This window comes from Hoplias malabaricus, chromosome Y, assembly GCF_029633855.1.
Source record: "Hoplias malabaricus isolate fHopMal1 chromosome Y, fHopMal1.hap1, whole genome shotgun sequence".
NCBI lineage: Eukaryota > Metazoa > Chordata > Actinopteri > Characiformes > Erythrinidae > Hoplias > Hoplias malabaricus.
The window spans coordinates 10,167,786-10,311,964 of NC_089820.1; the positions used below are offsets into that span (position 1 = coordinate 10,167,786).

Sequence of the window (144,179 nt, forward strand, 5' to 3'; positions counted from 1 at the left end):
AAACAAAATAATTTTAAAAGGTTTTTTGTTATATGGTATTTTTTATCTAGTGTTTATAATTCAAATAATAATTTTATTTAATAAACAACACCATGAGTTAACCTGCAAATGTCTTATGACCTTTTACGTGCAATATTCACAGTCATAAAATTGTGAACAACAGATAGCTTTGGGGACTATTTTCCCTTGCAACACCCTGTCTGTATCTCTTCATCAGCAAGTGTGTTTTGGGCCCAAATCTAATCTGAAAAGGTGTGTGTAAGTGTGTTCATAGAAATTTTTAGAGGTCTGATTCCTTTCACCAACACTCTAAATATTTCTTCAGATCATGTAGTAACTGCCAAATTATTCTGAAAAGCACTGAAATGAACAAAACAAGCTTCAGCTTTGGCTGATATCTTACCTGCCCACCACATAGGCCGTTAGTGCATAGGTCTATCAAATACATGTTGTAGGCCTGTGCCACTCTGCCCTTGTGTTCTGTACCAATCTTACAATAGTGCATGTGTTTATGTGTTCCATTCACCTTGAGATATCAAGATGACATATGAAAATGGAACTTGTTGAAGAAAGAGGTAATATTTTTCACTGCCCACAAACTTTTACATAGTTTTACATATCTTTTTTTACATCTGCTGGTGTTTAAGGCATGGTTACTGGCTTGCTGCATAAACACCTTTATTTTTGCCTCATGGAGCCCCACTAATGGGGTTTAAATTTGTGCTGAAGAAATACAACAGAAATATTTAACAAATCATCTTTTTATCATCATCATCATATTTATGTATTTTGTAACCATCTTTTTAGCAAAATAAAATGCACCAGGGAACATCTATTTTGTAACTATGTTATAACTTTCTGTGTGGGAGGTTTTAGCAGTGGTAAAGTCTTGTGGTAAAGTCTTGTGTTGCTATCAACACAACTAAAAACAATTCTGACTTTGTCAAATTCTTCAGAATTTCTCATTTTTTACATCAACCCACTCTGAATGAGTTTGACGACTAAGCACACCTCTGCGCGAACCAATAATAGGCGGGAACAGCGATGACGAGATTTCTCCAGAAGACGTGGGACGAATGGGCGTGGCGATATTGTGACGTCATTGGTTGTAGTAGAAAGAAGAGTTTGAAGACGCTGAGGCTTAAGAGAGTGAGTTAGTGAAACTTGAGAAAAGACTACGGAAAAGAAAAAACAAACACACATCGGCGATGATAGCTTCGCATTTGTTGGCGTATTACGTTTCTGAGCTTCAGCATGACGAGGTGCAAAATGTAAGTAAATTTAAGCTTCTTCCTAATTTTCTATTCCACCTTAAATGACACAGGAGTTCCATTCTGGCGCGTGAGGCGCCAATTAGGTGCTACGCCATTTAAGGTGGAACGGATCAATTCGAAGTAGAAGCTGAGAAAAGCCGGGTGACTTAATCGTGGCCACTTTGCTATACTTATTATTTACCCTTAGTAAGACGACCATTTATAGTGTTTTTATTTCTACTGTGTCAAGATACCTACAAGTTTTGTTCATCCTTAGTTTTCTAATCTCCAACCTTATCCTTACACGTGTTGAAGAAGGGAAAGGAAAGAACGTTGCATCATTTAAGGGGGTCACTCATGTGTGGAAGCCTCAAATGAAGTTAAAAGTTTAGTTTACAGTTCTTAATATGTTTTATAAATATAGGAAAGACCTTTTAATTCTTAATCAAAATGTGTCGGGCTGATTGTATGGACACTAAAAACGACAGGCTAATTTCCGCATTTTTTTAACGTTGAGAGAGAGGAGAGTAAGAGGAGGAGGGCGGGAGGAAGAGGGAGAACCAACAGTGTCGAGTAAACGAAGCACACCTCTTCAATAATGGATAGGTGTTGTCTTTCTGTGGCAGCTCTGTGTTTGAGTTGGTCTTGTTTGGTTTAGTTGTGGTAGGCCTCCTCAAACAGCTTCGTTATCACGTAACTTTAGCTCTCAGCCGAAAGCGTTCTACGCAGCTCACCCTCAAACTGTATCAAGGGTTGGCCAATGAATAATTTGAATAAATTGTCCTCGTGTGTGACGGAAAACCTGTTGTAAATGGCTATTTAAAAGTTGTTCTGGCCTAATAAGTGTTGCGTTATTATATGTTAAAGACCCCATTTTAATAAGTAGTGAAACCACCATTCGCAATACGTTTACAAAAGAGTAGTTTTAATTAAACAAAAAAACAACCATGCTGTTAAGTGTTCATCTTATGTTACAGATTTACTTCCTTTTAATAAAGGTCCATTACTTGTGGATGTACATCTTCAAATATGCATCTAGATGTCATCTTAAATTATCATGTGTATGAACGTATCTCCTCCTCATTGTATTATTTAGATAGCTTCATTATCATCCAGTAAAGCACCTTCTTCATACATCATTAGCATTAACTTACCTCATTTGGTTTGCTTCTAGTACCCAGACACATTTTATTATCAGCCAGTAAACTTAGGTGAACTACATTCTTTAATTATGTGTTGAGTTATTATAGATAAGTCTGAGCTTATCTGATTACACCTGATTAAAATTGTAATATCTAGCAGATTTATGATCAGATGTTTAGTGGCTGAAGAATATTTTGCCAAGTCCAACAGGTAAAGCACCCTTGCTCAGTGTGAACAAGACCCTGGGTTGCTGACTTTACCTGATTGCCTTGTGCTGGCCTGAACAGTGTGTCACCACGTTAGCATGAGGCCGTGCCTTCAACATCTGCTCCTCTATGAATGGCTCTAAATGCCACTGCAATTAGATGTTCGTGTGTGGGTGAGAGAGAAGAGGAGTGACAAATCAAACATCCTTTAAACCATGATAAGAGAAGGATATCCAGTGCATTCGGTGTGATTTTGTACCCTGGAGTGTTTGTACACAGTCATACTGAGATCACATTGTTATCTTTAGGGCAGGACAATAGGATAAAAATACAGATATAGCATAAAGTTTACTTTTCTGCTATTTAATCAAATTCAGTTGTCTGAGTTTGTCAAGGTTTGATGGCTATGCAATAGGGCATGGAAATGTGGCGTTAATTATTGTTATGGGGTGGGCATTATGGCAAAAAAAAAAGAATTTTTCACAGTACACCATAGCGTATCATGATAGGTTTGACACAGACACAAGTAATATACTATTCTATATTATGTACAGTTAAACAGGGCAAATTATAATGAACATAAAATGACACATACATTTGTTCTGTAGTCCAGAAGTACTAATTATGGTCATTATCCACAGAAAAGTGTACTGTGATGTAATTCGTCACAGTAACTATAATATTTTGTAATATTCTTTCAATTCTCTGCCTATCCACTGTTTTTGTTCATTCGTTCGTTGTTGTGTTAATTTCAAACTGTATAGAGCTGTCTGTGAAGTTTGTCTCTAATTGACAAAAGTTTTCGCTTGTTTTTTTTTAGTTAAATCTGACAAAAAGAGCTCTATGTGTTTGCCATAATGTTTACTGGTATCAGCTTTATGCTAATTATTTGGGTATGTTCACTTTCAGCACTCAGTTTCATGTTCATCAAAGTGTTGTACTTGGCGCGAGGAACTGGCTTTTTACTAAAATAAAGAGTTGCCAATTTTTCAAACTGTTGTTTAAAGCTGATTTTAAAACTTTTTTGGCAGAAGGGTGGTTTATCATCAGAAAAGTTTGAGTTGAGAACTGACATCATTCAGAGTAAGGAGATTGACTGTGTGGGCTTTGACACTGTCTCACATTGTCACAAACACTGTTTACAGATATGCCATTGTCTTTTTTTTCTTTTGAAGGAAATCTTAAACCAAGAAAGTTTCTGTTTCTGTTTAAGGAAAGCTTAAACAGAAAGCATGCTGAATTACCAGGTGTTTTTAAGCATATGATAGGCACAGTAGGTAGACTTTCCCTGGTGATTTCTCAGGGTGTGGTTTCAGTCTCAGACGATACAATCATAAAATGAAGTGCTGTCTGATATGAGGCCTAGTTTACACTTGGCATTAGTATTTAGATGTTGTAAATCTACGCATTTAAAAGCTGAGCACATGTTTGTGACTGGATTGTGTGTTTCTATTGAGGTAGTCAAGTAGACTTTGTGATTATTGTGTTTAGCACAATTCAGCTTTTCCACACTAATGCCATGTGATGCCACTCTGGTTTTTCAGTAGTGTTTCCTACACTTTAATTATTACTCCGAAGTTGTGCTGGTAAATGAGGTTAAGAGGATATTGATTTTACCTCTAACAGATTTTTTTTTGTAATTTTGCTTGTTGGCTATATGGCCAACAGCTTCTGGACACTTGTCCAGGCAGCATTTCTTCAGCAATTAAATTAACTACTGTGCCCTCTTAGGCAACAACATCCACTCTTCTCAGAGAGATTTACAGCATATGCAGAGCATTAGTCAGGTGAGGTACTGATGCTGAAGGATTAGTTCTTGTTACAAAGACTGCTACAGTATGTTCTATATTTATAAGATGTAGCTTCATCACTAAAGTGTGGGCAGATTTAGTGATCTACAGCTCAGTGCTTTGGGATTCAATACCTCTCTAGCCAGCTCTGGGCATTGACTATGTTGACCATAGGCATATACAGTATGTGCCTGCTCGGGTGTCCATTTAATTTTCTACCTCTAGAAATAAACTATTTTCTGGCAGGTTGTGAGTAGTTTTGTTTGAAGGTGCCACAAGAGCAGACAATATGTGTATCACCACCTCCCTATTGAGGTCATCTTTTCTAAGTGAATGTAACACTGCCTGACCCAATGAGCTGTGCCTTTCTTCCTAGCAGCCTGGTGTATGTTGCAGCTCTGTTGTCAGAGTGATGAGAGTGTCTGGGGAAGCTTTTGAGTGTCCTATGTTGCTATGAGGGGAAACACTTGAGTGTCAAGTGTCTTCAAGGCTTTGTGAAAATAGCTATAAAGCACAGAGGGTTGGGGCTCTCTTGTGTTTTTTTTTAATTTTTTTATTTTATTTTTTTTTAAATTTCATCCCCGTATACATACAAAGCCAATGTTTAATGTGTTATGCCCTGGTGACTCCACTTCTTACACATGATAGTATCACAGCAATCAATTGTCTTTTCCTTACAGTTTCTCATTCTGCTTTACTGTGAATCTTAAGTTAACTCTTGTGTTATGTGTCATGTCAGTTTTGGTCAGTACGTACCTGATTATTAGAACAGGCTGTTCTGCCCGTGACCTTTCTGAGGGTACATTTATATTTGGTGCTAGGGTGTTGTGAATATAATGATGCCATATATTTCTTTTTTCAATTTATGATTTTTTTTGTAATGTAGGGCTTTGTAGGCACCTTCTGTTCCTTCTGTAATGTTTACCACAGTGATAGCATCTACTCTTTTGAGAAAACTTTATCCTAAGTGTAAGGACATGAATGTATTCAACCAAAAGAGTATTTTCTGGATGACAAGCCACTTCAACTCATCCCAGATATTTTATATTGAAGTCCATCACCTCAGAACAGGCAGAGGAGTCATCTGAGCTGATATAGCTGATATTAACTGTTGTTAAATGATCGTTCTGAAAATAGCTATTGATATATACATAATAGTTTAAGTTTAGAATAATGTAAATAATAGGTAAATAAGGGTGTTTGGTGAGATTATTTAAAAATACAGTATATGCTACTGTGTTAATTAAACTGTTATTAGGTTATTGTTTTCCTTTTCCATTAATTACTGAAATAAATCAACTTTTTCATGATATTCTTATTTTATGACCAGCACCTGTATTACACAGCTCTGGATTTGCCATACGATGTTTGTAGTATGCCCTATTTTCCATTTTCTGTGATACTTTGCTTGGTATGGAAGAGTTGTTGCTTTACAATTTCTGTGACAACTTTCCTGACTTTTCTCAGGGTAACGGAATCAGGTTCTATGTTCAGATGAAAGGGCAGCTTGTCTCCTGATCAGGCAGGGCTATTCGCGGCTCAGTAGATCCTCAGTTGCCTGTGCACCAATATAGAATGCTGCACAAGTTTAGCTGGAATAAGTCAGACCCTTGTTCTCATTACCACACAGGATATAATTACAACATTCTGTTATTGCGTATTTGTGGGTTTGTTAACTGTGCAGTGTAGGGAGACATCAGTGTGTGTGTGTGTGTGTGTGTGTGTGTGTGTGTGTGTGTGTGTGTGTGTGTGTGTGTGTGTGTGTGTGTGTGTGTGTGTGTGTGTGTGTGTGTGTGTGTGTGTGTGTGTGTGTGTGTGTGTGTGTGTGTGTGTGTGTGTGTGTGTGTGTGTGTGTGTGTGTGTGTGTGTGTGTGTGTGTGTGTCTTCCCTACTCTCTGGTGTCACCTCACATGACTGGAGCATACTCTTGGATTGTGCAATTCTGGCAATTTAAGGGTCATCTTCTACAAGGAAAGCACTGTGTAGTTAGAGAGCCTGAAGCATATATATACAAAGAAGTAAATAATTTGGCCATTGATTAATCTATTAATTTGACAGCCCTGTATACCACATCAGACACTTATTTTAGAAAAGTATGGACAGTTTTTGCACTGTAAAATAAAACTAAAGGGAATGTTACACTTTCAGTCATAGCAATAGTTTTAGTGCAGTGCTTTCAAATAATTATTCCCTTTTTCACATTGGTTAACATGGCTTGAAGTATTGAGTCTGAATGAGGAAAAAGAGGCTTTTCAGTATCAGGAAGTAAGCTGTAGAGGCATGTTTGCTCCCCTGTGACATCGAGCTCAAGTTACCGGGAGAATAATCTGTGTGTGACTGGTTCCTCTTTTGTATGTGTAGAGTTGCAGGTAAATTTTAGATTCTCAAATAATAGATTCTCATAATAAGTCATCAGGGGTGTCACCTGTGATCATATTACATCACACATACAATGCCAAGGGCAAAGTTAGCAAAGTGAGAAATTGTTGGCTTTTCAACCTCCTTGACATTTTCCTCAGTATTTTAAATGTCACGCTCAGTTTGCCTATGACGGGTGGGAATAGTATATGCTTTATTTATACAGTCACATGCCTCATGCTGGACGTTGTTCAAGAGTGACATCCCTTGTAAATAACTTTCTGGTCCCATATACAGCATTACAAAAAATACTTTTATAATTAATTTACTTTGTACTGATTGAACTAGCAATGTGTTCCCAATTAATTCTTTAAATTATTATTATTATTATTAGTTTTTTGTCTTACACTGGTTTAAATTAAATCTTTGGCCAGAAGTATGTCGCCTTGTACACTACTATAACAGTAACACTTCTGTGTTTGTTGTACATCCCATGCCAAAACTATGAGCCTCTTCTTTTTGGCTTCAGGCTTCTGGGAAGGCCTTTCACAAATGTTTGGAGTGTGTCTAAAATAACTTGTGCCCATTCAGTCAAAAGAGCATTTGTGAACTTAGGCACTCATGTTAACCAAGAAAGCTTGGCTTGAAACTGACATTCTTATTCCTCTCAAAGGTGTCCTGTGAGCTTATGGTTGAGCTGATATTCTTTACATAAGCAATTTGCCACCCACTGATGTGCATGCTGAAGCACTGGATACAACATTTATAGGCACTACATACTTAATCACTCACTGTCTCTAGTTTTTTTGCATGGTCTTTGGCCTGGTGGTGTTTTATTTCCTCTCCTCTCCCCTCTCCTAGGTGCTTTCAATTTTACAGCAATCACAATTATGATAGGGGCAGATATTCACAAACTAACTTGTGTCAGAGATTGCTTGGATATGTGCTTGATGTTATACACACTGTTAGCAATGTGTGTGATAGATCCACCTGAAATTAAGAATTGCTAGGAGTGCACTGTATAACCTGAAGTTAATCTTTATCTTAACATTTATTTTTATCTTGTCAGTAGATACCGAATAACATTATTCATATTATTATCACTATTATGGTTATTGTCCTGAAAGGATGTCACCATGTTTCTAAAATATCTTCTTAGCTAGTGTGGGTGATATAGCAGTATTTTTACGTGTGTGTGTGTGTGTGTGTGTGTGTGTGTGGTATAATTGTAATTCAAGAATTCAGACATTCTCCTATTTTGTCTTTTTTATAATTGCTTACTCTTGTATAGTAACTGAAAATGACGAGCAATTTTATTCAATAAACAATAACTTAAAAAGGGTGTAGTTTGAATATCGCAAGGGAAAGCAAGATGTATATTTTTCATCACTGCATTAGTTTGGAGTTCCATAAAGAAAAATAAACAAATGTGTGTACATCGATTTGAACAAAGTTTTAGAAGACTGCAGCTTTAATGTTCATGGATCCTTGTGCACCAGTAAGTTGGGCAAAATAGTATTAACCTAATGTTGTGTTTCATCTGCATTCAACTGCATTCTTTAGGGCAGCTTTGTAATGCATAAACACTGGAACATACAAACATGAATTCTGTCAAACTGAGGTTTTGTTCATTAATGTATTCTTTCTACAATACCCAGCTGGCATTATGCAAACATGTCATACAACCATTTGTTTATGCCCCTTGGGCTGTCCAGACTTTTGCATACTAATTTGCCCCCTCTGTTGGACTGAATGCATTGCTGAGGTCATTCACCTGTGTTGTTTTTGTTTCTTTTTTCCTTTGTCTATCTCTCACCCACATCCTCAGGTGGATAAGTATCTGTATCACATGCGACTCTCAGAAGAGAACCTTATGGACGTGTCCAAGCGCTTTAGAAGAGAGATGGACAAAGGCTTGGGCAGGGACACCAATCTGACTGCCTCTGTGAAGATGCTGCCCACCTATGTCCGTTCCACACCTGATGGCACAGGTAAGGGAGAGTCAACACCAGTGAGCTTTTTCTAACAACACAAAATAAACCAATTCCAAAACATATGATGGGTGGTGCGTTGGCGCATCAGGTAGTGTCACTGTCCACTGTCACACAGATCCTGGGTGCTGGGGTTGTGGGTTCAAGCCCCACTTCAGGTGACTGTCTGTGAGGAGCTTGATATGTCCTCCGTTAGGTCCTCCCATGGCTAGGCTCTGGACCAACTGCAACCTTGAAGTGGACAAGCAGTTACAGACAATGAATCTGCAGTTAGTACGGTTAGTTATTAGACAACTGCAGGGTTTTTGGGTCCGGCGTTCAATCCCTGCTTCGGGTCACTGTCTATAAGGAGTTTGGGGTGTTCTCCCCATGTCTACGTAGGTTTCCTCAGGGTGTTCAGGATTTCCAATATAATCCAAAACCAAGTTTGTAGGGGAATTGGCTGTGTGAAATTGTCCATAGGTGTGAATGAATAGGTGTGTGTAGGCTCTGTACTCACCACAACCCTCAAAAGGGTAATGTGGTTGCTGAACATGAATGATTGTATGAATTAAACATAGCGAGGATGAAAAGATCCAGTGTAATATCAAGTATATAGTTTAAAACTGTATCTGTGCTAGGATGCAGTACTGTTTTGTTTTAATTTATTAATATTTATGTATTTTTATTCCTACACTATTAGTGTATCTACTAATCCAGCTGTTTCAGAAGAATGAACCATATCTTCCTCTTGACCCAAAGATTGCCATGGAGTGAATACATAGGTTAAAACGATTAGGCATCCCTCAAGGTTAAAACAATATTTAGGCATCCTAAATAGTGGGTGATAGCAGTACATAAAAATCATTAATATAAATATAAAGTAGTATGCACCAGACAGTACTCGAAATGTCCCCAGAAGACGTACTTCGTCATAAGGGATTTTTAAGTTTTTAAAGAATCCCATGATTCTACTCGAGCCGAGGAGCCGTGTGAGGTGGAGAGACATCATTTTAACTGCAGCAGAGCCACAGGAAAGAGGAGCTTCGCTCTCAAGTAAGTATTTTTAAACAAACTAATTACTAGTTAAGTACCAGTGTTGACTGAGTGCAGTTTGAAGTAATTATATATTTAAAAATATTAAAATGACTTTGGCTTGCATATTGATGTGTAAGAGTACATCTTGACAACTTTATTTAAAATGTAATGTTTAATGTTTGCAGAGAAGGGTTTTACTTATCTGTAAATTTTGTAAGTAATGATACACTTGTGTTTTTCTGGTTATAACACTAAGAATTTTTTTGTGGAACACAAACACGTTTATCTATTGTTAACAGATAGTAAGCTGAGCGAAGAGCTAGCTGAAGTTGTCTGTTAGCAGCTAAATCTGAGGCAGTTTAAATTAGCTTGATTTCTTTTTTATTTGTAAAAATACAAGCTGTAGAAAAATACATTCTGAGCTGTTGTTCACACTGAGTGGAGATTATGAATGTAGTTATTACATGCTGCATTTGTGAGCCTTTCATTTTTTTTCCGCAAACACAGAGATGAAGAAAAGAATCAATCCTGCTCAGTCCAAATCAGAGTTTAAATTGTATTTCAATATCTTTCTTACAGAGCTGCAGTGGTGGAGGACAAGCCAGAAGAATGAGAAACATAAAACATAAGAAGCAGCCAAGAGACATTCTTGCTCCTTCTAGGATCGCTAAACATTAATACTTTTTTGTTGTTGAAGTCTGTTGTGTTTTCTCGCATCCTTTCAAGAAAAGTTTTGATCCTTTTAGCATATGAAATGGGTATGATCAGACTGGCCTGGCAAATAATATTTTAATATTAGTGCAAGGTTTAATTTTATGCATGTTTCAACATTTGATTTCTAGGTAGGAATTTTGATGTTTGTAACTGGTGCATTAGTCTGGCAGCAGTACAGATATTCAAATGGAATGATAACATTTAATGAACTTAAGATTGTGGTGGAAACTGATCAGTGTAAAAAGATGTATACATTTTTGTGTAACTGTTTGAATGGCTGTAATGGCTTTTCTAATTCTTCAGTTTACTTCAAAAAGGTTGATATCAGATGATCAAAGCAAACAATTAATTCCATTCAAAATTATCTGATGAATTATTCTTTTGAGGAAATATTTTGTAGTCTAAATTATTAATAGCAGCAAATCAGTGTGTCAGAACTAAATTATTTGCATAGCTCAGATCTCTGGTGGTTTTTGCCTCTTGTAAAACTCTTGTTGTTTTACAAAACAATATAAAATATTGTTTATTTGCTATCTGTTTGAATATGTAAATATTTGAAAAGCAGAACTGGTTAATATATCCGTTCTACCAATAAGCACAGTCGCTACTGGGCTTTCTGCCATTTGGTAAATCAGTAATAGTCCTCCTTCCCAACACACTGCTCTGCTGCTTATCTCTTATCAGTGTGTGAACAAATTAGGCTTGATTATCTGTAAATGTTTCACCTGCTGTGTTTTAAGAGACTCAGAGGTCATGATTGGGTCAGATGAAGAAGTGGAAGTCTGAGTGACTAATCAAATAGATTCATCCTGCGTGAACAACTGGCCACAGTCTGTGTGTGAGGGTTTTTTTCCCCTCCCCATCTCCCTTTTATCCCTTCTTATGGTAAAGTTTATGTACTTTCCTACAGCACTAAAAACTATGTATATAGTTATCGGTCCATATTTCTGTTACTGCAGGTTTGTGAGCTTCACTAGGTAATAAGTGTGTTTGTTTGTGAAATTGTGTGTATGTTTGTGTATTTTTCAGTTATGCCAAGCACTGTATGTATACAATCATATGGTGTAATGGTACATTTATGAATGAGGAATGAGAAAGTCCTTTACAGGGAATAAAAGTAAATATTTATCCTACATAAAATATATATTGTACTTTTTTGCACAGACCATATTGTGTTACCTTACCCCAATATGTTAAATTCAGCAAATAAAGGGTGTAAAAAGTAAAGTTTTTTTCTCACAACTTTTGACCAGAGGAGCTTAGACTTTAGCCCATGGCTGCATATGTAAAAGTCTGTTTAAATATTTATACTGTACCATGCAAAATCCAATGAAATGCCTGGATTCCTGAGAGAGAGAGAGAGAGAGAGAGAGAGAGAGAGAGAGAGAGAGAGAGAGAGAGAGAGAATCAGAATCAAATTTCTTTCTCAGGTCACATTTGAACAAAGAAAATATATTTTTGTTCATCCATGTCACTGTGAAAAGACAGTTTAATACTATGGATTTGAAACGATAGCAAGTAGACAAAAAAAGCACTTTAACCTGAAAATTTAATATGAAATCAAATGTTACATGAGGTGATAAAACTTTTAAATACATAAGTCTATAAAACTCATAAGGTTACCTAGAACATAAAAGGCAGAAACTGCAACCAGCTTCTATGACAGGAGGTTGAGATGGGGGTGGAGATTCACTGGAGAATTACTTAAATGCTGAAAAGAGTGGGCTTCTACTTTTAATTGTGTGTGTGTGTGTCTACATAGATCTAAAAATATCATGAGAGAGATGGAGCACTACAGAGAATGAAAGTCAATTAGATCTGTACTGTGTAGTTTTCATGTAGTAAATTCATCATATGAAATTGTTAAGAGAGCTCTGAGAAGTTATGTGGAATGTTCATAAAAATCCATGGATAGAGAAGAGTCTCCAAATCTTTGTTTGCTTTTTGTCATTGGCTCAGTTCCTTATTGTTGCGTTAGAGTGCACTCACTCTCTCTGATAGCACTGTTTGTTCAAATGGAGCTATTTTTTTTTTATTCGTTATCACATCTTTCTCTCTCTTTCAGTGCCTTATCTTTCTTTGTTTCTTTCTTCTCCTCTCAAAAACAAATCTCCAGTAACGTCCCTTTTCTCCAATGCGTTTTGTCTGTTGGATGTGTGCTGTTTTCCAAATAGTGTCTTGGACATTGACCTTCAGTCCCTCCAAATGATCCGCAGGGAACTTCATGTCTGTCTCTCCAAGCATTCAAGGCAGACAAAGCAGTTGTGCTGACAGTAACATATGTGTCTGTTAGTGTCCTCGCTTCTCGGCATGCGATTCAGACCCGTGGGCTTACTTAAAGAACACCTAAGCAACAAAAGATATATATTTTTATTTTTGTCAATGTTTGACATTCAGCTCCAAGACAATTCTTTGATCATTGAGCGTTATATTGCTGCCTTGTATATCTTTACTGAAATGGGCTGACTTTTCTGATGATGAGTAAAAGGCATGGGGTTGTTATGGATGTTTTGTGGGAGTGAAGTTACGTGATAAACCAGAAGTACCGGAAGATGATGCAGCATATTATTCAAGTGCTGCTGCAGTGGCATGTTAAACAGTCAAACCAGGAAAAGCAAAATGGGAAGACAGAGTGGATTAATATACATAATACCAGCATTCTTAAAAATAAATGAGATGAATAAAAAATGATGTTAATATTACAGCGAATGTTTGTAGATGGACGTCTGGTCTGTTTGTGCTTGTCCACTAAATGACAAGTAAAAAAGAAAAAACCCTATATTTTCAGAACTTCAAAATGTTATTTTTAATAACCTAAAACCACACTGATATTTGTGCTATGCCTAAAGTTCCTGTATCCAAAAATTCTAAAAGCACCATTTGCTTGTATTAATATTATTTATATATATATATTTTTTCTTTTGAGGCCCTCTTATCACGTGTGTCTGTGTGCGTGTGTGTTTTAAATAGTTATTTAGCCATGGTGTTTTTCATCTCCTGTGAGTGTGGGCTGTTTTAATGCATATAAGTAGCTGTTTACGATGATAATTTATCACTTTTGATTGATTTTCTCTCACCGTTGCAGAGGATATTTAGTCATTTGTGGACTAATCATTGATCTTTTTAAAATTCAAATGTCTAAAGCATTAAGTGCTTTAATTGGGGAAGGAAGTGATGTTTATAAATTCCTTTTATACTCTTCATACATGCTATATGTTCAAGAGAATAAATCCAGAGAATTTACAGCATACCAAAGTGAAAAGTCTGATGAGATTGTCATAATAAAATGATTGAAAAATAGGTATTGTAGAAACTATTAGTTTGTAAGCTGAAACATCACAGAACTGTTTACTCTGGATTTGTCTCTGACTGGTTTTTACATTTTTTTATAGAAATTTGTCACAGTAAAGTGTTGCAGGTCCTCATACAAAATAGAAGAGAAGAAACTGAATTTTTAATTGATAGTTTCCTTTACTGTCATCAGAAAATACCTTATATCAACTGATGCATATAGGAATTCCTAAAAGCAAAAAAAACTGGTTGAGCAACATTTTTAGCAGCAGTTTGTGACTGTTCTTCACATTGCTATGGAGGAATTTTTGTCTGTTCTGCTTTGCGGAATTGCTTACCTCCAACCACACAGAGGCGCGCTCAAGCATGAACAGTCAAATTACATTCCCATTGCAGTGTTGGGGATTTCACTAGGCTACTTCAAGTCTTTAGTCTTGTTTGCTTTAGCCATTTAGAAGTGACCTTGCTCTCGTACTTCAGATGGTGCTCTTGCTGTATAACAAAAATGCACTTGAACTACAGTTCATTGGTGGGACATTCTTGTGTAATGCAGAATTCATGATTCTGTCAATAAATATCAGAGGGCCTAAAAAGCAAAGACATATCTCACTGTTGTTATTGTGGAAAATGTGTTAGCTTAACCCCAGATATAAGTTTTTTTGTTTTCAAAGAATTCTCTGAGTCTAGCAAAGCCTTAATATGATTATTTGACAACTGTATCTTGTATCTATTGTGACAACTGTATCTATTTCTCTTAGTTTTTTTTTTTCTAGAGAGGGATTAAGCTTAGTCCTAGACTATGTCCTCTTTTCAATGGAAAATCAAAATTCAAAATGCAAAGTAGTCGAGGACTAGGCTTAATTATTGTCTGGGAAACCATCCCTATGTTTGTAAATGAAATATTTAAAGATCTGGAAAAAAGTAGGCGGGACAGATATTCGCAAGAAAAATCGGATCCATTCCAAAGGGAATTCTCATTTTATTTTTGGTTGCTGCTGCTTCTGATGAGAAAACATTCACAAGACTTCACCTTCTTGGTTGTTTATTTTTTGCAGAAAGTGGTGATTTCCTTGCACTGGACCTTGGAGGGACTAATTTCCGCATCCTGCTCGTAAAGGTATCTGCTAATGGCAAACAAAAAGTGGAAATGGAGAACCAAATCTATGCCATTCCAGAAACCCTGATGAGGGGTAGCGGAGCAGAGGTATGTCTAAACATTTTATGGAAAAAAAAATTGTTTTCTTGATTTCCTGAATTAAAAATACACATTCATAAGGAACATGCTTCTGCACATTTCAATACACAACTACTGTATAACAGCTGTTTCATTTTTCCAAGTTATATAAAGAAATATTTATTTAGAAGCTGTGCGCACAATTATTTTGTGGACTGTATGTCATTTAACATTTAATTTCAAATCAGTGTCATTTGACCAGTTGTTTCCAACTTTTTGAATATGAATGTAGTTTGATACAGACATACATTTCATTAATCAGGCATTGATTCTTTATTCAAAACAAGACATTTTAAAAACCATTCGAACACCATTAAAAACATCTGAATATGTTTTGATAATATGCAAAATTGAGAGCATATGTTGTATAACTTCATGTAAGGCAGAAGGTGTATCAGAAAAGGTGCTCATTTGATTTATTCTATTTGGGTCTTTTTGTACACTTTTCTGAAATATATTCATCAGTCTTTCTTTCAGCATTTTAAAATACTTTTTCCCAAATAAGTTAAATCTACAGTTATTTGAAGTTACATATTCTAATTTGGGTTTTTGAATGTTGTTTTATTTTATTATGCACATAGGGGTGTCCATAAATATTTTCTCTCAATTTTCTTAGATTTGTTTCCTTTTATTTGATTTTACATTCTGCAGGGCTTTAATGGAGGATAATAATGAAAAAAAAAAAATCCTATTTCTAATAATTCTCTTGTGGCTGCTCAAGGTTTTTAAAGGGTTTGGTTTTTATCATAGCAACAGTAATCCTTAATAAGCATCAAAGAAAAGCGATAAACATCAAAATTAAAGTATGCAGTGTTTGAATGTATTGGTAATTAAGCATGGTCTATGTTCAATAACAACACAACTGACCTTTCAGGGGAAAAATGTTCTGAGCCTGCACTGAATGCATTTGACATAATTAGAGCCACAGTGATGAGCATTTTCAATGCCTGAATAAGAAGTGTGCTGGGACTAGTATTTGAAAACATGTCTGAAAGTCATGCTTCAGCACAACCCAAGAGTTTTAATTCTTTATGATTTATCACGTTTTTTCAGTCTTAAATTAACCAGTGACTTTGACACAATTTTTTTTTATTATTTTTATGTCTTTGTTGGATCCTGTTCCATTTAAAAAAAAAAAAAATAATAATAATAATCGACAGCCATTGTGTAAACGTGTTAGACGTTATTCATTGGAACCAGGCACTTTTCAGGACACAGTTATACCAATGAAAAACATTTAATTATAAGGAATAACTAATTGAGAATAATGACAAAAGCATAATAACGATTCTTGGGATTTTAACAGTTACAGTCCAATCTCTAACCTTCCATTTCTGAGTGAAATAATTAAAAATATTTTTTTCACAGTAAAGTTATTTATTTATTTATTTATTTTTTGTAGTTATTTTCAATAAGCCTGCCTTTTAAATTGTTTTACTAAAGAGAGCAAAGCACTTGCTTCCATTTAAAACCTTTTATGAACAAAAACAAAGGATTTGTTTCGGGAGACATTTGGGAGGTGTTAAAAAATGTTGATTGCCCTGTTAAAGAAAAAGTACAATTGGCAGAGCAAAGCATATTGCTAAACTATGTTAAATACTTATAAAACTATGAAAATATAATGCTTTAGTTTCAGAGAAAAAGGGTGTTTTTTATGAAAACGTATGAAGCATTATGTGGAGGTTCTGCTCCTGTGAATGTCAGTGTTATTCTCAATAACAGTTATGTTTTATTGCTTCAGTGTTATATTGTTATACATTTAGCACAGATTTATTCCCTTTACCTGTCACAGCCAAAAGGTTTTTTGTTTTTTAATTGCCACAGTGTTATACAGTACAAGGTTATGTTTTCCTCAAAATTATGAAACTAGCACAAAGATGAAAGTTAACTAGTGGCATTGAGGGCTTGCAGGAGGTTCAGATAAAGCCAATATTTGTTTCTAAATTTTCTCTTTCTGTTGACAAGCTCTTTGACCACATTGCTGAGTGCCTGGCCAATTTCATGGAGAAAATGGGCATCAAAGACAAGAAACTGCCTCTAGGATTCACTTTCTCCTTCCCCTGCCGGCAGACCAAACTGGATGAGGTGAGGAGAGGGATATAACAAAACACAAAGCAAACAGATAATTAACTGTGGGGGCTGATAGCCCAGTAGTAGAAGAGGAAGGCTACCACAGCTACAAAACTGTTCACACTGTGCTGCTTAAAATTAACATTCATTTGAGCTGCTAATGTTGCTTTTTAGTTTTGTTTTGTTTAGCATTCACACTGACAGATTAGACATCAAACCAAGTGATTGATCAGATTTTACGACCCCCATTTGGCAGCAATAATTGATAACATCCATTAAGCTTTCTGGATCATGTTATACTCATTTGGATTTATGTAGTTTTTTTGGGTGTCTGGGTCATATTCATGACCTTTTTGTGGTTATATTATGTGAAGTTTGTGAAAATTGAGAAGAACATGGTCTAGAATGTATTGCACAAATCTTTCAACAATCCTTCACAATATAACTGATGTGTGTTTAAAATGACCTTAAAACACACCTCAGGCTTCTTGTCAAATTGAAAATATCAGTTCTATCAGAGACTCCTGAAGACATGGAAAGCCACATTCCTGTATCAAGACAGCTTCAGAAATAACACTTTTTCTACAGATCAAAGCAAAGGAGTGTTTGGTTCATTTAAACATCTCTAGTACATGCCAGGGAGCTAATAGCAGCGTTCACCATTGATTAACAAACCCTTATTTGCAGCGCAATCACTCCAGGGTTTGATTAAATCAGAGAAAATCTGCAGAGTTTTAACAAACCCCAGTAATCATTTGTTGCAATTTCAAACCCATAGACCTTATTCACGTTACAATAAAACTAACAAGTCTGATTTTGTCCCCCCTGAATAGAACCACTATTTTCAATCACGAAAACAATTTTATCTCCAATTATAAAATGATGCATAGATGTTGCTAATCTTAAATTCCTAGGTTTTGAATAATCTGTAGTGGACAGTGTGTCTGTCAAACCTATTATTCATAAACTCTTCAGAAATTCATGTAGGGGGAGCACATGCCTTACAGCAGTCTTTTGAGAGAATGCCATATTATAGTTATACCTTTCTCTCTTTTTTTGAGGTTGAATAGTGTAAATAAATAATTGTAATGGGGATATTAAACTTCAAGGGAGGTAAACAAAATAACCTGAGCTCCCTGTCTCTATTTAATCAGCCTTTGCAATTATAACAGCATAGAAATGTACCATTCCTTCCTACTGAGATTCCCAAACGAGGAGGGTGGACCCATGTGTCCCTTAATTTACAACTAATGTGTGGTGTTGGAAAATGTTGATCTGTACTTTTTGTCTTATTCATTCATTATAAATTATGAGGTTTTGTCAGTTTTCTGAAAGTCTGATGCTTAATTGGGCCAGTACTTCAAGGACATGCAGTGATGCACAAGTACTCTGAGATGATCAGGGATTGGGTTTGGGAGGCGGTGGGCTGGAGGCAATGGCTATCTGGAGTTCTTTGCACAGAATTTAGTGAGCCTTTGCTTTTCCCTTTCCTGTAAAAATTGTTGAAGCTGACTTTTGACCCATTTTCATGTTTGTGCCTTTGTCTCTCTGCAGAGTATTCTAGTGTCATGGACCAAGGGCTTCAAGTCAAGTGGAGTGGAGGGCAAGGATGTCGTAGGTCTTCTAAGGAAGGCCATTAGGAAGAGAGGGGTAAGAATACAGAAAACTCAAAGCAATTTTGCTGGCCCTCTCATATCAAGAGAGATTGAAAATGAGGTCAAGATTGTCTGGTCTAAGATTTCTTATGGTTAAGATTTGTAGTTATCAAAGTTTCCAAACTCTGCTTGTCTGCTTTTCTTCGTCTACCAGGACTTTGACATTGACATTGTAGCTGTAATCAATGACACAGTTGGCACCATGATGACCTGTGGTTATGATGATCATCACTGTGAGATTGGCCTTATAGTAGGTTAGTCATCTCTGAGACTTGCAAATCTAATTTGCATTCTATTTTTTCCTCTCTCTCTCTCTCTGTACTATCTCTCTACCATTTCCCCCTTTTCCCTCACCTTTTCTGTATTTTTAATGATCCATAGCAGAAGTGACATTACATCCAATAAAAATCAGCTGAGGTTTTCTGTGTTTCTGCAGGTACAGGAACCAATGCCTGCTACATGGAGGAGATGCGGAATATGGAGCTGGTGGAGGGGGATGAGGGGCGGATGTGTGTGAATATGGAGTGGGGAGCGTTTGGAGATGATGGCACCCTCGATGACCTTCGCACAGATTTCGACCGCGAGATTGATGCCGGCTCACTGAACCCAGGAAAACAGCTGTAAGTGACATACAGATACTTACATGGCATTGGCAACACTACTGAAACCTCTATTACCATTAGAGAATCACCAAACCACTCCTGTGTTTTCCGTCTGGTCAGAATGTCATTTGCAAAGTTTTATTGAATATAGGCCACCATTCCATTAGTGCTGGACAATGTGTACATCTCATACATTTTTTTAAGTGTATTTGCCAGGTCAGGTACTAATGTTGGATGATAAGTTCTCATTCACAAAGGTGATTGAACACACCCCAAAATTGCTTCATTTACACTTGGCATCAGGCAAAGTGATCTTGGGTAGGGATGCACTGATACTGAATTTTTTGGTCTCATATAATAACCGATAATTAGCACCTTGAAGTAGCCGATAACGATATTAATAACTGATAATATCATCTTTTTGAAATGAAAGCAAATTCACATTGGATTAAAGGAAAAAAAAAAAATTATCATATGTTGTCATAGGACAATCCATTTCTTCAGCATTTTTACATTTCTGTAGTTTTAAATTTTATCTTTTAAATATATTAGTTATAGTTTATTTATATTTTTAATCAAATATTTTCTGCGGGTTCCTTATGAATGGTTTCTAGAGGTGCACTAATTAGTGCAGCACTGGGTTACTTTTGAAGAGTGAGGGAGAGAGCAACATAAATCAGTTCCAAGTGAGCGAGAGAGAGAGTGTATTTGAGCCAGAGTTTGTAATCGTTTATCATCAATAAATTCAGATGCTGAATGACTATATCCATGTTCATGTGTTTTATATAAGAAGGGCTTCTGGACTGTGGTGGCTGAGAGTATCTTTCTGTCATTTAACCTGCTGTATATGTATTTACACCACTATCTGTGTGTGTGTGTGTACTGAGTGTTGCTGATATTTTAAATTGCTTTTCACCACAGAGAAATTGAATCCCAGAAACTGTTATTTGCAGAAACTGTAAAAAACGTCCACACGGCAGAGAGGCGTCAGTGCATATTCAAGTTATTGGTTGTAATATCGGCTAAAATTCCAATAGCAGACCTATAAAAATAACTAAAAATGTACACATATCGGCAGCCGATTATATCGTGCATCACTAAACTTGAAGTGATGTACTGCTTTATTTAATACCATTGTGTTAATTATAGAGTACTAAATGTTAAGTAACAATTTATATTTATGGAGTTTAAGGCACAGACATTCAACGGTACCAAAACAGTTAGTATGAAGTAGTGGAAATGCACATATGTACAGGTAGAGAAATGTATAGGTAGTGTGGTTGCCACACAAAATCAGGTGAGGTTGTGGTTGCAGCCTTGTCTTGGCTCACTGATTGTGAGGAGATTGGTGGGTGTCCCTCCTGTGTGGGTTTTATCTAGGTTCCACCCACAATCTAAAAACACACGTTGGTAGGTGAAATGGCTGTGAAAAAGTGTCCACATGTATGTGTGTTACTGAATGTGAGTGTGTGAGATTCCTCCATTGTGTCCAGTGATCCTGGGTAGGCTGTAGACCAACAGCAACTTTATTCATTCATTCATTCATTTATATATATATTATCTTTAACCATTTATACAGTTCAGGGTCGGGGTGGGTCCAGAGCCTACCTGGAATCATTGGGTGCAAGGCAGGAATACACCCTGGAGAGGGCGCCAGTCCTTCACAGGGCAACACACACAGTCACATCTATGGACACTTTCGAGTCACCAATCCACCTACCAATGTGTGTTTTTGGACTATTGGAGGAAATCGGAGCACCCGGAGGAAACCCACACGGACACGGGAAGAACACACCGAACTCCTCAAAGACTGTCACCCGGAGCGGGACTTGAACACGCAACCTCCAGGTCCCTGGAGCTGTGTAACAGTGACACTACCTGCTGCCGCTGTGCTGCCCAACTCTGAATTTAAGTACTTTTACTTTACCCAAAAATGCTCTGGAGCTGTTGCACATGAACAACGTCACCATGCCCAGTGCTAAAAGTCCACCTGGGTCATAGAAGGCAGTGGTATTGCGTTAGGGAAGGCGATGCAAAGTGACTTTACACTACAATGTATGAAGGACAAAACCAGACTCCAGTCACAGGAGATATATATATATATATATATATATATATATATATATATATATATATATATATATATATATATATATATATATACACCACCTGTGATGTCAGTAATATGACTGTCTGATATTTCACTAAGGAAATGGGTGGGACACTCAGTACAAACATGATGAGATGAAAACAGGAAAGCACAGAAGTGAAACAGTACAGTGAAAAATCCTTACAGCTGCCCTGCTTTAAAGTGAGTTATAAAAATTTCTGTCTGGATCAGAAAATCCCCCAGAAACCCTTTTGTTCTTTTGTGACTGCATGTTTAACTTTGATTCTATTTTTGACAGAAACCACAATTCATTTGTGAAGGGAATGAATGAATGGCACTAAATTAACAAAGTTTTTTTTCAGGGTTATGAACTGTGAATTGAAGGGCTACGTTACCTTTTCCCCCTTCATCACCTCTTCAGAAGTAGTTACTGTTGTAGATTGAAATCAGGTTTTTTTTTTTGCTGTGTTTAATTGCTACATGACCATTTAAAACCACCCCCCTCTCAGTTTTTGAACTGGACACAGGTTCAATTTGCTCTCTGTCCAGGCAGTACTACAATGGTCAAAACTACTTGTCATTTAGTAAATGGTAGAATAGATATTAAACACCATTATTCCTGCCAAATTACAGTACGACTAGTTCTTAGTATTCCAGTAGTGACTTTATAATCTGTCCTCATCATCTAGTGCAATAAATATGAATGAATATTTATGTATTCATTTTCCTTATGCTGTTTGTTTGATTTCGTTTTTGATTAATTTTGTCATTAGAGGACCTGGAGAGAAGGAGGGGTGTCCAATCAATTCCCTTTTGTGTCATCAGCAACACATACACAAACACACACACTGGAGGGTTTTTATTTTATTATTATTATTTTTTTTGTGGCACACACGCACACAGAGACAGCATTTTTTTTTTTTTTAAACAGCTCCCATTCTTTTTGGTATGCTTTTAGCATTTCGATTACATCTACAATGTTTTATTTTTACTATTTTAACTGTCAGTCACAGAAGTTGGATGCATTGTCTGTAATTACCTTCACTATACAACTAAATATTTGGATCCTGCTTATATTCTTCTCGGAAGGCTTTATACTACACATGGATCACAGTCATTTAGCACTGGCCATAGTGAACTTGCTCATGTGCAGTTGCTCTAGGATGTTCCACTCTACACACAATAATTTTATTAAATGTTCTACTAAAACTTCACAAATTTTGCTTGTGTGCTCCTGTAGTTTTGAGAAGATGATCAGTGGGATGTATATGGGAGAGCTAGTGCGGATCATCCTGGTGAAGATGGCCAGAGAGGGGCTGGTGTTTCAAGGCCACACAACGCCAGATCTTCTAGTCACTGGACACTTCAACACCAGCTATGTCTCTGCCATAGAGAATCAAAAGTAAGTGCCCTTCAATACTGTGTGTGTCACATAGGATGTATTCAAAGAAGGTACAAGTGTGGCTTGATTTGCGTCATTGCTGAGGTCTTGCACACAATGTATCTTACCCTAAGAGAGGTCAGTGTGCATGTGGAGTAATAACCATCATTAAAAATGATGTTCCTGCTTGTTCATGCATGCCAGTTGTCGCACGTCCACTCAGATCATTAGGAGCTGCTTTCGATGTTGTGCATTCAATACCTGCAGCAAGGTCTCTACAGCTGTCTTCTTTGTCATCCTCTTCTTCGTCCTCTTCAACTTTTTTGTTTTTTTGCCTTTCAGTGTGATAAATGTGTTTTTTGAGAAGCCATCTGATCACACACTGCAGGAAGTGGCATGACTCTTTTAAAGAAGACAAGACCTTTTAAGGCTAGATGTTGACAGTCTGCTCAGCTGTGGCAGACAGCATGTGGCACCCCCCCCACGGTGTTTAGTGGCTGTAACCATGATTGCTTTGATTGATATTTTGCTGGCATTCAGGGGTGGCATGTTGTTGTCGTAGCATTACCCAGCGAACTCCACTGATTTTCCACTAACGCATACATCCGTGTTTCTCAGCAATCCCAAATACAGTAGCATTATAGAACCGACTGCTGATGCTGTTGCTGCTGCTGTTTATGTTCTAGAGTCTTATGAAAACGTGGAGTGTTCAGGAATCTCAAATAGAATCAGAGAAGGCCAGTTTTGTTTTCTTTTTTGATTTAGTTTTGATGTATTTTGTAGTAAATATTTCATAAGTAACGATACGTATTATGTTAAAATAGATCTTAAATTCATCATGTACAAAAATACACTCAATAACAGCATTTGTGAAGATGTATTGCATTAAGATGGCACGTAAATATCTCGTAATGGTTGGGTGATAATAGCGTATAATAAATATTACCGAATCAAATAGTTTTATTTATTTATTTTTCTTTGTCCACTAGGCTGTGCTGTAGTGGGAGTGATTTAAGTTATTTTTGACATAAAATTTTGGTATTGAATTGAGTAAATATGCCTGTTCATTTGAAAAAATATTCTGGGAAGAAGAAAGTTTTACAAAAAGGACATTGTCCTCTCCTGCAATTGATTATTCCTGATTTTGTTGACTTTGTTTTTTACTGTATCAGTATCCAGTTAAAGCACATGTTCCACTAGATGTGAATGTTTATGTCCTATTTCTGGCTTGAACTCCTATTCTTATCAGGTTTTTCAAAACTTATTTGGGGCAAATGCTGGTAATTATTATCAATGATGTGGAAAATATATTTAGAATAATTTGGCCAAAGACATCTTTGTCTTATACTCTTTAATTGGTGCCGGTGTACGGAACCCATGTTCACTTTGTAGCACACTTTGACAAGCAGTGAGTTCATGCCTCTGTTTCTAAGTTTCACCAGTTTAGAAAGTAAATAAAGAGCGTTCTAAGAGTCTAAAATATTACAGCAGTACTGTCAAGCTGTGCAGTGCTACTGAGAAAGCTGTTTTTTTTCTCTTCTAACACTTAGTGTTTCTTAATTAGCTGTTGAGCTGAATCGAATGTGTTAACTGAGGTAGAAGGATAAACTCTGGAGGACTAACACTGCTATTTAAAGATGCTGTTAAAGGGGCAGAAAACAGCTCATATTATGGGAAAAAATGTGGTATGTAAATATTGTTAAAGATTTTAAAAGTTCACTCAGCACTTTATATGTAGGTATTAGGAATTTTTAAAAAATGGTTTAAAAAATGTTTTTAAATTCACGTTTTTATACTCCTCTAAAACAGCACTGTAAAAAGTTTAAGATGATGTTCAGATTCTTTTAAATTCATACATACAAATCAACTTGCAAAGTGGACTTTTAAAATCTCTTTAATATGTACAGGAGCTCGCTCTTGACCCACCGGGACCCTGAACTGGATAAGCGGTCACAGATAATGAATGTACAGGAGCACTTTGTAGTTCTACAATTACAGGCTGGAGTCCATCTGTTGCTATGTATACATTGTTTGTCCTCTTTCTTTCACCCTGGTCTTCAATGGTCAGGACCCTCACAGGACCACCAAGGAGCAGGTATGATTTTGGTGGTAGATCATTCTCAGTGCGCCAATGACACTGATGTGGTGGTGCTTTAGTGTGTGTTGTGCTGGTATGAGTGGATCAGACACAGTTTTTATAGCCCTCAGTGTCACTAGTGGATTGAAAGTAGTCCACCAACCAAAAAACATCCAGCCAACAGCATCCTGTGGGCAGAGTCTTGTGTCCACTGATGAAAGATTAGAGGACGATCAGCACAAACTTTGTAGCAACAGATGAGCTACCATCTATGACTTGTACCCTAGAGGATGTAGGATACAAAAAATACACGGCAATGTTTGGTTTAAAAAAAAAATCAGTTCTTTTTGAAAATCGTTCACTACTCTTTGAATTTGAATTTTGTTCTGTAGTGCATTAAAGTGAGTAATGAATGGACTAGTGAGTAGGGAGAATAATCATTGTTTTAATGACAGTTCTCCACTGTTCACCACATGAGGTGCATATTCTCAGAATAAAGCTGTTTAATGTGGTTAAAATGGGCTCCTCTCTGAAGTGTGTGTTTGTGTTTTGCAGGGATAAGGAGGGTCTAGTGTATGCAGAGCAGGTCTTGCGAGGCCTGGGGCTAGATCCCTCTCCTCAAGACTGTGTGGTGGTCCAGCGTGTCTGTCAGATAGTGTCCACTCGTGCCGCTCACCTGTGTGCAGCCTCGCTAGCTGCCGTCCTGCGACAGATCCGAGACAACAAGGCAGCGGAAAGACTGCGAACCACCATTGGAGTAGACGGCTCTGTCTACAAAAACCACCCACAGTGAGTCTGACCCAATGCCCAATAATATAGTGGACTTCCTTTTTATTAATCTTTATTTGCATAGCACATTTTACACATGCAGCTCAAAGTGCTTTACAGAAATTACAGATATGATAAAAAATGAAAGAGTAAATACTGTAGAGACAGTTAATGTCATGATTTAAAACAAAAAAAGAAAGTGACTTTTATAACAAGCACATTTATTTCATATTAAATCAGTGTGGTTTTAACTGTAAGGTTAATTTAATGTTATTCCATATTTAATTTAAATATATTGAGTATAATATGTACATACTAAAGTTTACTAGTTAATTAGATAGAATAATGTATAAGTGAGTTCTTTATTGTATTTTATACTGTATTAAGTTTGTACAGTACAGTCTATATATTATCCCTGTCTAAACAATAGCTGGTATCTCCAAGGTAGTAGCTTTTACAGGAGAAGGTAAACATATTTTAAATGATGACAACAGCTCTCTAGCTCTTTAATTACTGTTCATATTCCTCCATTTAATAGCATCCTCTGCTCTTTCTTTCTTTTTCTTCATACATTTCCCCATCTTTCTTTCTTTTTTCTTTCTCTTTCTATCTCTTTCCCTGTCTTTTTTCTTTCTTTATCGTTCTATTGTTCCCTTTTCTTTTTTTATTTCTTTTTTTCTATCTTTCCCTTTCTTAATTTTTCTGTCATTCTTTCCCTTTCTTTCTCTTTCTTGATCTATTTCTTTTTTCTTTCTTTTTCTTTCCTTCACTTTCTTTCTATCACTTTCTATCTCTTTTCTTTTCTTCTTTCTTTCTTTTGTTTCCTTTCTTTTTTATTTTTTTCTATCTTTATCTTTCTATCTTTCCCTTTCTTTCTTTTTCTATCATGCTTTCTTTTCTTTCTTTCTTTCACAAAAACTGTCCATCCCTACTCAAAATAATACAAGGAGGAACTGCAGTGACCAGGGCATGTGCAGCCATTTCTCTGCAGCTGCTCATCAGCTCATTAGGAGCCATTGTGCAGTGATGATCTCAAAGCACAACACTGAGCCAATCAGCAGACAGAAACAGCGTTACGAGAACTGATGGTTGTAATTGGAAATACGAAGCAAGGTCCAGGGCTCTAATGAAAGATTACAGGAAAAACCTGGGCTGAATTCTTCTCCTAATCAGCGTTATGGGCTAAAAATCTGTACAAATAAACAAATCTATGAAATATAGCTGTTTATAATTTGTTCAGTGATCAGTGTGGACCATAGGCCATCACAGCCACATGCTGTCTTTCTTTACTGTGCACTTATAACAAGGTGGATGGTCTTTTTGAGAACCACAAGACACTTTACCACTTTGCCTCAGTTCATCTTAAATGAGCTTGGACTTGGAGAAGGTAGTGGACATGCATTTTTGAATTTGATCTTTTTAACTTTTTAACCCATTCAGTGATTTTTTCTATGCATTTCCATCTGAGTACCTGAATATCACAGGTAGCCAATAAATGATTTTGGATCTTGTCCCTTGCATATAGATATTCTCTAGATTCTCTGAAACGTTTAATGATATTATGTACGCTAGATGAGGAAATCTCAAAGTTATCTACAATTTTATTATATGACATTATATAGTTCAGCATTGTAGAGAGCTGCCTTAGTGTTGTGACAGCTCAGGAAAACAGGCCGTCATTACTAGGCTACCACCAGCCGCAAAATTCACTGGCTAATGAGCATCTGCTGTTGGTCAGAAGAATTACAATGCCTCAAAGCTGAGAGGGTGAGTGTAAGCACATGCTTCTACTATGACATGTTTTTTCCCGATCTGGTGAAAACAAAATATTACTGGATGTCTTAACATGCTTAGAGGAGAATAATATATGCAAGTTTTTTTTTAGCATTCAAGACATGGCAATGTTGGCATCTCTCATTAACCACAGTGAGGTCTGGACCAGTTATGCTTTCTTGGTGTGGAATGACTAGGTCTTGACCCAGGATTGAACTTGATGTCTCTTGTTAGTTGGAGCAATGCTTAGAAACCTCTTTTTTTTAAGTCATTCTCAAGAAATAAATAAGACCTCATTGTAGTTAATCTTTATTTATGAAGGAGGAATGATGATTGTTTATAAACCCCAGTGTTCAGAGCTAGACATGGCATTATCTACTTCTTTAACTGATAATTATTTTACAGCAGATGTGTGGAGTTTCATTATAGTCTTCAATGTGTCCAGTATTCAAAGAGTAAACCCCTTGTTTGTTTAATCTTCATACAAAAGCTTGAAACAACATTTGCACCTTTGGCAAAAGGATGACTTTAAATGGACTCACCCCACCTTACCTCGCTGAGCAGCTACATACTTGCATCTCTGCTCGGTGTCTCAGGTCAGCTGATCAGCTGCTCCTGGGGGTGCCAAGGTCGAAACGTAAGCTCAGAGGGGATAGAGCCTTTTCAATTGCTGAGCCGAAATTGTGGAATAGCCTACTATTATATATGAGGCAGGCTTCCTCACTATCCATTTTTAAAACTTATTTTAAAACCCCTTTTTTTTTTAATCCTTGGCTTTCAACCCAGCATCAGACTTTTGCTTTGTTTTACTAGTTTTGTTTATTTATTTCTCTTTATTGTTTTTTTTTTGACTCAAACTCATCTTTAACAAACAACAACATTATGTACAAAGTGCTCTTTAAATAAAGATGAGTTGAGCATTCTCTCCCTCTCTTTTCTACTTTCATTCTCCTCTCCATAAATACTGTTTTTTATTTTTCTTTCTTTTTCCTAACAATCTCTCACTCTCTGTTCAGGTTTGCTCGGCGGCTGCATAAGATGGTGCGACGCTTGGTTCCGGACTGTGATGTGAGGTTCTTGCGTTCTGAGGACGGCAGTGGGAAAGGTGCTGCCATGGTAACAGCGGTGGCCTTCCGCTTGGCTGAGCAGCAAGCTGAGCGCCAGCATGTCCTGGACACGCTGCGGCTGAGCCGGGACCAGCTGTTGGACGTCAAGAGGAGGATGGAGAGGGAGATGGGCAGAGGACTGTCAAGAGATACCCACCAATCAGCTTCTGTCAAAATGCTGCCCACATATGTCCGCTCCACACCTGACGGAACAGGTGAGAGGGTGAACAGAGTGAATGCGGAGAGTGTGTGTGTGTGTGTGTGAGAAAGTCTAGATGTATCCTTAGTGTGAGAGATGGAGAGGGTGTGTTTACAGTGAGTGTGCAGAGAATGAGAGGTGAGAAAACGAGAGAATCTCTCTCTCTCACTCACATTGTACACCTTTGTGATATAACCTCCCTGGTTGACGCTTTGTGGTCCTGGGGTCAGAAAGGAAGTGGCATCAAATTCAGCCTCTGAGTTTGAAGGGTTTTGGAAACTCTTTCCTCATTCTGACAAACTACAACAAACAACACAGGATTCCAGCTGATCAAAAAGCCCCTCGAAAAAGCACAGATGAAATATCTGTCAGTGTCCAGAATAGGAATGTCTAAATTATCACATGTCACATCTATATCATATGCAGGCATTTGTATAGATGTCAGCAATCATACTTTTAAGTGACATCAGTGTGTACAATTGAATGGGGGCAGGGTAACATACAAAACATAATATAGCTACCAGCCAACCAACCAACATTCACCTGATGCACAGCTCCATAGAGAGGTGCGTACGTCAGCATGTCTGAGAGCCTCCGTGTGCTATGCTAACCCCTAAAACATAATATATCATGATAATATATATGGCTTTAATATTTGATAATTGAGAAAATGTAAAACCAGAGAAAGCAGTGAGCAAGTGAATGGAGAACAGAGCAGAGGGAATATGGCTGATGCGATCAAAAGGGAATCATGAGTGAGGAAGCGTGAAGGATAGAGAGGCACTAGTCCCCAGCAGCCTGAAAAGGAAAATTCATGGAACACTCTTACCCTTAAAAAAAAAAAAAAAAAAAAAAAAAAAAAAGATTTCTGAGAAGCATTTCTTGAAGCTCTAATGGACACAGACTTGAAAAGCATAAACCTGAGCTTTAATAAAGAAGAGTGTGGGGCCTGTACAGAAAGCTTGGTGTTATCGAAACATTATGAAAATGAGAGAAACGTGGAACAGCACTTTGCATTGTGAGGCTGAGTGACCTATAGCAAAGTACTGCAATTTGCCTTTGTCTTGTCACCACCACATTTCACACTCAAATGTGCTAAATAGGAAAGCCCTGTGGTCTGTGTAGAATAAAATACAATTCACTTTATACATGTGTGGTTTGATAGTTACTTCACAGTTACATGTAATTACATGTTTTAAAACTGAAGTTTTCATATACATTTAAAAAAGCTGCAGTATCTTTCCCTGTTCCAGTTTTCCTTTTCACAATAAGTGAGGCAGCTTTGACACTCTGCACTCATTTGATACCGCTGCACTGATTTTAAGAGTAGTCAGAGATTTAGGAAGTTGCAGTTTCACTTTGTGCATATGTTCTTGCAATCTTCAGCAGGTTTTCATATGTTTAGGTTTCTGGTTGTCATCTACACTTGTGGTTGGTTTTAATAGTTTACACTGGGTGGTGCTAGCAAAATCACCAAAATAATTTTATTATTGTTTAAAATGAGTTAAGCTTTGGACTTGATATGAGGCTTGCCTATGTTGACTTGAGACTTAATTTGACACAAGATTCGAATCATTACTTGACTGTATTGACTTGGGACATGACTCAGTGGGTTACCTCATTATTGACTGTTCCAAACAGTAAATTAAATTCTGTTTTGTCTGTTGCTTCATTAAACCAGTCGGCCAGTCAGTTGCTTTAAGAGCAGCTTTCTTCATATTTTCTATGATTACAAGGCAAAAGGAGAGCATGCCAGTAGATTAGCTTTGCAGTCCACGTGTTTCTTCATTTATTGCTAAAAATAGAATAAACAGTGATTGTAAAAATTGTAATATATATATATATATATATATATACCCTTTATTTACATTTATCTCTGCTCAAAAAGTGATTTCACCAGCGATTTATGCTGTTAAAAAGTTATGCATTTAGTACAATGCGTAAAAACAGGAAGTAAACAGACTTCCTCTGAGCTGGTACTGGGGGTGACAGCGTCAGGAGAAATTTTCAGCTTTTCCAAACCCAAGATCATTTTTCCCCTCAAGATTTGGTGAACTTGTCCAGCAGATACAGGGATTGACTAATTTTTACTTTTTACTTCCCATGGCAAGTTTATTGGTGTGCATGTGTGGTTGTCTGTCTTTTTTTTTTTTTTTTTTTTGAGTACACCTCAAAGCCCTGAGAGGAATTAAGAGCCTATCCTTTTTTGTCTGTGCCGACATTCACCATGCGGAATGACTTTGTAGATTGGAAATTCAAAGGGAATCTCCAGCCGTAATGCAGGAACAATAAAGCATCCTTGAACTGAGAGATGAATGCATGATATATAGGTGGTCTTGTGCCTGAGGGATGCAACCTACAATGACTGGAGCTTTTGAAAAGCATAGCTTTAAATAGGCTGAGAGTGGAGGTGCAGACTAGATAGTTTAACCATCTATTGGCTGCCACACCTTTAGCCTTGAGGAAAGAAGGAGCGCATATAAGAAGACAAATGAGAAAGTGAAGGAATGAGAAATATTGGAAAAGAGAGGGAATACTGTGCTAGCCCCTAGTCATAATATATTCCATAAATTTGCACATTTTTCTTACGCTGCACACACATTCAGTACTGTGAACTGCATTGGTGCTGCTGTCTTGCCCGTCAGTTGTGCCTTGTTCTTTTGTATTTGTAGTAATATATTGTATTGTTTGTGTTTACAGTTGTGTTCTTTGGTGTCACATCTTGTTTTATGTTGATCCAAAGCCTCTTGACTTGAGGTAGAGCAGCAAACTGGGTAATTGAGAGTGAGAGAAGTAATGCAGGAGGGTGAATAAAAAGCAGTGTAAATTTTAAGCAAGCGAAAAACAGGGGAGAGGGGGAAGTCTCCTGCTAAATTATACTGCTACATATTATATGGGTCATAAACAAAACATCTCTGCATGCCTTAAATGGGTGTCTAAAATGTGTATGTGCATCCTGTTTGCTTATGGGCAGATAGACTTGCCCTGCTTTTGGCCCTTTATCCCTGAGGTTATATGGGTGGACAGGATGCGCTTATGTGCTTATGTAATCGACTTATGAAAAGCAGGAAATGGGACAGTGTCTGGGGAGTTGTGGAATGTGGGGTCTGGGTTCTGTTTAAAATTCCATTACCATACAATGCCATCACTTGTGCCAAATATGCAAGGAGTTTGAATTGTAAATGTCCCAGAACAGACCCTGCAGAACAGTGATGTGTCCTAAAGATGGAGACCACCTGTAGGCAATGGAGATTACCTGCAGATATTTTTTTTGTCACTGTGCCACTAGGGGCTTTGTCTTCCAACTGGACTGGTGCTTGTACCTTATTTATTTTAGCAGAGCCTGTTCTGTTCTAAATTCAAATTATCTTATATTGCATTTGGATATGAATTATTAGAAATTTTTGGGAGATTATTTGACAAATGACATAACAGATCTGACTAGAGCTTAATATGTTGTTGGCAGAAAAGGGAGGTGTGTCTCACGTGTTTAGAAATAATCTTGATTAATTTCCCCATACTTACAAACTTGGATGAACTTGTGTAAAGGGCGGCATGGTGGCACAACAGGAAGTGTGGCTGTTACAGACAATGAATGAATGAATGAACTTGTGTAATCTTCTGTAATTAATATTATATTTTACTTACATAATAGATTTTAAATTCATTATTCATTATGCCTAGACCTAAAGCAAGCATAAATGATTGAATGTAAGTTTACCCATAGAAGGGTAGGGAGATGATGCAACATAATGCATTTGCAAACTAGAGATAGGAGTGAAAGCTTTGACCCTGTGTCTTCATTCCTTTGGTTTCTCCTCAGGCTTGGGTACTCTGTGTTAGTCAATGGCCATAACAATGGCAACACTTCTGGTTAGGCTTTAGACAAATTTTGGCAAATTTCTGAGAGGATAAATGGTTTCTAACAACTTTGTAGTTATAATTGGCCCAGGGGAAATTCAGAGTTACCTGGTGGCTTTAAAAGCTATGAATAGTGTTTTGAAGTGGGCCTCCATTATACCCTTCTCTTCTTCCCTCCATCCTCACTAAGACACATCATGTCGTTTATTCGCAAAGTAACGAGTAATAAAAAGAAGAAGCTGTGGTGCTCAAGATAATTTTGTACACTTAGCACATTTGTAGCAATCTTCTCCACAAGCATTACAATGGATCACAGATTATCTATTTTCCCTGTGTGTGTACAGCTTTTGGGAACAATGACAGACAAAATACAGCTATTTTGACTCTATAGATTGTTACAGTGAATGTTTGAAATGTATTGTAACCTCTTTTCTGAATTATTAATATGTCATGATTGAAGAATGACCTATTTTATCTGGAGCATTATTATTTAAATTTTTTTGTATGGAAAACCAAGTTCTAAAAGCTTGGCATAGTTGCTAAAGTCATGTTGATAACATTATTTTGTTACAAATCATGATTAATCTCAAGTTAAAATGCTAGAAATACCTTGTAATTTTGAGTGGAATTAAACAAATAAATATGCAGTATTGTATGCATGACAAACTCACTAGAGGAAACAATATTTTTTGTAATATCTCAGTGTAATCAATTTTGAATTAGTTATTGTTAATTATTGAGTAAATGTTTCAGGGAGTACTTCAACATCACTATATTCATGAATGGCTCAGTCATTTATGAGAAAGGATAGGATACTGTAATAGTCTTACAGTTAAATAACAGTCCTCAATGTATAATTGCAAGGAATTTGGGGAATTTTAGAACCTACAGTCCATAAAAATATTAAAACATTCAGAGGATCCAGAGAAATATTTGAGTTTAAAGGGCAAGGCCAAAGGGCCATCTATAACAGACCAGGACAGTTGAGAAGCCGAAATGCTATGTCCAGCTGATCTCAGATCATAAAGCAAAATATCGACCGACAGCTTGTACTCGTAAGTTAATTTTCCCTATTATCACAACTGCCATGACTCAGCCAGAGAAACTCATCTGGTGCTGTAAACCATGATACTCAAGCACATAGTAAAAACTGGGATTTGTTAGAGGCTCATTTGTATGTTCTAGTCTCATCAATCCTAGCATTACATTTTCCTGGCATTCTGCTAATTAACATTTATGGAAACATGCTACAAATGTGTCATAGCAGCCATGACATTGCTTGTACACATGACAGTCATGACAGATTTTGCTCATTAATAGAACATTGTCAGGTAACAATTGCTGATTTCCAGAAGCCCTATTCAAATGTTTGGGCATATTTGGTTTAATCACCTCTTTTGTTGATGATGTTAGTGAAAATGAACCATTCTTGGCATTTTTCTGCACAGTATTTTAAATTTAGATTAGATTTATTTATTTTAGATTAGATTTCCCCTGATATGTCAAAACCAGCAAGTAAACCGTAATTAAGCATTAAACTGTGTAGAAATTTGTTCTTGTGTCAGGGTCACATGTGGGGCTCAAACCCTCAGTGTAATCTCTTCCCCTTTTTCCTTGGGGACCTGGAAGCAGCAACACTTAGTAAGCCACAGACTGAAACTAGAAGGACCCAACCACAGAGACCACAGATGGTTTTGAGCTAAGAAAACAATGGCTCTAAGCCAAAGGGTTCCAAGCAACAGAACTCCAGAGAAAGATAAACTTTTTATTTTGGAGGAAGCTTCAGAGAAACCTTAAGAGACAGGATTGGAGGGGATTGGTCAGGCACAAGCACAAGAGAGAGAAGGAAAATCCTGCAAGATATACTTGGGAGTTTTTACTAATCTACTGGCCAGCCTTGGAACGGCGCTCAATGAGGAGAACTCCATGAACTCAGTGGAGCTACGTAGTGGAGCTTGGCCAGGTATTAGGATTGCTGAGCATAGTTAAGAAGTTCTCTGCCCTAATCTAGGAGTTGGGGAAAGGTCTCCAAGTTATGTGAAATGGAAATGTTAACATTCATTGTGTAGTAGTAGTTATATGCCATTTGATGCAGGTGCGCAAATTTTAAGGTTTATTGAATATCTGCTATTGAAGTAATGACATGTCTTTCTCATAGGACGCTAGATTACATGAACAAAATCAGTCATGAGATCAGGGGTGCCCAAGCTTTTGCATAAGGATTGATATCATGTTTTTGTCATATGGTGAAATTAAGCATGTAGTTGAGAAGTTCTAGACCACTGCAATCCTTGATTGCAATACACATAAATGGTGATTATAGAGTTTAGTTATGTAATATTTGTTGTAGAATGGAACACTGAAATATTTTAACACTGCTGTGATGCTCTGTTTACTTGGCCCTGCAAGAGTGTGGCAGAACAAATAATTTATAATTAATGTAAAATCCTGCTTTAACCCTGTCATTCTCTGTCAAACAATGTTGAAACTGAAACTGAGAGAACCTTTTGGAAGATTTTGGGCCATAATTTCTGTGTCACTTATTTTCACTGCTTGTGTGTACATACACATTTCCGCACAGGTCTTTATATATTTATTTTTTATTATAGACTAGTTAGTGCATTCTCATGATAAAAATACAAAAAACATATTTTGGTGCAGCAGGTAGTGTCCCAGTCACACAACTCCAGGGGCCTGGAGGTTGTGTGTTCGAGTCCTGCTCCCGGTGACTCTCTGTAGGTGTGTTCTCCCCGTGTCCGTGTGGGTTTCCTCCCACAGTCCAAAAAACACACGTTGGTAGGTTTTGAGATTGGCGACTCAAAAGTGTCCCTGTGAAGGACTGGCGCCACCCGCCAGGGTGTATTCCTGCTTTTCGCCCAATGATTCCAGGTAGGCTCTGGACCACCCATGACCCTGAACTGGATAAGCGTTTACAGATAAAGAATTAATGAATATTTTGGCTTCTTGTTGTTTGTTTTGAGACATGGTTAAATGGTAAATAGAGAAGTGGAAAATTGTTTCTGAATTGTTCCTGAGTTCTTAGTCAAACCTAAACACACATCTGCTGATACCATTATGATTTTGATATTGTCAAACATCTCTTAATGTAAACAAAATTTATAAACCATAAACCAAAATTTTTAAACTTAAGTCTGGAGATAATTTATAGAAAACAGTCAATTTAATTTGCAGTCACAGTGTGGATGAGAAAAACTGCACTTGGATAATTTCCCCACATTGTTCAGCTCTGCCCATAGAAGGTTTCTTTATAACGCATTATAGGATTTTAGTGAATGTCCTTTTAAATAGCCCTGTGTATATTGTATATTAACATGCATAGGACATGAAAGTTGCACTAGTCTACCAGCGTTTCATTTTTATGCTGATGACATACAGCTGTGTCTTCCCATTAGACCCAATGACAATGGATCTTTTGTGTTTCTCAAGAATTGTCTTGAGGATGTCAAGAAGTGGATGGCTGTTAATTTTCCACACCTGAATGAAAGCAAAACAGAGATTATCTTTGGCATTCCCCATCTCATTAACAATTTTTCTAATAACCTTGGTCATTTGTCATCATGTATTAAGTCTTCAGTGAGAAATCTTTGTGTTGTCTTTGACTCAGACCTCAGATTTGACAAATACACTCTGTGGTTAAGAGTAGTTTCTTAAAGCTTAGAAACATCGCAAAACTGAAACCCTTTCTCAGTTTTTCTGACCTTGAGAAAGTCATTCATGCATTCATCTCTTCATGATTAGACTACTGTAATTCTTTTCACATTGGGATTAACCAGTCTCTATTGCAAACTTGACAGTTAGTCCCGAATGCTGCATGTAGATTCTTGACTAGAACCAAGAAAAAGAACATATTACACCAGTCCTCGCTTAACTTCATTGGCTACCAGTTGAATATAGGATACAGTTTAACAGTTTAAAGTGCTTGTAGTTGTTTTTAAAGCACTGAATGGTCTGGCCCCGTCTTGTATAGCAGATCTGCATACATCCACAATTGCGCAGTGCTCGCTGAGATCTTCATCGCGGAATTTGTTTGCCACTCCTAGGGCTTGTCCGAAACTCATAAGGTGATCGGGCATTTTCGGTGTATGCCCTAAGACTTAGAATAGTCTACCATCCAGTATTCGCCAATCTACCTCTATCTTGATTTTTAAATCAGGTCTAAAAACTCACTTATACAAACTTGCTTTTGAACAGTGAGAGAATGTGATAACATGGGGTGTTGTGGTCATTTGATTTATCGCATAGGTGTTTCTTATGTGTTTTATTTCTTGTTACTTATTTTAATATATGCTGTTTATCTGATATATTTTCGTTGTATTTATTCATGTGCTGTCATTAGCTGTTTTGTATGTACAGCACTTTGGTCAACGCAGGTTGTAAAGACTGCTTTATAAATAAAGTTTGCTTACTTATTTACCTACTTAAAGAAAAACTCAAGAAAAACTAAAAAGCTGAACCTCAGGGATAAATGTGAGTAAAGTGTCATGCATTGGTTCCAAACTCAGTTTATATTCTGCTCTGCCCTCTTAATGTTTTTAACAGGAATTTAAAACCTGTTAGCCCAGGTCAGGTACTCTCTTATAGAAGCTGCTTTGCATTCAAAGTTGCAATGAATAAAAAAATATGGAACCAAAAATTTGACCTTATTTTGGTGGGGATAGAACTGTTATGATGACTTTCTATGACAAAATGTATGTGGGGGCTGATGAGTCATATTTGGAGATTTTTATGTTCTCTAGTAAGTTGCAGGGGAAAAACTAGACTTTTGTTAGGGATTGAGCTTTACCACATTTAAGATATAACATCAAATATAAAGTCCAGATCTAAAAGATTTAGCCAGGCAGTTATCACCCAACAAGGCTTAGGATTACTTTATCAGATTTGTTTTGGATGCAAAATGTCTATTATTTGAGCTTCTGTAGCGTTGTAGTTGTGTGTGTTGTGTAGTTCCTGGTACCCTTGTACATTACAGAGTAGCCTGCTCAGTTGCATCTTGATTATTAACATGTATATATTTACTGTAATGTTATATAAATGTTTCCTAGTCCATGCCTTCAAAACCAGCTTACATGCTCTGTGTTAATGGGCTAGAATCCAGTAGTGTCCCCCGCCCCTCTTTCAAATACACCTTGTACATAAATACATATATATATATATATATATGTGGCGGATGCTGGTCTTTCAAGGAGGGGAAGCTCATTTTCGGCCTACATCATAAAATGTGACAGTTTATTTAAATGTAAATTCTACCCTCCATTCCTTTTCAAGAAAATGATCTGTGACCCTGTCGTACCAACAAGGCCTCTTTTTCCAGGGACTTGACTAGTGTCCTCTCAATGGCCAGCAGAGCTAGGCTGCTTAAACGGCCTTGGCCCATGTGTAGTGTGTCCGCCTGTTAGTGCTTTGTGATGGTGGAGGGGCTCAGCAGCACCCGCTGGACAGAAACTGCGATAGAAGTCAGTCTCCAGTAACAAGCAGCTACATAAAACCCCACCAGAAATAGAAGCTTGATTTGTCGCTAGTCGTTTTTAACAAAGAAAATGCAGCTAAGATTAAGAAAGTCTCTGGTTCAACTCAGAACAGAGTGAAAATGTAATGCTCCCACGGATCTTTACACCAAAGGATGTCTGATTCGCTCATTTCGCTGTCAATCAAAAAGGGATTCAGCCTCAGACAGATCATCCAATCATCATGCGGAAGCTGAGTGTCCGGGCCAGCCGAGGACAGCCCACTGCCCCATAGACCCCCAGAGACGCTGAGCGTCCGATGGGCGGGACAAAGCCCAGCATTTATCCAATGACTCTCGTCTCGTTTCGCTGCACTTCGCTGCACTTCGCTGCTTCGCTATGGAACTCTGTGGACGCTCAGCGTCGGCACTGTTTAAAGCACCGTGAAGCTACTTGAATGATTGAGAGGAAAGCCGCGTCTTTACCAGTGATAAGAAGCTGATTCTGAACAAAAGTTGAGCACGTTGTAGTGCATAATTATTCAATGACATGTACACCCAACAGTATATATTTTTTCACTTATTTTTTGACATTTTAGGGGAAGCTGAGCTTGCCTTGCAGTCTTAGAGCAATCGCCTCTTTTATATTTATATATATATATGTATATATGTGTGTGTGTGTGTTATTAATAGCGTTCATTATCAGTACCAGGCTAGAGTGTTTTAAATTAAAACAATAGATAATAAATAAGTTATTTTGTTAATGTATGAATACATCTATTGGAGTATAGGTTCAGGCTACTTTACTCTCCTTTGCTGTCAGTAGAGACTGAAGTTTTTATTTTTGGAGCTAGCCCAGTGCTGTTCATGCAGTGACTGAATCTTGACTTGGAAAGGGGTAAAATGTCTAGTTTCATGTAAAGCCCTTTAAAGTTATATATAAAATATTTACCACTGAAGTGATTTCATGCTCAGTTACATAGGAAAAGCCTGTGTTGTCTGTGTATACACGTGGAAATAAGATTTTGCAAGAATACTGAATTAAAAGGGTTGTACTTTATAGAGTACCCCATTCCAATATCTGATTTCCACTGCTCTACAGTGTTCAGAGGGTCTGCTTGCAGCTTTTCTCTCTTCATAGAAAAACATTAGCTTAACGTCACCATGATCATTCAACATAATTTCCGACCTCAATAAAGTTAATGTGGCTTAAATCTGTCAAATACTCACTGATATGTTTCAACATGTAACACGCTTTTTCAAAAAAGTAGAAACTGTTAGTGTCTTCCAATGAATACACCTGATTTTATTAGAAATGTTAGATGAGCAGGTGTTGACAGATTTTGGAGAAATTTTTAAACACACGGTTTGATTAGGATTAGCTGAAGTTTGCTAACATTTGTGTTTCAAATATATACATATTTCATAAATATATGTATTAAACATTGTCTCTCTCTTTGTTCTATAGAGCGAGGAGATTTCTTGGCTCTGGATCTCGGAGGTACAAACTTCAGAGTGCTGTTGGTCCGTGTGCGCAGTGGGAAAAGGCGAAGTGTGGAGATGCACAATAAAATCTACGCAATCCCCCAAGACATTATGCAGGGCACTGGGGAAGAGGTAGGGTCACATTTAAATTATGCCTCTATGTCAGCCTTACACAAGAGAGTATTGAGATCATAAAAGCATAAAAGTCTTGAATTAGATTCAGGAGCATTAAAAAGGGCCTCAGGTGCTGGACTGAAGGTCTTACACCTCATATGTTTACATTTTTGTGATTAGTGAAATCATATAATATATAATTAATTGATTATTACATTAGCCTTAAAGCTGAAGAAGAATTTTTGGATACCAAATGCATGACAAGATTTATTTTTTTATTTGTGGTTAAACTATCATTTAATTTAATGAATACTGGCTTGGTAAATGATGGCAGTGCTGGGAACACTTTGGGTTGCTCATTGTTTTCTCATTACTCTCCTGAATAGTGTTATAATTGCTTGGTTAATTGAATCTAGGTTTAGGTTTTTCTGAGCTAGAAAAGTGACAAAGCAGAATTAAGGGGTTCTTGTCAGAATGGTCAGAATTGGAACAGGTAGATGAGTTAACCGGAACAGAATGTTATTTGCCTTGGTTAAACTGAAAGCTTACATGACTCCTGTTCCTGTGGTAGCTGTCCTTAAAGTGCACCTTTATAACACTACTTGAAAATCCATTAAGGTGTACTTGCATGAAGTAGCACCAGTCTTCAACATAAATTATGTAACTTTGCTTTTTACAATTAACCTGTAACTGTTCAAACCAAAGTGCAGCATGAGAGTAACATAACCACATGCTCCGGATCTGAGTAGCCACTCAAAGTGAAATTACCCTCCGGGTGTGAAGTGCTTGTGTGTGTGTTCTGCTTCCAAAAGCCCCCAAGTGTATTATTTCTCAGCCTTTCCATGTAAAATGACATATTGTTGCTGCATAATGCTAGGAATCCAAGGGCAAATTTGGCAGAAATGTAATAGTTTATTTTACACTGACATTAAATGTTTAAGCTATCTACAGTTCTTTCGTCATGAGTTACAAGAGGCTTATTATATGTCTTTTTCACCAGTTCATTGTTCTTAATGAATCATTTGTAACATGCCTTTGGTCAAAATACAAGTATTAAAAAGCATAGCCCCATGACTAGTTTCAGTGCCTGTTCCTTTATATGAATTTTTGGTGGGCACATTTATCGAGAGTGTCACTGATTTTATGCCTTTTACAGAAATACAGCTATTGTTTTGTTTGGAGACTTATTCATAGGCTTTTATTGTAGTAACATGAGTTTCCTGCCCGAGCTGGGATTTGACTAGACTGAACTAAGATAAGGGAAAATTTTGTAACTTATTGTAGATTTTTCACTGAATTGTTCCTTGATATGACAGATCATTGTAAATTATCATGTTCTGACCTGGGGGATATCTCTCAGCACAGGGGTGACACTCTTTTGCATATGTGCATGAAGCCGGTAGGAATCACAGTCTTGTTGTGTGTTTGAGTGTTAGCAAACAAAACAACCGAGCAGTTGGTGTTCTCCTCAAAGCATATTGAGCTTTGAGCATATTATGCATTGTGTTAGCAGCCTGTCTGGAAGCAGTGTGGCTGGCTTCACATGTTTCAGAGGAAGCATGTATTAGCTTTTGCCTTCACATCTTGGCTGTGATATGTGTTTGGTATTGTCCAAGAAAAGTACAATGAAAACAATTAGTTGTACTCAACCCTTATAATATCTCCATTTGCAGAAAGTTTAGGACATTCTGAGAATCAATTCCCTTTCCCTTTCCCGTTTTTTTTGTAACAGTAATGCATAAAAAAATATTTCCAGTGTTTTACTGAACAACAGTTTCATGTTGTAAAAATAAACAAATTTTAGAAATTGATACATGCAACACACTCCAAAAATGTTGGGACAAAGTCCAACTACGATTGATTAGTTTATATAATTTTCAACATTTTTATCTTAGAACATTCCATAATAAACAGGTGAATTGGTAACAGGCAAGGGGGTCTTCAAACACAGACTCACTTTTTGCAAGCAAAGATGGGTTTTGACTCAGTATTTGGGCCAAATATTGTGAGAGTTATAAAACAACATTTGAACTGTTCAATGCAAGATTTAAATATATTTCACTGTCTACTGTATATAATTGTAAAAATATTGATTTTTAATATATATTATATATTTTGTTCAGCAAAAGTGTTTGAAATGCATGACATCAGGGCCCCTTGGCTTCATTCCATGAGAAACTGAAATGGTTCTGTAATAAACAAGGCCAAATGGGCTTTGGAAAAACTTTGTCAATGCTACATCAAGAAGTACACTCTTGCTGCTTCCACACGGATTGTGGCATTTTCTAAATATAAAGGTTTTTTGTCTGAGTTTTTGCCTGCCATCCAAATGAAAAAAGCTTTTTAGGTCACTGAAAATTGAATTTTTCTAATACCCTCTCCAAGGTGGAGATCTCTGAAAACACTGGTCTTGTGTAGACAAAGAAAACCAGCTATTTTTGGAAACACAGCAAGCCTGGCAGAAATTCAAATTGGTCCTGGCTCTCTATATAGTCAATTCTATAAGATTTCAGATTCCCACATATGAATAAATATATCTGACACTGCATTAGAAATGTATAACACACTATTACTAGATAAAGTAATTTCGCTTGAATATTACACAACATTGGGAGTGTACTATACTTCGTAGTGTTTTAATGTCTCTCTTCAAGAGGTACTATGACCCCCTACTGAACTGCAACTACATTCATATTGGTCTGCACAGGGATATTTTCAAACCTGAGGAAGGAATCCTATAATTTTATAAGTAAATAATTAAATCAATAAATAAACAAATACATACACGCACACTTTTTTTAATGCATTTGAAAATAAGTTCTCACCTATGGGCAGCCATTTCAGACAACAGGACATGTGTTCACAAAGCTACATATTAGATTCTGTTGTATTCAGTTATTGTCTGGAGGATAAAAAGCGCTCAATTTAACATCATCAAATCAGAAATTGGTTTGCTTCTCCCCATTAAATTAACAGCATTTCAAATAACCTAGTATTTAATTATCATGTGAAGATTTTATGAAGAAAATTGCTGTCACTTTTGGCTACAAACCTTTTGTGGTCACCTTTGTGGAGTGCGTAGGTGTTCTAAGAGCATATGAAAAACACGTGAGCAGAAAACCACGTCTCTTGCTGGCCTGCATGGCTAAAATATTTGCTTGTGCTCCTGAACTGTGAAATGACGTGCTCCAAAAGCATGGTTCCTCACTGCTTGATTGTTTGTATTCAAGCAAATTAATGAAAAGCAGCAAAGAGAAGAAGCTTCTTCCTAACATTTTGTGAATCTACAGAGAGAAAAGTGATGTATAGATTTGTGTAATCGATTCACTGTTCGTATGGAGTTCTTGTTAGTTTGTGTGTGTGTAAGCATGCCAGCTATATTGAGCCCCTCACACAAACGATCCCAGAATCATTTCTGATTGTGGACTCAAGTTGGCCTTTCAGAATAATTACATGTCAATAATATACATATAGATATTCCCTCAATAATTTGTCTGACCTCAGGATTGCTGTTTGTATTTGCTTGTTTGTTGACTGATATAAGAATGAATGTCACAAATATTGTAGCCAGTTGAGCTATTCAGATGTCTGGATTTCTCTGGTCTCCCTGTTCTGGAGCCATTATATGTATTTGTTCAAAAAAGCGTGGTTTTGTCATTTTTATGTTTTATTTATTTAGGATATTAAAACATTTATTTTTATTTATATATTATTATTTTTTTTGTTAAAATGCATTTGCTTTTTAAAGGGTTGTAATTCTATTATTATGCCATTATATTATCACTATATCAATACCATATATGGTCTAAAAATGACTATATTCTCTATTGCAGTTACACATTGTTGCCCAAAGTGTTCACTCATCTGCCTTTGCACGCATATGAACTTGAGTGACATCCCATTCTTAATCCATAGAATGTAATATGATGTCCGTCCACCCTTTGCATCTATACATCTTCTGGGAAGCTTCAAACCTCCTGGGAAGGCTTTCCATAAGGTTTAGACACTGATATTGAATGAGAAGGCCTGGCTCACAGTCTCTGCTCGAATTCATCCCAAAGGTGTCAGGTTGAGGTCCGGATTATGTGCAGGCCTGTCAAGTTCTTCCAAACCAGGGCTGGACTGGGACAAAAAAAACTTAATCAGCCCTGACAGTTTTTGCTTAGACCTGCCACTCATCTTTAGCGGAGCACAACCGACTAGTCATTTATGTATGTGTTGTATATATGTTTACTCGCTTTGGGTGATGATTTAAAAATGCTTGCATTCTAGCAGGCTCAGGATGGGAAAAGTAGTCTAGTCTCTCTTCTCTCTCCTCAACTGCTACCTCAACACCCTGGCTTGACTAGACAGGTAGAGAGGGAGAGATTATTATGATTTATTAAATTGTTAATTGAAAATTAAAAATACAAGTATTTGGAAAAACCTAAAAAAATCTAAACCATCAAAACACTAGAATATAGGACTATTCCATTAATGTTTGGAGCTCTTCCATCTTATTTCCTTGGCTTTTATTTATTCAGCTCTATTCAGTATCTTAAGGTTACAATTTTATTTTTTGGTAATAATTGAAAAATGCTCATGGGCATCCTTTCATTCTATATCCTGATTGGTTCAGTCCATTGTTTATATTGAAGATGGACCAATGGGATTCCCTCTCTAAATTGTGGGCCTGTCTGTTGGAAGAATAAATAAAATGGGGGAAGTAAAAGATCCTGGACTGTTGGTCCAACCAGAAAAAGCCCGATTACCAGTCCAGCCCTATTCCACACCAAACGCTGTCACCCACATCTTTGTGGACCTTGCTTTGATCACTGGTGCACAGTAAGATTGGAACAGGAAGGGGCCACCCCAAACTGTTCCCACAAGGTTGGGAGCAAGATCCAAAATTTCTTGGTATGTTGGAACATTAAGAATTTCTTTCACTGTAACTAAGGGGCCAAATCCAACTCCTGAAAAACAACCCCACACCATAATACTCTTTTTCCAAACTTAAGTCTTGGCACAATAAAATCAGTAAAGTACCATTCTCCTGGCAACTGCCAAAGCCAGACTTGTCCATTGGATTGCCAGACTGAGAAGTGTGATTTGTAACTCCAGAGAACATGCCTTTAATGCTCTACTGTCTAGTGGTGGCATGCTTTACACCACTGCATCTAATGCTCTGCATGCTGCTAGTTGATGTAAGGCTTGAATGCAGCTGCTTGGCCATGGAAACCCATTCCTTGAAGCTCTTTTCACTGTTCTTGAGCTAATCCGAAGGCCACATGAAGGTTGGAAGTCTGTAGCAATTGGTGATCACAGGATTTGCTGACCCCACTCTGAAATATTACATGACTTACCACTTTATGGCTACATTGCTGTCATTCCAGTTGCTTCCACTTATAATAACACTGATAGTTGACTGTGAAATGTTTAGTAGCAAGGAAATTTCACAACTGAACTGAGATCCTGAGAGCAACACATTCTCTGACAAATGTTTGTAGAAAAAAATCTGCATCCCTAGGTCTTTGGTTTCATATGTCAGTGGCCATGGAAGTGATTGGAACACATGAATTAAATGATTTTTGGGTTTGTGTATACAAATAAATATATATGTGAAAGGCTTAGGCTCAAGTATTCCGGACATGTTTGAAAATGCCCCATGTATTTATCTAAATATATGTTTTTCATTGAAACCCTTCAGTGTTTGTGATATGTGCGTTGGTGTGTTGTCTGGCCTTCTGTAAATTTTTGTGTATCTCTGTGTCATTTTTCTCTAGCTGTTTGACCACATAGTCCACTGCATTGCGGACTTTTTGGAGTACATGGGAATGAAAGGGGCAACTTTGCCACTGGGCTTCACTTTCTCTTTCCCCTGTGATCAGACAAGGCTGGACCAGGTGAGTATGTATACTAAAACACACACACACATTCATTGTCTTTAGCCACTTATATAGTTCAGGGTCCTGGTGGGTCTGGAATGACTGGGCACAAGGCAGGAACACACCCTGCAGGAGGTGCCAGTCCTTCATGGGGCAACTCACACGCTCACACCTACGGAAAATTTGAATCACCAATCCACCTACCCAGGTGTGGGTGTTTTTTTTTTTTTGGACCGTGGGAGAGGAAACCGGAGCACCTGGAAGAAACCCATGCGGACACAGGGAGAACACATCTAAATCTGAACCCGCACCACTGCGACACTACTTGCTGCGCCACCATGCCCCCCACACACATTCATGTTGAAATGATCAAGAACACTCCTAAGAACATTGCTGTGCAGATTTCAAAGAAGATATCTACAGAAAGGTTTATCATTGTAGTAAGTCTTGTGAACAGATAAATGAAAAAGTAAAAGATGGATTGCTTTATTTTATTCTGGATAGACCTGGATAATTTTTCTTGATTAAGGATTTAAGTGGATCACTCTTTTTAAAATGGAACTAGGTTGTATTTATTAATGCACTAGATCAGGGGTCCCCAATTACTTTTCTTCAAGGGCCACATCAAACCAATATCGCAAAGGCAAGTACCAGTGTGTCATTCTCATACTATTTAATGCAGTACGGGACAAGAGGTTTTATTGTGGTAAACATAATATTATTATTATTATTATTATTATTATTATTATTTTACTTCTATTATTTGATTTTACTCACAATTCAACGAGACAAGTGACAGCGGCAGGTCGAAACAAGAGACCTGAATTTGGGGCGGTGCTCTTTAGTTGGTTTGCTTTTTTCTTTTTATTCAAGCAATAGTGAAACATTGGGAGTTTCACGTGCAAAAATTAGGGGACACAAACACAGTGTGACTGCGGTTGTGTTGGTGGCAGGCCAAAGGCTTAGCTCTTGCGGGCCACATTATAAAAACAGAACTAAGTCACTTGTATTGAAAATGAGGTAAAGTTTTATCTGAGCCAAAAAGTTAAATGATCTTACCTGAACAAATTGACTTGGCTTTACCTGAGCTACACTGAGCATTTTCAGTTTATTAAAGACAAGACTGTTGGCAAAAAGTCCCCCAGGCAATCAGAAAACAAAATTGCAGGGAAGGCAGCCAGGAAATGTTTATATCTATAGCTCACAATCTTCTGGCAGTCATTGGTAGCACAGCATTTACAGCCAGAGAGTAAATATGCCAATTTAGTTAATTTTCCCAATTTCATTTTTTTTCTCAGAAAATGACTGTATCAAAATTCATAAAATATGGTTAAATACAATATGTTAAAGCTGATGTTCAAACTTTAAATTGTTTTATGTAAGATCAAATATGACTGAACAAACATAGTAACTCTCCGTGACTTTTCAAAGGAGGATGGGTTCATCTGCCAAACTAGCCACCTATTTAGTAATGAGGCAGCATGCTTTGCAATAATATAATAAGCAATTAACCTGAATAACCTCTCAGTAGTTTCCTTAGAAGTACAGAATAAATTACCTGCCCAGATTCATAGGCCCAAAAATAAATTGCACCTCTTTCACAAATATAATATGACACCAGCAAAGTTTATTAGCTTGTTAGTATAAGACAAAGGTCAGTCTACACCCAATTTGAATTTATATTTTCCTCCTGGCAGTTAGTGTGGGAAGGTGTAGGAGTTGTTTTGGAGCCCTACACAATTGAAAATTAAATTAATTCTTTATTTTGCCAAATGCTGTCTTGGGAATAGAGAATTCCATGTGTTTATGAAATGTCTATAAAAAATAAATAAGCCTCATTGGGTAGAAAGCACCATTGGAAATTGATGCACCTTTTATCTCTAGCTTTTTTCTAAAGCCTGTCTTTGGACATATGAAAATATATGTATCAAAGCTCAGCCCTTTTCAAGTGATTTTATTGTCAATAATATTGACATATTATTTATGGATTGAATGGGCCTCTATTTTTATGGGTTTTCTTTGTGGTGGAATATAGTAATTCAACTTGGCACAATACTTGCACATGCATTGTGTAGTATCCATAATAGTCAACCCATAAGATAAAGCCTAAATGCCCTCCACACACCAACTCTCAAATAAATCAAAGCTCAAAAGAGCATTTCAAAATATTCTAAATAAATGAGTATCTTCATTCTTCATTTTCTTCAAAAATGTATTTTTAACATTTTAAACTAAAAAAAAAATATTACACAATTTAGATTATCCAATTTTTCTTTGCAAAACTGAAGGAGAAATTGATAAATGACACAAGATGGCTAAATAGCCGTTTCAATAGCTTTGACCATCAGCAGTTATTTTGTAACATAAATATCACTCTTTTTCTAAAATTTGTGTTCAAAACAACCAATGTGAAAAAGAAAAGTGGTAGTGATATTGTGTAGAAAAAAAACACAGAAACAGACTCAGAAATAGACTGTGATTTTTCATTTTATTTTAATCATTGCATCTTCCACTCCCACTCTGTCTTTCAGGGTATTTTGCTGAAGTGGACAAAGGGCTTCAAGGCTACAGGTTGTGAAGGCGAAGATGTTGCTGTACTTTTGAAAGATGCCATACATCGCATGGAGGTGTGTTTCTGTGTGCACACGCATGTGTATGCCAGATGCCTGATAGAGGGCCATACTGATCTAAATGTCTAGATAATAGGTTCAAAACTTTCTTTTTAACTTGGTTTGGTGAGTTCAAGAATCTAAGCACCAGCCATCTATCAACTAGAAATGGGATATTGTTATTTATGGTATAAAATGATATCAATAATAATAATACTAAGCAAACAATAATAATAATCAAAAATAGTTACAAAATAATATTATTATTATTATTATTATTATTACATTTATTTGTATAGTACTTTTCCTACATAAAAATGTAACACTGTGTTTTACTGTGTACAAATCCAAAAACATGTAACTATAAACACAATTGTAAATCTACATTAACAATAAAAAAATAAGTGAAACAAAAAGGAACAGCAAAATCTACCAGATAAAAAGAACTGAAATAATAAAAATAGTGAAACACATTCATGACCCACATATGGAATATAATCAACTAAGATAAAAGGATTACACTAAAACATGAGAAAGAATTGTTTTGTGTAATTAACAGTAAAAATTAATATAATGTAATTTATTGGCAGCTGTAGATTGTTAAAAAACAATTTGTTAAATTTTATAAATATAACGTATACTATCAAATATAAACACAATACTGTACATCATAATTTCATAGTGTGCAATACAGAGGCTTAAATCGCCAATGCAAAGCCATGAAACATCACCATCATCAAAGTCCTAACATACGCAGAGATGGAGGTGTGTGCGCTAAATCTGCTGCAGTCAGCTCCCTGTTCATACAAATCCAAACACCAAACACCCACACAGCTCAACACAAAGGGAAACAAGGACTTTCAGAACCTTTGAAAAGCTAAGTGTATGCTTTTGTCACCCCGTTTTTGGCATAATTAGCTGCATTTTAGTGCTGTGAATGCAAGTTTCTAATCTTAATTTACTTTTAATTTGACTTTATTTTACTATTTTATGTTATTTCCCATATTGTTATTTCTTTCAGTGTCTTTCAATATCTTTTTCGATTTTGAACATTTCTATCATTCTGCCACTTTCCATTTTAAATTTGTCATAATTTCCATTTGTCTTCTTCTGTGTGTGTGTCCTGTATGGGGGTGGTCAGGAGTTTGAACTTGATGTGGTTGCCGTGGTGAATGACACAGTGGGGACAATGATGACATGTGGATATGAGGATCCCCGCTGTGAAGTGGGGCTCATAGTGGGTGAGTGTGTCTTATGCCTGCTTCTCACCTACACGCGCACACACACTTTGTCATGTCCATGCACTCTTTTTCATGACTCTGACCTTGGAGGTCCTCAGATCATTTATGTTCAAAGGAGTTACAGTTCTTCATCTCTACATCGGATTTCCATCACACTGTTACTGGTCAGTTGCCTCATGCTGTTGATGGTTGATGAGGCACTGTTGTGTTTGTGTGTGTGTGTGTGTGTGTGTGTTTGTTTTATGGCCTGTCTGAATAACAGATTATTAAAAGTAAACTTTTGTGACACCAGCTGGCAGTAACAGCCCTGAAATTTGTATCAGGTTTAGCAAAGCTTCAGGCTCATGGTTTTACTGCCAAAAACCAAAAAAGTGAATAAACCTTTTGCACTTACAGTAAGAATTAAATTGAAGTTATTTAATGCTTGAAAATCTATAGGGACCTCTGGAAATTTTTCAGTCAGAAGTATTTTTTTTTTTTACTTTAGTTCCTGTGTTCATGTCTCATTGTGAGACCATTTCTTTGTGTGTGAGATTTAATAAAATGCAGTTTATGCTCTCAGGTGTTTGTGCATGTGTACATGTTGTGATGGCATGTGAACATGTATTCTAATTATATAATCTGTCCAAACTTTCATAGATACCTCTTCTAATGATTGAATTTGTTTACTTTAATTTGTAGCTGTTGTTGACACAGCTTGTATGATGTCCATTGATAAACACTGAACAAAATTTGATGCTCTGAAACAGCTGCACATGACCTTTAGGTCACCATGCTTATAGCCAATCACAGGCTAGAGGAATGTAAAACCCCACAACATTGGACTCAAAAGCAGTGTAACTGTATTCTCTGGATTGATGAACCACTATCCTTTACCTTTAGAATGAGTTGGAGTGGCTTTTGTGATCAAACTTCTCATCCAACTTCAGTATCTGACTTTATTATTGTTGTGGCTGAATACCCTCAATTAGCCATTATTAAGAGTAGGAGTATATTCTTTTTTTTCCCAGAAATATTGAATATATGACAGTGAAATATTTGAATTTTCAAACATAATACATATTGTACATGTATTACATAAAGTTTTTTTCTGGAATTGGCTCTGATACAGATATTTTGAATCAGATTGGGGTGTGTCTAGTGCTGATAATCCCTTTATGCATACTTCAGGTACAGGAACAAATGCCTGCTACATGGAAGAGATGCATAATGTGGACCTTGTGGAAGGGGATGAAGGTCTGATGTGTGTAAATATGGAGTGGGGAGCATTCGGAGACACTGGAGAGCTTGATGACTTTTCCACAGAGTTTGACAAAGCTGTGGACGAAAACTCTTCAAACCCAGGCAAACAGAGGTAAGGCTAAAAGACAAGAAAACCTGTCTGTACATTTTTGATCGCGCACACATTTAAAAATGCAAGCCACAAATACTTCACTTATTAATAGTACTCTGCCTAACCTAGAGTGATTGCCAGTGTGTGCAAGCAGCAAGAGGAAAGCCACATGCCTGTTTTATGCAGCGTTAAACTCGGAAAAATTATAAAAAGTGCCTTTCGTCTTTAGGGTCTTGTAAAGTTCATGATGTAAACAATCACTATGATAACAAATAAAGCTTTGCTCTCAAAAGAATGTTAAAAATGCTTCTTGATTACGAGAGAATTAAATAGAGAATTTAACAATAAAAATTAAATTAAAAAAACAAAAGCTTCAGTATAAACATTTCCTGGGAGCTTCTTTCAGGGTATCAGAGCTTTTCATTGGTCCGTCCGTCCCCCAATTCTAAGCCTAATTCTAAGGCTTGTGATACCCCCCCCCCTCCCCCCTCCTTTCAATGGGTCAATGAAGCAAGACAGAAAAGGTTTTATGGATGTAAACCAAACCAGGCTGTGCATTCAGTTAAAGCTTTGTAAATTTAAGACCTTTATAATATTTCAGTGCAACAAATATTGAATACCACTTCAAGCCTAAAATGCGGAGTATCATTACTTGATATTTCTGATCACTTCAGTCTTTTGGACAGAAACAAGCCTCGTATTTAATATCGCATGAGTTAAATACCACAAACTGTGAAATATTTAAATTCCCTGAGGAAACTGCATCATGATGTGTGATCTGGGTTACACAGCAAAATTCAAATTACATAAATATTAACATTTTAAACAAAAATGTTTCAGCCAAAAACTACTGACACACTCGATTGCAGTGGAATAGAGACAGTTAGGGGTCTTCTGGACTATTTTTGAAAATTGTTGGTTTAAGGTTGGCTTAACTTTATTGTACTTCACTGTACATTTCAAGTGTCATGGGAGTCCATGCTGTAATTTGCAGAAAGTCAGAATCATTTTGATGTGTGGAAAAGAACACTGTAATTTGCAACAAGGTAAAATGAACAGAATTTTCACAAACCAGTAATTAATATTTCCAGAAATACAATGTGGGTGTCAAAGAACCTTTTGTCCTAGTGGATCCAACACCTTACTGTGTCTGTGTGTGTCTCTGTCTGTCTGTCCGTGTTTGTTAGGTTTGAGAAGATGATCAGTGGGATGTATCTGGGTGAGATTGTGAGGAATGTGCTGCTGGATTTCACAGCGAAAGGCCTCCTCTTCCGTGGAAAACTCTCTGAGAGACTCAAGACTCGTGGCATCTTTGAGACAAAGTTCCTGTCCCAGATTGAGAGGTGTGTATGAGAACATTGCATGCCTGTGTAATTTGACCATGGAATAATAATAATAATAATAATAATAATAAATGCATCAAATGATGAATTGGAATACAATACAGAAAAATAGAATACAAAAATAAATATAAAAATACTTGTAATCTTTTATATATTTTTCATTTTCAGAACATGTGCAGTGACGTTAGAGACTGTATTGTTGAAACTCCTCGTTAGACTCATATTTGACTACATTTTTTAAAGCTAATTAATTAAGTTGGTCTGTTAATAGCTGTCTCTAATCCACATGACAATAAAGATCAGGTTCAGCATGCTTGGCAAGGACCCGAACAAGATGAACAGAGTCCCTGGCCAGAACAAGTTGTGAAACTGGGGGAGGTAGTGTGTTAAAATGTCCCTCAGCTGTGGAAGAGATGACTTTTGTACAAGGCATCATGGAATTATTCCTCACTAAAATACTAAATATAAATATGACCTTATTCTCAAGGCACACAATGGTTTCAAAGAGGACCACCGCCACCTGACTTCAGTCTTACGCAGCTCCCTTGGGGACTCTTAAGGCTGAATTAAAGATTGTAAACCTGCCAATAGGAAATAGTTTAAAAGAATCCTATGAAAAATATCAAAATATCTCTCCATAAAATTGTGCTGCATTGATATCATCTAAGCAAAATAGGCGTGTAATCATCATTAAAATATAAGGCTGGACAGGATATTGTTTAAAAAAAGGAAAAAAAATGTACTTCATTCACACAGCGTTACTAACGACTTCTCAGTCTGCGGTGTCACAGGAGTTTAGTGTTCGTGCCTCTGCGGGCATTCCACATATTAAGTTCATGCCCCTGAAGTCCAGTGTAATCATTTTATTGATAAATGTCAGTTGATGATGAAAAGCAGTGAGGGTAATTGGATAGGGAAAGGAATGGTAAGTCAGTGTCACTGTTTTTTTTTTTTTTTTTTTTTTTTTTTTTTTTTTTTTTCAGCAACTAATGGGGAGAATCAAGCTAAGAGAATTGTTGTCCATTAAGAGTAATGGCCTTAGGTCAGTAAGGCTTATATATATATGGTGGTCATTGTGAGAAAAAGATGAACACCCCCATAATTTCCTCAAAACCTCAAATTTACCTGGGGATATGCTTTGTCCTAAACAAGCTACTTGCTTTCTAAAATATATTGCGTACATTTAATATTTGGGGAGTTTTAGAATTTAAACAAAGATTTAATCCAAGTTTGTTGCTCATGATTATATTGAAGTAACCATTCAGAACTATGAAAATATGTCTCCTAACCCATGTCAGATACAACACCTAAAATTGTTAAGTTGGACAAACGAAACAGAGAGAGAAATTTAATATTCACTCTCACTGCAGATCTGAAAAAATCCACAGATGTCCATTTTTCCACCATGGGAAATCAACTCAATGATATGGTCTTAAAAACCTTACTGAGAAAAGGAATTAAATTCACTCTTTCTGCAGTGTAGTTTCTATAAATGGACAGTAGCTGCTGGTGAGATTTGAAACTGAATTTAATTGCAGTGTTTATATGCTACATCAATTTTTTTTCATAAGAACTGAGAGGAAGGAATACATGAATGTGATTTTCTTATAGGTTATTTTCTATTATTTTATATAAAACTATTTTATAGCTTATAGGTTTGATTTATTTAGGAGATTTTTACAATCATTTTTGAATGAGGGTTTCTGTGTACATGAGAATGCTGTATTCATTTTTACAAATATTTTAATGTCCACGTTGTATTGTAAGCTTTTCCAGTAGGTGTTTTCATTCTGAAATAAGGGAAAACTGAATCTGAATGTGTTCATGACACATGACGTGTGTTCAATCTGATGTGTTTGTCCACATCAAGGTGTCTAAAGTTTTGAGAGTTGAGTAATTGAGTAGTTAAGATGAGAGGGAATGACTGTGTTTGGGTTTGACTGTATTGTACTAAAGTCTGATACGCGTGCATGAGCCTGGAGAACTCTCAAGAGATTGTTTGGCCTTGACTTATGCACTGATGTAATGATTTCTCTGAGCTGTGCCACATCTCTAAGTATTTTCTTCATTAAATGTTACTAATTAGTAAAATCTAACATCTTTTTACAGTTCAAAAAGGTTTTTTGTTCCATTGCCTTACATAGTTTGCATTCCAATTAATCTCTCATCATTTCTGTATTTTTCCCTCCCTGTTTCCTTTTGCTCTTTCATTCTTTTTCTCTTTTCCCTCATGTTCCCTTGCCTGTAAAATGTTCTCTTCTCTATTCCCCTTTTTTATTCTTTCTCGCTCCCTATCTCTCTCCCTCTTGCTCCCTCTCTTTCAGTGACCGCTTGGCTCTGAGGCAGGTTCGGTCCATCCTGCAGCACCTGGGTTTGATCAGCAGTACCTGTGATGACAGTATTGTGGTTAAGGAGGTGTGCAGTGTAGTGTCCCGCAGAGCTGCACAGCTGTGTGGCGCTGGGCTTGCTGCAGTGGTCGACAAAATCAGACAGAACCGCAACCTACAGGAGTTGACCATCACTGTGGGAGTGGACGGAACGCTCTACAAACTTCACCCACAGTATGTGTCCTTTTAAGCCCTTATACTGTAGGATAATGAATGGAAGTAAAATTCAGAGTATTTGTTTTCACCAGGAATGTACAAATTAATTTATTCAGTGTATGGAAAAAAAAAGACTTTGCACATGGAGGAGTGAAAACATAGGTCCCAGAGCCAAAAACAAACAAACAAACGAACAAGCAAACAAAAAAACCTATGCACACTGTCTCTAATATTGGACATAGACTAATCTGGTACACACATAGTTTAATGTTCATAGAAAAGCATGAAATGAAACTGGAGGAACTGCATGAAGGTCACCAAGGTCAAAGACAGCGTTGGCTATAGGGGTGTAAATTCCTAGCATTGGGCAGTGGTGCAGTGGACCTGCATTCTCTAAAGGGATGATCATGTCTTCTGTAGCTTTGGGAAGAACCTGATCTCACTAAAGCTCTTCTGGTTGGATGTTTTTACATCCTTACAGCAATCTTCAACAAATCTTCTAGTGTAAAGCCTTGCCAGAACAGTAGAACCTGTTAATCCTGCAAAGAAGGACAAAATCCCAATTAATACCCTTTGTTTCAGGAGAAATAGTGGATGAAGAAGTTTGCATATCAAGCATAAATTCTGATATAGAATATGCCATTTTCTTTTCTCTGTTCTATTTATGGCAAGTTGCCAGCAAAATGAACTCTCTGATCACTTCTGAATGCCTTTGAGATTGGCATGGCAACAACGAAGCTAGTGGATCAACTCTGTCCCAGAACTAGAACCATTTAAAAAAAAAAAAAGGAAAGTTTTCTATAGATGTAGGGTTGTCTGACTCATTTGAGAATCCTGTGCCTTCGAGAACGAGCCGTCCCAGATGTCCTACTCATCCACTTGGGTGAAAATGACTTGGGACATCTGAGGAGTTAGAGCTGGTCAGAAAAATGAAAAAAGGTTTAAGGTTAACGTTAGCCCTCTGCTTTGTTATGAATGGTGAAAGTATAACAACTTGGAGCACACATCTGAGTTTTTGAGAAAGAACACAAAGTTCCCGTTTATGTTTCTGAATGATGCAGTTAATGTCTGTGCTACTTTCACTTCCCATATATTTTACAATGTCATATTCTCCCATTTTATGGGGAGCAAGGGCTATTTTTGTCCCTTGGGTATATTCCAGGGTTTTGACCATTTATCTCACAGCTGAAAAATGACAAAACTCTGAAAAAGAAAAAAAAAATTATGTGAACTCATAAATGTACTCTATGATGTCTGAGTCTTTTTTTAAGAAGTTTTGGCCAAAACATTCATTAATTTGTTATCTTAAACTGCTTATCCAGTTGTGTGAACAGAGGGTTCTGTGGAAAAATTGTCCATATATTACTCTCTTTAGATAGTAAATAAAATATATTTATGTTGCAGTCATTGACCTGCAGTGGGGTTCCAATCCCCACTATTGTAAATTTCTCTACAATGTCATATCAAAACACTCAAAAGACTTCTTTTATAGAAAATCTTTTACGACCCAGTGTAGGGTTGTGCCATAACAAAATTATGTAATGGTGGAAGAAGATTAATGAAAATTGTTAATGATGTGGGGAAGTTGGCAAAATGAAGTTGCTGCAAACATGGAATGAATGATGAATTAATATAATTAACAAACTTTTCAACTATCTATTGCCATCAACTATAATTTACCTTAAAAAATAAAAATAAAATAAAATATAAGTACAGAAAAGACCATCACTTACCTAATTTACCTAATTATGCACAAAATATACACATGAACACCTACTCCCAAAACAAATGGCGCACGTTAGTATAAATTGTACATTTTACCACGATTGTGATTTATGGACAATTATTTAGTTTTTGTATTTTTGACCCTCATAGTTCAGTGACGTGGCTTGTACTGTAAATATGCTCTAGTATTAAAGCTGGGATATATTTTTTTCCAATGTCACTGGGAACTTGTTCCTCTCTTGTTGTTTTAGCTCTGTTTATATTTGGTGTGTCATTGTACAGGGCGGGCCATTTATATGGATGCACCTTAATAAAATGGGAATGGTTGGCGATATTTACTTCCTGTTTTGTGGCACATTAGTATATGAGAGGGGGGAAACTTTTCAAGATGGGTGGTGACCATGGTGGTCATTTTGAAGTCAGCCATTTTGGATCCAACTTTTGTTTTTTCAATGGGAAGAGGGTCATGTGACACAGCAAACGTATTGGAAATTTCACAAGAAAAACAATGGTGTGCTTGGTTTTAACGTAACTTTATTCTTTCTTGAGGTATTTACAAGTTTCTGACCACTTATAAAATGTGTTCAAAGTGCTGCCCATTGTGTTAGATTGTCAATGCAGCCTTCTTCTCCCATTCTTCACACACTGATAGCAACACAACAGGAGAAATGCTAGCACAGGCTTCCAATATCAGTAGTTTCAGGTGCTGCACATCTTGATGGTATGGTGTGGTATATGGAGTACAAAGATAGTGGGGCCATTCTTCATCAATGGAAACCTCAAGGCCACTGGATATGCGAAATTGCTACATGATGATGTGTTTTCCTCTTTATGCACTGAAGCTGGCACGTTCCCTGAGTTTTTCCAGCAAGATGGTGCACCACCACATTATGGGTGTCAGGTCCGAGGATTCCTAGATGAACAGTTTCCTGAAAAGTGGATTGGTCGTCGTGGGCCAGTTGAATGGCCTCCAAGGGCTCCTAATCTGACCCCCTTAGACTTTTATCTTCGGGGTCATCTGAAGGCAATTGTCTATGCTGTGAAGATACGAGATGTGCAGCACCTGAAACTACGGATACTGGTAGCCTGTGCTATCAATATGTGAAGAGTGGGAGAAGAGGGTTGCATTGACAATCCAACACAATGGGCAGCACTTTGAACACATTTTATAAGTGGTCAGAAACACTATGTTTAATAGTGTAAAATAACTCATGAAAGAATAAAGTTGGATTCAAAATGGCCGACTTCAAAATGGCCACCATGGTCACCACCCATCTGGCACCCATGTGCCACAAACAGGAAGTTAATGTCATCAACCATTCTCATTTTATTAAGGTGTATCCATATAAATGACCCACCCTGTACTTTTTTTACTCACTGAAACAATTTTTTCTCAGAGTTTACATTTGACATTTGTTCAGCATTATATTAAATATAGTCAAAACACAGCACGTCCAAACCACAAACATTTTTCTTTGGTACTTGCTGCTTGAGTCGCTTGGTCTTCCAAAGCGTTTAGGTTGCTTCAAGGGGCAGATAGGGGCAGAATCACGTGACTACAGCTTTAAAGGGACAGTACGTGAAGACACAGTGGTGACAAAACAAAATAAAACAAAGAAGTAAACAATTTACATTATTGAAATAGACAAGATTATGTTGATTAGAAGTTCTGAATGTCGATTTAGATTAATTGCCCAACCCTAGCATACACACAAACACACACGGTGTGTTTGCGCCATTTGTGAAGGAGACTATTTTCTCAAAATAAAATTCCTTCATCAACATGGTAGGCATCGGAGGGCTTATCACGATGTGAATCAAGTGCAGCTTCAAAACTGTTTTATAGTACCGGTGGAGTTTGATTGTTTTAACTGTCAGATTATTAAAATGTTGTTTGTTTTTGATTGTCAGATTATCCAAAATTTTGAACAGAAACATCTGTCTTTCCAGGTTCGCTTTCGAGAACAGATAATTATTATTATATATTTTTTTTCATAACGTTTTCTTTAGTGCATGAATGAACACAGTCTGTGAGACAGATGGCTACTTAACACTATCCTCTGAAGTAGCAAAGGGTTCAGAAACTACATTAAGAAGAGTAAATAACTAATCACTGGCCAAGTCGGTCTCCAGTAGGGTTGGGCGATATGGCACTAACACAATCACAATATCACAATATTTTAAGGTATTTTCACAATAACGATATCCTATACCCAAAATAATCTAATAGCTCATTATAAGAACTGTATGAGCATTATTGGAATTTCTATATATGCTTACAAAACATTATTACCAAATTACATATTGTTAAAACTGTACTTATGAACAGCTCTTCAAAAAGCACTGTTCTATTAAAAAAGGGGGAAAAAATTAATGGTACTGTGTGAAAAATGTTGCCTTTGCAAAATTTTACATTTAAGTTAAATCTTTGTAATTTATTTCTGTTCGTCAAAAAAAAGGTATTTTGACCAAGGAAAGCAAAACTTGGTGTTTATGACAAATATGTCACATGCAATGGCTGCATTGATTCAGTTTTGGATGTGCAGATGCTGAGAGATTGCATGTTAAATTTGCAGAGCATATAAACATGCTTTGCTGAAATAAATGTTGTATTTTATGTAAATGTTAGGGACAAAATATAGAAAAATGTCACACTACAGTTAAATAAAGATTATTAATTTGCTTGTTGACTGTAGAAGGGATGAAAACCCAAGGCTTCAAATGGGCAACCTTTAATCTAATTATGGAGAGAGGCCTATGGCTTTGAGCCATGAAATCAGCATTGCATATTGTTACAGGTAATTTAGTTCAGTCACATGGACCTCATGCCTCCATGAGCCATCTGAAATGTTCCAATATAAATTGCTACCCAATTTAGGAAAAGAGGTGTAAGACAGGATGGTGATAAAGTTCCTAGCAAACGATGCTCAGCCTTCTGCACAATGCCTGACTAAATGTTTTCATAAAAAATTTAATGTTTTGCTTAAAGCAAGAGCAACCTGACATTTTGGAGCAATTGTAATTCAGCTTATTAATTACTAAGCCTCTGTCAAGGTTGTGTGAACCCTAAGTCCAGTAGAATTTTAGCTGATAATTTCTGTACAATGAGGTAAAAATATTTAAATTAAGTTTTAAAAAAATAATAACAAGCAGAAAAATAATTAATTAACATAACATGAGAGGGAGAGCATTTGCTCTGTTATTAACCTCACGCCTGATTTGGTCTTATATTGTTTCAGATGTTTTTTTTTTTTAATGTTACAATTTTCTAAAGCTGCTGTTTGTTCCTTATACAAATAGCTGCTTCACTTTAAATTCACTGGTTCAGCAGGTGCATTTAGGTGCTTAATGAGCATCACAGTGTAACTTTCACAAGATTTAAACTAGAATGGACCCAATATATACTAATGTATATATTAGTATATAATACCCAAATATAACTAATGTGCTATAAGGTGTAAAGTAAATTCAATGGCAGGTTGTTGTCACAGAGCTGGTCAACGGACAGATATAGTCTCTAGAGCAATTAGGCTATTCATTATCTTCAGTTTTGCACAAGGCTCCTTTCACTATTTTCTCTTCATATATATTTTTGCTAATTTTTGTTTGTATATAATCTTATGGCTGGATTTGTGTAGTATTTTTAGTCTAAGCATAATTATGCATAAATTAAATATTGCATTTACGTATAGGCCACACTTTTTAAGTCTCTACATTTATTCACCTAGAATTATACTTTATCCAGAGCTGTGTAGAGTGCATGTTTGAGTTATGCTTATAGAAAATATATATGCAAATGTGGTTATACCGTTTCTTCCCAGTTTAGTTGTTGGCAGGTCCACCCTTTAGCTGACCCCTCAATTTAAACACCCCCCAAACTGGGACAGTCAATCACATTCTTCCTCCAAATCGCATGAAACATTTTGCTTGTAGGAGACCTCTAGCAGCCCAGATCTGTTATGCCAGCTAATGGATGCTCATGCTGGATAGCATTGTGCTTCTGATGAGGAGAGAAAATCAGAAGTTGTTCTGAATCTGAAAGTGAGAGGCCAATTTTAATCTCTTTGCAGAAAAGCACAGTGGATAAAATCACTAATGTTAAAAGGTTAATTCATACACAACTAACCATCTCAAAATAGACAGAAATGAAATCAGGTATTTTAAAATAGTGGTGTGGATTACAATGGTGTTCCTTGTGTAAAGTCATATATATATATATATATATATATATATATATATATATATATATATATATATATATATATATATATATATATAGCTTGTAGGTAGTGAAATTCTTTCCTTGCATGAAAAACATTAAGCAGTGCTGTTCATGGCTAGGAAATGTTGTACTGTTTAGAACAGCACTAAGATTCAGGCTTAATGTATGTTGGTTTTATTCTGAGTCTCTAATCTGAGCTCATCTGCTTCATTGAGGGATATTAGAGCCACCACTCAATTAATAAAATACTCACATTTATATTATTAAAAAAAGTTGATTATCTGGGTCTGATTAAGCTTGGAGTTTGAAATGTGGTGACATTTCTCTGATACCATTGTGTTGAGCACATTTTGTTTCTTGAAAGCTCTCTTTCTATCTACAGCATCCCTTCACAAAAAAAACGCTTTCCATTTTCTCACTGGCATAATGCAATGAGAACTTATCAAATCAATAATTTATCCAGCTATATCTAAGAAAAACAGTCTGATCTGAAAGTCTAATTTCGAACAAAAATCTACAGGCATATTTGTCTCAGATAATTAACGTTGTTCTAATCTCTATTCCTAAATGAGAAACAATTTGTACCAAGCCAGTAAACATGTTCAGCTTTGCTAAATTGAGTCATCACAAAATCATTGCTATATCTACATAATGAAGGGAAAATCCTGCAGAAATGCAGATCAGTAGTCCAATGTGACAAAACATATTTCCTGTGATTGAATAGCATAGGAAGCTGGCTAAAACCAAAATAATAATAATCATAATAAAAAAAAAAAAGATAATAATAGTATCAAAAGGAGACCAAAGGAGACACAAGGGCTTATTTATAGCTATATATGTATATGATTTTATATTATTGTGCATGATTCCTGTTGCTCAAATGTTTTACAAAGAGTGCATTTTTTGTCAAAACACTTTTATACAACACAAAGCTATACACTCTGAAAATGAAAGGTAGCACCTTTCATTTTCAGAGTGTAAAGCTACAATAAAGTAAAAGTTTATTTCTCAGCAACCAAGGGAAGTGTGATTTTTAAAAAAAAATTATATAACTACACGGTTTGACAGTATACTGAGAAAATGCAGCAGAAATGGACGGGAAAAGGTGCTGCAGCCTGACTCCACTAAAGAGCTAGGAACTCTACTTAAAGTTGAGCATCAGCTGAGTGTCAAGTATCTACACAGTGTGGGGATAAAGAGCAAGTACACAGTATTCACACTTATCCTCAGCTGTGTATTACAGATGGTACCCTTTTATGACACCAGCTGTGTCTAAAAATAATCCTTTGCATGCATGTTATTAAAGGGCTTACAGACCTGAAGTAAACACAAAAGGCCATAATAACACAAATAAATACAATCAATATGTGCATAAATAGTTTAATAAATATGCTCTTCAACAATATATGTCCTAATCAATACAGTCAGTGTCACCAAAGTGGGAATTCAAAGAAAAACTTAACAAAACGGTGTGTCTGTAGCGCACAGAGTGAATATAAAGCCCTGAAACTTCTAGTCAGCACGGCCAAAGCAGCAGCACTATTGGATTAAAAAAAGTCATATATCAAGGGTTCCCATGATGTGCATCAGAACATTTTCAGATACAGGCATTAATGGGTTAAATATCTTTGTGAGAGTTGTTATTATTCAGGTAAAGGGTATGTAAACCCTTGATTTGGTGCTCTGTTATCTCAGTGTCTAGAAAAAAATCTTCAGCACAAACCATTGTAGTCAGCGCAAGCCATTGGAGTGGGATTGTACAGTAGCACAGGGAGTTGGAGGAAGGAGTCAGTGTTAGCAGTTTATAGCTGTTGGGCTTAACATGGACAGCTTCTGCTGAGCAAAGCTTGTTAAGGCCCAGGGAACCATTTAAGATAATCTTTTTCCTCCTGCAGTTGTTGAAGGTCAAAACATTTTCTCAAAAATATCGTAAAACCACATTTTAGACAATAGCTTAGGTAGTGTATTCATAAATTTAAGATAACTTATGAAATATATAATGTTCTGTAGAATTAAGCTTTTTGCCACTGTTTGGACTGTAAAGCTTGTTATGGAATAAACATAGGGTTAAATGTTTTACACATACATAAACTAGCAAATTATCTTTCTCTTTACAGTTTCTCCACGATCATGAAGGAAACCCTGCGGGATCTGGCGCCCCAGTGCAACGTCACACTCGTCCAATCTGAAGACGGCAGCGGAAAGGGTGCCGCTCTCATCACAGCCGTGGCCTGTCGGATGAGAGACGCTAAAAAGTAGTAGCTGCAGTGGCATCTTATTCATTCAAAGATGAATAAGGGATAGGGCTAAAAAATGGAAAAAAAAGGGAAATGGCTTGAAAGTAGAAATGTTCTTCCAGAGATTCCTGCTGTGCCACAATGTTACTGTCAATGTTTTTCCTGTTTTTTCATTTTTCAGGGTTTTTTTTCCCCCATACTGTCATTCATTTGATGTGGATCGAATGGTTTGATGTGAAGTGAGTCAGAGAGAGGGAAAGAGTGTGTTGTAGAATACCCTTGTTGCTAATTTATTATTAATGTTTTGTAAAGTTTACTATACACACACACGCCTCAGAATGTTTTATTCAGCTGTTTAACTTAATGTTGTTTTCTTTCTTTTATGTGACTGTGGAACATAGAAATATTGGCTTATCTTTAGGACAAGCCAGTTCTCTAGACACAAATCAGAACTATTACATACTATTACATTACTATTTTCTAATTATTTAATTAATTGGTATGTGAACAAAGACATTTAGAGTGGTTTTATGCGAAAGGCTTCACTGTAGAGTAACTTCCTGAGTCCAAGTTCTTCAGTGGTGATGATAGAACCAGGCTTCTGAAGAATTGAAATCCCCTAAAAAAAATCATCTCAAAAATAATTCTATACAAATTGATTATGAAATCATTCCTTGATGACACTTGAGACATTGTTTGTGTTGCAAAGATCTTGGTGTAAAAGTTTCAGTGTTGGGTTAGGATGGTAAATAAAAAAGCCTGTATTATTGTTGTTTAGCTCTGAAGCTCTGGTTCCTATCAAAACCACATTTATAGAAAGGTCAACGGGAAAAATTCAATTCAAACAACTCTTATTGAATTTGTTTACATATGAATTGCACAGAGTAATCTGAATTTCAGTTTTTGCCTTTAAACTCTTAAGGACTGCTCAGGCTGTCCATACTTTAATTTCTCGCTCTCTTATAACTAATACTCATACGTCTCATAGAAATTACTGAATTATATTCCTAATAAAATAATCAAGTAGGTAGCTGGTGGAATAAAAGTTTAATGTTGGTGGAGGTCAGTGGGAAACCCCAGAAACCCAAAGTCCAAGAGAGAATGTGTCCAGAAAACATTAGCAATGTGGTCTGACATCAGTATTGCTGTATATATTTATTGACTATATTTCAGCTTCAACCTTGTTCAGATGTCCTTCACACACTTGAGTACACTTACCCTTAAAATATATATATATATTTTTTTTTTTTTAAAGATAGATCATATGTGGATTTAGGAAGCAGTTTTTATTTGTTTTGAAATGGAGAGGCACTGGAATGAAAGTTCTTGGCTGAAATTGAAAATAAGGCTCACCAAAACAAACAAACAAACAAAAAACTGACAACAATATTATTTCTGTAAGTGTTATTTGTTCTTTGGTATGAAAATTTGTGGATTGTTATGTCAATTTGAAAAGTGTTTTAAAAGGCCTTCTCTTGAAGTTAACATACTTGCAGGGATTTTTTATTTTGCGCTTTAGTCTGCATATCAAGTAGTGTGTTTTCAAAAGGGTAGCAAGGTTGTTAAAAAATGTGTGGTCATTGAAACCCTCTTAATACTAGGCATGATCAGAGCTTTAAAAAGAGTGTCTAATATCCATATAAAATATAAAATAACTGTAAAATAGATCCTGGCTCATTGTCAGTCACTGTCACTATGTCATTACCACCATAGTGTTTAATCTTATCTAATTTTGTCTGTTTCTCTTTCAGCCAAAAGCTAAAAGTGACTTTTTCTGACCAGTTTCAGTGCCCAAATTATCAGTGCATCTGTATTTTGAAACATGTTAGTGATATGGGGGTTCTTTTTGTGCTCAAAAACTGATGAAAATCAAAAAAATGATTTTCAAATCTGTCCCAAAACAACCCTTGACCATCCTTGAGTGTCTGGAAAGTTTATGTTTAATCTTTGCTCTGTGTTGAGGGACCACTGACTCACTGTAGTGTCCTGGAGATCTTGAAACTGTGGAATTTTAGATCTAAAATATCACCCTAATCTACAATGTCATTTGGATTGTAAACCCCCATTCTGTGGCATCACTCTGAAGAAACTTTATAACCTTTTATTTTTAAGACTGTAGGTGGATCAAATTAATTGCAATAACTTTTGTAATAAGGTCAAGCGCATCGGTCTTATTTAATGAGTGGGAAGATGAAAAAGAAATGCTATATAATGGCAACCTTTAGACCTGGAGATACTGTTCTGTTGTCTATTGATGGTCTAGTGCCCTAGATTTATAAATCTGTTCCCGAGCCCAGGGAGGTTTGGGTTTTGCTCTCTGAATTCAGACTGCCATTAACTTAAGAGGGAACCTTTTATATTTTGCTCAGTTAGTGTTGTTGTAAGTGGCCAGTTCCATTGAAGATGACAAATTCAGCTGATTAAAAGCTTGGAAACTAGAATATTGTTGAAAAATACTGTCTGCACTAAGTCTTCATTATTGCACTATTGGAGAAATTCCAGACTGCATCCAAATCCAGCTGTTAGTTACCAACTCAAAGATTTAGACTCTTGAGCACAATGGTGCTTTTAGTATGTACTCTTCTCCTCCTTGTTTAGCTGTGCTGTGTTTATCAAGTGGGATGCCTACTTTCAAGTGCTCTCAAATTTGAAATGTTGATAATGAGATGTATTTAAATTGCTTCTGTATGGTCAGATGGGCTGGGAGAATGGACAGGAAATATATATGTGTGTGTGTGTGTGTGTGTGTGTTAGGGTGGAAAAGTAATTTTAAGCGATTTTTTTTCTTCAATTTTCATTGCCATTAAAACAATAAATGATTTGAAATGCCTTAGTCCTTGATCCTTCATTGAAGACTTGTTTAATATGCTAAGGACCTTTGTTTTCTCTCACCACAAACTCAAAGCCACACTTTTAAGCATTTTGACTGTTTTTGATGGACATAGTTTTTTGGATCCCTTAATCATAAGTGTGTTTCCGATTTAAAATTTGACAGAAAGGATAAACGTCTCACATCTTGCTTCTTAACAATTGCTACAATTTTTTTTTTAATCCGGGCCACGTTAATGCAAATGTCTTCAATTGTGAGGAATTGTAACGACTGTTGTTTGTACATAGCTGAAGTGTAATTTAAATTGTAATTTAATTTAATTTAAACGTTTTTATCCACTGTTTACATTAGCATAGAATCTCATTTGTAACATGAGTGGTTTAGTTGTGTAGCCCTTTTACTAATATAGTTAACCATTTACCCAGTCTGGAGATATTTCATCCTTAAGTGATCCGAAACATAAAAAATAAGCCAATATTACCCACCTATGGAGCAGGAATAGAGTAATATCCTGAAGGTTTTCAAAGGTCTTGAATTCTCTCTTTTATTTAAAAAAAAAAAAAAAAAACTTTACAAGCTTATGCTTATTTTTATTCATTTACGGACACTGGGGCTTTAATAAAAACAGACACGTTTCGAGCGTGCAAAAAAAAAAAAACTGGAGAGCTAGAAAATGGTGAGGAAACATCATCTGAATTTTTATAAGAAGTGTCTTTTGATTACATTAGTGAATATCGCCTTTAAATTCTGTTACAAAGATAAAGTTTAATCAGATGATAGTGTATGTGGGTATGGTAAATTTGATGTGAAATAACTTGCCTACAAACTGAAACTTCAAAACCAGACTCAGCATAACTGAACTGACCTGCTCTGAGCTCAGAGGTAAAGCTGACCTTCGATCAGTCCTCAGATTCACTTTTCTCTAAATGAGGAACAGTATTTCATTCATTATCTGTAACCGCTTATCCAGTTCAGGGTCGCGGTGGGTTCAGAGCCTACCTGGAATCATTGGGTGCAATGCGGGATTACACCCTGGAGGGGGCGCCAGTCCTTCACAGGGCAACACAGACACACACACATTCACACCCACGGACACTTTTGAGTCACCAATCCACCTACCAGCGTGTGTTTTTGGACTGTGGGAGGAAACCGGAGCACCCGGAGGAATCCCACGTGGACACGGGGAGAACACACCAACTCCTCACAGACAGTCACCCGGAGCGGGAATCGAATCCACAACCTCCAGGTCCCTGGGGCTGTGTGACTGTGACACTACCTGCTGCGCCACCGTGCCGCCCAACAGTATTTCAATTACGTGTTTTTTTGTCCCCCCCCTCACAGGTCCTATATCAGGTCTATTAACCTGAATTTCTGAATAAATGAGGGTCCTGGGCACAATTCAGTGAACTAAGACTGCTTACAAACCCTTCCTGTCTGAAAAAACTTCTCTTTGCTGTTTTTATTATCTTTTTTCTTTACAGGAAATTATAGCTGCTCACGGGCGGCACGGTGGCGCAGCAGGTAGTGTCGCAGTCACACAGCTCCAGGGGCCAGGAGGTTGTGGGTTCAATTCCAGCTCCGGGTGACTGTCTGTGAGGGTTTCCTCCGGGTGCTCCGGTTTCCTCCCACAGTCCAAAAACACACGTTGCAGGTGGATTGGCGACTCGAAAATGTCCGTAGGTGTGAGTGAATGTGTGTGTGTGTCTGTGTTGCCCTGTGAAGGACTGGCATCCCCTCCAGGGTGTATTCCCGCCTTGCGCCCGATGATTCCAGGTTTCCGATGATTCTGGACCCCCCGCGACCCTAAATTGGATAAGCGGTTACAGATAATGGATGGATGGATATAGCTGCTCACTACAAAGTGTTAAAATGTCATGAGGTATGGAGCCATGGAAATGCTTGCTTCAGATTTACACTGTATGTCCAAACTACTGCAGACACTTGCTTATCGAGCAGTTTTGTTCGGAAATTACAGGTCTCTAGGGTTATCGTTTAAGCAATTATTTATTTTTTAATTTGCAAATACAATGTCTGTTTTTCTGGGAAAGCTGTAAGCATTTGATGGTATTCAGCCATATAAACATTAGTGAGGTCACATACTGATGTTGGATGATTAATTCTGTATCACAAATACCACTCCACACCTACATATGTGTAATAATGAAGATTGTAGGCTGGTAGTGTATCTTTTAAATAGCAGACTTGGTTCTGACTTCAAGTAAAAGGAAGCATTTTCATTTGAAACAGACTGAAGTGCACCGTTTGATTTTGTCAGCACCATGGGGAAAAACCCTTAAAATCCTCATAAAGCTCCTTAGTTCCAGTCTGACAGCATTCACATTTGTGATTTCCCACTATAACATGTCCATACCATTCTCATCAAGAAGAGGTTGATTTCAATCCTCGAGTTGAAATGAGATTCACTGATCAAATAATAATAATACTTTGGTGAAAACATTTACAGTTTTCCTGTCATATTTAATGTTGAAGCTTCAAAATTAAAGTCTTACTTAAGTTGTCAAAGTTTGTAAAGAAGTTGCGTGGAAGAAAAAAGTGCCACAGCATCACTACTTGATTGGCCAAGCAAACTCGCCCAACCTTAACCCCATAGAGAATCTACGGGGTGTTGTCAAGAGGAAGATGAGAGGCACCAGACCCAACAATGCAGACGAGTTGTAGTAATTAATGCAAAAGGAAGTATTGAGAACATATACTGTACTTACAGTTCAGTAGGCCAACATTTCTGTATTAAAAGTACATTTTTAAGTTGATCTTATATTCAAAATTTCTGAGATAATGACTTTGGGTTTTCATTGGCTGTAAGCCATAACCATCAATATTAAAAGAAATAAACACTTGAAATAGATCACTCTGTTTGTAATGCATCTATAAATTAGTTCCACTTTTTGAACTGAATTACTGAAATGATTAAAGTTTTTGATTATATTTAGTTTATGCACCTGTATGTTGATCTACACATCTAGACAAAACACATGTAGAATCTTGTGTTCTTAAATAACCTTGTTATATATTACAAAATTGTCATATTGGTAAACAGAAACAACACTGACTGTCCATTCTCTCAGCTCCACTGTCCATACAGAAGTACTCTGAAGTACAGTTACAGAATGTAGTCCATCTGCTGCTGTGCATTCTTTCTTTGCCCCATTTCACCCTTTTGTATTCATATACATGTATACATTTTTATACATATACATTATGAACTGCAAGTCATACTGCATCTTCAACCAATTTCACGTGTTGAACTTAATGAATGTGGATGTGGTTTGAGTGTGTTTTCAAGGCGTATTTAGAGACAACAACAGATTGACTGTTGACTTAAAGTGTTTGTTAGGCAAGATTTGTTATGTAGCCCGATTGTTAGAAAAGTGGTAAAAAAAAGTTGGAACCCACACTCTCTTGGCTGATGGACTCAATCTGACCCAAGTAGAAAAATATGTGAACTTTTGATTATGTGAAATTATTCACTCATTTATTGTCTGTAACTGCTTATCCAGTTCAGGGTCGCGGTGGGTCCGGAGTGTTCCACAAGGCAGGAACACACCCTGGAGGGGGTGCCTTCACAGGGTGACACACACACCTATGGACACATTTTAGTAGCCAATCCACTTACCAACGTGTGTTTTTGGACAATGGGAGGAAACCCACACGGACACAGGGTGAACACACCAAACTCCTCACAGACAGTCACCTGGAGCGGCACTTGAACCGACAACCTCCAGGTCCATGGAGCTGTGCGACTGTGACACTACCTAAAATATTATTTTTTAAAAATAGAATTATTTATTTCATTTAAACTTATTTGAATTTTCGAGTCACACAGCTCCAGGGGGCCTGGAAGTTGTGGGTTCGATTCCCGCTTCGGGTGACTGTCTGTGAGGAGTTGGTGTGTTCTCCCCTTGTCCGTTTCCTCCGGGTGCTCCGGTTTCCTCCCACAGTCCAAAAACACACGTTGCAGGTGGATTGGCGACTCAAACGTGTCCGTAGGTGTGAGTGTGTGAGTGAATGTGTGTGTCTGTGTTGCCCTGTGAAGGACTGGCGCCCCCTCCAGGGTGTATTCCCGCCTTGCGCCCAATGATTCCAGGTCGGCTCTGGACCCACTGCGACCCTGAACTGGATAAGCGGTTACAGATAATGAATGAATGAATGAATAAATGAATGAATTAATTTTCGAGTTACTTGAATGAAAAACCATTCTTTTTATGAAACACCTTGCACTTTTGACCATGATTCAGAACAGAGGGAACATTTTGAGTTTTAAAGTGTTCCTTGTATCTGAACAAATAATCATTCTGGCTTGAATTGAGATGTTCTGGTTGCAAGGACACTTCAGTATGAGCTGCAGTTTAAACACTTTGTTCTCTGTTGTTTTATTTATTTAATTAATCAAAGCTTTCAGGGTGGCACGGTGGTGCAGCAAATCGTGTTGCAGTCACACAGCTCCATTGTGTGTGTGTGTGTGTGTGTGTGTGTGTGTGTGTAAGACTGGTGTCCCCTCCAGAGTGTATTTCTGCCTTGCGACCTGATTCCAGGTAGGCTCTGGACCCACCATGAACTGTGTAAGTGGTTACAGATAATAAATGAATGAATCAAAGACTTCAGAAATCTGCATCCTCCATATTTGTCTGTACACAACATTAATTCATTCATTCATTTTCTGTAACTGCTTCATCCTGTTCTGTTTATGGTGGGCCCAAAGCCTACCCTGAATCATGGGTGCAAAGCAGGAATAATGAAAAACATGTCACATACTTCTGTTATTAGTTTCAGAAGAATTAAAAAACTAAACATTAACTGTTAATGTCAGTTAATGCTTAGATATTAGATGTGATATGTCTTAATGTCTCTTTTTGTAAGTTTGAATTACTAATGGTCTTAAACCTGCCTACTACAAATACACTGTTATTTTTTAGTAAACAGGTGGTAATGCATGCTCAGATGTTCTCTACAGTCCTCATGACCAACTGTGTCATGCTCCAAACAAGCATAATTAAATGATTTTTTTGGTATCCTCTATAAAAATGAAACTAATAAAATTCCCCAAGCAGCCACACATGAGCCTAAGGGCATCACGCTCAATGATAAGCAATGGCTAGATATATATAAAGCTTCTCAGCATTTGGTTGTCGAGCAGTGGAAGTGCATAAAATGGAGTGAAGTAGCACCATCTAATAACTTTGGGATAAAAATGAATCATCCAGAATTATTACCTGTCCTTATGTGATGGAATGCCATCAAATCTTCACAGAAATGATCCAGCATCTAGTCTAAAGCCTTATCAGAACAGTAGAAGGAGGGAGAAACCCTCAAATATTTTTTAAATATTCATTCATTCATTGTTTGTAACCACTTATCAAGTTTAGGATCGTGGGGAGTCTGGAGCCTACCTGTAATAACTGAGTGCAAGGACAAAACACACCCTGGAGGGGGTGTCAGTACTTCTCAGGGTTACACAAACATTTTCTTTTTTTATCACCAATCTATCTCCAGAGCACCCAGAGGAAACCCACACGCACATAGGGAGAACACACCAAACTCCTCACAGACAGTCACCCGGAACAGGACATGAACCCACAACTTCTAGGTCCCTGGAGCTGCAATTGCGCACTTCCTGCTGCGCCGCTGTGCTGCCCTTTTTTGTTAACACATTACTTGCTAACTGCATGTCCTTAGGTTTACATGTTGCCATGTCCTTTGGTAAATGTGTCCAAACATTTGCATACAACAGTAGATGTGGTTTGCTGTTTTACAATTACAGATTGTAGTTAATAATATTACTATTTTTATTTGTTACTAGTTTTATATTGTTTTTTAAATTTTTTTAATCTAGTTTTCTCCCCAATTTAAGTGATTGCTAATTCTACCAGTTAGGTCTTCACTAATCACACTGTAACCAACCTAGGACAGCGAAGAATATATTTCCTTGGAGAAAATGGAAGTCAGCGCTGCTTCTTTTCAAACGGCTTAACACAGTGCCATTAAACAACTCAACAGACTTGAAGGAACCCACTAATTGCCCAGTTCTGTTATTTTAGCCAGCATCATGCTGAGGGATTGGATAGAGAAAAAAGCATCCTACTCTCCCAGAGAGGACAAGGTCATTTGTGCTCTCATGGGCTCTTTGAACAACTGAGACATCTCCAACTGATAATAAATATAAAATGTGACAACTCTCAAATAGATCAAGCTAGAAGTATTTTATTACTAGAAAATTAAAACTAAAAGTTAGAAACGTTTGTTTTGTATAGCATATATTTCACAAAGTCATGTGAATAGTAAGTATTCAGCCTTACACCAAAGGACTTTTCAAGACATTTCACTCTCACGGACAAATTCCAAAGTCTGAATAAAATCATTTTGTCTTGCTGCATTTGCCACTCCTACACTGTCAAAAAATAAGTTACTCTACAGATACGCTATGTTAAAGGTACAACATTGGTTTTAAAGTCGAGCTGTGTTCCTTAAATATTTTTTCTCTTTTCTAAAAGGAGAGATCAATATCTGTAAGCTTTCATTATAGTACTGTGTAAAATAAAATAATATATGTCTTGGAGATGAAATGGGGCGTAGAAAATCAACACAGCTTACAAGGCTACAATTTCTACAGAATATGGTTCAATTCCTAACTAGAAGTAATATGTACCGTCAAGGGCAAGGTTGGCGACAGATATGTGCAGGGGTGGGCTCAGCCCACCCAAACGTGTGTCTCGCTCACTGCTGATTGGACAGTGCATTCTTAAAAGTACAACTTCAATGTATGGTAATTGGTAGACCACTCAAAAGAGGAGTAGGATAGCGTCATCTGCAGCCAGTCACAGAAATACCATGAACATGACTGATACAACACCTTCAGTAGTAGTGGACACTGCTAACTGATCTTATTTGTTTTAAAAGGATTTTTGATGCTCATTTGTATATGTGCCTTTAGTTTGTCTTGATACAATTAAATAAATGTGTGATGTTTACATAGTGAAGCTGCTGTGTTACAAGTTCCTGTGAATTAACTGCTAGAAACAATAGCTGTGTTCAAACAAGCCAATTATATATACAGTGATCAGTTATAACATTATGACCACTTTCTATTTCCAGACTCACTGTTCATTTTCTCAGCTCCACTGACCATACAGAAGCACACTGTAGTCAACCCAGGCTGTAGGCTCTAGACCCACAGCAACCCTGAAATGGACAAATGGTTACAGACGAAGCATTAATGAATGAATGAATGATTCCCAGCACTGCGATGACACTGACGTGGTGGTATGTTAGTGTGTGTTGTTCTGGTATGAGTGGATCAGGCGCAGCACTGCTGCTTGGAGTGGGCTACACTGGGACTAGAGAATGTAACTGTAGAACCACGAAGTACTGCTGTATGGTCAGTGGAGCTGAGAGAATGGACTGTGAGAGTAGAAACAAGGAGGTGGCCATAATATTATGAAAGATGGGTTTATAACACTGAAATTTCCCACTTATTATTTTGAACAGTTCAGCCTAATATACCAGGTAACAATGGGCCCTGCTTGAGGGTAGCACCTCAGTGACAATTTTTCTGATATTATAGTGAGGAATCTAGTTGCAGTCTTGTAATTAACAGACTTGTAAGATTCCCAGTCTTTGTAAAATCATAATTTGTATCTAAAACCCTTTGACATAGTCTTTAGATGTGTCTTTTAAGTCTTTTCAGAATTTATATAAATATACTGCATAATTTGAATCCTGCATTGAGGGGTGTTGGAATTTAAAAAGTTTTGTTGAGAATATAGTTCTGTGAAACATATTTCTAATGCCTTCACTCACTAGAGGTGCAGCTTAAAGAGATTGCTGAAGCACTGACAGTTTTTGGATTCAATTTTCTTGGCTTTGCCATGCCCTTGAGCTCAGACCTAGTGTGCAGGATTTATTTGGAAGATAATGCCATTTATCCTTACTTCTGAAGGCAGCAGTTATATCTTATTTAATCCTTGAAGTACTCATGTTATGCCGTAAGGGCACAATTGCAAGTTAGCAGAAAATGGCCGGTCCAATCTAAGCAGTATGTGTCAGGGTTGAAATCTTAATAATTCATCTACAAATCAAGCATACAGTCAGTGTTTTTCCAGGCTTCAGTGCTTCCAACTGAGTGCTCTAGAATCATGATCATCAGCATGGCCTTAAGCAGAACTTTTCATAATGGTAATGCCTGCCAGGGTTCATGGCTCATGCTGATAGAGGCAAGCATGGGGCTGGACAACAGCACAGTGCACAACCTGCTAAAGAATGAGCTCTTGTGGTCACATAAAAGCATGTCTAGAGGTCTAGTCCTGGTGTGCTCATTGTATGCAGCACTCACTTTCTCCATCTCATCAGACGCCCGCTCTCAGCAACGTCAGAGACCCCTGGGAGATTTAAATGTTGCCAGACAATGACACGCAGCATAGAGCCGTCATAGTGGCTTTGATGGACTTTCTACAAACTTCCACAACACTCCAGGACAATGCAGTTCTACCACTCTACTGACCTATGCTGTTTGGGTTATCACCCCTTTTTTCCACTCATATGCAGCTACTCCAGAGCATCCAGTTACAATTCTTGCTTTTCTATGGGGATTACACAAGTGTTCCATGCACACCTAAACCTTCCTGTCCATAATTCAGGAACAATAATTAAGAACCTAAATTCACTTGGTATGAGGAGAGTCTACCTGTATTTGGACATTCAGTGAATAGTTGTGGTTTTATGGAGTCTCTAGGGTGTTCTTGGGCCATCATGTCATTTCAGTAATTTTATCATGTATTCTCTGAAGATGCAGAATATTTTGTTTTGTGAAGAAAGATGGTGTTTTGTCTGAAACTGTGTTTTAGGACGGGAATGATGATTCTTGTGTAGACAATTAAAGTCTGGTGAAAAATGTGGTTTTAGTGGATAAAACATGTTTTATCTGGATTTATGTGGTTTGTTTGGGAATAATAGTGTTTTGTCTGTAATGTTGTTGTTAGGTAAATAAAGATTGTGTATTGTCTGAAATGCGGTTTGTTTAAGAATCAAAGTCTAGGAGGGAATGATGATTAAGTATGCTGTTATTGTTCCTACAAGCTCCCTTCAATACCTAGGGACCTATTATTGATGTAATAGGTCCTGTAGTCTCTCGGCAAATATAGCACAGAAGGTCTGTAAACAATAAAACCATGTTACACTCCAAAACCTCTCCCAGTGCAACACAACCAAAATCTCTCTCAATAAAATCACACCCCACCCAGTACAAACAAATCCTTTCCCACACAACCAAAAACTTAAGCCAATATAACAAAAATGTCCTCCCAGTTCATCAAAAACCTACTGTAGTCCTGGGATTTTGCAGCTACTGTCAGAGTTCCATAGTTTGCTGGTGGTTGGTCAGGAGGGCAGCAGTGTGGAGTGAAGGATGATCAATGGATGTGGGTCTCTTTTTTGGTTAGAAACACAGCATTTGGAAATAAACTGTTCAGCAGCCTGCTGCTTATGCCTTTCTGCTGAGAACGATTCAGAACAGTAGGGACCCTTTCTCTGAAACGCCATTCACCAGTGGCACATTACTGGGGAAAAAAATATAATCTTGCAAAAGAAAAGTGATAATTTGGATTGATGGAATGGTAAAAAGGCTGAGATAGCTGAGAGGGAGCCATCAGCTGCAAATACACTGCATAAATGAAGTTTATGGGAAAGACATTGTCTGCCTCATCTCACACCCGCCTGCAGAAAAGATCTTGAATCCCATCCCTGGAGAATAAACTATATTTAATAGTTTATAATAGAGTAATTTTTTATTACTAATGATAAAAGGCTGGGGAAAAAACAAAAGGCTGGGAAATAATAAACTGAGCAACTTCATAATGTTAAAGAAACTAAGGCAAACCTTTGCAAGAGCTTTCTGACATAATTCTCCCTTAAATCATTAATAAAGCACTAAACTAAACATGCTCCTTCTATTGACTTAAACAGAATGCCATGTTAAGGACTGATGAACCTGTCCATGTGTTCCTGCAGTGTACTCAATGATTCTGAGTAGGCTCTGGATGCTATTTGGTAGGATGTTGAGATATAAGATAAACTAATTTGTAATGTGTATTTTTAAGACCTAAATGAAATGGCCTGAAGTAAAAATTGGTGTGTCTCATGAAAAACTACATAAAAGTACAAGTGTTCAGTTGCAATGATATTAATGTTTAAGTATATTATTCATTCATTCATTCATTGTCTGTAACTTCTTATCTAGTTTAGGGTCGTGGTGGGGCCGGAGCCTACCAGGAATGGGCGCAAGACATTAACACACCCTGGTGGGGGGCCATCAGTCCTTCGCAGGGCGATACACACTCACACATTCTTAAATATAATAAATGATTATCATTTATGAAGTATTCTCCACCATAGAATATACATAAAGCATAAAAGCAGAAAGCATGAAGGACAATGATGTATGATGTAGATTGTATAAACTCCCCACGAGGGTCAAAATGTCTTAATATCACCCCACAGTCATGCTCTAATTTCCTTTTAAATAAAATAAGATTTTCACATCATTGATCAACATCTCTATTTTGTCATTCTACTGTTGCCTCTCTGCTTATTTTCAATTCCTCTTGAGTGAGAGAGGAGGGGCTGTGTGGAACAATGGAGTACGGGTGAATTTTGGGGCCCTCTTCTTTGGCTGATTTTTCATGACAAAAGGCTCATAGCAGAGACTGAAATTTTTCCAGAGGATTTTATGCTTTTACTACTCCTACTACTTTACAACCATGCTGCAAACAGAAGTGGTCAACAAGCCACAGAGAATAAAAACACAGCCAGCAGACATTGGACTCCTATTCAAAACCAAAACTGGCCTAGAATAAGGGTTGCCAAACTTTTGCCACTTGCAGCCCACACCACTGACCATAAAAACTTTTCTTGATTCCGTTTCATGCTTATGTTCTCTCTTCTTATTCAGACTGAGGCATGGGTGGCTGCTTCACTTTTTTTTTATTATTGTACGTGGCCCTGAAGTCTTTCTTTTGAAAATATTTCTACAACGGATGAATTCCATCAAGCATAACAAGTGAATAACACATTTAATGCTCATGTCCATACAAATGAAGAAATGCCATATTTTCATTTTTAGCAGTTTTGGATATGATGAGCTCTTGGATCTAACAGGGCTGCAGGTAGTGTCTCTGTCACATAGCTCCAGGATCCTGGGGTTGAGGGTTTGAGCCCTGCTCTGGGTGTCTGTCTGCAAGAAATTTAGTGTGTTCTCCCTGTGTCCGCATGGGTTTCCTCTGGGTGCTCCGGTTTCTTTTCATTACCCAAAAAGACAAACAAAATCTCTAGACTTATTAGAGCCAAAACACCAGAGAGACCGTGACTAGATTTATCTACAGTACATACAACACAATCAGACATATACAGTATACAGAAATGTATGCTCTACTGCATTTTGCTGAGAAAATGGTGATAAAAGTGTGTATGTTCAGTAATGTTATAAAAGTTAACATTGGACATTAAAATGTAATCTTGTCAGATTCTGTCAATACAATGTCTTAAGTTTTGTAGTTTGGTATGAGCAAAAAATAACAAGCTTTCTCACACACTTTCCTGAACTGTCTGAATTACATTTTTATTACTATAGTATGTTATACATGACATTTGTCTCCTTTATTTCAGCTTTGCTAAAACCACATATGATTCATGTGATTTAAACCACACGCTTCACAATAAAGAAAAAAGAAGTTAGTTACATGTAAAGGGTTAATATTACTCCATTTTCAAGGCGTCTTCTTGGTTTATGTGCAGAGCATCAGAGGCTTGCAGTGAATAATGGGTAATTCCCTTAGAAAACTGATATGAACTGACAAGAGGGGCACATCAAGTATGCACATAGACACTCTTGACCCCCATTGTTAAGGAAAACTGAAATAACTGGGACATCATGCAATCTTGCACACTTAAGCAGGCACACGCAAATGGAGTGCAAGTTCCAGTATTGCAAAAAGGCGATAGGTTGCCTTTAGTTGCACAAAAGATATATTTACATATGTTCAAATTCAATATTATGTTTACGTGGGAAAGATCAAACCTTTAAATCACTACACTTACTTCATGTAATGTTTTAATTAAATATATTTTATATATATTTAACTGAAAATATCTGGTTATCAGTCTCTCTCTGAGCTGTTTTTTATATATATTTTATCCTATTGTGTGAAATCCATTTGTTTTCTTTAAAACCTGTGCATTTAATTTTAGATAGTGAAAAATATCTAGTTGCTAATGCTACTGAACAACAAGACACTATAAAGATCTCTTTACAAAAAAAGCACACACAATACTTTCTTTCAACACTTTCATAATAATTTCTTTCAAAAACAGCTGTATTTGTTTGTTACCCTATGAAAGCTTTGATTAATATAAGAAATGTTTTTGTGTGCACTGAAATGTGTTTGTCTTCATGAACTGTGAAAGGGCAAATCAATTCTGGTTAGCACAGAATCACAAAGCACTATGAGCCCTCTGCTCTCTTCTAAAGAAATTCAGCAAGAAGAGTCAGGGGTTTTTCTTGTCTTTTTTTTACACACACAGGGTCATGTATGATTACAGCTGGGTGATCGCGGTCTAACACAGGATGATCTGAAATTTGGAGATTGGAGATTCTGAGGTTTCTTCATGTACATGCAGAAAAGCACAAGTACAGTATGGTCATCAGTTTGTCATCAGTTCCATCCCAATCCAATATAACACCAAATATTTTAGGAGGGCCTTATATACATTGGAGAAGTGGGGGAAGGGAAAAGGAGGAAGAAGAGGAGTTTGAGGTGGGGTAAGAGGGATGATGAAAAGAATACGGTGGAGATGCAGGGGTAGAGATAAGGGGGGAGTGATTGATGGGAATGGGGGATGGGACTATTGGATTATTGACTATAAGTTCACATATGTGCTTTTACACTGTGTTTTTGTTGGATATATAGCATTGCCTCACTTCAACTCACAAACCCTTTTTCCCCTGAGAGCATGAGAGAGAGCAACTCATTTAAAAAATGTATCCTAAATATGTTGTCTATATATAACGGCAGTGATTTTTACTGTGAATGATGTCCATGCAATTTGTACATATTTGCATAATTCACAGGGAGAAACAACAAAAAGTGTTAATATTGTTTAAAAATTTAATGCCATTACAACTAATATGTTAACTTTGACACCCTTATTATTTTAACTCTGAACATCAACAAAATAAATATTTGAGCCAGAAGGTTTTCAATAGTTGCATATGACCATATTGCGCTAATATATTAAAATTAATTGAGGACGCCTCTGCCTTTGTATCTCAGTGAAAATCAAATATTTTCTACACAGTGTTGACTCAGATCATCAGCACATAATTGCAGAAAACAAGAACATCAGAATGACATTTTCAGAAACACATATTCTGTCTCTGCTGCTGCTGTTGAGTTGCTGGCTCAATGTCAAGTGCTCAATGAATGTTTTAATTCCAAATCTCTAATCAACTCTTGCATCTTTATAATTGTAACCTAGTTTTAATCACACTACTGCTTTTGTGGCCTGGTGTTTTTAACCCTAATAAGTAACTTCAGGCACTTTAAGATGTAATGACTGTGAACACAGAGCTTCAGTTGTTCACACACAAAGTGTGTAATCTCCATAGAAATGTATGAAATGAAATGAGACATTCTGGGCAGCTGCACACGAAACATGAAAAAGTGAACCTTGCCTTTATTATCATTGCACAGAATTACAACAACACCATTCCCATATGTGGGAGTACTGCACTAGGGGCAGTGAGCAGAAACACACACAGCAATCGGGGGGATTAGGTACTAGCTCAAGGCCACTTCTGCCATGAATGTTGAGGGATGGTGTACTTCCTTCATTTCTCCCACTCCCATTTTGTCCTGCCAGTTGAGGGGAATAAACTGCCGACCTTCTGTTCCCAAGCAGACTCTATCATGTGGGTTATGTCAGGTGCTGGCTGGTGGGATGTGAGGACTCTCAGCTGTAGAATAACATTCTCTGGAGTGGACATGCTCCATCCAATAACTGTGGGATGATTTGTAGTGACATTAGTTATCTAAACCTGATCATCCATCATCAGAGTCTGTCATCACCTATGGCTGAAACGGAACAAAATGAAATCAAAATTTTCTCAGAGATTTTTTTTAAAATAAATGTTGCCACTTTTAAATAAATTGTAATAAATTACATACAATTCAATAATGTTTATTGAGCACAATGTATTTAATATTCAAGCAGACATACCAGCAAAGCCACTCGACCACCCAGCTCAGTCAAAGATGTGGAGGCAAGGAGAGGTGACTTGCATAAATTAAATTAAATTAAATATTACAGTTAGTTTCAGTTTATCACCTCTTCACAAACTGCTTGTTCTTGAGCTGCCCAATATGAGTTATAAATGTTAACATCAGCTGAGGTAACCTGGCCTTAGCATGTGTTTGTTTACCAAAAGTTTGGCTGCCTTTGGACCTGGAGGTTGTGGGTTCAAGTCCCGTTCCTTGTGACTGTCTGTGAGGATTTTGGTGTGTTCTTCCTGTGTCCACATGGGTTTCCTCCAGATTATCCAAAAGCACACGTTGGTAGGTGGATTGGCGACTAAAAAAGTGTCCGTAGGTGTGAGTGAATGTGTGTGTGTTGAATGTGAAGGACTGGCGCCTCCTCCAGGGTGTGTCCCTGCCTTGCGCCTGATGATTCCGGGTAAGCTGCAGACCCACCGCGACCCTGAACTGGATACGCGGTTACAGATAATGAGTGAAAGAAAGAAGGAACTCACTTGAGTAAGATTCAAAACCAGAACACCAAAACTTGCTAAGCTCCACAATTCGCACTATAAGATCAGTCCTAGAGTGCAGCCATGCTGCATTGCACTACCAAACCTTGTTGCTACTTGCTTTTTTAACAGTAGAGACAATACACTGAGTTAAAACAATGCAGCAATGCAAATAAGGGGTAAATGGTGTCCGAAAATGAATAAATTCATGAGTCATTGTTTCGCTACAAGAAATGCTAAAACAGCCCACTAAGTCTAGAAACATTTCCCATTTCATTCTTTATGAAAAACTAGACACGCTCTGGAAAAGAGCTTACATGAACACTCTTTGTGTTTGTACCATAAAAGTTTTTTTTCATTTCATTATCTGTAATGATGTATCCAGTTCAGGGTGGGTCCAGAACCTACCTGGAATCATTGGGCAAGGAAGGAATACACCCTGGAGGGGGCGCCAATCCTTCACAGGGCAACACACACACACACACACACACACACACACATTCACTCATACTTTTGAGTCGCCGGTCCACCTTCTAATGTGTGTTTTTGGACTGTGAGAGGAAACCGGAGGAAACCCATGGGGAGAACACACCAAACTCCTCACAGATAGTCTCCCGGAGCTGAACCTCCAGGTCTCTGAAGCTGTGTGACTGAGACACTACCTGCTGCACCACCGTGCCGCCCTTTTTTGAAATATGGTATATGTTACCACATTACTTGCAAACTGCATGTCCTTAGGTTTACATGTCCTTTGGTAAATGTGTCCAAACATTTGCATACAACAGTAGATGTGTTACCGCTTCAAAATCAAATTCAAAGCTCAAATTCAAAACCATCTTTTACTGATTTGGGAGAATAGAGTCTCTGGGGTTGCTTCTCCAGGCTGAGCACTGCAGAAACTCCACTATGTAACTTTTCATTTAAATATATGCTGATGAAGTGCATTCTATTCTCTTTCATATTTACATGCATTAAAATGTTGCTTTTTAAAAACAGATTTGTCCATCAGTGCTTCATGTTGGTGAATCATTCCCTGTTTGAAGTGAAAAGCTAAAATGAAACACAGCATGCACACCGCTTTACACAGGCACAATCAACTGCGTCCTGAAATGAACTAAAGTGTGACCAGAACGCTGAAAACCCTTCATGATGCAACAGTGTCTTAGCTTCAAAGCTGAGGAGTGTGACGAAAGCACTTACTTACATACTGGCAGCCTTTTATACGTACCCCTTTTCAACATCACTCTCCAGATGCAGTTTATCATCATCATCATCATCATCATCATCATCATCCACTGCTGTTTTTAGCACAGTTTATTATTTTTGCCTGCAGATGTTCTAGCACACTCTGCCAGCTGTCTGCTCTTCATTATATCTGTGCTCACCAAGTAGGAGAAATTTTGGCTTCTATAGAATCCTATATTTATGATGCATTCATACATTTCTCATGTATTATACACTTTATACAGTACACTATAAGACCAAGTACATGTGGACACCTGTCAGATGTTTCAGCGTCAGATCTTTCACACATCATTCAATCTCCATAGAAGCAGGTGGCTTCACTGGTCTCAGAGGATGCATGTGTCTTGAGACTAGCTCTCAACATATAACTAAAATATCCCAACCAAAAATAAATAAATAAATAAATAATAAGGGGAGTGTGAGTGTGTGTGTGTGTGTGTGTTGCCCTGGTGCCCCCTCCAGGGTATATATATATATATATAAACATCATTGCTAGGTTACATGTATTTTGCGGGGTGCCATTATCGTGTAATATTGGCACTCCTGGAATGTCTCACACCCAATCACATTGCAGGAACTAACTGTGTAGTCAGAACTAACTGTGGTATAATTATAATACTTTATGAATCTTGATTTTATGAAGTCATACACCCTTGTGTGGCCCACATACCCAGAGATTGAACAGAGGGGGCTCACTAAAGCCTCATCACTGGCCATACTCCACATCCCATACAAGGGCTAATGTTTGACTGGATGTTCTTTTGTTAAAGTCTGTACAAATAAACCACTCCCGCCTTTAGCATCCTCTTTCACAGGGTGCCAAATGGCTTGTTAAAACTTATTTTATTAAGTGTTCATTAATCCATTCATTGTTTGTAACTGCTTATCCAGTTCCAGGTAACGTTGTATCTGGAGCCTTTGGAGCTTTCACGGAATCACTGGGCGCCAAGTGGGAACACACCCTGGAGGAGGCACCAGTCCTTCACACACACACACAATCACTCCTATGGACACTTTTGAGTTGCACGTACAAACAAGTGTTTTTTTTTTTTTTTTTTGGACTGTGTAAGGAAACCGGAGCATCCAGAGGAAACCGATGCAGACATGGGGAGAACACAACAAACTCCTCACAGTCACCTGCAGCAGGGCTCGTACCCTTGTGTTGCAAAAATATGCTGCCCTTATATTAACTGTTATACATGTTATTATGAGCAAATACATCAGATATTATTAGACAGTATTATATTTATCATTGAAAACAATATGCCTACAACACATAAGAAGTGCCTTTTCACTAGCTGCCTTTTTAATAAGTTAAATAATATATTCTTATAACAAGCTCATAATGAGAAAAAGAGCTATATTGTTCTGATCATTTGATTTTGCAGTCTAAAATTGGTGTTAAAATTGCACCATAAAACAATGTTCTCTTTGATTGAGCATAGGCCCTTCATGAACTGGAAGACGCGTGATACAGGCGAGTGAAGACTGCATCCTGCAGTGCTGTGGATCTTCAAGACCTGAGAGACACATCTATAGATGATATATAGGCATGGCCATGCTCAGACCCCCCCACTAAGCCCCTGCATTTTGCAATAAGCTTAGTGTAGCTCTGGGCTGTGGACTGAATCATCAGGGTATCATTTACTGTGCTGCTCTGCAGAGGCAGTACCTTTAGTGGGGTGGGGGAGGATGAGGGTGTAAGTTCATGTCGGATGAGAGAAGCTCTGCCCTCTGCAGAACACATGCACATCATCATCTCCTGATCTTTTCTCATTTTTTCTCTTTGAACTGTTTGTTGCACTCTGCACGTGGTGAAGGCCCCCTTCATTCACATGGCACCTATTGTACACAATTACATGTGTACAGAGAGAAAGAGAGAGTGTTGCTTAAGTATAAAAGAAACTGTTGTATTTCTCTTTTAACCATGATTAAAGAAGTTACAAAAAAACAAAAACAAAAACAAACACATACTAAATATACATACACCATTTATATCCCGATACACTCATGATCAATTTAATCAACGTCACTTATTACGTAGTAACCTAGAGTTCTACAATTACAGACTGCAGTTCACCTGTTGCCCTGAATACATTGTTAACCCCCTTTCAGCTTGTTGTTCATTGCCCAGAACCCTCAGTCGACCATCAAAGGCAGTTATTATTTATGTGATGGATCATTCTCTGCACTGCAGCGATGTTGACGTGGTCATTACGTGTTGGTGTGTGTTGTGTTGGTACAAGTGGATCAGACATAGAAGCGCTGCTGGAGTGTGCCCACTCTCCTCTTTATTAGACACATCTAACTTGTCAGTCCACCTTGAAAAATCAGTCAGACTCAGACACAGCAGCACATCTGTTGCATCAGTGTGTGTGAGTCATCCTCTAGTCCTTCATCTGTGGTCACAGGATGTTGTTGGATGGACGCTGACATTGTGGTGGTCATTCTGTTGAGCAGCACTATCTCTGCTGTGCAGAGGATGGGTCACAGTCTAAATAATTCCCGGTCAGTGATGGTCAGTTTCTATTGAGGTTTGGGTTAGAAAATGGACTGAAAATATTAACATCAACAGAGGGGCTAATGTCTCCAGCTAATGGGCTAATGTAGACAACACACCACATTGGTAGGTGTTTCTGATTTTAAAAAAACATCCATTTGTAAACATTTGTCTGGACAGAATTTATTTACTGGAAAAAAACAAAAACCAAACGGTAACACACAAATTACTTGAAACAATAAAAGAATTTCAATGTTAGTTGTACAATTTATGACTGTATATGTGACCAAACCCCCCCCCCCTCAAAAAAAAAAAAATTATTTCATTTTCAACATATTTTTGAGGTCACGCTGTTATGGGGTTGATTGAAGACAGAGACATGCAGCTCTCTCTCAGCCGGAGCGAGGGGCAGATTCTCCACGGCACCTAAACAGAGAACACGCTTTTCATTGGTCGTCATCTTTTTTTTTAGCCAATCAGCAGCCAGAGTTATCTGTGCACAGTTCCTCTTACAGGGGGTTGTTTTGCAGCCGCGAGAGCAGCAGGCCAGAGCTAAAACATTGGGAACTACATCTCTGCTTTTAGATAGTACTAATGCTAGCACTGTGACCTGGAGAAACTACATTTCATTCTCCATTAACACATCACAGAAAGTAACAAACAGACAAGTTTAAATACACACAAACAGACGTTAACAGTAAAAATTCTACAAACATTGATCAGAGACCAGGAACTTGGGAATGGGTCAATAAAAGATTAGTGGATGTGGGTGACTAAGCAGGCCTGGGGAGCATGACAGATTTCCTGGAAAATGTCTAATATTTTAACTTACCATCCTGGACCTGCTTTATCCAATCATTCTTTCATTCATTCATCATCTGTAACCGCTTATCCAATTCAGGGTCACGGTGGGTCCAGAGCCTACCTGGAATCATTGGGCGCAAGGCGGAGAATACACCCTGGAGGGGGCGCCAGTCCTTCACAGGGCAACACAGACACACACACACATTCACACCTACAGACACTTTGGAGTCACCAATCCACCTACCAATGTGTGTTTTTGGACCGTGGGAGGAAACCCACACATACACGGCGAGAACACACCAACTCCTCACAGACAGTCACCCGGAGCGGGAAACGAACCCACAACCTCCAGGTCCCTGGAGCTGTGTGACTGTGACACTACCTGCTGCGCCACCGTGCCACCCCTTTATCCAATCAATTCTGCAATAAATTAAATCTGTTCTTGCTGAAGGAAATTACTAAATTCCGTAGTGTGTCCGTAGGTGTGTGTCTGTGTTGCCCTGTGAAGGACTGGTGCCTCCTCCAGGGTGTATTCCCACCTTGCGCCCAATGATTCCAGGTAGGCTCTGTCCCCACCGCGACCCTGAATTGGATAAGCGTTTACAGATAATGAATGAATGAATGAATGAATGAATGAAAGAGTGGCTTTTATGATCTACAACTAAATTTGCAAATCAGTAACTGACCTCACTAATGGTCCTTTGCCTGAATGCATAACATGTTTATACTATGTTTGATCATTGTGACTTTTATCATTAGCTGTTTATACTGATAATTCACAATTTGTTTAAGTCTGCAAATAATGTATATTATACATTAATATTAAAATAGTATTACAGTAAATTTAAGTGAAATCATTAGTCAACATAGACCTATAAATACATTTACATTTCACCTCATTAACATCTAATTTACAAACATAACCCACTTCTAATATTATTTCTAAATAACACATTTCCATACTGACTAGGCCAAGTTATTTATTTAATAAAAATATGACCTTAAAAATTCTAGAAATTTATAATGTTATTATGTCTATTAATTCTAATGTTATAATGATTCACTGGAGGGAACACAATTCTTTGACAGATACTTTGTTCGTGCCCCTTGCACAGTTTTATATTTAATTCCACAATGTTTGTTTGGCTTTGCGTCCTTTTATTATTTATGGCCAATTATGTGGCCCACTATCTATTAACTCCCCGTGTATGTGAACAATTATATTTTCACACCCTGCTTTACTCTTTTAATTACATTCCATCTCTGCACATGCACTGCTGAGTTTATCTCCTACAGGTCCATTTATCTACAGAAATATTTCCTAATGTTGTTTTCCAGCAGCACATAAAAAAACACAAATTAGCTGTTAAAACATCAAACAAGCATATCACATACAGGGATAATAATCTCAAACAGGCAATATGTAACACATGTTGTAGGATTAATGAAAAACTGAGAAAATTATGCTGTTTCTGATACAATTAATTGCAATAAGAAAATGAAAACACAATAAAATCTAGAAATAAATATTTAAAATATTACATATATCAGTATTAATAACTAAAATATTTCCAATTCAGTGAAAAAGAGTAAATGACTAAAATGTAGGACCAAGGGTCTGTTCTGCCTGTAGAACTCTCCAATAATCAGAGTAACATGTTGCAACATCATGCCAAACCCCTCATCCAGCACCACCATACCATTTTCAGCTCTTTTCTACATAATTAGTTATCTTAGCACACTACAGGCTTTACATGCCATTTCTGTATGCCCACATCAGTGTTTAAAATCAGAAAGATAAATATTGCCTTGTAAATGTATACAAGAACCATGGAAGATTTCAGTTCCACTCATATTTGAGTGACAAGACCAGCTGGCCACAGGGAAACAAGGCATTTTGACACTGGGCTCTAATAACTGAACATGGGCTGGTTAGTAATCAGGTACATTTAATCATGAGACTAAAATATTAATGTGTTTTGGAGGCATTCAGCCATGAAAGCTTTAGTGAGGTTTGGTACAGATGTTGCATATTTAGTTCTGAATCACAAACAACACTCCAACTCAACCGCAATGTCATTCTAGAGAGCATTGGTTCAGTGCCCATTCCCAGGGGCTATATACCCATGTAATCCACATTTGACATTGGGCATGTTCGTTGATAGACTCATGTGCAGCTGCATGATAGACATAAGATACAGGTAAAAACAGTGTGATGACAGCACAAGTCTCAGACAATCAGAATTTCTATAAATTGATCTAATGCTAATACATTTACCAAACATTAACTAGAAGGTTATTCCTTATTCCTTTGGGTGTTATGGGGCTTTGTCCCTGTGGTATGTTAAATATATCTAAGCTCAAACAGGCAGCCAGCACCTTGTGATCTAAGCAGACATGATCGTTTGATCATTCAGAAGATGAAATAAGTTCATACTGAAATACTAAGGCGTGATACCATTTTGAGGTTACATGTCCTCAGCAGGATTTTCAAAGATCAGAATCAAGTGTTACACCAAAATTTTTCATAGATGTGTCTGATGAAACTAAGAAGTTATTAATATTTAGCATTAAAACCAGACCATTTACTTTTAGTATTTTTTGGAGCAAGAAGAACCTCTGTTTTGTCTGAACTGATTATAAGAGGAGTAAACAGATATGGGCATATAGTACACACGGGTAAGTAAATAAATGTATGTATAGCTCAGGTTTATGAAAAATGTTTACTTTCATTTGTGTGTGTCCTGTTTTACGATTGGTCATAAATCTGACTTTGCATTTTCAATCTTCTGTTTTACACCAAAAGTATCCAAAACAGAAGAAAATAATTAAGAAAATTCATTCTCTCTGCTGATAGATACCTGCTGTATAAATTACTTAGTCCTTAGGGATTTTTTTGAGCTGTTACTTTTGCTTGTATGAGGAAGAACCTTTTATACTGGGCCGACCAAAAGGAGGAATTTTCCCTTACTGACTCCTAATGTGGAAACTTGCATGTGCAAGTAGGAACCTTATTTCATGTTCAGCTATTAGTTCAGCCATATTTCACATAGCGGCTCCAGTTTGTAAACTAAATTTGGAACTGTTTGGCACGTTTCCACCAAAATGAACTGGTATGCGAACCAGAAAAATTTGCTCCCAGCTGGAACTAAAGAGTAGTAGGATCTGCAGCGCAAACCGTGGCTTCATCCGTGGGCATGTTGAGCTTCAGTAACTCAAGAAAGAGCTCAGAGCCTTAAACACAGCACTAACGCCCAGTGGAACTGAATGGGGTAATTTACAATGTTTATATAAATAAATAATAGGAATTAAAACATGAACACTCTCCATTTGTGTGTTTCTGAGGCTGTGTTTGACTCAGTGTTAGCTACGGTCACAAGCTCAGCAGTAAGGTTCAGGACTCGGCAACATTTACACACGTATTATATCTCACAGAGAGGGGAGGACTGCTGAATTTGTCTTTTTTCAAGAGAGTGTTTGTCTTTGCCTGAAATATTGTAAAGGGAAGATGTGGGGAAACATTTTGTGGCATTACTGTGTTACTGACATTACTCCACATATCTGCGCTCAGCCACCTTAAACTTCACATGCTTCGATTGAGTAAATAAGTAATTTTAATTCTTAAAATTAACACAATGTTCTTGGTCTTCTTTGTTCTTTGGTGGTAGATCATCTAGTATTTATTTTTAAATAAAATGAACAAGAAAAAACACTAATGCCCGTGTTATATATTATGAACAAAACGCTGTGCTCATTTTCATTCCTGCCCTCCATATTTTCTGTACAACACAATCACATAATAAAAACCACATGTAAACAAATACATTGATATGAAGCACCAAAGCTTCTCCAGACCTTCCAATGTCAAGGGTATGTATTTTGGGCTTTCCTGTTTCTGAAATACCAGAAACACCTCTGTGACAACAGCTATATGGCTAATGGCGGTCTGGCTAAACTATGCTTGTTTTTCTTGAGTCATTATTTTACTCAAGTAACCACTTTAACTACAGTATATACCACTCTAACCTTCTGTGATTTTTTTTCTCTAACCCACCCAATAAAAAAACTGTAGTGAATGGACTGCTTTTTTACTGTGATACTTTTGCATCATTTTGATTTTGTGGAAAAACAAAAATAAACACAGGTCGAGATTTTTTCACCTCCCACAGTCTGAAAAATACATCACTACAGGTCTGTTAGCTGACCTGCCCAATGGGCCAGATGAAATATAGGGTTTTAGAATATGAAAGAGCAAATTTAATATCAGACTTGTATCACACCAAGTCATGATTTTCTTTTCTATTTAAAGTGACTTTTTTGGTTCTTTGCAATCTCTCTCTCCCTCTCTCTTTCTGCTTCACCAGTTCAAACTTAAAGGCAGTGTCTCCAAACGTTTTTATAATTTGCAAATTTATCTAGCTTAAGCCAAATATGGACACCCTATGGACCAACTATGGAGACACAGGTCCAACTGTGCATGTGTAATTTCAGCCTCATGTTCCTCATGTTCAAAGTATAAAGTCTCCCAGCATGATGGTTGGAGTGATAGACACAGTTCAGGGCCTTTGGCCTGAGTTGCAGTGGCTTCTGGGAGTCAAAACCAATCATTCAACATCAATACAGAACCTCATGGTTCTCTGGCTACATGCCATGCCATCCACATAAAAATGTTCCCATATCTAGTGTAAACTATTCCCAGAAGAGTAGGAGTTGTTGCTTAGCAAATAACAGTCTGATGGTCAAAGGCGTGATATAGACATGCAGTAACAGCAGCACAGGCCTGGTTCAAGACTGCTTTGGTTGGGGGGTACAGTAAAACATAATGTGTGGGCAAGTCTTTAGTCACATTTAGAAACCTAGAACAGTATTCTGGGTTTGATTTGAGCAGGGATGCCAGTTCAGTTCAGGGATTGCATACTTCAATGGCCACATTACATCCCAGCAGTGCGATTATGCTGTCCCATTTTAAAGACTCCTTTGTATGTGGCCGACAAATGCATCCAGAATAAGCTGAGTTCTGGACGGTTGAAACAGAACAAGCAAGAAAAACCATATGCATATACAACTGCAATAGAAACATTTCCCAGTCTCTTTTACATTAGCCACATTTTTACTTTTTTTTTTTGTTCTCCTCGTGTATGTGTATCAGAAAGTTTGTTCAAGTCTTCTCTAAACAGGCAGACAAACTTCATGTGCGTATGTGTTTCAAGTGTCTCTCTCTAATCTCTCTCTCTTTCTCAGCTGCGCTTTCTCAGCTGCGCTGATTGGATGTATGCGCGACTGACATCACCTGCACAGCTCACTGGGAGCTGTAGTCCTCAGCTCGGCTTCTCTGCTCTTTTCTGTAAAAGAAAAAATAACATGTATGATGCAGCACTATGTTTAGTAATGCTGAACTTCAAGCATATTCAGCTCGAAATTCTTTATGAATCAATACATGACATTTTTTTTAGTTTTAAATTCGTATATTAGCACTCTTATCCACAATGCTAATCCAGGCAGACATGTTGTGCGAGCTACATCTGCTAGCAACAAGCTAACATGTGAACTGAATATTTTGTCAATGTATATACTGCATATACTTCATATACCTCTAATGCTAATGCTAGTTTTTTCTTCTTTAAAATTAATATTTTCTATCAACATTAACATTTCAACATGACCATTTCTTAAGCTAACACTGTCTAAACTTGAGATTTCTTTACAAAATAACCACATACAATGTCAGGTATATGATTCAAGGTTTAAAAAAAACAACTTTGAAAGTATAAGGCAACTCTTATTAGACTCTGGACAGTTTTGCCACTTTCCAAACAGAAAGGTTGCTAATAAAATCAGAAACTCAACATGTTCTCCTGAGACAGCACACAGTGAGAGGGAGAGAGGGAAAACTTTAATGTTACGTGCACATTTAATGTTACGTGGTTACATGTCATATGTTTTCTTTCCATTATAAATGTATCAGCCAGATACAAATGTATCAGAAAGAAACAAAGGATAAAGATGCTTTTTGGTCGGTTGAGCTGGCTTTGTGTTTGGGTGGGCAGAGGAGACATTTTTGTAGGCAATGCCCACCCCTGCCCACCTCTAGAGCTGACCCTAGACCTCCTCCAGGCTACAGTCCCCCCCCCCCCAAAAAAAAAAAAAACAGGTCTAATGACCATGTTACAGCATGAGTAGATTTTCAGATTTTTTCGTCCAAAGTTCAGTCTTAATATTTGGTTGCATTTTCTCACATAACAAGTAATCCAATCAATCTACAAAGTCTTATTTCAAGTGCCTGGTGTTTTCATGCAAATCTTTTTCTTTTACGTCTTTTTATTCTGGAGCTCTCCGTTAACAATGAAAGTACAGACAGACACATCTGTAGATTATTTTCTTCCAGATTTGAGCTTGACGTTAATAGGGACTGTCTCATGGGGATAGATGTGGTGGTCTACCAGCTTGTTTTTGTTTTTTTATCACATATTATTAATCTAAATTTTTTTTCACTTTCAGTTTTTATGATGCATAGTACCTTATCAATTACTACATTTTGCACAGTAGTGAAATCTCTCTCACTCACTCTCTCTCTCTCTCTCTCTCTCTCTCTCTCTCTCTCTCTCTCTCTCTCTCTCACACACACACACACACACACTTGCTCAGTGGGTACAAACAGCGTGTCCAGTTGATAATAGCTGAATAATTCTAGGGTGCCCCAACACAGTCTACAACCCGCACTTTTTCTTGAGTTTGGCTCACTGTGATCTGTAGATTATGTCTGTGATGGGAGAGCTAGTTTTAGAGGATCTCATGGTGTGAGGGAGCATGAGGGATAGATTGAGAGTGAGAGAGAAGTCTTATAAACCTCCCTCTGGTAGCTGGTTGTAAGCAGGTGCCTAATACACAGTGTTCTGGTGGGCAATGTCATGGCACTAAGCAAAGAGGAAAAATGCATTTCAAAGTTAAGGGGCCTAGCATCTCTCTGGGACTGAATTAATACACTAGATATCTTTCCTCCTGATACCTTAAAAAGGTTGACAGTTGGTAACCTTCAAATCCATGGGTGAGCTGCAAACACAAATCCCCAGAGATGCTTGGGGATCATTATTATGTACCACATTATGTGTAGGTGTGTGTGCTGGGCAGCATTCTCTATTTGACCCACTGTATTTGGCACAAAAGGTTGATTGTGATGTCTGAGAGTAAAAGTAAGGTTGAGCTAGAAAAAGAACCCAATGCTAGATGTTTTCATCAGACAAATTCCAGAAAGAACTATTCCACACTCACAAACACACACAAAGGTGAATTTGTGCCAATGATTCCAGGTAGGCTCTGGACACAACCACAACCCTGACCTGGATAAGCAGTTACAGACAGTGAAATAAAGAAAGAGGTCAATGTTTACATAACTCTCTAGTCTCATTTATTAGTGAGCCCAATAACAATTTTTACCTTATGAAAATTAGTGTAATACATTCCATATACAATATTTTCATCCCAATAAGTTATAGTCAGCAGAACCATTTGAAGCCTTTACTTTGCAATAGATGTTTTATTGCCAGGCAGTAAAATTCTCTCAGATCCTCTGGACCAGAGGTGGGTAGAAACACACCACATTTGCATGAGTAATTTCTTGAATAAATTGTAGTTATAAGGGTAGTTTTAATGCAGCATACTTTTTCTGGTACTTGTACTCCATTATACTGAGCTACATTCTGCTCACTACATATTTTTATCTATCCATCCAAACCACAATCTCTTTGTTTTGTTTTGTCGAGATTTCCAACAGAGCTCCTGTCATATGACTGTGTATCACTAATCAAATGTAGCCACTAATGATGTTGGCCTCAGTTTCACCAATCAAACAGAGCCAAGCCATCACATGATCACACACCAAAATCCCCCGAAATTATGAACTGATTTCCTACCCAACCAGGGGCAGACTGAAAAAAAAAACTGGCGTTTTGGACCAGATCAGCCCACCGTATTCCATAACGCACACCTTTTCTGTCTTTTGAATGTGTATACCAAATGTGCAACTCTTTAAAACCACGTACCTTAAACCATGCAATGAGATAACGAGAATCAGTAAGAGTAGAAACAGGCCAGGCCTGTGTCAGTAAAGAAAACACCTAATGGGGCGCAGACCAGCATGTTTCAAAGGACAAACAGGAAACAAACTCTTACTTAGGGACAATGCGATATGGGTTGGTGTTTAACGATGTGATTGGGTCAGCCCAGTGTCAATTGGGCTGCCAATCTACAGGTTTTATGGGCCGATCAGATGTCAAAATGTCGGGACTGTCCATACTATCCCGTATTCATATTTTCCAGAAATATCCAATACTACTGTATAATAGAGATGTTGGGATTCACTCACCAGTTAACCCAACACTTGGGTGGCCATATTTTGGTTTTCAAAAAAGAGAACACATGGGGCAAGTTGGCAGCACAGGCCCAGACACAAAAAGTGGACAAATGTTTCCATAACCATCCATTATCACTGAAAGTTATTTTATGTTCTTTCCAAACCTTTTAATATTGGTTTTTAAACTTTACTAAAAGCAAGCACCACATTTTATCAACCAGAATTAATAGTGACATGATGAATGATCAGAGCATCACTGGGATCCAGACCTTTAGGTAAAAATAATTAGCACTATATTATATATTTTATAAGGTCTGGCTGATAAAACGTGCTGGATGTGAAATAATTCAGTCTCATCCCTGTCTGGCTTTAATTATCTGGAGATTTGGCCTGTTTTTGTGTAAAGTTAATGTTACTAACTTTCTGACAAGTTACATCTGTGCAGCTTTTCTGTTTAACAATCAGGTGTGTCCATGTGTTTGTGTCATTATAGGAACAGAAGAGACGACTGTACAATAGAGAATGTAAGGCTCCTGTGTCACAGAAACGTGTTCAAATATGAAGAAAAGACTATGTTAAATTACCTTAACAACACATTTCTGTTCGAGGCTCCAGTAAAACAGTGATGTTGAGCGGCCAGATGCATTTTTTAGGTCCCAAAAAGAGGACATGTCCAGCGTTTAGGGTCAGGGTGAATTTAGCAGTCTCACAGTGAAGCACAGATTTTTCATGAACTATGACCACAATTCTTCAATTTATCCTTATCTCTGACATTATAAAGCAGAAATTACATTATTTTTTTTTATGTTATGTTCCTACCTTATGTGCTGTGTATATTCCTTTTCAACTTATTCTAGTCACATATTCTAATGCTGCTATTAACAAAAAAGAACAAGTTGACAATTAGCACAATGCCACCAAGTACCTGCTGAAAGGATGTTTTTCTGTTTGCTCATGTGTTAAATGACTTCTTTAAATTTGTCCTGATGCTTGAGCTGCTGATAGCAACAGCATCTTAAGCCTCTCACTTCCATGTGGCCTGAAAATAGAATTGAGGGAATTGAGGCAGCTATGAGCTGAAAGTAAGAAGGAGTTAAATACATCAGTGAGGAATCTGCTAAACAACAGAAGGCACATGTGGAAGCTTTTTGGGTGCGCATTTTACTGGAGAGACAAAATAACTCTTGTTAGCAGTGTGTCACACACCCACCCGTTATTGTAAACACAACAGGTGAAACTGTTCACACCACAGAACTATCGGAGGTTGTAAAAGAAACACACATACACACACACACACACACACACACTAAAACAGATGTTGTCAAACTCAAGCCTTGTAAATGATGAGCGGTAAGTATAATCCAAGTTTTGTATTTATTAATAAAAGACTGCTGGGAGATAATCAATACGTATAATGGCACTTTCACAGCATACACATCACAAGAGTAGCCTCACATCACTTTTTAGATCTCACGAGACTGACTTGTACGGTAACACCATGTAACCAAAATATGCATTAGCACAACTGTCTACAAGCCTGAATAGCAACAGCCATGAATAAGTGGCTAATAGGAAGAGGTGTATCGTGTGTCTAATTATATCTAGAAAATTCTTTAGAGTCTGAGATGCTACTCCAAATCTATTCCAAATTTATGAAAATGGAATTTGTCCATTCAAGATTGATCATGTTACAGATGCTAACACATTGATATGGGTATTGCCAAGAGTGTAGCTTGGTGTCAGTATAAGCTGATGTAAAAAGATTTCATACCAAGCAATTTAGGAGCATCCCTGTTGGTCCATTTCTCATGGAACATTTTTGCATGGCAACACAAAAACACCTATGGAGACTTTTTATTTTTTGTGTAGCCAATCCATCTGCCAACATTGTTAGACCGTGGAAGGTCTAAAACTCCCAAGGGAAATCCACATGGATACAAGGAGAACACACCAAACTCCTCACAGGACTCTGTAGCTGTGTGGCAGCGATACTACCCGTTGCACCACCATGCCACCCTAATATATACCTAATGATAATAAAATATAATATAATTTAAAAATGTTTTACAAAACTGCCATTGCAAGCAATGGACACTGGAGATGCATTGGTGATTATACTTTTTCTTGGTGGCTCACAGTGCAGTTCTTTAAAGCTGTCGACTGCACTTTTGAATCTTGCAAATTTCTTAATCTTCAGGATATCAATAGTCTGTTATATTGTGTCTTTAGCCTTTCAGATTTTTGAGACACTTTTCTTAATAAAATAGACAGATAATATCCGCGGAAGGAAGCTAAACCTGTATTTTTCCACGGTATGGAAGTTGTGTTCGTATTTCGCCGCCTAGCGGCGACGGAATAAAACTACTGCACCATTTAAGGTGAAAGAGAAAATCCAAATGAATCGATTGCTCATCCTTGGTGTCCCGGATGTGTATCTGAATTTTGTAACTCATATTTTGGTATCTGAATTTAGTCTACCGAATTTGAGCAACCTCGAAATATATAGTTTGAAATTTTTTAAACTTGAATTTTTTTATCTGAATTTATTAACCTTGAATAATAACAGTGAAAACGTGTTCTTGAAAATTCACGAGTTCAGTTCAAGAGAAATTATATTCAGATGCATAATTGTGAAGCAAAATATTCAGAGGTGGAAATCTGAAGACTTAAATTCAAAAGCAAAAAAATTCAGTGCTACAAATTCAAAGGTGGTAATATTTCAAAATCTGATGAGACAGATTTGCTTCCATAGATGTTGTGTAAACATATATAAAAACAGAATACAATAATTTACATATCTTTTTCAACCTATATTCAATTGAATACACTACAAATACAACAAATCTTGTTGCATCAATGTTAAAATTAATAAAATGTATTGTTTTTTTTTTGCAAATATTCACTTATTTTGAATTTGAGGCCTGCAAAATGTTCCAAAAGAACAAAAAAGGTGCTCAAAAAACACCTGTTTGGAACATTCCACAGGTGAACAGGTTAACAGAAAACAGGTGACAGGAGCATGAAAGGGAGGGTCCCTGAAGGGCTCAGTCATTCCCAAACAAGAATGGGGCGAGGTTCACCTCTTTGTGAGCAAATCGTCTAACAATTTAAGAACAACGATTCTCAACGTTCAATTGCAAGGAATTTAAGGATTCCATCATCTACAGTTCATGATATCGTCAAATGATTAAGAGAATCTCTGCAAGTAAGTAACAAGGTCAAAAACCAACATTGAATGTCCATGACCTTCGATCCCTCAGGCGGCACTGCATTAAACCGACACCATTCTGTAATGGATATTACCACATGGGCTCAGGAACATTTCAGAACAGCATTGTCAGTGAATACAGTTCGTCGCTCCATCTACAAGTGCAAATTAAAATTCTACCATGCAAAGCGAAAGCCATATATCAACAACACCCATAAATGCCACCGGCATCTCTGGGCCCAAGCTCATCTGAGACGGACTAACACAAAGTGGAAAGTGTCCTGTGGTCTGGCGAGTTCACATTTTAAATTGTCTTTGAAAATCACGGACGTCGTGTCCTTTGGGCCAAAGAGGAAAAGGACTGTCTGGATTGATATTAGCGCAAAGTTCAAAAGTCAGTATCTCTGATGGTATGGGTGTGTGTTAGTGCCCATGGCATGAGTAACTTGAACATCTGTTCAATTTCACTTACAAAGCTTTAACAATTAGTGTCCTCAGTTCCCAAACACTTATTGAGTGTTGTTAAAAGGAAAGGTGTTGTAACACAGTGGTAAAAAAGCCTCTGTCCCAACTTTTTTTGAAACATGTTGCAGGCCTCAAAATGAGTGAATATTTGCAAAAAATCAATAAAGTTTATCTGTTTGAACATTAATTATCTTGCCTTTGTAGTGTATTCAATTGAATATAAGTTGAAAAGGATTTGCAAATCATGATTTTCTGTTTGTATTTATGTTTTACATAACGTCCCAACCTAATTGGAATCGGGGTTGTGTGTGCATATATATATATATATATATATATATATATATATATATATATATATGAAGCAGTGGCTGGCTTCACATATCTAGCCTGGCCTTCATCCATTCAGCTTGGTAGCATTATGTGGGGAGAAATTCGAGCACAAAGGACATATAAATTGCTGTTATCACAATAATTTAGCCACCCACAGCTTGTGTATCTCTCTGTCTGATTTCAGTTTTAGATGAGCGCATGCTGGCAGACCTCTGTTTGACTGCTGATTCTCCCCATGTTTTACTCATGTTTTTTTTTTCTTTTTAAAAAAAAAAATACAATAAAACTATCAATGAAAATATCCAAGGATGACATCCATCCATCCATCCATCCATTATCTGTAACCGCTTATCCAATTTAGGGTCGCGGGGGGTCCAGAGCCTACCTGGAATCATCGGGCGCAAGGCGGGAATACACCCTGGAGGGGACGCCAGTCCTTCACAGGGCAACACAGACACACACACACACACATTCACACCTACGGACACTTTTGAGTCGCCAATCCACCTGCAACGTGTGTTTTTGGACTGTGGGAGGAAACCGGAGCACCCGGAGGAAACCCACGCGGACACGGGGAGAACACACCAACTCCTCACAGACAGTCACCCGGAGCTGGAATCGAACCCACAACCTCCAGGCCCCTGGAGCTGTGCCAAGGGTGACATGTCTCCTGCAATGTTGTCTGCTGTGACTTCTCATCAGGTTAGCCTGTATTTATTGTTTATTTTGTATTATTATTGTATTATTGTTTATTTGACAGTTAGCTGCCAGCTATCACTTATGCTAATGGGCCTGCCAACCAGGGGAGACAGTTGTTGCTGCTTTTTGGGGGCTGTTTCTGCCAGGACTATCCCCAGGAGGGAATGTCTCTTTCACCAATATCTAGTGGTCAGTCTGCTAATATGTTACTGCTAGTGACTGCTAAGATCACCAGAGGATGACCACTCCATTTCCACTCTTTCATTTTCAAAAACACTGTATAAATAAAAAATATCATTATTATTTAAAACAATATTTTAGTGATTTTTCAAATCTCAATTTAATGTGATTTTTAAAAATAGTGCAATTAACGCAAATTCTATGTGGTCCTGCGAGTCTTCCGTAGTTCATGTTAAGACTTGACTGGGCGCTGCATCTCTCAGTAAGAGTAGGGGAGTAAGTGAGTGATGGAGAAAGGTCTGTTAAACAGGAAGTTTCATTTTGAAAGTTTGCCAGATAGCTCAAATGTATGGCATCTAGCAATGTGACCTAAACAGTGTGCCTAAGCAGCTGGCTTGGGTCAGCAAAATAGAAGCTGTGCCTAACTACATTATTCAAATTAAGGCCAACCTGTTGTTGCTGTTCAGATTAACTAACCAGTTACTTGATTTTAAATTAAGCATAGGCCTATGTTCTATTAACTAACTAAGTAAGGAGTTGGTTTTTGTATAAGTGCAATTTCAATATGCTGCAGGTCTGTGGTATACTACATGTCTTTACTGAAGTCAAACTTTGTGTAATTTATTTTTGTTTGTGCAATACTGTGAACTCCTATAGTCTGTGACTGAATACAACTACAGCACAATTGATTTATTTACTTTTTTTTTTGTTACACATATCTAAACTGAGACACAGTAGTATGTAACTATTTATCTTACATTTGAGACTACAGCTCCCTACTCTATTACAAATCCAATTGTGTTTTGTAGCTTACTGCCTCGTATGTGAGTGAATAAAACTCCCTTACAGTTTTCTCTTGTCCCAGCAGTTTTTATTTATTCATTCATTCATTATCTGTAACCGCTTATCCAGTTCAGGGTCACGGTGGGTCCAGAGCCTACCTGGAATCATTGGGCGCAAGGCGGGAATACACCCTGGAGGGGGCGCCAGTCCTTCACAGGGCAACACAGACACACACACACTCACACCTACGGACACTTTCGAGTCGCCAATCCACCTGCAACGTGTGTTTTTGGACTGTGGGAGGAAACCCGAGCACCCGGAGGAAACCCACGCGGACATGGGGAGAACACACCAACTCCTCACAGACAGTCACCAGGAGCGGGAATCGAACCCACAACCTCCAGGCCCCTGGAGCTGTGTGACTGCGACACTACCTGCTGCGCCAGCGTGCCGTCCCCAGCAGTTTTCTATAACATTTTCACAGATTTAAACTATATGAACTTCTGAGATTTTTTTTTGAAACATCATCATTTGACAGCCCTAAAATAATGACTTGTTGGATTAATATATGTAATAACTGCACTGTCAGTGTGTCATCTAGATTTAGTAATGTCATCTTTCATTAACCGTCTGAATTCTAGAATGTTGCAATCAATGTTACTCTTAATAACTGAAAACTTCTGGCACAGAGGCTTCTTTGCAGGCACTCAAAGCTTTTTTTGAAAACTAATCCCAGAATTCAAACTTTGCTCACAGCATTCGTTTTGTTGTGCTATTTTTTTCTGTTTAATTTAACAGCAGTGTTGCTGCTGCAAAAGAAAAACATTTAGACATTATTGATTGAAGTCCAATCTCCATCTTAAGAACAGTGATGGACCATGTCTGTTTGCAGTTCTTTGTTCCACGCTTCAAGTGCTTTTTAATACAACATGCTTGTGCACAATGGCATGTTTATTGCTTGCACAGTAGCACCATTTTCTGATGTGCTTTTATTTTTTCCTTTGTGTTTCCTAGAATAGATAGCTTCAAATGGAGGAAAAAAACAAAACAAAAACTGAATATTCTGGTTGATGACTGTGGTATGAAACATGCCACTTTGGGAATGAAGATGCTCTAGGCTGGAGCAGGATTGCCTACAGGCTGTTTATTTACACACAGCAACGTAAATAAAAACAAAATGAAAATAACCCTTAGGCAAACAAAGATCATAACAGTCTACAAAAATATTTTTTCCACTCCACTCAGCTGCCACAGACACTTTATATCTGCAAATGTTTCTCATCGGGAGTGTGCTGGCAGGTAATCAGCGCTGAATCAAGTGAGGAGGTGCATTCGGTATAGCCCCCTCTTTTTCTGTGTCCAAGCCCCTTCTATGGTGACAAAGCTCTGGTGGTTTCATGTTTCACTTTCTGCAGTACTGAGTCTGGAATATTTTTCTCTCTATTACAGCTCAGTGAATCATTACAGATTTTAAAGTTGAAATTTGAAGGTAAATATACTACCTAGTGGTCAAAAAAAAAAAAAAAAAAACTATTTCCAATGCAAAACAAGCTTTTTTCAGTCATCGATCCAATTCTTCATCTTTAATCGCTTTAAAGCCTAATGAAGGACTTTAACATTCTTTTCATTCTGCTCTTCTTTTTAAAACAAAATTAATGCCACTTCAGTCACTGCCACTGCTTTTTTAATAGCTAGGACACCCATAGTAAGTCTTTTTATCTCCACACCAATCAGAAATCTCTCACAATGCATTTGAACTCTTCATTGATTGCTGTGGGTGGGACTAAACTCCATCTTAAATATAGTCCTGGACAATCATTGTTTGACAGTTATTTGTAGTACTTTGTGAGTGCTGATAAGATGTCAATGCACACAATGGCATGGTTACTTCTTACAATCTGGACTGCACAGAGCCCAGAAGCATGCTATTCTGTGGAGCAGTTCTTCCTGTGTACTATAACTTTCTTCATTTATAAACATTCATTCATCCATTCATTGTCTGTGACTGCTTAGCCAGTTTGGGGTTGCAGTGGGTCTGGAGCCTACCCGGAATCACTGAGTGGAAGGAACACACCGTGGAGGGGGCGCCAGTCCTTCACAGGGCCCATTTAGAAATTATTTAAATAAACAAATAAATAAATAAATAATATAGTTCTATTGAAAACAAAAAATATTTTTATATCTAACGTGATTCTACAGTACCGATAGTTATCCTAACTGAGCATAAAATGGTTAATTTAAAGTCTACATGGCAATTTTATTATTCTCATTGAGTTACAATTTAAAGATAATAGGGCGGTTTTAGGTGTCTATCTGTCAAATATTATAATATGGTTAGAGAAGAGGGCTTAGGACTGAACATTTGTTGGTTCTATTCCCACGATTGCCAGGAAAATTAGGGATGGTAGGAGTAAAGGAATAGCACTGTCCTCCCTCAATCCACGGCTGAGGTGACCTTGAGCAAAGCACGAAACTCACAACTGCTCCTCAGGCACTGGGGATGGCTGCCCGCCGGTCTGGGTGTTTTACCAGTCCCTAGTTCACTAGTGTGTGTTTTCACTGCCACAGATGGGTTAAATGCAGAAAACACATTTCGTTGTACAATGACAAATAATTTCACATAATATTATGTCAGATTGGGCGAGAGCAGGCTACCATGACTGCTTCACTGCCACTTCTCACTATGTTTTACTTCATTTTTTATTTTTTTGATATGTATGGCAGTGCTGTGTTTTTTTCTCCTCTGCCTGCTCTCTGCTGCTTGTCTGCTGTAGCTTTTGGCCAAAGGGGACTGGTCTTTTCATCAAAGCTAAGCAGTTATTTGTTTGCTATGTTCAATATTGATGGCTGGGTCTGCCGACTGAGGGAACCCATCTTCATCAATGCTTATTTTTTGTAGCTGCCTGCTTGCCTTTGCCATCTCTGTTGGCTGGTGCTTTTGACCAGGGTGGCCTATTGCCATCGCCGGTGCCTGGCATCCTGCTGTCACTGCTGCTGGATGTTGCTGATGTTGGCTGTGGGAGCAAGTCCTCATTGCCACTGCTCAGCAGTTGGTGGTCTGCAGGTGTTGCACCTCACTGCTCTTGCTGTTGGCTGGCAGCACATCTTCATTGCCTGCTGACTGGAGGCTCGAGGCCTGCTGACACTGCTGGTGATGTCAATTGGGGGTGTCTGTTTTCAGCTACCAGCCTTCTAAACTTTTGGGAGCTTAATTTTACCCTGTGGTTTGGTACTGTTCATTGTCTGTTTGTTGCCACTGCTGTCTGTGATGTTTTATACTCTCTGTATTTGGGTTCTTGTTTGTCTTTTGATGTTTTCTGTTCTTTGTACAATCTTTGCAAGAGATTGGGTTCTTGAAGAGCACTATATAAATGTATAGCATTATTATTATTTTTATTATTATTATAGTAAAAATTAAGATTACATTCATAAGTGTTTCTCCTTGGTGATAAAATGACTTATTGCTCCTTTAACTTTAAATAAGAATAGAAATTACAAAAGCACACATACATGGGAACATGTCATACATCCTTTTTAGCTTTAGGATAGTCCCAGTAGTGTTTTAATTTCTGCAAGATTTTTAAGGCAAGGAGGCCGGAGAGATTTGCAAGGTTTATTATTTACATAGTTAACCTACTTAACATATTTAACCTACTAACCTGTGTAAATCTAAAATGAACAAGGCAAGAACATAGATCTTGGATGACAACCTTACTACTACTTCAACCAAACAACTGCATGAAAAAAGACAAAGGCTATGGGTATACAGGTACCAGTGGCGGATGCTGATCTTTCAAGGAGGGGAAGCTCAATTTTGGCCTACATCGTAAAATGTGTCAGTTTATTTATACGTAAATTCTACCCTCCGCTCCTTTTCAAGAAAATGATCTGTGACCCTGTCGTACCAACAAGGCGTCTTTTCCAGGGACTTGACTAGCGTCCTCTCAATGGCCAGCAGAGTTAGGCTGCTTAAACGGCCTTGGCCCATGTGAAGTGTGTCCACCTGTGAGTGCTTTGTGACGGTGGAGGGGCTCAGCAGCACCTGCTGGACAGAAACTGCGATAGAAGTCAGAAAGAGTGATAGAAGTCAGTCTCCAAACACAAGCAGCTACAAAAAACCCACCAGAAATAGAAGCTCGATTTGTCGCTAGTCGTTTTTAACAAAGAAAATGCCGCTAAAAGGATTAAGAAAATCTCCGGTTTAACTCAGAACAGAATGAAAATGTAATACTCCCACGGATCTCTACACCAAAGTATAGCTGATTCGCTCATTTCGCTGTCAATCAAAAAGGGAGTCAGCCTCATCATGCAGAAGCTGAGTGTCCGGGCCAGCCCACTGCCCCATAGACCCCCAGAGACGCTGAGCGTCCGATGAGCGGGACAAAGCCCAGCCTTTATCCAATGACTCGTCTCGTTTCGCTGCACTTCGCTGCTTTGCTATTGAACTCTGTGGACGCTCAGTGTCCTCACTGTTTAAATCACTGTCTTTACCAGTGATAAGAAGCTGATTCTGAACAAAAGTTGAGCGTGTTGTAGTGCATATTTATTCAATGACATGCACACACAACAGTATATATTTTTTCACTTATTTTTTGACATTTTAGGGGATGCTGAGCTTCCCTTGCAGTCTTAGAGCAATCGCCTCTGGCAGGTACTGATCATAAGATTAGAATATCAAGGAAAAGGTTGATTTATTTCAGTAACTTTAATTCAGAAAGTGAAACTTGTATATTATACTCATTCATTACACACAGACTGATATATTTCAAGTGTTTATTTCTTTTAATTTGATGATTATAACTGACAACTAATGAAAACCCCAGTACCTCAGAAAATTACAATATTACTTAAGACCAATAGTATGAACATGAAAAGTATGTGCACTCAATACTTAGTTGGGGCTTCTTTTGCCTGAATCACTGCAGCAATGCGGGGTGGCATGGAATCAATCAGTCTGTGGCACTGCTCAGGTGTTATATGAGAGCCCAGGTTGCTCTGATAGTGGCCTTCAGCTCTTCTGCATTGTTGGGTCTGGCGTATTGCATCTTCCTCTTTGCAATACCCCATAGATTTTCTATGGGTTTAAGGTCAGGCGAGTTTGCTGGCCAATTAAGGACAGGGAGACCATGGTCCTTAAACCAGGTACTGGTAGCTTCGGCACTGTGTGCAGGTGCCAAGTCCTGTTGGAAAATGAAATGTGCATCTCCATAAAGTTGGTCAGCAGCAGGAAGCATGAAGTGCTCTAAAACTTCCTGGTAGATGGCTGCGTTGATCTTGGACCTCACAGCAGATGACAACACAGCAGATGACATGACACCCCAAACCATCACTGACTGGAAACTTTACACTGGACCTTAAGCAATGTGGTTTCTGTGCCTCTCCTCTCTTCCTCCAGACTCTGGAACCTTGATTTACAAAGGAAATGCAAAATTTACTTTCATCAGAGAACATAACTTTGGACCACTCAGCAGCACTCCATACTTTTTTGTCTTTAGCCAGGCGAGACGCTTCTGATGATGTCTCTTGTTCAAAAGTGGATTGACACAAGGAATGCGACAGCGGAAACCTATGTCTTGCATACGTCTGTGTGGTGGTGGTTCTTGAAGCACTGACTCCAGCTGCAGTCCAGTCTTTGTGAATCTTCCCCACATTTTTGAATGGGCTTTGTTTCACAATCCTCTCCAGGGTGCGGTTATCCCTATTGCTTGTACACTTCTTTCTACCACATCTTTTCCCTTCACCTCCCCTTTCTTGCCCTTTATGTGCTTGGACACAGAGCTCTGTGAACAGCCAGCTTCTTTAGCAATGACCTTTTGTGATTTGCCCTGCTTGTGTAAGTTGTCAATGGTCGTCTTTTGGACAACTGTCAAGTCAGCAGTCTTCTCCATGATTGTGTAGCCTAAAGAACTAGACTGAGAGACCATTTAAAGGCCTTTGCAGGTGTTTTGAGTTAATTAGCTGATTAGAGTGTGGCACTAGGTGTCTTCAATATTGAAACTTTTCACAATATTCTAATTTTCTGAGATATTGAATTTGGGGTTTTCATTTGTTGTCAGTTATAATCATCAAATAAAAAGAAACACACTTGAAATACATCAGTCTGTGTGTAATGAATGAACATAATATACAAGTTTCACTTTTTTCAATGGAATTACTGAAACAAATACATTTTTTCATGATATTCTAATTTTATGACAAGCACCTATAAATACACCAGGAGGAGGAGGACAAGGAGCACCTGGGAGCAATTGGTAACCATGGTGACCAGCCACTCCCAAAAAGCGGAGTAAAAGTATGAAGCTGAGGAGAACCCAGGAACAAAACATAAATAAAATTACATGGACAGTGAGAAAGGCAGTGCAAGTCAATATGGTACAGATAAGATATTAAAAAACAGAATTCCCTAATGTGAGGAAAGATGGTGCTGTGTGCCTGTTACATTGCTTATAAATTTACTGTTTTAACCATTTAGCACTGCTCACTAGCTGGCTACATATTCTCAACAGTGTTAACTGTGCTGATTTGTATTCTGTGTATTGTTACTTTTATGTCTTTTGGTGATCATTGGTCTTATATATTATAAGCACACTGGGTAACTGAAAAGTCCATATAAAGTTTATTAAAATAATTAAAAAAAATTTAAGTCAAATTTCAATTTTGTAAATCTGCAATTGTGTCCTTGGAAAAAGCACTGCAACACTTTATAATATAGCCTATAGTGTTTTACATAGTACATGTATCTTTACACATTTTAAGAGGTATTTTCCTGGTACTTACTGTTTAATTTCCAGCATTTTAAAATTACCACATTTTAGAGATGTTATGTCCCACAGTTTACAGTGTGTGTTTCTGGTAGTTACAGTGTTTTAGATTTAGTTACACATTTATACTTGGTTTAACTGTCTTCTGTGCACTTTGTGCTGGTATGTTGAGTTGCACTGTGAAGTTAATGTGTTTTCTCTTTTTTTATTAGTATTTTTTGGGGGGATTAATTAAATGCTCTTATATATTTCCTTTTCTGTTCTCTTTGGAAACTGCCATTTTATGAGAAGGCGTGGCTGCCTTTGTGCATTTTGTGCATACAAGGAAAATAAATGCTCTAATACACTATGTGGGTTTTTTTCAGTCCAGTTGTCCACTACATAATCCAACCTGAGCCAGAAATTTTAATTTAATTGTTTTTCTCTATTTATTACAGCTGGGTGTGAAAGTGAAATCTTTTCAGATTTTAATAAAAAAGATATCATAGATAAATAAATCATAATATGAAATATATACAGCCTTTTTGATTGAATGTTCTCCTGCTGTGTTTACTGTTATAACACATTTGCGACTCTATATGCTTGTTTTGTTTATTTTTTATAGCAGTAATAATCAGGGCACTATTTCATTTTATTTTTATTATACAAACAAAAAATTCTCTGCTCCCCGTCTTTCTCTTTTCTTCAGCGTGCTCTCAGTAATTGCAAAACATTACACATAATGTTGTAATCTTTAAAATAAACAGCGACCATTTAAGTCAGTGATTGTGTAAAACGGAAAGGCTGAATAAGTAACCATGATAATCTCAATAGCACTCCCATAAAAACAATATTTTACAGAAATAATTGTTCTGCTGCAGTTTCATTCACTGTGTATTTACCTCAGAACAGTGTTGTTTAACACAGGGGGGAGATAAAAGAGTTCATTTATAGATAAATACTACATTTTCCTACATTTTAATAAACTGCTCATTGCTCCTTAAAGGAAGTACAATTCAAGTATATTTTTCTTCATAATTTTTGTATCATTAATTATTTGATGTTGAGTAAAGTACATTTAAACTCCTTTTGCTCCTCCACTGACGTCACACTATTCTGAAATCCCCGCAGCATGCAATGAACCATGGGATATCTCAGCTCTTAATGGGTAGTTCTGTTTCCAGATTTGCGCAGCTGCTTGATTTGGATGGCGCATGCGCAGAACATCCATAATTGTGTACACTGTTACTGATAGCTCTGATATTTTACTCATTTCTTCTTTGAGTATAATTGTAAAGAGCTACTACCCTCTTTGGTTGAAAGTTATGTTTTGTTTAAATAAAAGACTACCTCAAAACGTAGTTTGTCATTTGTAAATAAACACATTTTGCAGGTAGTCCAATTGTTTAAAACGGTAAAGACAGCGAGGAAAGGCTAACTCATGTTTAAACACACAAAGTTACTCACTCTTGAACATAAAGCTTTTCTTTGCTGCTATAAGCTATATGCGTGAAGGTCAGCACATGCGCTGTCCAAATCGACAATCCTTCATTTCTCTGGTAGGACGCATTTGTCTGTCACATATGAAGGAGCTTCTGAAATGAGACAGTCTAGTCACGCCGCTGTGACGTAATCGTTCTACAAATACGTCCTTTGAAAGGATCCAACCCCTGATTTGTGACGCAGCTCCAGTCTCAGCCAAGTTGATGGAGAGTCTGATACTTTCAGTGCCTCAAGTTGGCCTCATTGTCAGGTTCCTGCCAATTGATTTCTGATTTGTTCTCTACCTAGAGCTGGGCGATATGTCCAAAATGTTATCATGATATGTTTTTCTATATTGATCTGTCTCAATATTTATCACAATATTAATATTTTGCACACTGTGACAAATGACATCCTAGTAAAAATATAGATTGAATACACTGCTATATATATTATGCACATTACTCAAATTCACAAAGAAAGATTTCACTGGAACAATAACATTTTCTTACCATAAAAAAGTAATATCTATATCTTGTGTCATGAAAACATTCTTAGGGCATTACCACCTCAAGAGTGAAAGAAGAATCAATCAAAAAGAGTTTAAAATAATAAATTGATAAACATATTGCACTTAATGCATTAGAAGCCTTAAAACAGTGCTTGTAATGGTAGGAAAGACAGAACGTTTTCAGTTTCGCACATCCATTCATTCATTGTATGTAACCGCTTATCCAGTCTGATCTAGGCCTCGAATCCAATTAAAATCAGAGAGAAAATAACTTAGCAAGAAGAAAAAATGCATCAGGTAAAGAATAGTGCTCTCACAAACGGAAAAAACATTTCCCAAATGAAAATACAACCTACCTTGGGCGAGGCAGTTAAGGTTCTCCCTGTGCACGAGGTAAAGCTGCTCTGCTTGTGACCGGGGGTCACCTTACCAGACAAAAATACACCCCCAAAACAGAGTAAACAGAAGACTATAACATACATACACACATACATATACACACACACACACACACACATATATATATATATATATATATATATATATATATATATATATATATATATATATATATATATAAATGTCACTGCACCTCAAACAGGAATGCCACTGTCAAGGAAATAACAGAATGGGCTCAGGAATACTTCCAGAAAGCATTGTCAGTGAACACAATCCACCGTGCCATCCACCGTTGCCAGCTGAAACTCTGTAGTGCAAAGAGGAAGCCATTTCTAAGCAAGCTCCACAAGCTCAGACGTTTGCACTGGGCCAGGGGTCTTTTAAAATGGAGTGTGGCAAAATGGAAGACTGTTCTGTGGTCAGATGAGTCACGATTTGAAGTTCTTTATGGAACACTGGGACGCCATGTCATCCGGACCAGAGAGGACAAGCATAACCCAAGTTGTTATCAACGCTCCGTTCAGAAGCCTGCATCACTGATGGTATGGGGTTGCATGAGTGCTTGTGGCATGGGCAGCCTGCATGTCTGGAAAGGCACCATTAATGCAGAGAACTATGTTCAGGTTCTAGAACAACATATGCTCCCATCTAGACGTCATCTCTTTCAGGGAAGACCCTGCATTTTTCATCAAGATAATGCCAAACCACATTCTGCAGCAATCACAACATCATGGCTATGTAGGAGAAGGATCCGGGTACTGAAATGGCCAGCCTGCAGTCCAGATCTTTCACCTACAGAGAACATTTGGAGCATCATAAAGAGGAAGGTGCGACAAAGAAGGTGATTGAACAGTTAGAGGCCTGTATTAGACATGAATGGGAGAGCATTCCTATTTCTAAACTTGAGAAACTGGTCTCCTCTGTCCCCAGATGTCTGTTGAGTGTTGTAAGAAGAAGGGGGGATGCCACACAGTGGTAAATAATGGCCTTGTCCCAACATTTTTGGGATTTCTTAATCCTGTTGGATGTGTTTCGTCCTTCTTGGTGGTATGCTGATATTAACCTGGATACTGTGACTTAATACATCACAAAGACTTGGTGTCTTGGTCACAGATGCGGCAGCAAGATGTGCACCAACAATTTGTCCTCTTTTGAACTCTGGTATGTCACCCATAATGTGGTGTGCATTGCAATATTTTGAGCAAAACTGTGCTCTTACCCTGCTAATTAACCTGTGCAATTAATGAAGATTGGCCACCAGGCTGGTCCAATTTAGCCATGAAACCGCCCACACTAAAATGGTGTTTCAGTTTCATTGTCCAACCCCTGTGTGTGTGTATATATATATAAATATACACCTATAGTCTTGTTTATGTTCTCAATTTAATGTGGTCCCCTACATCATTTACCATAATAGCAGGAGTATATGAGCCTGACAGCATGCAACTGGCTTGTCACGCAGAGCTCTCTGAACTCCAGATCCCAGAATTCATTAGACAGTCACATGACATCACACCGTTCTCAATCACCAGAGTTCTGATTTGGAACACCTGCCTATCTCTCTATTTAAGCTTCACTCACTCACCAGTCATTGCCGAGTATTGCGTGAATTATCTCCGAATACAAAGCGTTCTCTATTTTCCAGTCTGTCTTGAATTCCAGTTACTTACCTTATGCTCGTCTTTCGGTTTTCGTCCCTGTCTTGCCCATTTGGATTTGTTTGCTCTCCGGTTTATGAACTCTGCCTGGCTTTTCGACTACTCTTTAGGATTATCTCGGATGTATTGTTTGTTCCCGGTGTTCGACCCTTCTGTCTGGCTTTTCGACTACTCTGCTGGTTTCTCTCTGAGGTACTGTTTGTTCCCGATAATCAACCTGTGCTAGTTATTGTTAACCCCTTGTGGACTGTTGCTAATAAACTCTTTATACTGCTCGCCGCTTGTGTCTGCCTTCTGTCCAGTCGTGACAGAATACTCGGCCCTACCATGCAGACAGCGGGTTCTGAAGCCATGATTACGGCGCTAAGCAGTCAAGGCCAACTATTAGGTCAACACCAACAAACGTTGGCTAGTGTTACTCACGCCATTGAATCTCTCGCTCAACAACAACAAAATCAGCAACAACAACTTTCACAGGTATTAGAGAGCGTTAAAGCACTTACAACTTGCTTTTCTGATAGTAGTCGTAACACTGAGCCCCTTTCAGTCCCGGTTAATGTCTCTTCGCATTATCCTATCAGTAAGCCAGAAGTATTTGATGGTAATCCAGCTAAATGTAGTGGATTTTTGTTACAATGTTCGATATTCTTTGGGAATACACTTCCAGGTTCGGATAAATCCAAAATAACTTTTCTGATGTCACGTCTCACGGGAAAAGCACTTGAATGGGCCACTGCGGTATGGAATAATATAATGGACAAAACGTATCCTGAGTCTTTGACTATGTTTAGAGAAGTGTTTGATCACGCTAATGAGGGCCAATCCAATGGAGAGATTCTTCTGACTCTTAAACAGGGCGCTCGCACCGCAGCTGCCTATGCTCTGGAATTCAGAACTATTGCTGCAGGGAGTGGGTGGAATGAGCCAGCACTCATGAATGTTTTTCGAAATGGACTTAACTCGGATATATTACTACAGTATATATTATATATTATATATATTACAGTATATATATATATATATATATATACTGAATTAGCCTGTAGGGATGAAGGAACATCTCTGGACCAACTCATTTCCATGTCCATTTGTCTGGATCAACTTTTGAAGAAAAGACCCAAGAACACGGGTCAGGGACATCTTACCCCACGGGATCGTTCCTTTCCTGGTTCAGTGAAACAGAAGATGCACTCGATGGTGGTTCCCGGTTCTAACTCTTCAACGGAGCCTATGCAGTGTGATGCTTTGAAATTGCCTCAAGAGGAACACAGACGACGCCAGCATAATGGATTGTGTTTATATTGTGGAGGTTCTGATCATTTCAGACGAGACTGTCTCAAACGTCCACAGAGTAAATATACACATCCTCAAGGGAGGGCTTCACACATCAATACGGTGAGTGTACCCACAGCTAGAGTAATTTCAAGATCTTTTGTAATACCCGTCACTGTGTACTGCCAAGGAAATTCTCTTGTTGTTCCAGCTTTGATTGACTCGGGAGCCGAGGGAAACTTCCTTCATCAATCCATCGTCAACAAGTTACGCATCCCGACGGAACCTTTGTGCAGACGGGTCCTGGTCCGTGCCCTAGATGGTCTTCCAATTGGAGGAGACCCCATCTCATAAGAGACTGTTCCAGTTCGACTTCAAACCAGTTGTTTGCATCTTGAGTGGATTTCCTTTTTGGTGCTCCCTAAATCAGATTCTTTTAGGATTACCCTGGTTAGAGACACATAAGCCAGTTATTTCATGGAATCCGCGTGAGATCAGGTCCTGGTCCACTTATTGTAAAGACCATTGTTTAGCACTAGATCAACTTTCTGTCCACTCTACTTCTGTAGAAAGTCCTAATTCTCCTGTACACGTCCAAATTCCCTCAGAGTATGCTAGGAACTTAGAAGTGTTTAGTAAGGTCAAAGCCACAAAATTACCTCCACATAGACCCTATGACTGTGCCATTGAACTTATGGAAGGAGCCTCTTTGCCTAAATCGCGTATATACCCACTTAATTTAGAGGAAGAATGAGCAATGGAAGAATATGTGAAAGAAGCCTTAGATCAGGGGTTTATTCGCCCATCTAAGTCTCCGGTAGCTTCTGGATTCTTTTTTGTGAAGAAAAAAGATGGTGGTTTGAGACCCTGTATAGACTACCGTGCTCTTAATGATATTACGAAGAAATGCGCATATCCTCTACCACTTATTCCGGTAGCATTAGAACAACTTAGAGGTGCTACAATTTTTTCGAAATTAGATCTTCGTAGTGCCTATAATCTTATCCGTATAAAGGAGGGAGACGAATGGAAGACGGCATTTAGCACCACTAAGGGACACTATGAATATCTGGTGATGAGTTATGGGTTAGCTAATGCCCCGTCTGTATTTCAGTCCTTTATGGATGACATATTCCGGGATATGTTAGGACAGTTTGTGATCGCTTATATTGACGATATCTTGATTTATTCTCCTGATTTAAACACACACATAATCCATGTTAATAAGGTACTTCAACGTCTCAAAGAGAACAATCTGTATGTCAAGGGAGAAAAGTGTGAATTTCACCAACAGACGGTATCGTTTTTAGGGTATGTCATAAGTGTGTCAGGGATAATCATGGACGATCACAAAGTGGAAGCTGTAGTTAACTGGCCCGTCCCGAACAATATTAAGGAGCTTCAACGTTTTTTAGGTTTTGCCAATTTTTATAGACGTTTCATTAGGAACTTCAGTTCCATTGCCGCTCCCCTCACAGCCTTACTTAAGGGAAATTCGCAACGTCTATATTGGTCCCCTCAAGCACAAATGGCTTTTGAACGTCTTAAAGGAGCCTTTTCTTCTGCCCCCATTCTCAAACATCTGGATCCGGAGTATTCCTTTGTGGTCGAGGTAGACGCTTCAGAAACAGGGGTAGGAGCTATCTTATCTCAGCGAAAAGGGGATTCCTCAAAGCTGTATCCAATCGCTTTCTACTCACATAAACTATCTCCCGCGGAGCGCAACTATGGTATTGGGGATAGAGAACTGCTGGCAGTAAAATTAGCTTTAGAAGAATGGAGGCACTGGTTGGAGGGTTCTTTACACCCTTTTTTGGTGATAACGGATCATAAAAATCTAGAATATCTTAAGACTGCAAAGCGAATGAATTCTCGTCAGGCCAGGTGGTCATTGTTCTTTTCACGCTTTCATTTTTCTATCACTTTCCGTCCAGGCAGTAAGAATGTTAAAGCAGACGCTCTATCCCGCTTATATCAGGGAGACCTTAAGGAGAGGGGGGACAGTGACTTCATTTTACCGTCATCGGTATCAGTGTCAGTCATTAGATGGGAACTTGATGATCAAATCGACAATGAAAACCAATCTAACGAGGTGCCCAGGGAATGTCCAAAAGGGAAAAAGTATGTACAGGCCTCCTTCCGAGACAAGTTAATCACGTGGGCACATTCATCCCTGTCATCTGGCCATCCGGGTGAGACACGCACTACTCAACTCATCCTAGCTCGGTATTGGTGGGAATCGGTTAGGGCTGATGTGCATAAGTTTATTGCATCATGCTCCGTCTGTGCTCAGTCAAAAACTCCCAAGACACTTCCCGCAGGTAAACTTATGCCCCTACCAGTTCCTGAACGTCCCTGGTCTCACTTGGCTCTAGACTTTGTCACTGATCTACCAATATCTGATGGTTATACCACTGTGCTGACAGTGATTGATCGGTTTTCTAGAGGCGTAAAATTTATACAGTTTCCCTCACTCCCCACAGCTTTCGACACGGCTAAAGCTATATATAATCATATTTTCTGAAATTTTGGTATTCCAGAAGATGTTTTATCAGACCGAGGTCCGCAATTCACATCACTGGTATGGAAAGCATTTTTTGAGCATCTCGGGGCTAACATTAGTCTTACGTCCGGGTATCATCCCCAGAGTTCCCAATGCGAACGTATGAATCAGGAACTGGGAAAGTACTTGCGTTCCTACTGTCATAAGTATCCACAGGACTGGTCACAGTACTTAGTATGGGCCGAAATAGCTCAGAATTCTCTTGTCAATTCTACCACTGGGCTTACTCCGTTTCAGTGTGTCTTAAGCTATCAACCTCCGTTAGCTCCTTGGACTGCTGCTATTTCAGGAATACCAGCAGTGGATGAATGGATGCAACACAGTGAGGAAGTTTGGGAAGAAACCCATCAACACATTTCAGAGATTCTGTCTAGATATAAAGAGAGGGCAGATAGGTACCGGTCTTCTTCTCCCTCCTACCAGATTGGAGATCGGGTGTGGCTGTCAAGAAATATCAGGTTGGAGGGAGGCTGTAGGAAACTACAATCCAAGTTTATTGGACCCTTTCGTATTTCTGCCAAAATCAACAATGTTTCGTATAAGTTAGAGCTTCCTGCCCAATATCAAATCCATAACTCTTTTCATGTTTCTCATCTCAAACCTGTAGTTTCCGGACCCTTGAACGAAGAACTGCCCGACGACGTACCATCCACGGCCATGGAAAACGAGGATTCACCTATTTATGCTGTGCGTGAGATTCTGGACTCGTGTAGACGTGGAGGGGTTCTACAATATCTCATTGACTGGGAGGGTTATGGCCCTGAAGAACATTCATGGGTACCCGCTAAGGATGTTTATGACTCGGGCCTCGTGTTAGCATTTCACTCACGCCATCCCGAGAAGCCTGCTCCGCGTCCAAGGGGTCGCCCCAGAAGTTCTTCATCCAATCCTACTCTACCCCGTTCCACGTCTAGGTCAAGAAGTCAGCGGCGTTCTCGGATCCCAGCACAAGCTAATGTCCCTAGGTCGGATACTACTGGTCAAAGTGGTGGTCGTCGTCGTGGTCGTCCTCGCTCCAGGCCGCCTCCCATGCCTTTGAGGGGGGGGGGGGGGGAATAATGTCACGCAGAGCTCTCTGAACTCCAGATCCCAGAATTCATTAGACAGTCACATGACATCACACCGTTCTCAATCACCAGAGTTCTGATTTGGAACACCTGCCTATCTCTCTATTTAAGCTTCACTCACTCACCAGTCATTGCCGAGTATTGCGTGAATTATCTCCGAATACAAAGCGTTCTCTATTTTCCAGTCTGTCTTGAATTCCAGTTACTTACCTTATGCTCGTCTTTCGGTTTTCGTCCCTGTCTTGCCCATTTGGATTTGTTTGCTCTCCGGTTTATGAACTCTGCCTGGCTTTTCGACTACTCTTTAGGATTATCTCGGATGTATTGTTTGTTCCCGGTGTTCGACCCTTCTGTCTGGCTTTTCGACTACTCTGCTGGTTTCTCTCTGAGGTACTGTTTGTTCCCGATAATCAACCTGTGCTAGTTATTGTTAACCCCTTGTGGACTGTTGCTAATAACCTCTTTATACTGCTCGCCGCTTGTGTCTGCCTTCTGTCCAGTCGTGACATGGCTGTGCTAACCGGGACGTTTGAAGGTTTATTGAGCTCTATTACCTAAAGCTTATCATCGTTATCGAACAAAAGTTTATCATGAAATAAATCAATATCGTTTTATTGCCTAGCACTACTCTCTAACTCCTTCTACATGTCATGCCCAGACTTTTGATTGTTCCCCTTGTGTGCCAGTCAAATTTCTTATCCTGTAGCAGTATGCTTTTCTTGGCTAAATTAACTGCTAGAGTCTGGCAATGAGAGACTAAGACACCCCTGTTCACACATAATCACTACACGTGAACAACAGCAGCTGCTGTTGTTTTTTTAATTACAGCCAATGCATGTCATTGGGCAGTCCATTATTCTTGAAGGAGAATGGCAAATGCCCTGAATTGTTACGTTAGCTAACACATACATATGTAGCTTAACATTTTGCTGAGACATTGAAGGACAGGGAAGTCCATGCTGCCTGAGAAAGCAAGTTGTACTCTTTTTGGCTCCTTATCAGAGATCTAAATCATAAATTCTTTTTCTCATACAATCGCTGAAACATAATAGGTGCTTTCACACATACTTTAAGATTTTGCTAGCTCAATATTACTAAGTTAAGGGTGTTCACAAAAGTTTGAATGAACATAGGCAAAAGCATCATGCCCTAAGGTCTTTTTTGAGTGTTTTGTGCAGTTTTGTTTAAAATTACTGTAGGCTGAGACACTTAAAAACACATTAGCTGGTTATTGCTAGAGCTCCAGACCCACTGTGGCCCTGAACTGGATAAGCGGTTACAGATACTGAATGAATTAATAATTTTGTTTTGAAATACAAAGATATCTAACAAATTCCAATATGTATTGCAGGTTTATTTTATATGACTAATGCCCATTTAATGTATAATATATATATATATATAATTTTAGAATAATAATAAAATGAATGTCGGTCCAGTAATCTTCAAATGTTTACAGCGGAGGAAGCAGCTGCTAGACTTTTGACATACTGTTAAAAAATAGTAAAGATCAGGGTGTAAACTCCAATATTGTCACATCCTGGCCCTATCTTATTTGTTTTCCCCCGCCATGTGGCTCTGTCTGTCTGTAACTGTCCATGTCTCCAATCGACGGATTGCTCCAGCGGGAATCGAAGGAGCCGCCGAAAGAAGTGAGCTGGAGTCTCCCCCTCGCTAGTGGATAACCCCCTCAGGTCCGGGGGAATTTTTTTGGGGGGGTTAAGGGTAGGGGCTGTTAGCCTACAACCTCAGGACAACGGAGGTGAGGCTAACAGGGGCGCACCTCCGGGGGAATCCCTCAAGAGTGCGCCCATCAGACCCCCTAAACCCTTAACAGTTCCAGTCCAGGACGTCGTCGTGGGGCCCCCTGCCTCTGTGGACGTCGCTGCAGGGTCCCCTGCCTCTGTGGACGTCGCTGCAGGGTCCCCTGCCACTGCGGACGTCGCTGCAGGGCCTCCTGTTTCTAAGGACGGCGCTGCAGTCTCTTCTGCCGCCCAGGAGAAGCTTGCAAGCCTCCTGGCATATCTGGAAGCTTTTAAGAAAGCGGCGCCTCCAGCCGCTCCTGTCCTCGTGAGGGCGGCGCCTCCAGCCGCTCCTATCCTCGTGAAAGCGGCGCCTCCAGCCGCTCCTGTCTTCATGAAGGCGGCGCCTCCGGCCGCTCCTGTCCTCGTGAAAGCGGCGCCTCCGGCCGCTCCTGTCCTCAAGAAAGCGGCGCCTCCGGCCGCTCCTCTCCTCGTGAAAGCGGCGCCTCAGGCCGCTCCTGTTCCCGTGAAAGCGGCGCCTCAGGCCGCTCCTGTTCCCGTGAAAGCGGCGCCTCAGGCCGCTCCTGTTCCCGTGAAAGCGGCGCCTTTGGCCGCTTCTGAATCAGTGACTGTGGCGTCTTCGGGGCCGATCCCCAGAACTGTGCCCAGGCTGGCACCTTGGACAGTCCCACAGACTTTTGCCAGTCCTGGGCACCCTTCACTTGTATTAATTCCCATGTCTTTCCCTGTCATTGTTCCTGTTTCTGTTATCGTCCCTGTACCTGTGTCTGCTTTTGTTTCGGTTCCTGTCCCTGTTACGGTGTTCGTGTCTGTCCCGGTAAATGTCATGGTTCCTGTTCCCCTTCCAAGTCCAGTCCAGTCCCCTGTTAGTCCTGTCCGGTCTCATGTTCAGTCACCATTTAAACCCTCTGTCCAGTCTGTTTCAGTACCCTGTCTCTGCTCCCGTCTTGTCCCAAGTCCAGTCTCCTGTTCTGTCTCAGTCACCGTTCAGTGTCCAGTCTAAGTTCCAGCACCCTGTCTTGTCACGAGTCCCGTCTCCTGTTTCTAATTTTGTCCATTATCCGTTACGTTCTAGTCCCTTGTTCCCAGCTCCATTTCCTGTCTTGTCCTGAGTATTGTGGTTTCACTTTTGTTTTGTTTCTCCTGGCCCCTCCTGCGCCAGCTCCTGGGGAGTCTAGCTTTTTCGCGCTCCGGGAGTTGCGCGTCTTGGGGGGGGGGGGGGGGGGGCGTCTGTCATATCCTGGCCCTATCTTGTTTGTTTTCCCCCGCCATGTGGCTCTGTCTGTCTGTCATTGTCCATGTCTCCGCCTTTGTCCCGCCTCTGTTCTGCCTCCTTTACCCTCGTTATCTGACAGGTGTTTCGTCTGTCGGTATATTTAAGTCCTCTTCCCTCACTTCCTGTTGGCGTTCATTTGTTCATTGTTCTTTGTACTGTTTCGTGTATCTGTTTCTGTACTCGTTTCCTTTCCCTAAGCCAAGTCGTGTTGTGTGTTTCCTTATCTAGTATGCCTGTCTTTGTTTGTTAGTTTTGTTCTACAATAAAGTCTGTGTTATTAGCGTATGCGTCCGCCTCAGTCAGTCCGTCCCTCAATCCTGACAAATATTATATTGAGTTCTGAGAATTGTTTGCCTTTTAAAGAACTGGCCAGTGTGACATAAGCTAGTTAGAGTCTACTGCCAATGTCACTGGCATGTAAATATATGTGCCCTATAATTCTTTGAAATCAGCAGTATTAGTGGCAAGTGTTACCTTTATGTTACCCCTATTACAGGATTTTATGTAATGGGGAGACTTGTGATGGAAGCCACTAAATGCGAGACCATTTTTGGGATTATGTATTTGAAGTCTTTTGCAGGTACTTATGTTAGATGATTGGACCACAGTCTCAAGAACACAGTTCCACTGCTTCACAATCCAGTGCTGGGGCCCCTATACCACTGTAGCTGATACTGGTCATTGGGCATAGACATTAAGCTCATATGTTCTTGCTACAGAAAATGTCAGATTTAACTTTGGATTATATATTATATCTGAAAAACAGTTTGATGCACTACGCTTAGTGGAAATGCTTCTTTCCATCAACAGGTTTCAATCCATTTCCTTAATTTGGAGACCTCATTACCCAACGCCTCACTGTTGTTAATGAAATATAATGAAATCACACTAGTTTTGCCTTTCCAATTCCATGCTCAAAAACTCAATTGCAGTAGCTCATTCTTGCTTCACTCAAAGCCAACCACATGGACCAGCTTATGGGATTATAGCCTTTAAAGCTTTCCAGTCATGAATTCAATATGAGTTGGTTTTCTTTCCGAGATTCAAACCCAGCAGCCATATTTATGTGTGCCTTCTGTGTATGGGTGGCATGAGTGTGTAAAGAAGAGCTTAACTCTCTCAGCTTCTGCCATTCATTCACATTTTCCTCCGAACAAAAATTAATTTCTTTTGTTGAAAACAGAAATGACCACTTGAAAGTGCAACGTCCACACAGCCTCTCTAATTGCTGGCTGCTGCTTATTAATGCCCTTGAGCGAGCCACATAGACCAAGCACTGCAAAGGCAAACAGCTGCAACAGGAGGTAAACAAATAAAAAGGGCTTTGGGAAAAGTTAGCAATTTCTTATGTAGTGTTGCAGGAATAACTGTTCCATTGTGTTTTCTTACTCTCTTTTACACTGATTCTTTTTGCAATTATTTAGGCCTGAATTATGCCAATTGTTAACAGGTATGCAACTTCTTACATCTTGTATGGTTAAAAGGAAATTAAGGTTTAATTGCAGCTCTGCCAGAAAACACCAACAAAACCGTGTGACTGTCTTTAAGCAGTTTGGTGTGTTGTCAGTGTGGATATTTATTTATTTAAAATGTATGGATTTATGACTTTAGTTTTAGTATTTATTTATTGGATGTATTTTTATTATTATTATAAATTTAGTGTAAATATGTTTACATGTTTATATTGTAGATATTTTAGTTGTGTTGATCTTACTTTGTTAGATATTTTTGCATTTCAAAACCTAACTTGGCAGTGATTTGCAAGGTGACACACACAAATACAAATACACACGCACACACACACAATCACACCTATGGACATTTTTGAGTAGCCAATCTACCTACCAACGTGTATTATTAGACTATAGGAGCAAACCGGAGCATCTGGAGGAAACCCACACAGACACGGGAAGAACACACAAAACTCCTCACAGTCACCTGGATCGGGGCTTGAACCCACAACATCAGGACCCTGGAGCTGTGCAACAGCCACACTACTTGTTGCACCACCATACTGCCCACAATCTAGTATATAGTACAATTTTGTTTTGCAGTTTTATAATGAAAGTTTACAAACATGTACCTCTGTAACACACCTTCAAGGAACATAACTGGACTTTATAACCTCTCTTGCACATTTGAAGGTACTTTTACAGTGTTTAAGAATAATGTACATATAGAGTTATTTTTTCTGACAGTGTATCTACATTCATACCAGTTCTTATCACTAACGCTGGCTAGACTTTTTTTTTAATAGTTGTATATTTTCTGTATTTTTACATTCATTGATACATCTTCTGTAACTGCTTCATTCTGATCAGGTTTTCAGTGGGTCCTGAGCCAGCAGGGCAGAAGTCACACCACACAGGGCATCACTCACACCCATGGACAATTTCATACAGCCAATCCACCTACCAGCATGTGCCCTGGATTGTGGGAGGAAATGGAGCATCCAGAGGAAATTCAAGGAGACCTGGGAAGAACACACCAAAGACAGTGACTTGGGGTGAGGATCAAACCCAGGACCTCAAGAACCCTGAGCTATGAGGCAGCGCAGAGACACAGTACTGGCCAATGTTACATTCTTGTTTGATATCATTATTGCTATTGTTCCCTTTTCTATTTACTTTTTTTTACAGTTTGCATCTTACTTATTACTGACCTATTTTGTCTGGGTTCTTTTTCTGCCGGACCACTTACCGGGCCGGCCTAGAAGAGGCGTTTACGCTTACTGACTGACTGACTAATAACACCTAATGTTGAAATGCGCATGCGCGAGTAGGAACTGTTAATTCAGCCGTATTTCACATAAAGAACTGTATAAGTGGCGCCACTACATTGTCTGTTGTTAGTTCAGCCCTATTTCACAATCCAGTTCGTGAACTAAATTTGGAACTGTTCCGTGGTGACCAGAGGTCACCTGGACAAGTACTCATTTTGGGACCTAAAAAATTTCTAAATCGCCAAAAAAATTTGCTGTCTGCAGGCTTTCACCCATCACATTTCTTGCCATAAGCCCTAAATCCATCCATCCATTATCTGTAACCGCTTATCCAATTTAGGGTCGCGGGGGGTCCAGAGCCTACCTGGAATCATTGGGCGCAAGGCGGGAATACACCCTGGAGGGGACTAAGCCCTAAATCTTTCATTAAAATGTTCACTTTGATGATGTTGTTGAAAGGAAGGAGCAGAAGGAGCGAGGGTTGAAGTGTTCAAGGGGTCAGACAGTTACGAGCTGGAATGGGACATACTCGCACTGCTTCAGCACTACATCATTCACTGCGGAGCAGCTCAGTGTTTTACTGGAGCCTTGAACAGAAATGTGTTGAACGTGGTTGAGGTACAATTTATCATAGTCTCTTCTTTATGTTTGGAGAATGTTTCTATGACACAGCCTTTTGTTTTCAACTATACATTTAACAAACCAAAGTCATCTTGTCTGTCCCTATAACGACACAAATACACGAACATTTCTCACCGTTACTGACTTTCTGACGAGTCAATTACATCTGCACAACTTCTTGTTTAACTTTACATGAAAACAGGCAAAATCTCCAAATTATTATACCCAGAATACACCACAACGAGGTGTTACTCAAAATAAACGATGCTGTGTTACAGCACATTTTTATCAGTCGGACCCTTATAGAAATGTAAGTGAGTAATAAATATCTACTTCCCAGCGATGTCCTTTATCAAGTATAGATTATGGTTGGTAGAATGTTAAGGTGCTTGGTTTTAAAAATGTTCAAAAACTTAAATGTTAAAATGTTATCTTGTGTCACATCCTGGCCCAGTCCTGTTTGTTTTCCCCGCCATGTGCTCTCTCAGCACATGGCTCTGTCTGTTATTGTCCATGTCTCCACCTTTGTCCCGCCTTTGTTCTGCCTCCTTGTCCTTAATCCTCATAATCTGTTTCAGGTGTGTCTCGTCTGTTCTTGTATTTAAGTTCCCTTGTGTCACTTCCTTGCATCGGTCATTTGTTTTGTGTTGTTCCAATTGCAAGTCGTATTGTTCTAATTTCTAGTCAGTTGTTCCTTGTTTTCGTTTCCTCTTTTCATGTTGTTGTTTCAAGCACTTTCATTTATTCAGTCGTCATGTTTGCCCTCAAGTTTGTTTGTGATTGTTTTGTTATATTCTTTCGTTAATAAAGTATCTGTGTTATAGCATGTGCGTCCGCCTCCATCAGTCCACCCTTTGCGTCTCCCTGACATCCTGTTGCTTTCTTGTAAACAAGTTGCTTTAATGTCATCTCAACACGGTGCTTCAGTTTTGTAGCTTTGTAAATAACAGGCTTTCCATGATCATACATACAAGATAAACTATTTAGTTAGTTATCATTTGTTATTATTGAAAACAATTTATTTGACATTGATATGAAGCACCAAAGCTTCTCCAGACCTTCCAATGACAAGGGTATGTATTTTGGGCTTTCCTGTTTTTGAAATACCAGAAACACCTCTGGTACAAAGGTTATATGGCTAATGGTGGTCCAGCAGAAACTAGTTTTTTTTTTTGGTTTGTTAGTTTCAGTTAATTTTGTAAAGTAGCTTTGGTTGAATTTCAGTGTATGTGTTAAATATTTTTAAATAAATCATGTTATTTATATTATTAAAAAGGTGCTATAAGTATATTATTGGAGTTCTAACACTTTCCACAAATCACTTGATGGGAATAAGTGAGTCAAGTCCCAGCAGCCCTGACAAGATGGGCTAATTCCCACCATGCCTTAACCTTTCCCAAAGAAACGGCATTCATAATTGCATTGGTTTCACTTCCTTGTATGATATTTTCACTTTTTTTCCAGATGAGATTCTCCCCAGTAACATCTTCATGAAGAACAGAGCAGACTAAAATCAAGGGTATTAATAGGGAATGTCCCCCTTTGCTGAAATAATAGCTTCTAAACTAGGCTTTAAACTAGGTGCAATATGTATGTGGATTTGACAGCTTTGAGATACATTAATATTATTGAAGTCATCTGCAGATGTTGGATGATTAGATCTGGGTCACAAACTCAACTCCTACTGCTCCAACAACATCATACCTCTGCTCCCAAGTCCAAAGGTAAGGGAATTAACACTCTTCTACCTGATGCACTGAGCACAGAGGTTGGTGTATTGTAGTGAGTAACACTGCTGTTTCTATGCAAAAGTGCATGATTCATTTCCTCCTCTGGTAATCAAATATTCACACTAGCAGGCGACAAAGCAATAAGCATCCAGTCATTTCCTATGGAAGAATGTGATGCAAGCGACAAATCAAGTTGAGATTTTCTCAGCTTTATGCATATTAGTTATGACGCAGTTAAGCAACCATCTAAATGATTGGCTGCAAGAAATTCTTTGAACCAAATGTAGACACAGGGTTTGAGGTTCTGCCACTCTCTGAAGCGCCAACATCCTGAGACAATAGAAGCGGCCTCAACACACCCACATGAGACAAACTTGGGAAGACGTAAGTGAATTGTCGCGCACAGTAAGAGTCCTTGGGCAAAACAAAACATTAAGCTATGCACATGTAATGTGATTAAACGTATAAGTTGTGTTGAATAAGCTCAAATGTCATTAATGTAAATGTGGCCTATGACTGACATGTGGTTGTTCCAGTGTTCAATAATGCAACTTTACAGATTATTCAAGCTCTAGCTGTATACTATGATGGCCCTGAAGGGTAATTTTTTTTTGTGTGTACTTACAGAGTTGCAGAAATAACATTACTACTACACTCTATATATTAAGTGTAACTTAATGCCATTTAAATTGCATGTTAGTAATGATTTAGTACAAATTACTGGTTCCAAAATAGTACACTTGAAGTACTCTCTGACTCTCTGACTTTGAATACCTAGACCCATATTTTCCAAGAAGAAAATTTCCACCGAGCAACTCTGAACACAAGACCACAATATTTTGGCTCATCAATGTCTATCAAAATCTATTTTTAGTAAAAGAACATGTTATAATACACATTCAAAAATGATAATTTACAGGGAATTTAGTAAAATAGTGGAGGGACAAGGTGCAAACATATCTGCTTTTCTTTTTAACTAGATGGCTTTAACTAGATGTTGAAACATGACAGTAAAGATTTTATGGCCATCAGCTGTACTCACAGAGGTGTGGTCAGGTGGTGATGTTGGATGATTAACACAAACCACATCTTCAATCATCCCAAAAGGACTGAATCCACTTCATAGTGTACAGTTTTATTGCTCCACAGCACAAATTTGAGGGAAAAATTGTAGAGTATTTCCATTTATTTATTTTATTTGGAGTAATTATAGCACTATATTCCACACTGCATATGTACAGTGTCAGCAATGTCAAGCAAAATAAATGTGGAGTTCTCAGGCCTTGACACTTGTTATGTTTTTCCATCCAGAGTCAATAACTAGAAAATCTGAAATTAGCCTTCTCTGACTTATCCCATTTATCCTCATCAGATCTATGAGCTGCAATATCAGAACAGCATGAGCTTACTGTAGCCATTGAATTTGCAGATTGCTTGAATCTTCAGTGTAGAGAAATCAAGTAAGTGTAATGAAGTAAGTGTGGTCTGTTCTGTGATGGGCTTTTTGTTCTTCAACCAAAGCAGTGTAACTGCAGTGGATTAAATGAACCCTGAAACCATGTTTCTATTAGTTTGTGGAAGACTAGGGCTGCAAGAGGACGTGGTGGAGCAATGATTATGTTTAAGCCAATTCTTGGGGGAAAAGGTTCAATATTTTTCCTATTTATTTTACTTTGTTTAAACCCAGCAGCTACAGCAGGTTTTTTATTTATATACATACTTTTTTTTATAAAGAATTGGCCAGTAAAAAGTCCAAAAATTATTTACTCTGACAGATACTGGGTGCTTTTCCTTGATGGGCTATGCTCAGTGAGGGTATTAATGTATTTAAAAATTGCTGTGTCTTACCCATTCAAACCAGCACAAAACACACACCATCTCACATTTATAATAAATAGGGCAAAATGTGTAGAAACAATGTAGTTTTATATTCATTAATAATAACAGTTAGGGAGTGAATTATTTAATTTTTTATACTTAATTTTTCCAGTGAACAAGCGCTGCTAATTTAAGGCATGTAAATGAATAAATAATGCATTGTACTCCTTATAGTTCTGTTGTCAGGGATCACGAGGAGGACGCACTTGCTAAAACACAGTGAGTTTAATTTAAAAAAGATATAACAAAACAAAGACAGGCAAAAGTAGAAACAACCTGACTAGGAATTTAAACTAAACGACAGGACTTGGAATGGAAAGAAACAGCACGACATGACTAGGACCAAGAAATACACAAAACGACAAGACTAGGAAACAAAAACAACCTGACTTAGAAATGGGAGAGAAACAACACGACATGACTAGGAACAAACAAAGGAGAAACAACACAACTGGGAAACTAAACGAAACGACATGACTTGACTTGACTTGGACAGAGCAAAACAAAGTTGAAATGTTCGACAGGACGAAGTGATACAAGGGGACTTAAATACTTAACACACACGAGACACACCTGAGACAGATAATGAGGACAGCGGACAAATGAGACACAGACGAGGAGGCGGAACAAAGGCGGTACTAGGGTAACAACAAACAGAGCCATGTGCTGAGAGCGAGCACATGGCCGGGGAAACAGACATGACAGGACGAAGACGTGACATCTGTTAGTTTGTATACTTCCCCATGTTTCCACACAGTAATGTAAAATGTGTATGGTCCTATGAGAAAATGTACAGAAATCAATTGATTTTTTTTTTCTCCATACTGTAGGCCCGTTTGGAATTCGACCTGTAATATGACGTTGTTCAGTGTGCTAACAAAAATAGTACAGAAACTGCACAGGTGAGAGTAATAAATCTATTTTTCCCTCCTAGACTTGATTTCAGAGCAGCGTTTGATGCTATTGACAATTTCATTTCTATTGCTATTCATTCTTGCCATTGAGACTTCAGAGATTTAATTATAATGGTTTAATTCTTATTTGACTCCCCAATATGTAACCTTGGGTGGACATTCCATGCCTTTTAATCTTTGCAATTCAAGCGTCCCCAGGGCTCAGTATTGGACTCTATCCTACTACTTTTGTATGCTTCCTATTTCTTTTCATTGTTTTGTTAATGACAACTTCTTCCCAGAATTAGGTGCCCTTAGAGCTCTGAGGCAGGTTAGAGATTATTAGAGAAGCAAGAGTCTTGCAATGAAATCCAAGAAGAGATTTTATGTTTACTTTTTAGTTTTGCCACTTCTGATGTTTGATGTTGTGTAAGGAATCCTGGATTTAAAAAAAGCCTGGGTCCATGATTGTGGAATTAACTCTTGGAAGTTCTGCATCTTTTTTTGTAACGAAACGTAAAAATACTTCTTATTCTTTTTATTGTATTCTATTTGTTCTTATTAGTACTTCTTTTTGTATGAGATTTTCATCAAATGTGTTTTAATGTATTATTATTTTAAATTAATTTTTAGGTTCTAAGAAAAATCTTGAGTGGACAGTCATGAAGTCTGCCATATAAGGTATATGCATAATAATAATTAATTAATTGCCTGTAACTACTTATCCAGTTCAGGGTCGCGGTTGTTCTGGAGCCTACCCCTGAATCACTTGGCACAAGTCAGGAACACATCCTGGAAGGGGTGCCAGTCCTTCACAGGCCAACACACACACACCTATGGATGCTTTTTAGCAGCCAATCTACCTACCAATGTGTTTTGGACCGTGGGAGGAAACCAGAGCACCAGGAGGAAACCCACGTGGCCACAGGGAGAACACACCAAACTCCTCACAGTCACTCCTCCAGGTCCCTGGAGCTTTGTGACTGCGACACTACCTGCTGCACCACCTTGTCGCCCAATAATAATAATAATCACTATTCCACAATAATTGACAGATTTTTACCTCAAATCTACAACCAGATGATACTTCTTTGATCATTTAGTATGCCAAATATCTCACTCTGACCAACACAAAACAATTTTTGTACAAAATAAAGTTTGTAAAACAAAGCTAGAGGAAAGTATATACTTTTGTCCCCAGTAACAAAATACAATGGTTCAGAGTTATAGCATAGTAAATGCTTAAACCAGGTACTGGTAGCTTTGGCACTGTGTGCAGGTGCCAAGTCCTGTTGAAAAATGAAATCTGCATCTCCATAAATGTGGTCAGCAGCAGGAAGCCTAAAGTGCTCTAAAACTTCCTCGTAGATGGCTGCATTGACCTTGGACCTCAGAAAGTGCAGTGTACAAACACCAGCCGATGACATGGCACCCCAAACCATCACTGACTGTGGAAACTTTACAATGGACCTCAAGCAACGTGGATTTTGTGCCTCTCCTCTCTTCCTCCAGACTCTGGGACCTTGATTTCCAAAGGAAATGCAAAATTTACTTATTTTATCCCACTATGCTATCTCACTTCTGTGGTCAGGCCAGGACCACAGCTTGTAGGTGGATCATTCACAGCACTCCAGTGACACTGATGTGGTGATGGTGTGTTAGTGTGTTGTGCTGGTATGAGTGGATCAGACATAGCAGTGCTGCATGTGTTTTAGTATTCACCCAATGTCCACTCTATTCAATATACCTACCCTGAAGGTCCACCTCATACATACAAAGTCAGAGACAGCAGCTCATCTGCTGCAGCACAGATGTGAGTCATACTCTAGCCCTTCCACAGTTTTCAATGGAATGAACCCATGCGACTGTGCTGGATGTACAATATTGGCTGGTGGATTTAATCCAGCAGTGGAACAGAAGTGTACAAGCACATCACACACAAATCAAATCAAGTTTATTTTTTATAGCAATTTTTACAAGTGATGTTGTCACAAAGCAGCTTCACAGAATTCCAGTAAGACAAAGTTTTTAAAATGTAAAGAATGCTCCAAGCATCAAAACATACATTGTCCTAAAGTCAGTGATCTGCTGGAGGATATAGTCTCCCCACTGCGGCTCCAATTCTCTATCTTTCTCCTTCTCCTGACATTTGGCAGGCTGGAATCAAGGTAAGCTAGTGTGGATAAAACGTGCCTTGCTTATATAGTCAGTTTTTGTGTGACTCAGTTGTTTTATCCCAGAGATTCCTTCTGACATATTCTACCCTATAGGACAGCCTTGTACATCACACATGACCTGTACATTGCAGCATTGAAATCCTTTTTTTTACAAGTCTTACATTACAGACAAAATCTATCAAGAACTGGATGGATTAAATTTAGTATTGTCTATATGGCGTACATGGAGTCTTTGCAAATTCTGAGGCAGATGAGTGTGGAGAGCCAGAGGAAAAACAACATACCAGTTTATTACACTTCCACAAGGCAATGAACTCCTAAGTCCACGATCTTTTTCAGGAAGAGAAAGCTTAATGACCAAAAGCTAATTTCCAAAAGCTGTTTAGCTAAGCTAAATATGTAAGCATTATGTATATACAGTACATGAAGTTACTTAGGTATTCATGAGCAAGATCATGCAAGGCTTTATTTGTCAATCATATAATTTTATAACCCATTACACATTTTACAGCAAACCACTACAAAACAATTTGTAGTGTTCTGAATTAGCTGTTTACTTAGGTGCTTATTGAATATCCTGACATTAATGCATTACATTAGCCAAGCCTAAAGGTAATTTGTATACATTTTTCTGCCTAAGGAAGCATAAGGCATTTACTAGCCTGGTTTATATTTAATTTAGTATTTTATAGCTTAAGTACACCAGTGCTGCTCTTTCTTAATATGATCAGTCATTCAGACTTTTCCTCTTTGGAGGTTTGTTATCACACACAAACATACTAAAACTCTATATCTGTGTATGCATGTAATGACTCTGGCTTTTTAACAATAACCAATCAACTGAATCACAAAACCAACATATCCAAAACAAATCAATATAATGCAGAGACTTTGAGAATTCGTGTCCTCCTACGGTCCATTTCGAGGGTCTGGTTTTATTTGATGTGCACCTGTATCCTCAGAAAATCCATGACTCAGTATTTTTAGTGCAGTTGAAAAGCTGCAGTGGTCCATGTAAAAAGCAGTGTGTACTTGAATAGCTGAAACTCTCCAAGTGTGAAAATGGCAAAAAAAAAAAAGCAAATTGAGATTTTATCATCATAACTAACTAAAGGAGAAATCAAATTTCCGAACACTTCCTTCTTTTCCTTGAGGTTCCAGAGCAAATAAGGGGTACATTTTAAATACACTCTCTTTTTGCACAACGGCTATATTACTTTTTGTGTTTGGAGCAGCTGTATATATGAACAGGTACCTTAATGAATGTGTTAATCTTGTGGCATAATGTCTAAATAAAATTTAGCAATAGATAGATAGATAGATAGATAGATAGGTATAATTTTTGAGGGACACAAATGCAGGTGTTTCCAATTTTGCAGGGGACATGTCCCCCTCAATCTCCCCTTATAAAAGATTATATGTCAGGAATCACGGGGTGGACTGACGGAGGCAGACACACTTGCTAAAACACAATGACTTTAATATAACAAAACAAAGAAACAACACAACATGAATAGGAAACCAAAACGAAACGACTAGGAAACAAAACGACTTGACACGGAGAAGGAAGGAAACAACACGACATGACTAGGAAATAGGAAGAAACAACACGACATGACTGGGAAACTAAACGAAACGACTTGACTCGGAAGGTAACAACACAAAACGACTTGACTGGGAAAGAGCAAAAAAAAACAAATGACCAATAACAGGAAGTAACACACAGGAACTTAAATACTACATACAAACGAGACACACCTGAGACAGATAACGAGGACAGCAGACAAGGAGGCGGAACAAAGGCGGGACATGGGCGGAGACAAGGACAACAACAGACAGAGCCATGTGCAGAGAGAGCACATGGCGGGGAAAACAGGCATGACAGGACGAGGGCGTGACATTATATGTCAACACAAAGTAATATCCTTCAGACAGACATGTTTTACATAATTCTTAACCAAATAACACACATAATATGTGGCTACCTTGGTTCTACATTAGTTAGAAGACAGTTTCAATCAAGGTTGAGTCTGTGTGTCTCTCTGTATTCTGTATTTGAGAAGAGTTGCATGATCCTCCAAGATCCTGTATCGTAAACTGGGCCTGTAGTGTCAGTTTTATGACTCTCTGACAGACCTTCAGGCACCAATTTGGGGCCAGTTCTAGCTGAAAAGCTTATCTCAGATTCCAATCTTGGCTTGTGTGGCTTGGAGATGTCTTTGAAAACCAGCTAAAGTCTGGGTATTAAAATCAAATCTCAGAAAGTCAAATTTCTTATTAGAAATTATTACACATTCATATCACACTAAAATTCGAAGGCAAAATTAGCATTCTTAATAGGTTTTCATTCATTGGGACACACCCTGGAAAGGGCACCGAGCATTACAAGTGGTATACACTAAGCTGTTACAAGTCAGCTGTTACAAGGTTAAAACTGACCCATCTTACTCTACATATAAACTCTTTCAGCAATTTCTCTTGCGAGTAGGTTTCACTGGCATCAAAACCAGCACACTCAAGCGGACAAACAGCTTTTTCTCCAGAACTGTCAGGCACATGAACTGCACTGGACACACAGTGTACAACAAACCAATGCATATTTGCACATAGCAGTGTTACGTGCTAGAGAGGCACTGTTTTTTTCTCTCTCTCTCTCTCTCTAGCTTGTTGTCTGTTCAGCCAATGGGGGAGTGGTGGGACTTCTTGAATATAATGTCCACCACGTGGAACACAAGGAGGGGGAACAAGCAAAGGGAGAATTCTGCTTTTGTGAGAGTTAGTTGTTGGTTATGGTTTGAGGTTGTTGTTGCTAGCTTAGGTTTACAGAGGTTGCTGCAATTTTATTTGATCTCTGCTGCTAGCTTCACTTTTAGTTATTGTTACTGTTAAAGTTATTTCATTACATTCTCTAGCTAGTGCTTGAGGCCTAGTTATGCTGTTACCAGCTTAGCTTTAGCCTAGCTTCAATATAGCCATTTTGAAAACTGTTGATTGCTTTGTTAAAAATCTCTACCTCCACTGCTGGTGTGGACAGGCAAGTACAGGCGCCTGTACAATTCCATGTTAGGATCAAACCTGTATATATACACTAAGTAAGGGGTGGGTGCCACATATGTATTTTTGGTGAAGGTTAGTTTTATTTGTTAGGTTAGTTGTTTTTTTGTTTATTTCTTTTCTTTGGCACCTTCCACAGTCCACCCAGTAGTGGTTGGTTGGTTTTAGCATTTTGGGTTGTTTATTGTCTTCTACTTTACACTTTACTTCTATAACTACATTTGCATTTACATGTTGTATATTTTACACCACATCACACTGCTTTATTTTACCCTGGATTTTTTGCTTCAGATAAAAGATGAAACGAGCACTATATTGTATGTTTCCCTCACTTTCACACTGCATCCTCCTTGTTATACCCATCCCTTGATATCCCTAGATGCCATCATACAAAATAGAGGGTGGGATCTAACTGCAGTGACCATTATTTATCATGATACTGTAATATGACTACAAACCCACTGTTTTGAGGTGTCTTTTGCAATGGTACATGTCACTTATATACTGTAAAAGAAAGTTACTGGTTTATGCTCAAGCCCTGCTTGTGTATGCACTCATTCAGTCTCCTTTGGTTCTTTTTATGTGGATCTTTTATATCTGCTCTTTGTCTGTTGTAGATTTGTGATGCAGACAAAAAAAATATCCTGGATCCTTGCGGTTAAATTTAAGAAATGTGCTAGCTTTTAATGTTTTGATGTCTTTGGAATTAAATGTCACAGACATTCAGTAGAGATTTCCAGCCTTTTCTTTTACAAACTGATATATCTCTGGAATCCTCAAATATTTTGTTATGATGCATGATGGAGCGTGAGATACACAAAATCCCTGCAATCATTTTGCTTTTATTTATTTTTAGCAAAGTGGTGAGCCTTGACCGAGTCTTATGGTGCATTTCCATTGCATGGGATCGACTCGACTTGCTTTTAGCTGGTCACTTTTCCACTAGCACAGCTCCCAACGTGAAATGGGCCACAGGGTTTGAAATTGACAACAATGCCAGTAGGGTGTTTTTGTTTTTTGGACTAAACACGGCTCTGCATCCCAGTTCTCACAGAACAGTTGTCCTTGTAGTTTGTTCAGCTTGGCCACTGACCTAAGGAGAGTTGGACCCTCTTTAAAACCCCTTGGGTTATAGTTGCGAGCTGCCATTATGAGTCAGATTAAACCAAATCTGAAAGCTGCTGTAACTTCAGAGAATTTGCAAGCAGCTAGTTTGTGCTGGATTTCTGCATATTGTGGTGACTGACAGGTCTCTCTGGACAGATGGAAGGGACTGCAGGGACTAAAAAATGTACCTGATTCCAGAGACCAGGTACCATAATTGTCAACTAGAAAAGCAAAATGACAGAGTCGAGTAGTGTATGTTCCATACAGTGGAACAGCACCATTCCTACATAAAAGACAGACATTACATAAAGGACTTTTTTTTCTCTAGGATGATGCTTTTATAACCAAGCATGCTAGCATCATCTTTTTCAAGTAATCATTGCAGGTCTTAGAACAGCTTACTAAACATTTCTGGTTGCAGGAATCAGTTTCAAAATAAGTGCATGTTTACAAAATGGAAGAGAGTTAAACAAATGTTAGTGGCGCAGCAGGTAGTGTTGCTGTCACACAGCTCTGAGAAATTTGGTGTATTCTCCCCATGTCTGTGGGTGCTCCAGTTTCCTCCCAGGGTCCAAAAACTTGTGTTTGCAGGTGGATTGACTACTCAGAAGTGTCAATAGGTGTAAGTTTGTGTTGCCCTGCGAAGGTCTGGCACACCCTCCAGGATGTGTTCCCGCCTTGAGCCTAGTGATTCCAGGTAGGCTCCGGACCTACAGTGACCATAAATTGGATAAGTGGTTACTGATACAATGAATGAATGAAGTTCATTACCAGTATGTATCTTGGTTTTGAAAGGTTTTGATTTAAAAACAGGTGAAAACCTGGTTTGTCCATATTCATTATAAAGTTTTATGGATTGTTTAGAAAACATTTGAAATATTCTACTAATGTAATAATAGAAAACATTCTTACCAGAGCTACCAATGTTCAGAGATTCCGAATCTCTGGCATTGCTCTCAAATGAGCTTCCCCCTGGCCTTTCTGAATGAGAGGTTAATTTTATACACTGTTATCAGCATTTTGGGAGTGTTTCTTGTTATATCAAATTACATACTCCGAACATATGGTACTATACAGGATTTATGATAATGTTACATTGATCACATTAAAACTTAGGTAATTGTGGCTCCATAGTTACAGCAATTTGTGAATATGAATATAAGTGTAGCGGAGATGAACAGATTATTAATTGTAATAAAAGATATTATACTTTTTGGGGACTTAATATGCCAAAGTTACCTTATTATGCTGAAAAACTTCTCTTAGCTCAGAGAAGCCAGATGGGAATTTCAGATAACACAGAGCAGGCTTGTAACCACTCTCCAAGTACTTTCTTTTATGACCCCAGGACCCACAGGGTCAAGAAAAGAATCCTTTAGAGAGACACTCTTGGGGGATCATGGAACTCTCCTCAAAAGCAGAATGCAGAGATACACTCCTGAGGATCAGTTTAACCTTAATTAAACCTTAATTCCCATTGGATTAAAACAATTTGAAGTTACATATGGGCAAAACTGTTTGAAATTAATTCCATTTGGACAATCAAAATGGGTGGGATTATTTACATGTGTTTAAAGTCATTTTTGTTTTATAATTAATTATATATATATATATATATATATATATATATATATATAAATTTAGATAGAACCAAGGTAGCCACATACTGTGTGTGTAGTTGGTTAATAATTATGTAAAACACAGTTGTCTTAATGATATTACTTTGTGTTAACATGTTAACATATAATCTTTTATATTGCAAAGTATGATTCAGAAGTCTGAGATTCATTCAACAAAGGATGGGCTTCAAGCCTTTGTCTTGTCAAAGGGCATACATTGTTTGTGATGTCACTACTCAGGAGCAAGAGAGGCTCCAATCTTATCCAATCGGTATTAAAGGCGGGTCTTCTAAACTCTGGTTAAAAACCAGTGGCGCCAAATGACACGCTCTTCTTCCTTCTCTTCTGCTTCTTCTGCCCTGCTTCTTCTCCTGCCTTCTCTACTCTTCGCTTTTTCTCTTTTAGCCTTTTCCAAGGTTTTGAAATTACTCTACAAGCACCTCTGCAGGCATCAGACTCATGGTTTCTTAAACAGTCTTGGGCCCCTAAAGCATGGTCCAGATAGAAAACTATAGATTAAGAAAAGCTATAGTTTAACTCTAGCAAAAATTCAAGGCCACACCAAGAGCATGAAGGAAACCTTAGACCTCTGACCCTCAAAAGGACGACAAAGCTTCTGGACCAGCAACGACGAAGACGGCCCCCCGCACCCTCAGAATGACCTTCTGAGATGAGGCCTAGGAGAGACCTGCATGGACGCGTCTCACAAGGCAGCGGATCAGTGATGATGGAGAATACCCACAGAGAACTTCAAAACGCCACCAGCTCCGAGGGAGGAGTCGCTGTTTCTGAAAAGGGGAAGAAAAGGAACGCCCGCGGCTGCAACTACAAGGCCCGCATCTGCAATTCTACAGGAAGTCATGCCAGAAAGCACCGCGCGTCAGTGACATACTCCCAACTATCTCCAGTCCATCTCCATGGATACGTAAGGTCACATGATCTCATTTCTTTCATTGCTCAGGGTTGGTGCTGAATACTTGCTGGGATAAACAATAGCCTTTCCTAGAATTTAGGGTAATTATCATAGAGAAATTCCCTCATATATTAATTTTCCTGTTCCCTCATGTATCGCTGTAATCCATTTCATTATATGAATGTATAATCAATATTCATTATTTGATATTACAATTAATAAACCAGTTGTGTGATAAAACCAATCCTTGGTTATTTGTTTGTGTGTGCACCTTTCTTGTACAGAGTTATTACTTCTAGTTCAGATTCAATTTCAGAGTCAAGAACCTACGGCAGGTCAATGAGCATAATTCATTAATAATAATTAATTCTAGCTAATTCTGCTATATGATATGTAAAGTCATCTAACATAATGACCTACTTGTCCAAGCTAAAATTGGACAGGTAAAGACACTACATATTATTGAATACACTACATATATACACTACATATACACTACATATATTGGCTTCCAAACATGGAGCTTAGTAAAATGAATTAAATAATTAATTATTAATAAAATAATAATTAATTATCATTGACTCCGCTATGAAGTGCTTATGCCACTGCAACGTGTGCATAACTATATCTACTACATAAGCTGCATGCTGGTTTAACAATATGTCTGAAATCATAAGGTTTGAGGCATCTTGGTTATAAAAGTTGTAAGCTATTATGAACTATTTTTGTCTGGTCAAGGACAAACAAACACTTTCATCCAGCTATAAATCATCCAGCTGCACTCATACTGAATAAAATGTGTTAAATAGCACTAACCTTTATTAAACTACAAGGGAAATTTGTCATTTTGCTGCCTAATTATGCCCAAACTGAGAGCCTTATCATGCTGCCTACATAGCAGTTCTGCCTGAGGCAGTGTGGAGTTAAATACTTTGCCGTAGGACGTGACCAGGTGTACCCCACCAGTCCTGGGATTAATCAGCAACCTTCCAATTTCTAACTCACTCCTCCCATCACTAGGCCCTCTGTGCTTATTAGTGTCTCAATTCACCATGTATACTCTCAAAGGCAACAATAAGAAAAGAATAAAAACTGAGGGGATGTTGGAAATATTATTATAATTATCATATCTAGTTACCAATCACGGATGCCTGTGGTAGTCTTAGACCAACTCAAGCTTTGTTTTCACAGGAAGAAGGTTCTTAGCTTAGGAACAATTAGCTCTTATTACAGGGCTGAGAAAATCAGACGAGTAAAATCCCTCTACTGCAGTGACAAACCCTGTTTTAGTTACCAGTCAATTCTGCTACCATGGTAAGAAACTCCTAATCAATTCCAGTGCCAAAGTGAGAAGTCCTTATTTCAACTACTGCATAGAGAATGTTCCCAGATTAGCTGCAGTTTTTGCTTTCATGAAATTAACTACCTCCTGAATTTAGTGTCTGCTGAATCTACAACAAAAATAAATCAATACTATCCACCTATAGACCCACCTGCTTAGGCGATCTACATGTTTGTTGCACACCAGAGTTTGTAAAGGAGGGTTCACACTTTATATAACGAACTGCACTAACAGAGCAAAACTAAACAGAAGCAAAAAAGAACTTTGCTGTACAGTAGCAACACACAATACATTGGACAGGATGGACGTAGCGCTTAAAGAGTGCAACCTTAAATCTGAGCTTCCAAGAAGAGTGAACAGCAGAACTGAAGAGATTACAGTATTGAGTTCCATTATATTGTCATAATACTAAATTATCTGTCCAAACTGAATTTAGAACGAGGACCAGTGTCTAAATTGCCTAAGAGATGAAGAACCATTTATAATTGGACAAATTCTGATTCAGCAATGATGGAAATGCGATTTATCTAACAGTGATTATTGACACAACGCAATTTAAATCCAACACATGAAGTACTCTCTTCAGGGTTTCCACTGAAATGAGAGTATAACCTGGAGAGTTGAATGAGACAAGTACCATCTTAGTGTCTATACAATAGTTCTGCTTGTACCACACATCTGCACGTTAAATCATCTCCAAGGAGAAAGCAATTCAAAAACATTGATTAATTAGAGAAGGCGCTGTGCTTTGGCAACCTTTATCTTGACATTACAATCACTGGAATGTGGGCAATCTCTCGCTCAGCTTGGCTTCAGCTCTGGCAGAGATAATTACTCCCCATCTTTCTGCAGCTTGCTGATTAATATTTTCTCAGGCGGCTGCTTGGATTCTTTGCCCAAAGGAGCTGAATGCATCTGCTTATGAAATCGCTCAAGTATGTGGCCTGGTACAGCCTTCAAAAAACTGATGATTTCATCTCCTAGCATGAATTCATTGCTGAGAGAATTTGAGCCAGGTCAGCATAGCAAAATATGCACAAAACACCCAGCTTCATAGGTACCTCAAAAGCCATTAATCTTTAAGATTAAGGTAATTATATCAATAAATTCATCAACTTATTCTCGTTCGTAAAGACGAAAAAAGAATATATCATTTACATCTCCAAACATTTTGCTGGTGGTGAGCTTTTCCGAATGGCTCAGTGGTTGAGCATGAATGGGCTTACCTTACAGTATATCACTTATACACAATACAAGGACATGCAACGTTATATGAATAGTCTTCAGGCATCTGCTAATCATTTTTTTCTGAAAAAAACTGTACCGTTTTCGCTACAGTATCAGTCTCCTTTTCATGTGAAGGTTTGATGACATTGAGCAGTTTTATAAATGACAGTTGTACAGATATATGTTGACAAAATTTTGTATCACAGATACCATATTACGCTCATCACAAAATTACACTCCAGAGAACACTCTTTCCTCTTACAACTTCATTTTCACCCATTAAATATAGTGGACATGGTGTATTTTTCAGCAACCATGATGCACATTTTGGTGCCTCGCTAAGCACATTTGTGAGTTGCTCTGGATAAGAGTGTCTGCTAAATGCTCTAAACGTAAATGTCTCTAGCAATAACTTTGGACAATAAATACAATACAATGGCCACTAGTGTCTAGTCAATGTATGTAGAATGGTTATGGTCTTAGACAACAAGTCCCACCACCCAAACCCCCTGTCAATGTTGAGGTCAAATCTGTGTCCTGGCTCCAAAGAACACAAACCAACTCTCAATGTATCATTGTTTTTAGTATTGTGACTTTAAAGACACCTTTCAGTGAGAAACAATGTTTAAATCTTGTTAAGATGCATATGTGGTGTTTTATTAAGGTAGAAGACATATCATGAAAGGACAAAACTAGCCAAAGTAATTTCAGCATTTCAGAAATCGCACTGTTCCAAAGACCTAAAATGCTTGTGAAGCAAGCAGGGGAGATGTACATGAAGATATAGGCAAAATGAACTGAACATTTATAAAATATTTATCTTCATATACTAAATGAAGCTGAATGTGTGGAGTTACCACCAAAATTATTTTGGAAATTAAAACTTATAAATAGGTTATTTTGCTACAAAGAAGTATTTTGTTTATGTATAAGTATCTGTGCAGCTGATTCAAATGGTTACTAATACCAAGAGCATAAATGACTGTAAAATAAAGCATTACAATATTCTTTGGTTTTACAGTGCTTTCAATGTAGCTGTGCCCTATAGATCACTGTTTAATTTATGACCATATTGCCTGCCCTGTTATTTGACTAGAGTTGTAAGGGATCTGGAAACAGGTTCACTTGGGCTGGACTAAATGCACCTGCGCATTGAGACACCACTAGGAGTGCCTCTCTAAATAACAGTGATCTGGATGAGGTTGTAAATCTCGTGTATTTCTGAGCTGTCAAATGCTTATGAGGAGCACATTCATTTGACCATGGTCTGATAATGACAGGGTGATGGAAAGTGCACCTATGGAGGAGGCTATATGTAATGACATCGTCAAATAGAGTGGACTCAGCACTGGGCACTAATGAGCACATATGAACAGACCCCTGATTGTGATTTTCTGTGCAGTAAGAGCTTTACGTTTTCTGGGAAAAAACATTTCTGGTGAGGTCCATGAACCATCTGTAATGTCATGTTCAGAGCCTTTGAGGCCTTGAAATTAGCTGCTTATTGTCCTGAGTCTGGAAATGACTGTTTTGTGTGTGCAGACTTAGGAAGATCATTACAGCAAACAGGTTCTGCAGGAGGAGGACAGACTCCACAGATCAGAAGAATATTATTATGGTTTAAATTAGAGCTAGGCAGTATATTGATATATTAAAATATATCATTATATAAATACGATATGGAGTGAGGCTATATTGTTTATATAGTATATTATATCGTTAAGTTTTTAAGTCATAATCTTGTACAGAGCCTTCTCTCACTACGAGTCTGTGCTCTGCTCAGTTTGTCTGCTTCACTGTGCTCTCAGCCCAGCCCCTACCCGCGTTCTCTCTCTCTCTCTCACACACACACACACACACACAAACAATGAACACAGAGCATGAAGAGGAGTTAAGCTGTACATAGAAGAACAGCGGTTCGGTTATATGGAAATGGTTTGGATTTGATACCAGTCAGATGAGGAGCAGAAATAAATAATCTCTGGGGAATCCTGAAAAAGAGGTATCAAAATGCCCTAGTACTACCAACCTATTCCACCACTTACAAAAGCAGCACAAACTTCTGTACAAAGAAGGTGAAACTTCTGAGGTGCTGCTACTACTGTTCTGAAGCATTCACATCCGAGTACAGATCCCCTAAACCAGTTCAGACAGCATTGCAAGCTTCATTTGCTAATGAAAGAAAAGTACGAAGTGGTGTGGTATTACTAAGGCAGTAGTTTACTACATAGCAAAGGGTATGCTCCCCGTCTCAACAGTAGAGCAAGAGGACTTCAAACGACTGATTAAGACTCTTGACCCACGATACCAATTGCCCAGTCACAATTTCTTTGCATGAGAATTACTGCCTAACATGTACATTTAAGTTTGACAGACCCTTTGACAGATCCTTTCCAAAAACATTTCTAACATTCTAAACATTCTAAAACATTTTAATATTAAAAGTGCGTGCCTGCAGACGAAAAACCCAGTGTTCCCAGAAAAACACTGAAGCCTTTATATTGTTCTTTAGAAGCACTTTATTACAGACACTGTAGGTCTGTAAGTTAATGGAGTCATTTATCATGTACTTCCATCTTAATTTTGATAAATACAAATATTTTTCTGACATTTTGTTAACTTTTTTTTTTCCATACATTTTCACAAAATGTACGATCATGGGGAAACGTTAAGACACCCAGTGAAAACCTTTGTCCTTAATATATTTAAAAATAAACATTGCATTTTCATTTAAAAGATAGAGTGATAAGTTTAAGGTAACACATCAAACTGAATGTTCTGTTTATAAAATGTTCATAAAACAGATTTTTTCACATTATGTTTCACAACATATATTATATCATATAGTATCGCCATACAGCTCAAATATATTGATATATGACTTTTTGTCCATAGTGTCTAGCCCTAGTTTAAATCTTATGAGAACTCTATAGACTGAGATTTCTGATCAGGAATGGATGTTTAGTACAAAACGTTTGTACAAGCATTTAGGTCAAATTACATATTTACATGATTTTCTTTATTACATATGTCAGCTAAACCATTCTATTTTAATGTATAATTTTGTGATCACACATATACTGTTTAGTCAACATTATGACCACACAACACACACACAAAAAAAAAAAATCAGTGCAAAAGAGGAGCACAGAAACCGGCAGTATTTGGGCTTGGTTTGTGATGAGATTCAGTGGGTGCCACATTCCTGTGCTAAAACACAGGTAAGACAATGCACTCCCATGATCAACACATCTTGTCACACACCAACATCAACAAAAACATACACCCCAATACATATACTAATCGCCCAAAGCAAACCAAAAGCAATGATAGACCCTAAATAAACCCAGAAAAACAGAAGAATTGATTTCTGTGTATATTGTATAGTCCTGGCACTTATATGAATATAAACACTGTGTAGGAATATTTAACACTGAAAAAATATTTAAGATGTAAACAATTATCTGTGTTTTGGTTGATATATATTTACAGTATTTCACTTTTACAGAAACTCTAGGTTTACAGTCTTTTACAGTGTTGGTTTGACAGTTTTCAAAATACCCCAAAATATGTGGACTTTTTTTTTGTTGCAGCTATAATTTAATCTTCACAGATTAAAGGTAAAATTTAGTTTTTAGTCATTCATTCAGTTCAGGTGAACAGAGATCAGGTAGGAGAGCCCCTTATCAAAAATTTGCTTAGGCCCAATTCTGTGCCCTTTCTCTGGAGTTACAATTCTCCAGTCCACCCATTTGGGATGGATGAGTTTCAGTGGATTTGTAGATGTCATTTAAACTTTATATATAATGTTAATTACTATGCTAATTATTGTGAATGTGTCATCCTACCAGTCAAAGTTGGCAATAAAACATATGTGAAATTGTAATGTGAAAATTGATACTGAAGACCTTACTGGATTCTTGTTAAAGTTAGAACAGGACTTGGGAAATCTTAGTAAATACTCTTATCTGCCCTAAAAGACTGAATAATAGACACTGGTGTCAATGACATTGCCCAGATTCAATTAGCATCTCATTTCATTTCATGTCATTTCCTAGTCACTTTTATAATCACAGTAGCTACAGTGCATGCAAAGATGCCCAGTCCCCCGCAACTTCCAATAACTCCACCTGGGGGATCCTTCAGTGTTCCCAGGCCATGTCACTCAGTGTCAGCTATGCCTGGTATACCTCCAGTTAGGGTTGCCACATCTGAGTAGTGGAAAACCAGCATGCTCCAGGGTGGGTTGGAAACTAGCCCTAGCTGTCTAGGGAGCAAGTTTTCACTATGTTTTTTTGATCACAGCCTACATAACAATGAATCAAGTAAAACCATTCGTCCAGTACAGCTACTCAGAGCCCATGTATATGTAGGTGCAGGGAAGAGAACACTGATGCAGCAGCAGAATATATGTTTATTTAAAGGTGAATGAAAATGCATTTTCACGAAAACCCGGAACAATAGGCATCCCAAGAAGGATGATTAATTTTCTGGGACAGAAGAAGAAAAAATATTTTTTTTTATTTAAAAAAGAGAGAGAACGATCCCAGAAAATCCAGGACATGTGGCAACAATACCTCCAGTTGGAAGCATCCAGAAGTGATCAGTATCAGATGCATGAATAATTTCAACTGTTTCTTCTCAATGAGTGTAAGTGCAGAGTTCCTTACCAGATACCAGTGTATGCCCAGCAACCCACCATAGAAAACTCATTTTGGATGCTTGTATTCAAAATCTCATTCTTTCTCTCATTATCAAATTTTCATGACGATATGGGAGGTGGGGACTTTAGATCATAACATTATTTATTCATTTATTTATTTTCTGTAACCAATTCATCCTGCACAGGATCATGGTCGATCCAGAGCCTACCCGGAATCATTGGGCACAAGGCAGGAACGCCCCCTGGATAGGGAGCCCGTCTATTGCAGAGTAAAGTTTTCATATAATGGAAAATGAGTGTTGTGTTTAGAAGGGTCCAAAATTTTCTCTAAGGTGGCTTCACTGATGGCTGCAGGGCCTCTGTGTTACATAATCAAGTTTACAGAGCAGTTTACAGGAGCTGATGCCTCTGGAGTCAGTATAAATAAAATGGAAGAGAAATTGGGGCTGAGTAGATAACCCACTGCTGCTAGAAGTTAACACCCACAGAGCAAGGCTTATAACAGCCTTTGGACCTGCTTCTGTCAAATTCAGGAAACTGTAAACTTCTCACAGCAAGAAATAACCCCAGAATGTGTTACGCTACGATTGCCCCGGACAAAAAACAGCATCTCAGGAAACTTTGTTCTGGGAGTAAATGTACTGAAAAAGGAAGCATGAAAGGTATGTTAGACATTTTCAAGGAAGTCCCACATAACATATGTACACCAATTAAAGTACTATACTTTTTTGAATGTTATTCTAATTGTGAAAATTCCCACCAGCATAGGCATAAGGAACAATTGTGAAAGACTATTCCTTGAATAGGCTCATTCAGTAGTGCACAGCAGTGTGCTCTAACAATGTGAACACACATCAAAGCCTATAATCAAAGTACACTGCATTATGAAGTGCAGAAATCCCAAGAGCTTAGCCCAAACCCAGTCCTCTCCATCAGCTTCTGTGAAGACTTAACTACTAAACCTCAGCTCACACAACAGATCAATCCAGCTCAAGCAAAAATTTACAACAGAAAAAGTTACAGAAAACAGTTACAACAGAAAAAGTCCATATGGAGCATTGGGACCAAAGCACAAATCAGATTTTAAAGATAGAAGAATTGCAGAGGTTTTCTTCATCATAGATACCAAATACAGGTGCTGGTCATAAAATTAGAATATCATGAAAAAGTTGATTTATTTCAGCAATTCCATTCAAAAAAGTGAAACTTGAATATTATACTCATTTATTACACACAGACTGATACATTTCAAGTGTTTATTTCTTTTAATTTGATGATTATAACTGACAACTATTGAAACCCCAAATTCAGTATCTCAGAAAATTAGAATATTGTGAAAAGGTTCAGGCACGGTGGTGCAGCAGGTAGTGGCGCAGTCACACAGCTCCAGGGGCCTGGAGGTTGTGGGTTCGATTCCCGCTCCAGGTGACTGTCTGTGAGGAGTTGGTGTGTTCTCCCCATGTTCTCGTGGGTTTCCTCCCACAGTCCAAAAACACACGTTGGTAGGTGGATTGGCAACTCAAAAGTGTCCGTAGGTGTGAGTGAATGTGTGTGCGTGTCTGTGTTGCCAGGGTGTATTCCCGCCTTGCGCCCAATGATTCCAGGTAGGCTCTGGACCCACCGCGACCCTGAACTGGATAAGCGGTTACAGATAATGAATGAATGAATTAATGAAAAGACTCAATATTGAAGACACCTGGTGCCACACTATAATCAGCTAATTAACTCAAAACACATGCAAAGGCATTTAAATGGTCTCTCAGTCTAGTTCTGTAGGCTACACAATCATGGGGAAGGCTGCTGTGTTGACACATGCGAGTCCGAGTCTCCTGGAGCGCTAAAACTGAACCCTAATGACTAGAAGCGTCACTCCACTTAAAACAAACAAACAAACTGGCTTGTGTCCAATTATTCAAGGTAGGTTCCAGACCTGCTGAGACCCTGATCAGGATGAACCTCTTACATAAATTGATACATGATCCATTCCTAACTGAGCAAATGTGTAAATGTCAAACTTCCATTGTTTATGTTAATTTCCATTCATTTTTTTAATTCTAGTAATACATTAACTAACAAATCTAACTTGATCTTCTTACTGTAACCTTCTGTGAGGGCCACATTAGTCCAACTAGAACCATTAGTACTTATCCAAATTAGAAGTCATGGGGCACCAAGAATTTGTAAGAGTTTAACAGTATAAGAGTAAGAAAGTGCTTCCTACTGAATCTGAGGCTGAGAAAAAAGAGAAAGCCCAGTGAATGAATAAATAACCATTTGGGGTCCATTAATGTCCCCACATGTCAAATATGGTTCAAACATTTCCTGAATCATAGTCTGCTCTTCTGATTCCATCTTATTATGAGACCGTTCATGACTCACACCTGGACTTATGTGACTATTAATAGGGACTGAAACACATGAGACAGATTATTTGTATTTGTGTGCCTATCTACATTTTGTGTGGAACTGAGCATGAGTAAATCTTGCTTTAACTCTTCATTTTTGAGATCAAATGATTTA

The 144,179-nt window shown here is 38.2% G+C and overlaps 1 protein-coding gene across 1 annotated transcript; it reads left to right on the plus strand.

Moving 5' to 3' along the window:
- The first annotated feature begins 1,088 nt into the window (after window positions 1-1,088).
- LOC136677738 (hexokinase-2-like) lies at window positions 1,089-65,586 on the plus strand. Its single transcript, XM_066655336.1, has 18 exons — window positions 1,089-1,271; window positions 8,579-8,741; window positions 14,819-14,967; window positions 16,963-17,082; window positions 18,622-18,717; window positions 18,877-18,976; window positions 19,159-19,342; window positions 22,675-22,836; window positions 25,448-25,681; window positions 28,450-28,754; window positions 39,532-39,680; window positions 45,425-45,544; window positions 48,058-48,153; window positions 49,277-49,376; window positions 50,547-50,730; window positions 51,897-52,052; window positions 54,377-54,613; window positions 62,660-65,586. The coding sequence occupies exons 1-18, from the start codon at window positions 1,209-1,211 to the stop codon at window positions 62,799-62,801; spliced, it is 2,760 nt and encodes a 919-aa protein (XP_066511433.1). The 5' UTR covers window positions 1,089-1,208; the 3' UTR covers window positions 62,802-65,586.
- Window positions 65,587-144,179: the final 78,593 nt, after the last annotated feature.

Bases quoted from the DNA above. Each gene is read 5' to 3' on its own strand.
- LOC136677738 (XM_066655336.1), top strand. From the start codon at position 1,209: ATGATAGCTTCGCATTTGTTGGCGTATTACGTTTCTGAGCTTCAGCAT. The intron at 8,742-14,818 runs GTAAGGGAGAGT...TATTTTTTGCAG, and splicing joins TTCCACACCTGATGGCACAG to AAAGTGGTGATTTCCTTGCA. The intron at 18,718-18,876 runs GTAAGAATACAG...TTCGTCTACCAG, and splicing joins AGGCCATTAGGAAGAGAGGG to GACTTTGACATTGACATTGT.